Source organism: Vombatus ursinus, unplaced genomic scaffold, assembly GCF_900497805.2.
Source record: "Vombatus ursinus unplaced genomic scaffold, bare-nosed wombat genome assembly UNPS02014812.1, whole genome shotgun sequence".
Classification (NCBI taxonomy): Eukaryota; Metazoa; Chordata; class Mammalia; order Diprotodontia; family Vombatidae; genus Vombatus; species Vombatus ursinus.
Window position 1 is genome coordinate 12,438,826 of NW_020954590.1, and position 135,951 is coordinate 12,574,776.

The following is a 135,951-nucleotide window of genomic DNA, read 5'->3' on the forward strand; positions in this document are numbered from 1 at the left end:
TATCCAGTCCCAATCTCCCTCCTGACTTCTAGTTTCCCATCTCCAATTGCCTCTTGGATAGCTTAAACTGGATATTCCATAGACATCTTAAACTCACCAAATCCAAAACTGAACTCATTATCTTTTACCCAAAACCATCCCCTCTTCCAAATTTCCCTATTACCATCAAGGGCACCACCATCTTCCCAGTCACCCAAGTTCATAACCTAGGTATCATCCTTGAATACCTATGCTTTCTCTTTCTGTCTCATCTCCCATATCCAGTCCATTGCTAAGTCCTGCTGATTTTACTTTGATAGCATCTCTCTTGAACAATTCCTTCTCTCTAGGGAAGGCCCTCATCACAGTCATTCTTTGTATCCCAGTGAAAAGTAGTCATTCACTTTCTAAAAAAAGATCTCCAGGGAAGGTGAATTAATTACCTCCTAAAGAAGGCTATCTCACTTTTGAACAGTTCTAAGTGTTAGGAACTTTTTCGTCATAGGGAACTGAAATCTCTCTGCATCTTCTGGCCAAGGCTCCCGAATTCAACTCTCTAAGGAAAGCAAGTATAATCCTTTGAATTACTTTAAAAGGGTTGTCACATCTTGCTCCCTGCCCCCTCTCCCCCCAATTCCTACTCCCAAGCCTTTTCTTCAACCAACCTTTGTATGACATAGTTTTGAGTCACCTCACCATCATGGTTACCCTCCAATTTGCCAATGTGCATCTTAAAATATGTCTCCCAGAACCGAACAAAACACTTCAGATGTAATTTAATAATGGCAGAATACATTGGCTCTATCAGCTCCCTCTTTGTAGAATCTATTCTCTTACTAATAAAGCCTACAATCACATTAGATTTTTTTGTCTGTCATATCATACTATTGATGCAAATTAAACTTAGAGTCTGATAAGATTCACTCATCATTCTCTGTCCCCCTTAGATTTCTTTTTCACATGAACTGCTGCTTACCTATTTCTCTCCCATCCTGTGTTAGTTTGGCTGATATTTTTAACCCAAGTATAGGAATTTTCCTTTATCCCTTTGAAATTTCATCTCATTAGATTCTATCCATCATTTCAGCCTGCTGCGGTGTTTTTGGATCTTGACTCTGTCACAAAACATCTAAGCTTCTTCTCTTATCCTTGGCTTCCTCTATTTTTCTCTCTTTACTTCCTCCCTTGGCAATTTCATTTGCCCTCACAGCTTTAACTACCACCTCTCTTCTGATGACTCCAAGATCTCTTCCATCCTGTCTTCTCTTCTGAGCCCCAGTTCTACATCTCCAACTGGATATAGGACATCTCAACTTGGATGTTCCAATGGCACATAAAATATATCCAAGATCAAGTTTACTTGCTGCCCTTGAACCTCCTATTCCTTCTGACTTCAATATTTATATCCCCCATGTCCAAGATCTTTTTATTATCTTTCACTTTTCCCTCTCTCATAAGACTTCTTAAATGAAATCCATAACCAAGTCCTGTTTATGTTACCTCCATAACAACTATTGAATCCATCCTCTCCTATTCTACTTGCTATAATAGTAATGCAGACTCTTATCACCACTCTCCTAAATTATTTCAATGGCCTCCTAACAGGTTTTCTGGCCTCCACTCTCCCCTCCCCAGTCACTGACAAGTACCCTCTACTTCTTGATACTCTCCTCTCCTTAGGTTTTCCTGACTTTGTTCTCTCCTCATTCTCTTCCTATCTGCCTGACTGCTCCTTCCTTCTCAATTGCCTTTGCTGGATCTACATCCAGGTCACATCCACTAATTGTCAGAGTTCCCTAAGCTTTGTCCTCTTATCTTTTCCCTCAATACTATTTCACTTGTTAATCTCATCAGTTCCCATGGATTCCATTATCATCTCTATGTAGATCTTTCTCACATAGTTGAGTATAACAGCATCCTCTTGGGTCACCTCCCAAATTTGCAACCTAGCCTTAAAACCTAGGTGTCATCCTTGACTCCTCTCTCTCTCTGTCTCTATCTGTCTGTCTATCTGTCTCTGTCTCTCTCTGTCTCTCTCACCCCCCTCCCCACCCATATCCAATCTGTTGCCAAGCTCAATTGATTTTACTCTGGTAACATCTCTTCTGTAAAATCCCAAGTCCCTCATCACCTCTCACCTAGACTATCGAAATAATCTATTGCTTGGTCTCCCTGACTCAGGTCTCTCCCCACTCCAGGTCATCCTCCACTCCACTATATCCAGTGATTTTCCTAGGGTACAGGGTCTGTCCATGTCATTGCTATTCAATAAACATCAGTGGTGGCTTACTATTGCCTCCAAGATTAAATATAAAATCTCCTATTTGGCTTTTAAGGCCTGGACCCTTCCTACTTTCCCTTCCACATACTCTAAGATTCAGTGACACTGGCCTTCTTGCTGTTCATCAAATATGCTTAATAAGTGCTTGTTGACTGAATCTAATTCATATGTTCATACCACTGACAAAAATAATCTGCCTTTCATATAGGTATTCACTTCCTCAAAAAATCTTCAATAGCTCCTAATTTCCCATGGAATAAAGTTCAAACTCTTTTGCTTCACAATCAAGGCCCTTCCCAATCTGGCCTTGCCCTGCCTTTCAAGCTTTATCTTTTATTAGTCTCCTCTACGCTTTGTACAAACTGGACTTACTTTTCACCATGCTGTTACAGCCTATGCTAAGATCTGGAATTCCATAGTTTTAGAAGAACCAGAATTGCAGGTTGCCCAAAGGACAATACAAAGATGCCTAATAGGCATAAGTAGTATGTAACTAATGATGACTTGTTCTGGAGAAGAGACATAAAGACATCATGAAGGGAATGTTTAACTAGAAAAAAGAGGTGGTCTGGTCATGCTGTGATTGCACATGACACTCCATCTCTCAAGTCAGAGCCTTTTCACTGGCTGTCCCCTATGCCTGGTACTCTTTTCCTCCTCACCTTTGGCTCCTGGCTTCCCTGTTTTGGTTTTTCAGTTGTTTTTCAGTCATGTCCAACTCTTTATGACCCCTTTTGGGGTTTTCTTGGCAAAGATACTGGAGTGGTTTGCCATTTCCTTCTCCAGCTCACTTTACAGATGAGGAAATTGAGGCAAATACTGACTTGCCCAAGGTCACACAGTTAGTAAGTGTCTGAGGCCAGATTTGAAGTCAAGAAGAGGACTCTTCCTGACTCCAGGCCTAGCACTCTATCCCCTGCACCATGTAGCTGCCATTCCTTCAAATCTGGCTTCCTTCAAAATCTCAGCTAAAGTCCTACCTTATGCAAAAATTCTTTCCTGGACCCTCTTAATGAAATACCTTCCCTGTGTGATTATTCTAATTTGTCCTGTTTATCTTGTGCATACATAGTTATTTGTAAGCTGTCTCTCAACTACACTGTGAGCTCCTTGAGAGTAGGAAGGTTTGGGTTTTTTTTCTTTCTTGTTTTGGGTTTTATTTTTGCCTTTCTTTGAGTCTCTAGTGCTTAGCATATTAGCTGCTATATATTAGTTACTAAATAAATGCTAGTTGAATGACTGACTGACTGAAGAGAGCAAATCCAAGAGAATGATTTTGACAATAAGACTATCATAAAGAGAAACAATTTTAAAGGTTTTGGAATGTTGATCAATGCAGTGAGCACACACCATTTCAGGGGACTCATGATGAAACATGCTACCAACAGCCTGACAGAGAAGCGATGGACACAGAGTGAAGATTAAAGCATTTTTTTTTTTTTGGACACAGTCAACGGAGAAATTTTTTTGCTTAACTATATATGTTTTAACAAAGGTGTTGTTTTTCTCTTTCTCTCTAGAGCAGAAGGGAGAGAAGGCAGATTTTTCTTGATTGAAATATTAAATGTAATTTAAATAAATAAATAATATCCCCAGCTCCTTTAATAAAATCTCATATAGCAAGAGTTTGAGGCTCTTTACAACCCTGGCTCACCTCTTCTGGACACTCTTCAGCTTCAATATCCTTCCTAATCTGTGATGTCCAAAACTAAAGAAAATCTTGATGTTGTCTGAGCAAAGCAGATCACGGTAGAACCATCACTTCCTTATCTCTAGGTGTTATGGCTCCCTCAATGTGACCTAATATTTATTTTCTTGGCTGTTGTATCCACATTGAGCTTGCAGTCTACTAAAACTTAAAGATCTTTTTTTCAAATAAATTGTGAGCTAGTTATACCTCCTTCATCTTGTCCTTGGAAAGCTGATTTTTTAAATGCAACTATAAGAATTGACATTTATCCCTATTAAATTTCATCTTATTCAATTATACCCAATGTTCTAACTTCTCAAAAAAATTTAGTTCTGATTCTATAACCAAAGGGTTAGCTGTCCCTCCCAGCTTTGTGTCATCTAAAAATTTGGTGAGCATGCATCTCTATCTTTAATCAAATCATTGACAAAAAAAATAATAATAATAATGAGCAGCACAGAACCATGCCCATATCCCTGTAGCATTCCACCAGAGAATGCCTTCCAATTTTATATTGAAACTTTGATGACTACTCTTTTGGTTTGCCCATTTACCTAGTCTTGAATTCACTTTACATCATTTAGCACACAATTCCCCATTATTTCTACAGTAACATCATAAGAGACTTTAGCAAATGCTTGTCTAAAATCTAGGTAAATCATATGTATCTTCAGTATTCCCTTGATCTGCTTGTTTCATAAGTGTCAAAAAATTAAGTAAAGTTAGTCTTATATGATCTGTTCTTGATAAAACCATGCCAGCATAGCTTTTGTGATCACCATCTTTTTTTTGGTGATCACTACTTCCTTTTCTAAATGTTTAGTATCCAACCCTTAAGTATATGTTCCAGAATTTTACCAGTAATTCAGGTCCTATGATTTGCAGATTCTATTATTTTTTCTTTTTGAAAATCAGGACATTTGCCCTTCTCCAATGCTATGAGACCATTTCCATTTTCCACAATCTTTCAAAGGTCTCAAACAATGGCTAAGTAATCACATCTGCCATTTCTTTCAGTATTGAAGGATATAACTCCTCTGGATCTAGGGATCTGAACTCATCAAGGACAGAGGCACTGTAGTCCTTGGGAGTACCAACTTCCAATCCTAGTAGATCTCCATGTTTCCATTTTTATGATTAGAATGAGGATAAAAGTATATTTAATAACATAATAATAATAATAGCTAGCATTTAAATAATTTTAAGATTTACAAAGAGTTTTACAAATATTATCTCATTTTATCCTTACAACAACTCTAAGTGCTATTATTATCCCCATTTTATAGATAAGGAAACTGAGGCAAACAAAAGTTAAGTGATTTGCCCAGGGTCACACAGCTACTAAGTGTCTGAAGAGGGATCTGAACTCAGGTCTTTCTGGATTGAGATCCACCAATCATCCACTGTTTCCCCTAGATTCCTGAGTATAACTGCCACCAAGTTTCCAGTCTTTGAATCCAAAGTCCCTTGAGTTCAGAGAACAAAATTGAACTGTCTGGCTACTCTACTACTTTGGTACAAAATGACTATTTTGTGTGGTAGTGGCTCTGGTTATCTTGTGACCCTTGAAACTCAATATTCTCTTTCGTTTCCACGCCCTAAATATTTTAACACTGTGGGAAGTGAATAGCAAATCTTAGGTGAATTAATGTCAGTGTTGTAAGCATGCTGTGCAGCCTGTCAGTATACTGAATTGAGTGAAGTTGAAGAGGTGACTGAGGACATCAGTGTACTATGGTGTATGCCCAAAGGGGAAATTGTTGGAAAGGGCACTGACTCAATTTAATCTTGACCTATTTTAACCTCTCACATAAGAGACATAATGTGATAATTTTTATTCACTTTGCATCTAAATATCAAAACTAATATGACCAGAGTGCTAATTACTACAATTAAAAGTCAACAAACTAGGAGGAAAATCTAACTAGACCTTTCACTGAGTTCCCCAAAGCATATACCCTGTGTCTTCCTTTCAAGATGAACCATTTGCTCAAATCAGCTTTCCTGTCCTTTTATTCTCCAATCTAAGACAAAAAAGCTCTATTAATCTCTCTTTTTACTCAGCTATACCCCTTGTGATTCTATAATGAGGTAGTGAGAAGGGAAGAGGAATTGTTTTTATTGGATTGCTAGTTGTTTCAGTTGTGTCTGACTGCTCATGGCTCCAGTTGGAATTTACTTAGTAAAGATACTGGAGTGGTTTGCCATTTCCTTCTCCAGCTCATTTTACAGATGAGGAAACTGAGGCAAACAGGGTTAAATAACTTGCCCAGGGTCACATAGTTAGCAAGTGCTGAGGCTGGATTTGAAATCAGGTCTTCCTGACTCCAGGCCCAACATGCTATCCACTGCTTCACTTAGCTGCCCATTTAATTACTACATGTGTGTGATAGGCATGGCCATGGGGAGAAGTTCCCAGTACTTGGTTTCCAACACTTCTTGACCTCAAAGAGCATTATTCATTGGAAGGAATTCCTCTGACTATTTTCTATGAGAATATGTCCTTGAAAAAGGGCAATTGCACCTGAGAATGAAGGGAAGCTGGTGGAGCTGGCAGCTGAGTCAGGAAGGAAATGATAAATTCACTGTGAAAAATGTCAAAAGACCTGGATTTGAGTCCCATCTCTGCCACTTCCTACCTGGTTGACCTTAAGGGAAAGAGAAGGGAATAAGCATTTATTAAGAGCCTACTATGTGCCAGGCACTGTGCTAAGCACTTTACAAATGGTCTCATTTGATCCTGGGTGATAGGTATTGTTAATATTGTCCCTACTTTACAGATGAGGAAACTGAGGCAGAGAGAGGTTAGGTGACTTGCCTAGAGTCACACAACTAGTAAATGTCTGAATCCAGATTTGAACTTAGGTCTTCTTGATTCCAGGCCTAGCTTGCTATCCATCGTACCACCTAGCTGCCTAGATTAAGCAACTCCCTTAACCTCGCTAAGTCTCAGTTTCCTCATCTATAAAATGAGGATATTACTTCTACTGCCCACCTCACAGGGTTATTGGGAAAATCAAATGAGATATTATAAAATGAGCTATAGCAACTGGTTAGTACATATTCTGGAAACCTAACAAGGATAAGTTTTTCTCTCCTAATCCATTAAAACTATCAGTAAGGAAGGGTGAAGGAGGAATCTGTAAGATCTTTGCAAAACACCCAGTACTGATGGGAGGAATCTTTAGATTATTTTGTCTGGATCTTTCCTCTGTCCCTATCGTAGTCCACTTTGTATTTTCATGCATGTTATATCCCTCTACTGTCATCTCCTAAAGGGCAAGATCTATGTTGTTTTTTTCATCTTTGTACTGACATAATGCCTGGCATGAACTAGACACTTAACAGATATTTATTTAATTCAGCAGGAAACTTCATGATGCGTGATGGGAAACCCAACAAGTCTGATGGGCCAGTTTCCTCCAATAATATATTTTAGGGCATCCTTTGGCATCTACACTTCCTCTCAGACTGAATATTTGTTTGAATATGATGAGACAACGGTGATAGCTCAGATAATAAAGTCCCTGTCCACAAATTTCTTAACCTCAACAGAAATAAACACAAACCTCCCCTAAATGAAATGGCTTGGCAACTTCTGTTTCAGATTTTATTGCAAAGGTTTGAGACGGAACTACAAATAATCCAAGATCATTTGAGAAGAAGGCTTTTTTCCCTATGCTGGTAATAAACAATCAATACGGATTTTCACACAATGAAATGGAAACTCCTTGAGAACAGGAACTATTTTCCTTTTTTCTTCTTTGTATCACCAGAGTCTGTGGAACACAACAGGCACTTAAATAATGCCTTCTGATTGGTTGACCAAATCTCCTTGGTTCATTCATTCATGCATCCACCAAAAAATTTAGTCAAGTACCCACAATGAGAAAGGCACTCTTCCTGACATTGGTAATAAAAAAAAAGGTGGTATTGAGGTAACTGAAGGAATTGAGGGGATTAGAACACCATGTGGTATTGGCAATTGAATGAACCACACTGATTCCATTTGTGACTCAGTTCTGGAGCTAGTTCAGTTCCCTTTCTATTCAATTATGGGTATAGTACAATTTTTGTATTGTGAGAAAACTTTATTCAACTGTGGGAATTATGAGAAAGCCTTATTGCATTGTTTGAACTTATTCCTGCATGACTGGGAAGCTAAACCACCTCTATCTGCTGTTTAGAGATCTAGGTTATGCTGACCAGAAACCTGGTCAGATCCAAAGACTGATGTAAGGAGTTTTCCCACAATTATACATCTCAAGCAGCCCATACATCTTATCTGAAAACTGGCCCCATCCTGGTCAATCAGGAGGTCAAAGATTGTCAATCCTGGTCAATTATTGTTTCCATGTTCCTTTGATTAAATACAGACACTTGGTGGGACACCTCCTCTTCTGATTTCAGGTATGAACCTGTTCACTGTTCTCCTCCCAACATGGAAAGACCCCAATCTTTCCTCCAATTAGAAATAGATTACCTAATTTTGTAGCCTAGTTAATTGTCTTTTAATTAATCAGTCTTGCAGATTAATTGTTTTTAATGTATAAAAATCTGTCTCCCCCTATATTCAGGGTCCAGTGCCAAACTTGAGGAAGATGACTGGTCCCAATTTGCTAGACAATTAACATGCATTGCTTAATAAATCAGTATGCTCAAAGCTCCAACCTCTTCATTTCATCTTTCACCTGCTATGGTATACAATGGTCCCCCACCTTTACATGGCTTATAATCAATAACAACAACTTTAGGCAGGGACACAAATGCTATCACATAATGTAACACCTCCCACAGAAAAGTACCTTTGGAGGATTCTGGCAGAGCCAAGAAGGCCTAGAAGCTTTAAACATAAAGAAAAGTTGGGGAATTCTTGCAAAGAGTAGACACAAGAAAACTCAGGGGCTAAGGGTAATAATAATATAGGCCTGGTATTTATTATATCCCTTTATAGTCAATATCAGAATCAGGTCTAAAACTCTAGACATAACTTTTAGGTAATGTTTTCAGTGAACATAGTAAAGGTTATCTGACAAACACCTTATGAAACACAAATGCAATTTCTACATAAAAAATATCCTTTGGGCAGAGCGAGGAGCCGTAGGTAGACAATATGGGAAGAAAAATTTCTAAATGAATAGAATTACAGCAAAGTGAAAGGAACTTTCTCAAGAAGGAAAGAAAGAAACAAGCATTTATTAAGTGCCTACTATGTGCCAGGAACATATTATCTCATTTGCTCCTTACAACAACCCTAGTGGTGAAGGTAGGTGCTATTATTATCCCCATCTTACTTTTGAGCAAATCAAGGTAGGCAGAGGAGGTTCAGTGACTTGTCCAAGGTCACAAAGCTAGTAAGTATTTGGGGCGATATTTGAATTCAGGTCTTCCTGACTCAAGGTCCAGCGCTTTATCCATTGCACCACCTAGCTGTCTCTCTAGCTGTCTCTGGTAGCGAGCTCCTCCTCAAGTAGAGGCTGGTTAATCACTTATTGGAGATGTTCTAGAAGAGATTCTTGTTCAGGTACAGTAAGTTGAAATAGGTGGCCTCTAAGCTTCCTTCTAGCTCTGAGATTCTGCCATTCTTTATGGGCACATCAACTCATGTTGATAACTCATGTTAACAACAGCTTGAAATCTTCAGGCAATTCATCTATGATATTGTTCTTGAGTACTAAGTAATTGGTGCCTCGGTGCCATCTGGTGTTTTGTGACTAAGCACAGCTGCAGTGCTCTAAGGTACAGTGTTGATGAGAAGGGGTCTTGGTTAATGTTCACTGTCGTACGCTACAAGCCTAGCCTCAGAAGTCAATAACTATTTGGCTTTCTGAAGAATCTCCTTCTACTGGAAAATCCAACAACATAAATGGGCTTTTTTTCAATAGGTGATAGTTACCTTTTATGGAAGAAAAATCACAGTAGAAATTGAAAACTTAAAATTCTTGCATCATTTTAAGTACAGAAACATAACAACTTTTACCTTGAATGAGGCAAATGCCAATAGCATTTATGGGGTAGCCAAAAGATCCATCACAAGTCTTTATTTCTTATTGCCCATTAAGCATTTGGATTTCTGATCCAAATGATATAAGATTTCTTTCCCATAAGTTCCCATCACAATCTCAGAATCGATAGAAATTTCTAATTTCATGAATTCTTTTTGTGTGTGTGTTTTTGTTTGTTTTTTTGCGAGGCAGTTGGGGTTGTGACTTGCCCAGAGCCACATAGCTACTAAGTGTTATGTGTCTGAGGCTGGATTTGAACTCAGGTCCTCCTGAATCCACGGCCAGTGCTCTATCCTATACTGCACCACCTAGCTGCCCCTATTTCAGGAATTCTTAACCTGGTGTCCATGAACTTGGTTTAAAAAAAAAATTTTGATTATTACATTTTAATGTAATTGGTTTCCTACATAAGTCTATGCATTCTATGCATTTAAAAACATTATTCTGAGAAGAGGTCCATAGATTTCGCCAGACTGACAAAGGGGTCCATGACACAAAAAAATTTAAGGACCCCTAATCTGGTCCAACCTGTTCCTAAGAATCCCTTCTAAAATATCCCCCAAAAGTCTTTGCTGGAAGACTTCTAATGAGGAAGAATCCACTCTCTCCTGAGGCACCAATTCCACTCTGGGTCTGATTATTAAGGATCACAGATCTTTCTCCTCTCACAGGAATTGCTGTCCAATCATACCTCCTCTTATCTTCTATTTAGGAAGCTGATTTTTTGAGCCTAAGTGTAGCATATGGTAACATAGCTGGAATCACAGAAAGAAAGGTCTCCATGAAGACTTGAAAAATTCCAAGGGAAGTAGAAATTCTGAATATAATACACAACTCAAAATGCTCTTCAATGAAGATTAACGACTAGACCTATGATTTTGTTGGTACAAGGAACTCCCAAGTAAGGAAACTGCCTCTACTAATACAATATCTACAACTTGTAGTCTTAGAGAGTTACCTAGAGCACTGATAGGTTAAGTGATGTGCCCAGAACCACATAATTAGTATTAGAGCTGGGATTTGAACTCAAGTCTTTTTGGCTAGCTCTCTATCCACCAGCTCTCTGTACACCAGTGATTCTCAAAGTCTGATCCATGAGAAAAACCTGGGAAGACTGATATGAACTGATGCGAAGTGAAGTGAGCAAAATGAGGACAACACTGTACAAAGTAGCAGCAACTTTGTAAGGATGATCAAATGTGAAAGACTTAGCTACTCTGATCAAGACAAAAATCTAAGATAATTCCAAAAGATTCATGATGAAAAATGCTATCCATCATCTGAGAGAGAACTGATCAATTGTGAGTACATATTGAAGCATACTTTTTTCGCTTTCTTTGTTTCTTGCTTGTCTTTTTTTTTTTGCAACATGGCTAATATGGAAATATATTTTTCATGACTTCACATGTATAATTGATAAATCACTTGCCTTCTCAATGAGTTGGGAAGGGAGAGAGGGAGGAAGGAGGGAGAAAATTTGGAAGTCAAAAAAATTTTTAAATGAATGTTATAAAAAATAATGAATGAATGAACACATTATAAAAGAAAAAAAAGTTTGGTCTGTGACTCCCTCAGTCCCTTTAAGGGGGTTCTCGAGGTTAAAAATCTTCATAATAATAGCTATACAATAAACGTGATATTATTTGCCGATTAAAATATTGCTCCCTTTTTCAACTATGTATCTGTGTGAGTCTGGATTTTCTTCATGTACTTCAACCAAAATAACACTGCAACAGACTGAAGCAAATATGAGACTCCAGTTATCTTCTTTTAAACCAGACATGAAACAGATTGGCAAAAATAAATAAAACAATACTACTTTTCTCACTAAATTTTTTTGTTTTGGGAAAATATTGTCATTTTCATGGAAATATTATTTTAATACACAATGAGTTTATTATTATTTAAATAAATCAATACATTTTAAAATTATTTGTTTTAATTTCTAATATGATAAATACTGATAGATATAACTCATATAAACAAAAGCTGTGTAGGGTCCTCAATAATTTTTAAAAGTAAGGGCAGCTAGGTGGTGCAGTGGAAAGAGCACTGGCCCGAGAGTCAGAAGGACCTGAGTTCGAAACTGGCCTCAGACCAAACACTTGATACTTACTAACTGTGTGACCCTGGGCAAGTCACTTAACCCCAATTGCCTAAAAAGAAAAAAAATTAAAAAGGAAAAAAAAAGTATAAGGGTTTTCTGAGGCCATAAAGTTTGAGAACCACTGCACTAACTATAGTACTTCTGCCCTTCAATAAGTGGTAATTATTTATTAGTTTTCCAAGATAATTTGATGGAACCATGATATCATCCCTTGGGTACTCCTGATGGTACAGCTCACAACTTGTCCATGCATTTCTCATCCTGAGCAATTCTTACCCACAACTTTTTATAAATTCCCCTTAGAGGATCAACCCCATGAACTGAAGGCTTTCATATGGTTCTCTGAGTATTTCATGGGTACCAGTGCACCACTCTGAATATAAATCTTTTACCCTTCACTTTTGATATGTGACCAGCACACCTCCTTTCCTAATCCTAAGCATCCCTGCTAATATCATTTATACTTCATAGGGATTATTGGCAATATGATACAGCATGCTTAGATCCACCATATGTCTTTCTTTTGGGTTTTATACAATTTTGATTCATCTATAATTATGATGTTCTATGATTTCTAGTGAAGTACCGTCAACCTAAAAATTTGTTGTTCGGTTGTTTTTCAGTCATGTCCAACTTTTTGTGACCCCATTTGGGGTTTTCTTGGCAGAGATACTGGAGTGGTTGCCATTTCCTTCTCCAGATCATTTTACAGATGAAGAAATTGACTTGACCAGGGTCACACAGCCAGGACGTGTCTAAGGCCAGATTTTAACTCAGGAAGATAAGTCTTCCTAACTTCAGGCCTAGCACTCTATTCAAGGTGCCTCTGCCCTTAATCAGAAAAATAGTTAAAAGATGAGCTTTCCCAGTACTGAACAGTTTAGAATCACTGGAAATACAAAGAATTTCCCCTACTTTAATCCAACTCAATCTCTTCTTCCTATTGAATTCTGGTCCAGTTCGTTGTACATCTTCAGTGCTGTTCAAGATATATATACAGATATATAAATTCATCCAACTACATACCAGAATATATTTACCCATTCAACTACATATCAAGATTTGGGCAATATGTGTTTGTCATTTACTTTGCTTTTCCAGTGTGAATGTGCAGGCCTACTTCTTTTGATTAATCATGAATATCTTTGAGAAGATAAGTCACCTTCCAGGACTCAATGCAATCAGCACAATGCCATCCATGAATAGGAGCATCTGAAGAAAATCATCATTGATGGGAATATCTACCTTTATTTGAAATTGAATAAAATTTTGGGAATCAGATTGAATCACACAAATAGTTCCTGGACATTCTGGCACTCTCACCAATTTTGCTAATGTGGTTAAAATGGCATCCAGGATGTCAGGTGATAACAACACCATGGTTGAGTGGCACAGAACACAAGGATTTCATTGGGTGCCCGCACCAACAACAGCACTTTTCTCCAAACCCAAATTTTCTGACCCTGTTCAAAGGAACGCAGTCCAGCCTGGCCATGTGAATAAAATGCCAGTCTGCAAATCAGATGATAAATCCCACCCTCATAAAACAGTTTGAGGTTAAAGCAAAGAGGTCCACTACACCACAAGCAAACTGTCCTACTTTGTCAAAGACACCCTGCCTCTTTACCTTATCTCTTGTCATGCCCTCCACCTGGAGTGACATCCCTAGCCATCTCCATCTGCTAAAATACAATGCATCCATCAAGGTAGAACTAACTGTGTTCAATTGTCACCTTATTCTTGGATTCTTCTCTGATCTTCTCAAATAAGAAAAAAAATTGTCCCCTTCCTCTGAAAATACAGTCTTTCTTAGGGGACTTGGGCTATCTACCTTGTATTCTCACCTCCTCTAGTAGGCTGTAAATTCCTTCAGGGAATGGATTGTGTCATGGAGTCCATACCAAAAGAGGTATCCCCTCTTTTCTTTTTCAGCTGTCTAGCTCCCACAGCACCTAGTACAGCTTCTGGCACCTATGAGGCATGCAACATATGTTTATTGAATGAATGAATAACATTTAATTCTCAATACAACTAATTTTATGCAATTGTTAAGTGAAGACCATGTCTATTTCTAAAGACCAGTACCTTGGGAATAGAAAAATAGTTCAAGTTCTATAGAAGGTAAAATCTAAATAGGAGCAATAACAAGGTGAAAAAAGGCAGTAGAAAACCTTGCTCTATTCTTTAAACCTTGCTTCTTAGCCTGCACTTGTAGAAGCTAGCCCTAAAAGGAAAAAAAATCTTAGATAAGAACCACCGCTCACATTTTGGAGAATGAAGGTAAAAGTACAGCCAGTAGGTAAGATCTAACCCCACACAATTTGTTCAGTCTGCTCTAACTTACCTCACTTTCTTTTTACAAAAGCCAACAAGACCACACTGGTACACAGGCACCTTGCAATCCTGAACTGAATTTTAAATATACACACTGCCACTTCTCCCCCTGATGTTCAGTCTGGTCACAAAGGAGCCAGTTCCCTGGCATACTGCTTTTTTTTGAAGGAAAAATAACAACAAAAAAAGACTGCATAATGAAACCATGAACTTTGATCACAGGTTTGTTTTTTTTTAAAGTGTATGCTAAGTTTAACACAGTAGCAATAAAACGGAAGTTTATATATGTCCCTTTCTGAAATTTTTTGTTTTCTTCTGTTTTAATGATATCCTTTTCTCTCCTTTTTTGTATCTCTATCACTATCCTCTGACTTGGTCCTCCCCCCATATAGAAGCCTTCCCTTGTTAAAAATTAGAACAGTGAAGCAAAACAAATCAACACATACGCCATGAGTGAAAACGTATGTTCCATTCTTCAAGACTAGTCCATCACCTAGCGGTGGTATATGCCACTTCTGAAAGTCTTTTCCCTTCCTCCGTTACCCAGGAACCCCTTTTACTTTAAGGTTCATGCTATTTGTCTCTACTACCCAATTAAAATATTAGTAGCTTTTGTCTACAGATCCCTAGGTCACTTCCCTTTCTTCTTCAATGAATTTGATTCCTAGCTCACAATTTTTCTCTCTTCTCCAATTCCTGCCCTTGTGCTAGAGGACTTTAACATTCATATTGACTCTCCCTCAAATACCCCAACCACTCAGTTCCTCAACCTACTCACCTCCATACTCACCTTTATTTTGGTGTTATAAAGACTTTATTTTTTTGAAGTGTAATTTTATCACTTTATTTTTCTTGCTTTTTGTGCTGTAGCTAATATGGAAATAAATTTTGCATCATTTCGCATTTATAATTTTTTTATTTTTTAATTAATTAATTTATTTTTAGTTTTCAATATTCACTTCCATAAGCTTTTGAGTTTTAAATTTTCTCCCCCTCCCTCCCTGCCTTCCTCCCCAAGATGGCATGCAATCTGTTATAGGCTCTACGTATATATTCCTATTAAACATATTTTCATATTAGTAATGTCATAAAGAAGAATTAGAACCAATAGGAGGAACCACAAGAAAGAAGAAACAAAACAAAACAGAAGAAAAAAAAGAGCAAATAGTATGCTTCAATCTGCATTCAGACTCCATAGTTCTTTCTGGGAATGTAGGTAACCTTTTCTATCATGAGACTCTTGGAGATGTCTTAGATCCTTGCATTGCTGAGAAGAGTTAAGGCTATCAAAGTTAGTCATTGCACAACTGTTACTGTGGCTGTTACTGTGTACAACATTCTGCTTACTTCATTCAGCATCAGTCCATACAAGTCTTTCCAGGTTTTTCTGAAGTCTGCGTGCTCATCATTTCTTATAGCACAATAGTATTTCATTACATTCATATACCACAACTTGTTCAGCCATTCCCCAATTGACGGGCATTGCCTCAATTTCCAATTCTTGGCCACCAGAAAAAGAGCTGCTATAAATATGTTTGTACATGTGGATCCTTTCCTCATTTGTATGATCTATTTGGGATATAGACCTAGAAATGCTATTGCTGGATGAAAGGGTATGTATAGTTTTGTATCCCTTTCATTGCGGTTCCAAATTGCTCTCCAGAATGGTTGGATCAGTTCATAACTCCACCAAATATGCATTAGTGTTCCAATTTTCCCACATCTTCTCCAACATTTATCATTTTCCTGTTTTGTCATGTTAGCCAAACTGATAGTCTGATGTGGTACCTCAGAGTTGTTTTGATTTGCATTTCTCTAATCAATAGTGATTTAGAGCATTTTTTCATATGACTATAGAAAGCTTTAATTTCTTCATCTGAGAACTGACTGTTCATATCCTTTGACTATTTATCAATTGGAGAATGATTTGTATTCTTATAAATTTGACTCAGTTTTCTATATATTTTAGAAATGAGGCCCTTATTAAAGACACTGGTTGTAAAAATTCTTTCCCAGTTTTCTGCTTACCTCCTAATCTTGGTTGCATTGGCTTTGTTTGTGCAAAAACTTTTCAATTTAATGTAATAAAAATTATCTATTTTGCATTTCATAATGTTCTCTATCTCTTGTTTCTATTCACTCTTATACCTCACTTCACCCACGCACAAAGATGGTAATACCTTTGATCTTGTCATCACCCACAAATTTACCACCTGTATGCTCAAGATTTCCAAGATCCCCTTATGCAACCATAATCAATTGGTTTTTCACCTCTCTCTTTGCCTTCCTTTACAAAACCCTTCATTTTCTTCATACACATTGTGACCTCTCAATTCTCTCCCAGGCCTTCTCCTATTCACTACCCACTCTCTCCTCTTCTCCCCATCTTGACCCCTTGGTGAACCAATTCAACTCTTTACTGTCCTCCTCTCTTAAGCCCCTAATCCCCTTATCATATCTCTTATGGCTCAGCCAAACCTCAGCCTTGAGTTACTCCCACCATTTGTTGAATTTGCTCCTACACATGCCCTACTGAACGAAGGTGGAGAAAATCATGCTGACTGAATCCACTACAAATTTATGTTATACAACCTCACCTGGGGTCTCAGTGCTGCTAATCAATCCAACTATCTCCCTTATCAGCTCACTATCCCACTCTCCACATCAGCTCTTCTAAACCTTTTCACCCCCCCCCTCAAAACTCCCAGGGCTCCCTCTCTTTCTCAACTCTCTCAACTGAGAACTTTGCCTCATATTTTACAGAAAAAAAAATTGAGGTCATTCATTGTGAACTCCCTCTTCTCATCTCTTTCTCATCTCCCATCACTCAGACGCCTTCTGCCAGTTTTGCCTCCTTTAATCCTGTTTCACATGATGAAGTGGCCTTACTCCTTACCAAGGCTAGCTCCTACCTGTTCAAGCAATCCTTTTCCATCCTATCTCCTCCAACAGATTACCCCCTCTGTCATCTCTGCTCTTTCACTTATTTTCAATCTCTCCCTATTTATTGGCTCATTTCCTACCAACTACAAATATGCCCATGTCTCCCTCATCCTGAAAAAAACCCTCACTTGATCCTTCCGATCCTGCTGTCACCCTATATCTCTTCTGCCCTTTGTAGCTAAACACCTGAGGTGTCCCTCAGGGTTCTGTCCTGGGCCCTCTTTTCTTCTCCCTCTATGTTACTTCACTTGGTGATCTCATCAGCTCCCATGGATTTAATTACCATCTTTATGCTGATGATATAACTATCCTGCCCTCAACTCTCTGCTGACCTCCAATCTCCCATCTCCAACTGCCTGTCAGACATCTTGGACTAGATGTCTAGTAGAGATCTTAAACTCATAATTTCCAAAATGGAACTCATTATGTTTTCCCCTAAACCCTCCCCACCTCCTACCTTCCCTATTACTGTAGAAGGCAGCACCATACTCTCAATCCTTCAGGTTCACAATCTAGAAGTCATCCTGGATTCCTCCCTATCTCTCACCACCTCCCCCCCATATTCAAGCTGTTGCTAAAGCCTGTCAATTTTACCTTTGTAACATCTTTCAAATATGCCCCTTCTCAGGGGCAGTTAGGTGGCACAGTGGATAGAGCTCCAGCCTTGGAGTCAGGAGGACCTGAGTTCAAATTTAACCTCAGACACTTGGCACTTACTAGCTGTGTGACCCTGGGCAAGTCACTTAACCCCAATTGCCTCACCAAAAAGCAAAAAAAAACCTAGGTAAAAAAAAATATGCCCCTTCTCTCCTCTGCCACTGCCACTGCTCTGGTGCAGGCTCTCAGCACCTCACACCTAGACTGTTATAATAGTCTGTTGATAAGTTTGTGTGCTTCAAGTCTCTCCCCACTCCAATCCATTTTCCATTCAATCACTAAAGTGATTTTCCTAAAGCACAGATCTAACCATGTCACTGTCCTAATGAACAAACTCCAGTAGCTTCCTATTGCCTCCAGGAGCAAAAACAAAATGCTGTTTGGCATTCCAAGCTTTTCATAACCTAGCCCCCTCCTACCTTTCCAGTCTTCTTTACATTTATTCCTCAACAAATACTCTTTGATCCAATGATACTAGCCACCTGGATGTTCCCTGAACAAGATGCTCCATCTCTTGGCTCTGGACATTTTCTCAGGCTGTCTTCTACGTCTGGAATGCTCTCTCTCTCTCACTCTGACCTCTCACCTCCCTGGCTTCCTTTAAGTCCCATCTAAAATCCTACCTTCTACAGGAAGCCGTCCCCAACCTCTCAATTCCAGTGCCTTACCTCTGTCAATTATTTCCTATTTATCCTGTATATAACTTGTTTGTATATTTGTTTACACACTGTCTCCCCCATTAGCTCCTTGAGAGTAGGTACTGTCTTTCGCCTCTTTCTGTAACCCCAGTGCTTAGCACAGTACTTGGCATACAGTGGGCACTTAATAAATGATTATTGATCTATTGTTCACTAATCCCTGATAGGGCATATCTAAGATCCTGTTGGGCAGAGACAATGTTTCATTTCCTTTGTATTTCCTTCAGTGCCTGGCACTGCCCTAGGCACAAAACGGGTCCTCACAAAAAACTCGTTGAATGAAGAAATGAGGAAAGAACAAATCAATGAAATAAGTTCACTTGCTAAAGTTTTTGGAAGGGAAAATGCCATAGCAAGGGCGGATCTCAGCTCTCTGTTGACAGCTGTACTAGGCACAGTAACAGCTTCCAACAATAATGATCTCCCTGTGAAGTATCAACATGTCTAAACAACCCACCCACCCCTATCCCCCCCCCCAAAAAAATAAAAAATTATGGCTTAGAGTGAACAGACGGCTAGAAAGAACATGTCAGCTGCAAGCCTTTTTGTGATGAAATATACTGACTGAAAATGTCTGGGCAGCCGCCCAGTGTGGACTGACGGTCTGAGCTACTACACTCTTTTCTCTGCTGCAACCTTCATGAATGCTGGGTTAAGAACGACCAGCTGGAGCCCAGGCTGTGCTGATGGACAGCCAGCAACCTGCCTTTTAGAGGGAAATGTAGGTGCTTATCAGAAGAAGATAAGGCTGAAATCCTACGGTTATCTCCCTAGAAGCAATCATGGGAACATTCTTGAAAAAAGCCTGGCTTGAACAACAGCCACGGAGAGGTTTGCTGAGAGAAGAGTTAGCTACAAGGTTTAAGTACTTCCCATCTCCCAAAAAATGCTGCTGCATTTCTCCCCCTGGTGAATAATGGGGCTTCAAGGGCTATTCATTCTCCAAACCTTTTTGTTTAGGAAGCTTTGATTTGAAAAATGAGACAAGTGGTTTCAGTGCATATCACTGGAAGAAAATTGTGTGATGAAAGGGAGTCTATTTAGATGATGTTTAAATATTCACAATTAGAGCTGCCAATGCTTTGGCCTTGCCCCTCACCCCTGCTCCCCTTCCCCAAATATCCTGTCAGAAATAGTATAATAAAAAGCATGACCACTAAACTGTGGCAGTGCTAGACAATTCTGAAGACAGCTCTGTGACTGCAAGCAGACCTGCAGCCTGGGCTGCTTCTCCTCCCTTTTCCACCCTCCTCAGAAACTGCTTTTTTTGCAATAAGCTGTTCAAAGACAGCTCAGAGTAACCAGTGTGTTGCAGGAGAGGAGTCAGAGACTTACTTGTGCAAATCTAATTAAAAGGAAATAAACCTGTCTTCCTCACTCTTCTGAAATGTAGCCACCTTCCTTAATACGTTATGAAGGACTGATGTCATGTGAGACTGCTAGCACAGAAAACAGTAAAAATCAAGCAAAACAAAAGCCTTCTCTAGCAACCATACACTTAATTACAGACAAACTTGGTACATCTGAAAGTCCTACCTGTGACCTATTTTATTGCTTCTTGCATCGGGCTTTTCCTCACTCCCCTAGCTAAAAGTGCCCCCACCCAAAGGTTATTTTGTATTTGTTAGTATGTATTAATTTTGTACCCTCCTTTATGTGTACATACATTACATTTTCCCTGTAGAATGTAAGCTTCTTGAGGGCAGGTATTATTTCACTTTTGTTAAATGTGAAATTTTGTGAAATATCCCCAGTGTCTGGTACACAGTAGACATAAATGATTGATTGAACTTGATAGATGCGTAGATATCTAGATATAGGAAGAAATACAGATAGGTAGATAGACAGATAGATGATAGATAGATAGATGGATGGATTTAACTAGATAGATATGGACAGATATACATAGATATCAAAATTGTTGTTGTTCAGTTGTTTCAGTCACGTCCAACTCTTCATGACCTCATTTGGGGTTTTCTTGGCAAAGATGCTGGAGTGGTTTGCCATTTCCTTCTGCAGCTCATTTTACAGATGAGGAACTGAGGCAAACAGGGTTAAGTGACTGCCCAGGGTCACACAGCTAGTAAGTGTCTGAGGCTGGATTTGAATCCAGGAAGATGGGTCTTCCTGACTCCAGGCCTAGCACTCTATCCACTGTGCCATGTAACTGCCCAGATATGTAGATATAAATAGATAGGTTGATAGAAATATAGATATAGACACTTGGCTTTGGCCTGGTCTGGTAAATACCATCTTAGATCTTTTCTAAGCTGTGCACTCTCTTTTCCAAGCTCCATCCAGGCATTATGCTGCATAATCAGAATATCCACGTAGATGTCCCAATGGCACCTTAAATTCAACAAGTCTAAAAACTAAAATTTATCACCTTTTCTCTCAAACAAGTTCCTCCTTCTGACTTTGCTACTTCTGTTCATGAAATCACTTATCTCCAATCCATCAAGGTTCAAAATCTGAGGAATCATGCTCCTTCATTTCCTTTTACCTCACCCTAACATCAATACCCCAAATCATGGAATGTTAGCGTAAGAAGGAACCTAAGAGATCAAAAGAAAATGCAACCTTTTCGTTGGGAAGGTGAGGTGGAAGAATGGTGAAGTCCTGAATTTGGAGTTGGTTGGCCTGAATCTTTTCTGCCACTCGCCAATGTGATGGAGGGCAGGTCAGTTAATCTCTTGAGACCTCAATTTCTTAAATGCAGAATGGATGGGCTGAACCAGAGGGCCTCTATGATTTTTTCCCATTCTAAAAGTTTGTGCTTCTAGGCAATGAAAGTCAAGAGAGATGAAGTGATTTGCCCATAGTCATATATCTAGCAAGTGGCAAAGATGGGACTCTAGCCCCCACCTTCTGATACAACCTCCTTGGGTTCTTTCCACTACCCCCAAGTGCCTCTCAGGCCCCACATCCCCAGAGTCTTACTTATCCCACCACAGCACTGGCATCCAGAGAAACCAAGGACCCTCAGTAGGCCTTAAACTTTCATAAAGACATTAAGAAACCCAAAGAAAAAGATACTTTCATGAAGCTCTCAAGTTTTGAAGACCAATTCTCCTAATTGGCAGTCTTCAAAGATTATTTTACAAAAGGAGATTATTTCCAAGTGTAATCATTAAGGAAAAAAATTTTATAATGCATAAATCACTTTCAAATCTCTTTCTCACTATGCTGCTCAGTATAGTCAGTATATACTCTTATTGACTATAATGACTATACTATTAGAGTCCAATACTATAAGACTCAAACAGAGGTCACTAACACGACCCATTATTTATGCAAGCCTAGTAAAATAGAACACTCAGTACAAAGTGACAGATAGAGGGACTGATAGCACTCTAATTATGATGAGTTTGAAAGTATAAACTACATTTCTTAAAGTGTGAAAAAGTTCTATCTTTACCCATTATGAGAGGCAGCATTGCATAATAGAGAGCAGGCCTTGAAGCCAGAAAGACCTGGGTTTGAGTCCTGCCTCTGACTCTGTTTGAGTAAACTTGAGGAAAGCCTTTAACATCTCAGTGCTCAGGGTAAGATTCCACTAAGATTACAGCTGGAGAAAAAGTCCTGACCTGCTTTGGTAAAGGGAGCTTCCTCAGGAATTTCCTATAACAAAAAAAATTAAAAATCCAGTGGACAGGTGGTGAAAGGGAGGAAATATTACACAGGTAAAATAAAATCCATAGATAACCTTAATACCCATTTTATCAGATATTTTCTGCTTCTATTTATAGTAAGACTTTAGAGATTAGAGCTTCTAAAAGTAAACACTTGTTTGGACAAATTTGAATTTCTCTTTTTTTTTTTTTTTAAAAAAATGAACCTTTTGAGGGAAAGCTATGATTAGAAATGTGCTGTAAGAGAAAAGTTAAACCAGACCCAGAATATCAATGTCTGTATATTGAAGGGTTCAAACTGAATGTACCACAGAACTAAGGATTAAGAGTAACATACAACTAAGTAGCTGTGTAACCTTGGCAAATCTGTGCCTCAGTTTCCTCAGAAGTGCTTTACAGCGCTCAGCCCAGTACAGGTCAATAGCAACTATTTTTTAAAAATTTCTCTTCACTGTACGTTTGGCTTGCCAAATGGATTCTCAAACCCCTTACAAATGCTGGAACTGTGGGAAACTCTGATGTACAAAAGAAATCCAAATTCATTCTTCTCTCTCTCATTATCCCCATTGTGCCGATTAACGAACTAACAGATGAAGAAACTATCAATTGTCCAAGGTTCTCGTGGAGCTTCACTGTAACCTCTCCAACACTAAACCAATATGTTAATAGGATATTGGTTTCCTTAGAGATTGGGATGTGCAATACGGAAACACCCCCAAAGTTTGCCGAACACTTAAATACATTTCTTTTTAAGTCAGCTTACCTATAAGATTAGAAGGTCCAATGTCAGTAACCATGATTGCAGCAGGAGTGTGCAGCCAGATCTAGGTTCTAATCCCTTCTGGTTTGCTGTTGAAAGTCTGACCAAGTCACTTCTATTTTCTGTCCCCTCACCAATTAGCAACATGAGGCTTCCTCTGCTCAACATCAAGGAAGAATTAGCTCCTATCCACAGTATCTTTCAGTCACTGGAAGAAACCGAAGTGTCAAATGGCTCCTAGAAATCAAGAACAAAGAGAAATGAGGTCCCCAAGTTCTTCCAAGGTCCATAGATGTCAATTTATTGGAATCTTGCCATTGGCTTCTTCTGAAAAATCTCCTGGCAAGTGATGAAAAGAAAGAGGGAGGGAGAAGAGAAGCTACTAAATCATCCCTACACTGTGAAAAATGGTAATCAAGCCAAGAAACCCACGAAATGAATAGTGAAAATAACTCCTATCACACTGAGCAAAAGATGACAAAGAGTTATCTTCCAGGCCTGCTAACTGGTTCGATGTTTTGGAAAACCTTCTGCTTCTTTCTTTGTGTAGTTCTTTGACATTTCTCACTCTGGGGAGCTCAAATCCCTAATAAATCCTTGCCCTTAACTGTGCTTGGCATGCATTCACACTAAATGTAGCAGACTAGAATCAAAGAATTTTAGGGGTAGGACAGACCTCAGAGGCCCAAGTAGTTATCCAGCCCCTATTTGAAAATGAGGAGTTTGGACTAACTGACTTCCTAGGTTCCTTTCAGCTCTATGTTTACGATCGCCCTCCGTGACAGGAGCATACGAACTGTGATAGAGAACAGAGTGAATTTAGAGCTGGAAGTGACCCTAGTCATCATTCAGTCCAATTGCCTTGTTTTACAAATGAGGATCTAAGATACAGAGAAATGAAGTGTTTTACCCAAGGACCATTGATAATAAGGATTTGAAACTAGGTCTTCTGACTACAAACACAACATGCATTCCACTGAACTATGCTGCCTCCAAGGAAGTTACTATTTCCTGAAGCAATCCATTCCATTTAGGAATAGTTCTAGCATAAAAGATAGAAAGCTGGACTCAGAGCCAGCAAGATCTGGGTTTGAAGTAGGAAGATTCTGACACATGCCAGGTATGTGACCAGGGGCAAGTCACTCAACCTCAAGTTGCATTGGTAGAGGGAGTTTCCTTATCCAGGAGTTATCTACACTATTCCTATCTCATTATTAGAAAGGTCTTCTGTATATTCAGTCATAATCTGCCTCCCAGTACTGCCCTCTAGCACCAACAAGGTCTTCATACTGCTAATATTTCAGAATCTTTGAAAGTCCATTCCAAAATCTATCCCTTCCCTTAACTTTTTTCTTTCTGCTGATGGCACAATCATCCTCTCGGTCATACAAGCTCATAATATCAAAATTACCTTTGGTTTTTCCTCCTTTTTCCAGCCTCACATCCAATCTGTAGCTAAATCCTAGCAATATCTAGGCATAGATGTGGGTGATATCTCTCAAATCCACTTCTTCCTTTTATATTCCCATTGCAACCATCCTAGTTCAGACCCCTCCCCTTTCTTCTCACATAAAGTTGATTATGTAAAAAGTAAAAGTTTTTACAGAAAAAAAAACCAATGCAGCTAAAATTATAAGGGAAACAGTTGATTTGGGAAAAAATTGCAATAAGTTTCTCTGACAAAGAGTTTATTTAAAGATATATAAGGAAATTATTCAAATTTATAAGAATAAGAGCTATTCCCCAAATGATAAATGATCAAAGTATATAACCTGTTATTTTTCTAGAGAAAAATATCCAAATTATCAATAGATATGAAAAAATGTTCCAAATCAGTAAAAACTAGAGTACAGCAAATTAAAGCAACTCTGAGTTTCCACCTCAGACCCATCAGATTGGCAACGATGACAAAAAAGTAATATATATGTAATAGCCTCCTAACTCATCTTTCTGCCTTTAATCCAATTCATGCTTCACATCATTAGCTAAATAGTCTTCCTAATGCACTGGACTAATCTCTACTCAAGAACCTCTGGTGTATGAGCCCCAATTGTTCATAGAATTCAATATAAAATCCTGATCTTGCCATTCAAGGCTCTCTAAGATCTAGCCGCAGCCTACTTTTCCAGCCTTCTCTCAAACTCCCCCACTTGGCATACTTTATGTTATACCAAAACTAGATTATATTCCCTCTCCTGTTCTTATTCTACTCTTTGTCATCTCTATCTATGCCTTTACTCATATATTCCCCCCATATCTGGAAAGAATTTCTCTCCTATCCCCATCTCCATCTATTAAAGTCTCTCACATCTTAAAGACCAATTCAGGAGCACGTCTTTCATAAAGCCTCCCTTCCCTCAGCAGAAAATAATATTTCCCTCTTCAAATCTCCCATAGCAGCTTGCTTATACTGTACCTACCTACCTTCTGCATTTAATAAGTTCCACCTTGTATCTTGCTTATCTGGGTGTATGACTTCGTTATACACTTAGTTAGATTGCAAGTCCCTTGATAACAGGGCCTGTGATATAACTTTGTATTCCAGACACATAGCACAGTACCTTGCACATAGTAGGTCGTTAATATTCATTCAATTCAACAAGCATTTAGTAAATGTCTACTACTTACTAGGTGCTAAGAACAAAGACAATGAAAATAATTCCTGCCCTCAAGAAATTTACATTCTATTTGGGGGAAATAATATATGTACAGAGAAAAATACAAAATGTATGCAAAATAAATAAAAAGTAGAGGATTAAGGGAAGGGCAGAGAGAAATATGCTAACAACTAGGTAGTTCAGGAAAGTCCTCATTAAGAATGTGATACTTGAGCTGAACCTTAATTAGGAATTCCAAGAGGTGGAAGTGAGAAGGGAGAGTCTTACTGGTATGGGGGACAGCTTGTGCAAAGGCATGGAGATTGACCAATATTGTGAACAGTAACCACAATGTCATATGCAAAATAAAATTCAATGTTATTCCATAAAAATCTGAATTTCTTAAGAAGGCATTCACTTCTCTAATCCAAAATGTGTGTATATGTATGTATGTATGTATGTACAGGTATACATGTATGTATATATACATATATAATATTGTAATATAATATTTTATGCATATTAGATATAATGTATCAATGTCTCTAGACTCTCCCTATGCTATCTTTTTTCTCCCCTTTTTCTTCCCCCTCCCTCAACATTTGAATACACCAACTCCCACTTCCCTCAGTGGACTGGCATTGTGAGAGACCAGATATGGTCTGAGTATGGGAAGGAATTGTCTGATGCTAAATTTGTCTGAAACTGAGTTTACTGAGTAAGAAGGGATCTTTTGAAATCTAGATGCCCTGGAACAACTTCTAGTCTTGAAAAGTTCCAACAGCAAAAAGTCAAACCGCCCATCTGAGTCAGCATTCTGAGTTATACAAGGATGCCACCCTCAGGCCTTTCAAAAAAGAATTTTTTGCTTTTTTCAGCCTATTGCTTAGAAAATTGGACATTTGTGCCAAGTAGGTACTAACCTCCCTTTCAGAATAAAAAAGTGAATCTGAACCTCACACACCAATGACCCATCACGGAGTCATCTATTTCAGACTAGCAATGCCTTAAAAGCACAGATATTTCCAGCTTACAGTTGAAACTGTGATAGGTTATTTGTACTGTTCAGACCTTTCCTTTGACTTAGCTTGTCCAAGTTTCACTAATTATCACTTTGTCCCTTGATGTTGAATGTTACTTTCCCACTGAACCACTCTACTAGATGACAAAAACTTACTCTTTGGTCCTTTTGGGCTCAATTAATGCAGCTAAATGCATTCACTTTTGGGAGGCTGCCATATACAATTGTTGACTCATAAAGAACTTGCAGTCCACTGAAAACCCCAAATCTTTTTCAAACAAACTGATATCTAAACCTACACCCATCATTCTGTATTAGAATGTCATTTTTTTTTAAGTTCACTTTTCTCTATTGAATTTCATCTTATTAGATTCAGCCTAACATTCTAGTCTGTCAAGATCTTTTGAATTCTAATTTTGAGTTGAATTGAATAATTTGAATTGAACAATTTGAATTCAATTGAATAATTAAATCCCATCACTGTCCCACAAGTTTGCCATGCCATCTATGATATCGTATGCCATTAATTAAACTATTGAATAGAACAGGACCAAGCACAGGTCCCTAGGGCACTTCACTTGTGACTTTCCCACCATGTTGACATTGATCCCACAAATAACCACTCTTTGGATCTGGTTGTTCAACTACTTCCAAATCTGTGCAAACATACCATCATCTAATCTTCATCTTTCCATCTAGTCTACCAGGATATTGGAGACGATGGCAAATGCCTTGCTGAAATTCAGAGATGCTATGTCTGTGATATATTTCTGATCTATCAGTCTTATAACCTTGTTTAAAAAAAAAAGAAAAGAAAGGAGGTTAGTTTGCTATGACATGTTCTTAATGAATATATGATGGCTCAGAATTATAACTACTTCCCTTTTGAAGTGTTCAAAAAGCATCACTAGTCACTAGAGAATTAATGAATTCATATTTTGCCACAAATCAAAGTGACACTCACCAGCACATAGTTTGCTGAATATATTCTTTTCCCTCTTCTAGAACATTGGGATAGCACTTGCCTAACTCCAGTACTTCAGTATTTCTCCTTTTCCCACAGTTCCATAAAGATCAAAAACAGTGGTTCAGCTGTTGAATCTACAGGTTCTTTCAATACCCTGGGGTGTAATTCATCTAAGTCAGATGATGTGAAGTGATTAAGGATGACCGGGAGTTCTCTTTCAATCTCTATACTCATCTTTCCCCCTTAACTGTTTTCTCCCCACCATTTCTAGTCTTTAGATCATCCTCTTTTTATACAGGAGAGAGAAGCAAAATAGAAGTTGAGGAGATCTGTGCTTTGTCTTCCTTTTGTCCGTATCCACATCAAAAATAGGTTTATTCCTCTCTTGTTCTTGTTGCTCCAAACTTAAATCATTTGTTCCTCTTCCACCTGATTTGAAGACTCATTGGGCTTCAGAATAGAGAAGAATTGTGGTACAGTGGAAAGGAAACTGGCTCTGAATTAATTAGTGAAAAAGTATTTATTAAGCACTTACTACATATCATGAATCATGCTAAGTGTTGGAGATGAAAATAAAAAAAGCTGAAACAATTCTTGCCCTCGGGTAGCTTACATCCTAATGGGAGAGACTATATGTATATGGAAGTGGTAACCAAAGGGGGTATTTTGATTTAGAAAGTTATAGGACCCTTTGATCCAGCAATACCATCAAAGGAGGGTGTGTGTGTGTGTGTGTGTGTGTGCACGCGTGCATGCACACGCGAGAGAGCGTGAAAGAATTGGAAAATGAAATGATACCCATCAATTGAGAATGGCTGAACAAGTTATGGAATAAGAGTATGATAGAATTCTACTGTACTATAAGAAATAATGAAGGGGATGGTTTCAGAAAAACCTGGGAACATTTATATGAACTGATGAAAAGGGAAGTGAACAGAACCAAGAGAACAATCTATACAAAACTATCGTACATAATAGCAATATTGTAAATAACAGTAATATTGTAAAGATAATGAACAGTGAAAGACTTAGTAACTGATCAATACAATGATCCACCATAACTCTGAAGGACTCATGATATAAAATGTTATCCACCTCAAAGTGCAGACTGAAGCCTATTTTTTCTTTTTTTTTTTTTTTGGAACAAGGCTAACTCAGAAATGTTTTGCATGATTTCAAATGTATGATAGGCATCTTATTTCTTGCCTAATTTCTTATTTCTCAGTGGGAGATGAGTGGAGAGAGAGAGAAAATTTGGAACCTAAAATAAAAACAAAACTTTAAAAAAATTTTAAAGAAAGTTAAGAATTTTAAATAGAGGTATAGGGGAGCAGAATGATAAACCTTTCCAAAAGCAATAGTAGTTAATTATTTGATTATGGTTCCAGAATGGAAAGATGGCCAAGCAATAAAATAAAATGTGATTGGGAACTGCCTGAAAAAGTTGGCCATGAAAGACATTTACAAACTCTGGAGTTAGAAAACCTGGGTTCAAATCCCTTCTCTAATATTCTTTGCCTACATGATTTTGGGTCAAATAATTAACTTTCATGGGTCTCAATTTTCTCATCTGAAAAATGAGGAGGCAGCACTAGATTATCTCTGAAGTGTTTCAGCTCTAACTCTATGCCCCTATAACCTCAAAGCCTATCTAGACCAACTTACACCTGAATAAGAATACCCTCTACATTATGTCTGAACACGTGGCAGTCAAATTTTTCTTTGAAGACCTCAAAGCCTATCTAGACCAACTTATACCTGAACAAGAACACCCTCTACATTATGCCTAGACAAGTGGCCATCCAATTTTTGTTTGAAGACCTCCGATGAGGAGAATCCCACTAGCTCCCAAGGCAGCCCATTTCATTTTGGGATATTTCCAATTGTTTGGAAGCTTTTCCTTGAATCAAAGTTTAAATTTTCTTCTTCACAATTTCCACCCATTCACTGGTTTTAGTTCCCCGTCTACTAGGGTCTTAACCTGGTCCTCTTTAAGACTGGCCACTTTTAAGACATCTGGCCAAGGTTAGACATTGCCATTGAAAAGGGTAAAACTAACTGGCCCATTGGGCACTGAACCTTATTCCTCTTGAAACTGTGATTTAACAAGCTACCAACAAAAGCTCTAGACATCTGAAAATCTATTCTAAAGGAATGGTGATACAGGAATTCTTCCTTTCCCACCTTTTCCATCTGGGAAGTTCTGTTCAAGTAATTGCAGTCATTCACTTTGTAAAGTATCTCGTGTAACAAATTCCAAGCTCAAAAACAGAGTCATCCTTTTTTACTCATACAGTCCTGTTCTTTCATAATTTCATAGCATTTGTTCCTAGTAATCGACAACCATTCATTAAATATTGGTACTAGGCACTAGTAGAGAGAATTACTACTAGTAGTACTACTACTAGTAGTAGATGGAATTACTACTAGTACTACTAGTAGTAGTAGTAGTAGATGGAGTACATTAACCTGGGACTCATTTCAATTAGACACCTATAGAAGAATGATCAAGAGTAGGTAATTAAAGACGAATACAAAAGTATGACCCCCTGACTCCCAAAATGGGCAAGAGATTTGGAAACATACCAGGGACAAAAAAAGGAACTTTTTGGAACTAAGTGGAAGGCACAAGAAAGGCCAGAGAAGGAAGAGAATCACTGGTAGCAGATGACAGAAAGAAGGCTGAGTTATTTGGTTTTTGTATTGCTTTATATTGCTTCTATTTTCAACCTCAACAAGAATGATCTGATTTCCACTCAATTGAAATATTACCTCTTACATAAGGCCTTTCCCCATATGCTAACATCTCTCTCACCCCAACCCTTTCTTTTTATTTAGTTATTCAGTTGAGTCTGATTCTTTGTAGCCCCACAGCACACCAATACTGTTCATGGGGTTTTCTTGGCAAACATACTGGAGTGGTTTGTCATTTCCTTCTCCAGTGGATTAAGGCAAGCAGAGGTTAATTGACTTGCCCAGGGTAACACAGCTAGTAAGTGTATGAGGCCACATTTGAACTCCGACCTTCCTGACTCCAGGCCCAGTCCTCTATCCACTGAGCCACCTAGCTGCCTCCACCCCAACCCTTACATTGTATTTATTTTGTAAATAGTTTGCACATATTTCCATGTACATTTCCCTGATAAAATGCAAGCTCCTCGAGGACAGGAACTATTTCATTTTTGTCTCTGTGTCCCCAGGGCCTAGCACAGTGCCTAGTATGTAACAGGTACTAAATAAATTTTTGGCTGGTTGATTGACTGGCAAGTACAAACCAAAGCGATTGATGGAATTTAATAATAGTTGAAAATTATAAAGTCTTCAGTTTAAAAATGTTTTACATAAATTATCGACTTTGATCCTTACAACTTAACTTTGTGTGAGATAAATGCTGCAGATATCATCATCCCATTTGATAGATAGGGAAGCTGAGGCTCAGAAAGATTAAGCGGCACACATTGTCAAACAGTTGTTAGAGCCAGTGTTTGAACCCAGGCCAGTCCTGACTCCAGTTCCAGTACTTTCTCCGCCATACTATACTACCTCTTCAATTTAAACCTAAAATAAGAGATTATCTAACTGCCCTCAATAAGTTCAGATTACAAGATTTGGATGAACTACATGCTTGGGCACTGAAAGAATGTGCAGAAGTGATTGCTGAACACCATCAAGGCCTTTGAAAAAGTTGATAATAAACAGGAGAGATGCCCCAGGACTAGAAATGGGCAAATGCTGCACTACTTTTCAAAAACGGGAAGACAATGGATTCTTTAAAATATAGACCAATGAGCTTTAGTCCTGAAAAAACTATGTCTTACTAAAGAAATGACTTAGGATACTTAGAATGATAAGCAATGACCACATTGGGGGATATTTTTTCTGGATGGGCATACTTTGTGCATTTTTCTTTACTCATAAGTAGCTCACATTCTAATGGTAGAGATAACAAAAACACACATAAGGAAATATATATGTATATTTGTAAAAACATGCATAAGGAAATATAGAATGACAAAGTAGCTAAATACATGAGTTTGTCAAGAACAGATCTTGCCCACCTAACTTTATTTACCGTTTGGTCAGGTTGTTATACTGGTGGATCAGAAGATTGCCATACTCACAGTATATACAGATTTCAAAAGGGCAATTGACAAAATCTCTCATGATACTTTTATGGACAATAGGGAGAAAAATGGGCAAGGACTACAGTTAGCTACATTTTGAAACTGGTTATCTCAAGTTAAAATGAATGAATGAATGAATGAATGAATGAATGAATGAGAAAGTATTTTTTCAGCTCTTACTATGTACCAAGAACTGTACCGTGTTGAAGATACAAATATAAAAAACACAGTCCTGCCTTCAAGAAACTTACATCTTAACAGAGAAAGACAACACCTAAAAGGGAATAGTGGCTAGGGTGAGTTATTGTGGTTTGGAAAGTTACAGAAATGTTGAGTAGAGCCATAAGGGAATAAATTCAGATAAGCAGGTGGGGGGCAAGGATGGGGGAGAAAGGAAAATAAAATGAAGTGGTGGCAAGGAGGCTGGTGAAGAAATGACCTTTGAAGGTACAAACAGTGCCACTTACTAAGTTGATCAATCAAATTAGAAATAAAGGGAGCATGAGCATACCTGCAGTGATCAGGTGCTAAAAGGTGTAAAATGCCCCAGGGAACTGTCCCTGGCTCTGATATTTCCATCAATGGCATGGATGAAGACAAAGATGTCAAGCTTATGAAATCTTAGAAATACAGTGGTTGGTAGGATAGCTAATATATAACTAGGATCCAAAAAAGAATGACTGACCAGAGCATTAAACCAAATCTAAATAAAATGAAATTGAATAAAGATAAGAGTAAAGTCCCTGCACTGAGGTTTGTTTTGGATGTTGTTATTTTTTTTTCTTTTTAACTTAATTTCACAAGTCATGAAGAGGGAAGTGTGGACAACAGTTGTTTTGAAAGACCTTGGGGCTTTTAGCGGACTGCAAGTTTAAGTTGTCAGCGGTATGATATGGCAGCCATAAAGGCTAATGAGATTTTCTTCTTGCCTGCATTATCTATAAAAGTTTGTCATGATTGAGGAAGGTTAGAGTCCAACTCTCTCCTAATTAATCACAACTAGAATTTTGTTTTTAGTTCTAGCAGCTACAATTTAAGGACATTTCTAAGGCTCAAACACTTGCAGGCTAGTGAGGGGAACCAAAGGTCAAAAACGCACCTTAATGGTGTTTACTGTCATTTGTCACTCATCTTTGAACAGGAGCGGTGACATCACAGGGCAATGTCTTGACTCGTGTGTGAACTGGATTGAAGTGAGGCAGAGCTGCTCAAAGTCATCACAGGAAGTGGCAAGATGGCAATGGCCTGGGATGCCGTGGCTGTCCCTGACATCTTCAATGTCTGACCAAGCTCTCGGTGCTCCACAGCACCTGCTTCAGCTGCCTTCGTGGCCGTCAGAACATAGCGTTCTCATCTGCCCATTCCGCCAGGAGAGGCCTTCACATGCTTGACATAGATCTCCCTAACTCACTAAAGGGTTTGAGGCCTGTCAGTTACCCTCAACCTGGTTTAGCCCAAGTGCTGAGACAGATTTACCAGAGTGTGGACTGCTGGGCGTGCTACAGCTTCTCGGAGTCACAGGTGAGTTATCCTCAAGGGTTAACTGCAGGAACTAAGAATGTTTAGCCTAGAGGAGATATAGGTCTGTTCAAATATTTGAAGGACTTTCATGTATAGGAAGGATGAGATTTGTTTTTCTTAGTTCCAAGGGGCAGAACTAAAAGTAGTGAATAGAGATTAAAGTGAGATAAATTTTTGCTTAATGTAAAGAAAATTGAACAATTAGAATTGTCCCAACATGGAAAAAATTATATTATAAGGTAGTAAGTCTCCTGTCAGCTCAGGTCTTCAAGTCAAATCCCTTATCCAAAATGCATCCCCTGCAAATACATGAAGACATCTGTCATTTCTCCCCTAAGATTTCTTTTCTCCAAGCTAAATATCCCTAGTTCCTTCAATTGAGTCTTGTACAGCAACTGGTCAGGTCTTCTCACCAGCATCTGGTTACCCATTAGCTCTCCAAGTCTTTCCCTTCAGAACTGAAGACAATATACCAAGTGATATCTGACCAAGGCAGACTAGACCATTACGTCCCTCATTGTAGACACTATGCCTCTCTTAGTAATTTCTTTGGCCCTTAGTCACTCTGTTGACCCACACTGAGGTCTGCACAGCATTAAAAATCCTAGAACTTTTTCAAACAAACTTATTCAGCCACACCTCTTCCTACATTCACTCTCTCCATTATACCACTCATGGATTGTTGGTTTCAAAGCCTAAGGATCTATGGTATCTTATTCAACAAATACACTCTTTCAGTGTCACTAAGCAATTATGTGAATATCAGTATGGAAGGTTTCATTTTCATCGTGTTTTTGGTCTAAGATGGTAAACGTCCCAAATCCAAAAAGAATTCTAAATGTGTCCTTTCTAGTCTTTTTCAAAGACTAAAGTGATCTCAGCCCTACCATTACCACCTTAATAAGCGAGGAGTTTGTTTGAGGGCTGAAAAAAATCATCAAATATACTTTTTTTTTAGTCAAACAATAATTTAGTTGCCATGGAAATTCTTGGTAACTTTTAAAAAAGCACTTTGGAAAGGTCACCTCTAATGCTTTCAACATCTTGCTTCTCAAATTTTACGACTTTCTAAAGTCCTAAAGGAGAAAGCACCTCAAAGTGCCAAACTGAGAATGACATTTCTCTTTGGGGCCTAACTCTGGACTGAGCCAAGTGAGCTCAGTCCTTGCTACTATGGTATCCATTACACTTCTGACAATAACCACTTCATCATTTCATGCACCAAGATCATTTCTTAGACTATTCAGACCTTCCCAACTGTGTAAAAAGCATTTAACTCAGGTCTGGGTGGCAAGATAGTGAATTAATTTATGAAATAAGTGCTTCCTAATAATAGACTTGGAAGCTTTTCACGATCAGTCACCATCACACTGGTCTTCTATTGACAATGGGACCGCAGAATACTCTGAGACAGGTTAACAAAGAGATGGCGGGCCCCTCAGCAAGGACTCAATACCTATAAGCTGCCTCCATTGTCGGGCAGCAGGCTGTAATGATTCACTGCTCAAACTTACTCTGTTCATCAAACGTGTCATGAGTCAAAAGGTTTCAAAAAACACTATTGGAGAGACTTTTCTGCCTAATCGCTACATCTGACAACTGACCTTTAATCTTTATTTCACATTACCACACTATTATTAAGCAAGAATAATACACAGCACTTTTCAAAAATCATTTCATGGGCTGAAGCTATTCTGAAGACTCCTCATAAAAAGGGAGAAAACTGTTATCAGCTTTAACAGAGTCTGGCATTAGCCTTGCCATTATTTAGAGCTTGATGATTTAAAGTGAATGCTTTCCACTCGGGTCAATAACACATACACACAGTCATATCCTATTTGGGGACTTTATTTTCTGCAGGGCCTTCCTCCCATGTAGAATTCACACCTCTATGAACTAGAATGACTCCATGGTAATGACAGGGATTGAACACAGATTTGTCAAATCCAGAAGCTGACCACTACCCACACATTGGTCAAGATCCCAAGCAAACTTCAATCCATTGGATCTGCATTTGAGCTTGTTAAAAACTGGCCTGCCTCATCAAAGTACCCAATGCATTTCTTGATGCCTGGTAACTAGTTAGAAGTTAATGGGGCAGGGAGTCACTGCTCCTCCCTTCTCCATCTCCTAACTTTCCAGTCTTCTTACACCTTAAAATCACCCCACCCACCCCCATATTCAGCAATCCAGTGACACTGGCCTCCTTGCTGTTCCTCAAACAAGACACTTCATCTCCTGACCCCAGGCGTTTTCATTTGTTGTCTCCCAGGCCTGGAACCTTCTCCTTTCTCATTTCTTCCACCATGTTTCCCTGGCTTCCTTCAAGTCCCAGCTAAAATCCTGCCTTCCACAGGAAGCCTTTCTCAATCCCTCTTAATTCTAGTGCATTTCCTTTGCTGATTACTTATAGTTCAAACTGTATATAACTTGTTCACGCATAGTTGTTTGCATGTTGTCTCTCCCATTAGAATGTAAGCTTCTTGAAAGCAAGGACTGTCTTACGGTCTTTTGTATCCCCAGAGCTTAGCACAGTGCCTGACACATAGTGGGTACTTAATAAATGTTTACTGACTGACTGACCAATCTAGAAAAAGACAAAAGGGGAAGAGACAGATATAAATAAGTCAATCATTTTACACACAACAATTTAAAATTAGAGAACATTAGAGTTAGAAGAAGAAGGCAGCTTGGTGGAGTAGTGAATAGGTGCTGGGCCTGGACAGGAAGACTCATCTTCCTGACTTTAAATCTGACCTAAGACACTTACTAGCTGTGTGACCCTGGGCAAGTCACTTAACCCTGTTTGCCTCAGTTTCTTCATCTGTAAAATGAGCTGGAGATTTCAGTATCTTTGCCAAGAAAACACCAGATGGGGTCACAAAGAGTCAGACACAACTGAAAAATGATTAACAACAAGTTAGAAGAAATTTAAGTGGTTATCTTAGTCCAACTGCTGTATTTTATTTTTATAATACCCGGGGCAGCTAGGTGGCACAGTGGATACAGTACCAGCCCTGAAGTCAGGAGGACCTGAGTTCAAATCCGGCCTCATGCCAAACACTTGACACTTACTAGCTGTGTGACCCTGGGCAAGTCACTTAACCCCAATTGCCATAAAAAAAAAAGAAAGAAAGAAAGAAAAGAAACTCAAGGAAAATTTTACAAAGAAAACCAGAAGCAGCAAGTAATAGCAGAAAGAGAACTGGGCTTTGTTTCAGGAGACTTGAGCTCCAAACCCTCCAGATGCTTACTAGCCATGTAACCACGGACAAGCGACATAATCTCTCCAACAGTTTCTTCATCTGTAAAATGGGATCATTGTCAGGAGAGTACTTTGTAGACCTTAAATCACTATATAAACATGAGTTATTATTGTCATCTCAAAAGATTCTCAGACACAAGGAAGCCTGCAAACAAAACTGTGGTTGCTCACTATTCTTTAAAATTGTTTGGCTTCTCAGTAGTGTTAAGTTTGGCATTCAAACAGGGCTTAGTAAATAAAGCTACAGTAGAATTATAATGTAGCGGGTCGTTATCACGTGAAATGTGGGATGATTTCCTTGGTTCCCTGTACCTGCATCTTCCGAACCTTCAAAAGTGGGGCCATTCAATCCATAGCTGTGGATCCAAGTCCAATAATCAATATTATCTTCAATCAGTAATGTTATAAAGATCCCAAAGTCAGTCACTTACTGGCAGCTAGGGGGTATAGTGAATTGAATTCTGGCCCCAAGTTCCAATCCTACCTTGGATACCTGCTAGCTGCGTGACCCAAGGTAAGTCACTTAACCTTTGTTGGTCTAAGTTTTCTTATCTGTAAATGAGAAAATAGAAATAATAACACCATCCCTCAAATGAGGGTTCAAGTGAGATAATAGATGTAAAGTAGCTATGTAAATGTAAGCCAGTTGTTCAGTCGGGGTTTTTTCCCCCAGTAATGTTCTTCTTGACCCCATTTAGGGCTTTCTTGACAAAGATACCAGAGTGGTTTGCCAATTCCTTCTCCAGCTCATTTTTTTACAGATGAGGAAACTGAGGCCAGCTGGGTTAAGTGACTTGCCAGGGTTACACAGCTAATAAGTATCTGAGGCCAGGTTTGAACTGAAGAAGATGAATCTTCTTGTCTCTAGGTCCAGCACTCCATCCACTTCGCCACCTAGCTGCCCCCCAAAATGTTATCCAGCACTATGAGCTTATTGCTTGCCCTGTTCTGACTTTACACCCTAACTCTAGTCGTTGAATTTTTTCCTCATTCTTTTTAACCAAGCCCACTTTGCACCTTACTTTCCATCCTAGCCTATGAGCCTAAGTCCTCGCTTTGGTTTTCTTTCCCTACTTCTTCAAGAAGGGATTCTGCCTTGCCCTACTCCTCTCATTGCAATCTCATACCTCAGCTCTAATCTCTGGGCCTGGGTCCCTGTGGTTCCATCTCACTGAGTTGCCTGCCTCTTTATATGGGCCTCTGACAGCTACCTGCTAGTAGGACTCCCCAGCATCCTAACCATCCTCTCAGTCAATCTCCCTGTTGCCAAATTGCCCACCTACCTGGCTTTTCTCCTGTAGCTGGGCTTTTTTCTGTCACCTGCCCCGACCCTGTTCAGTCTGTCTGGTATCCATACTTGTTCTGTCTGATCCCACCACTGCCCAAGCCATGCTTAAGACAGATTTTTAGGGGTGTGGGGTGGTGGTGGGAGGTGATAGTGGAAGGGATTACCTGGACTTGTTTCCTGGTGTAGGGAACAGCCAGAAAGAAAACTCTTTCTGCCATTACAAATCTGCAACTGTTCTAAGGCTTACTGTCTTAGAAAGCTACCTAGGGAACTGAGAGGGCTAAGTGACCTATCAAGGGTCACACAGCTACTATGAGTCAAAGGTTAGATCTGAACTTAAGTGTTCCTTGTTCCAAGGCCACTTCTCTCTAAACCACACCCAGCTGCCTCTATACCATGCTGATCTACAGTGAGAAGAGACACTGGAGATCAAATCATGAATTCTATTATATGCCAACTTCATATAGTAAAAGCCTCATAGAATAGCCCGGACACCAGCCCTGAGGTCCAACCCTAAAAGAAGGCCCATTTCCTTCAACTGATTCTGCAATGATATAGTTTCAAGTTCAGTTCTTCTCCAAACATGCCTTAGTTAGTCAATGGCCCTCCTCAAGCCTCCAGATGCAGCCTTAGCAGAGGACAGTGGGACAGGAAGGAAGGAAGGAAAGAAGGAAGGAGGGAGGGAGGGAGAGGAAGAAGGGAATATAACAAGCATTTACTAAGCACCCCTATGTGCCAGGCATTGTGCCTTACAAATATTTCATTTGATCCTCACAATAATCCTGGGAAGTAGTTGCTATCATAATCCTCACTTTATAGCTGAAAAAAAACTGAGGCAGACTGAAGTTAAGTGACTTGCCCAGGGTCACACAGCTAGTGTCTGAGGTCTGACTTGAACCCAGATCTTACTATCTCCAAATCCAGCACTCTATCCACTGTACCACCCAACTGATTTAGTTACTATTCTTCTATTAAGGTAGCCTAAGATTGCATTAGTTTGTCTGCCATGTTATGCTACTGGACTTTGCAATTTGTTTAAATCCTGGGTCCTTTTCTCATGGACTGCTATGTATCTCTTAGCCACTTCATATTTCTGTATTGGATTTTTTGAACTTATATATCCTATTGGGCAGCTAGATGGTGCAATAGATAGGCTGAAGTTGGAATATTCACAATCCTGGGTTCAAATGTAACCTCTGACGCTTATTAGCTGTGTGACCCTGGGCAAGTCACTTAACCCAGTTTGCCTCAGTTTCCTCATCTGTAAAATGAGCTGGAAAAGGAAGTGGCAAACTATTCCAGTATCTTTGCCAAGAACACCTCAAATGGGGTCACAAAGAATTAGACATAACTAAATCCTATTACATTTCCTTTTATTCAGTTCAATTTAGTTCATTGCTCCAGCCTGTCAAAATATTTCTGGATCCCAATTCTGTCATTCAGCCTATTAGCCATACTCCAATTCCCAAAGTTGAAGCAGAGGTCAGTAAGCGCAGGGGCAATTGAGGATATTCCTCTACCAACCCATCAGGGCCCTGATCCTAGGCCCATGGAGGTATAAAGGGAATGACTGAAAAATGATCATGGAATGCTGTCCCCATTAGTCTGAATCTTTCAAGAGAGGTCAAAGTCCACCCAAATAATATGACTTTAGTCACACTCATGGACGCTAAATGATACTGAGTGAATGAAGACATGACCACTTATGTTTGGGAAGTGGACTTGATTTAAAAGGCTCAAAGATTTTCCTCTGAAATATGATCTGCTTGGCTAATCAAGTGGCCTCACTTCATCCCTGGTCTGAGCTATATACATGTGTTTGAAATAAAGTACACTTTTGTTGTTGTTCGGTCATTTTCAGTTGTGTCTGACTCTCCATGACTCCATTTGGGGTTTTCTTGGCGAAAATACAGGAGTAGTTTGCCATTTCCATCTCCAGCTCATTCTACAGAAGGAAGGAACTGAGACAATCAGAGTTAAGTGATTTGCCCAGGGTCACACAGCTAGTAAATGTCTTAGGCCAGATGTGAACTCAGGAAGAGGAGTCTTCCATGCTCTCTATGTACTGTGCCACCTAGCTGCACTATATGTATATATACATATATATATATATAGCGAGAGAGAGAGAGATCTGATCTCTATCTATACATCTATCTACAGATATATATAGATATATTCCTACACATACACTATCATATCTATAGATAGCTATAAATCAGATCTATATATAAAGATATAGATGTGATCATCAGAGCATAGATATAGAGATGGAAGGGACTTCAGAAGCCATAAAGTTCAGCCCCCTAATTTTATCGATGAAGAAGCTGAAACACAGAGATTAAGTGATTTGCCCAGGGTCACACAGCCATATGAGGCAGGGGCTGAATTCAGATCTTCCTGCTCCAACTCTAGTGCTCTAGCCACTAGCCCCCTAGCTCCCAAAACACACACACACACACACACAAGCACACGCACACGCACACGCACACATGCATGCATATAAACACCATTTATAAAGTAAATAGGCTGCAATAGCATAGTGGATAGAGAGCTGACCTCAAAGCCAGGAAGATCTGGATTCAAATGTTGCCTCTGACACATACTGGCTGTGTGACCCTAGACAAACCACTCTCAGAACCCTAGGCATCTAACCAAGCCTATAAGTTGCAGAAAAAGTGCTGACCTGCATTGGGATGAAGTGTTTCCTCACCTTGTAGTTCCCTGTTTTGGTGAAATCCAATATATGTGTGTATGTATATAGGTATATATGTATGTATGTAGTACACACATACACACATATATGTACACATATGTGTATATATGGAATAAACATACATATACAGTAAATTACTCTCTAGCTAAGTCTTACAATAAGCTCCTCATGTACTTTCTTGAACACATAGCTAGAATTCCCATCCCTATCCCAGGGCCTTTTGTCAGTATCATCTGAATTGCCAGTACTGGATTCTTCTTGAAATAGCCTCAATGTCTTTATGGTCATTTGTACAATATTTGTAGCGTCATATGTGATGAATTTTTGTCCCCTAACTATTCACATGCACACAAACTCTGAGCTAAATGTATTTCCCCAGACATGTCTCAAAGTAGAAAGCACCAAGTCAAATTAGACCAAAATGCCACCTTTAAGGCTCTCCTCCAACAAGGCGTCTTCCATGTATATGTCAAAATAATACAAGATTCCTTAAAAGATGTAACAACTGAAATAACTTTGTTCCATGACCCTCTGTTTATTGATCTCAAGGGAGGTATAACATAGAGAACATATGTTCTCTAAATGTTTTTAAAGCCTTGAAGATTAAGGCAAACATGATACCCTGTAAAGGAAACTGCATCTTCAGTGATTTAGGAATCCTCTCTATCCACACTTGATCTCAATGATATGTACTCAGGGTGGATTTGGGCCTTAGTTGGGAGATCTGGGTCTCCTCAAACTAGTCAAGGACTGATTCTTGAGGGTCTTCTGCCTCCTCTTTATCAGAGTTATCTTACCGGGCCCAACCTAACCAAGGAGCTGGAGCAGGGAGTACTGTGAGAGGAAGTGCCCTTGACCGAGGTCTTCACAATGTCATGGAAATACAGATTTCTGTGCAGTTTATCTACACATTAAATTTGGCATTATATCAGGCAAGTCACTGTTCATGGGTTAGAGAATAAGAAAAGAAATTCAAGTCACCCACAAAGTCATCTGCTTTGAGCCTTAACTGCTATCTACTGTCTGTGACTTTGTACAAATCACTTGGCCTTTCTTCTGTACCAAGTGAAACACATTAAAATCATTTTTTTAAAAAAAAGGAAGAGGGTAAAACAAGAGAAAAAAAGAAAGATAGAAGGAAAGAAAGAAGGAAGGAAGGAAGGAGAAGGAAGGAAGGAGAAGAAGGAAGGGAGGGTGGAAGGAAGGAAGGAATGAAAGGAAGGAGTGAAGCTAATGCTCAAGCGTGCACATACACACACACACACACACACACACACACACACCTCCTAGCTTTTTAAATCCCTTTTGTGTGTGGTCTTCCCCCATCAAACCTTGAAAACAGGGACTGTCTCTCTTTGCTTATATTTGTATCCCCAGCATTTAGTACCTCACATCCTCAAAAGCTGCCCAGGGTCAATCAAGATCACTGAATCCTGGGGTTTAGTATTGCAAGGGGCTTCAGATATCATTCAGTTGGACCCAGACCAGAAGAATAAAAACCTTCCCTGCTTGGTAGGAGAGGGGGTCAAAGGGGAGTAAAATAATTCCTGTCATGAGCTCGGCTTGATTTGGCCCAGTCCCTTGGCAATTTAGGCTGAAATTAGAACAAAATGAGACACTCACAATTCTTCTAACAGTTAACAAAAGATGGTTTGCTTAAGCCATCATAGCAAGCAATGGACATTCAGAGGAGGGAAGAAATATTCATCCAGGATAAAGCACAGATTCAGTTAAATACAATCTCCCAGTGTGGTTCAGGATGTTTGTGCTCAGTCCCTTTTCCTATCCTTTTTTCACTCAGGAGACCAGGCTTCTACGTCAAAATGGCCCCAGCATAAGCCCCCAGAGCCAATTAAAAAGTACAGGAAAAAAAAAACTAACCTAACTTGGAAGGAGGAGGTGAGTAGGGAAAAGGGTAGCATCTTAAGTTATTGCTCCTACCACAATTCCCCAAACTGAATTAAAGCATAGCATCACAAACCTTGTAGGTATATAATGCATCCACTGAGAAATAAACAAGACTATTCCAGTAGGGGGAGAGGGAAGAAATTTGTTTGAATTTTTTTTATGATGTTTGAGTTTGGTTTGGTTTGGTTTGGTTTGGTTTTTTTCCGTTGAGTTAGAATCATAGACTATTTTAATATAGAAGATATCTTGGTTAACAAATCTATCCACCTATTCCATGCAATACTCCCTTCTACAAGATCCCCAGTAGACAGTATCACCCAGTATGACCAGTTTCAGTAGTGGAGGGCTTTCATCTTCTTGAAGTAGCCTGTTTCAGAGTAGGACCTCGTTCAGAGGTTAACGACTTCTTTCTATCATAATGGGAGTCTGGAACATGGGCAGACCCCCGCAGCTCGTTAAGGCACTCTGCATGAAAGACTAGAGGACACTAAGGAGCTTACTTCCAGGAAAATGGTGATGACACATAAGGAAAGTACTTGGAGAGACTATGGAGGCTTATCTGAATGCCAATCCAAGGGACTCCCCTTACCTAAGTAGTTAACTTACTGGAACACAGTGATGGAATGTCTACCTATGCTCTACAGGGTCTCCTAGGGAGGTCATATCATCATTTTTTCTAGAAGCAAACTCCCTAGCTTCCTTCAAGTGGAAAGGCTGCATCAACTGAGAGAGCTGAAGGGGTATGCATATGTACCAGATCCCTATTATTCTATTAACAAGCCCAAACCTATCTCTCTATAATTTTCACCCATTGGTCATAGGAACATAGGATTTAGAGCTAGAAGGGGGATTCTTAAAAACTATCTAGTTCACTCCCTCACTTTACAGAGGTGTGAACTGAGTCACAAAGAGATTGACTTGCCTTAAAATCACATGGCAAGTAAGTTGGGAGTAAGGGCTGGGATTAGAAGGCAGACCCTTTGCCTTGTGCTGAAATGCCCTTTGAGAACAAGAACAATAAATCTAATCCCTTCTACATGACAGCCTTATTTAAAGACCAATACCATGACATTTTAAAGTCTTCTCTTCTTCAGGTTAAATATCTTCAGGTCTCTCAAATTGTTCCTCCCATGATAGTTTATAAAGGGTTTTCACCATCCTGGTTGCCCGTCTTTGATTACCCTCCAGCTTGTCAAAGAAATGCTATGTTCTTGAAATGCTACATTCTTCTAAGAGTATGACTTTCCATAAATAATATTAATACTAATTTAAGCCCTCCCAATCATCATAAAAAAGGGGAAAGGATTCACATGTGCAAAAATATTTATAGCAACCCTATTTGTAGTGGCAAAATATTGGAAATTGAAGGAATGCCCATCAATTGGGGAATGGCTAAACAAGTTGTGGTATATGAATGTAATGGAATACTACTGTATAATAAGAAATGATGAACAGGCAGATTTCAGAAAATCCTGGAAAGACTTCTATGAACTGATGCAAAGTGAAATGAGCAGAACCAGGAAAACATTATACACAGTATCAGCAACATTATGTGATGATCAGCTATGAATGACTCAGCTCTTGTCAGCAACACAATGATCCAAGACAAGTACAAGGGACTCATGAAGGAAAATGCTATCCATATCCAGATAAAGAACTGGTGAACTCTGAATGCAAATCAAAGCATTTTTTCCACTTACTTTATTCTTTCTCGTGTTTTTTAATCTGTTTCATCTTTCACAACTATGACTAATGTGGAAATATTTTACATGATAGTACACATATAAACTATATCAAACAGCCTACCATTTTCAGAAGAGGGGAAAGGAGGAAAGGAGGGAGGGAGAAAAATTTGAAACTCAAAATCTTGTAAAAGTGAATGCTAAAATTTTTCTTAACATGTAAGTGGGGGAAAAATAAAATACTATTAAAAAAAAGAAAGGAAAAAAATTAAGCCCTCCCAATCTTCATTCTTAACAATATTCCATCTAAGGCTACCAGTGAGACTCTTTTCTTAGAAGGGAAGAGGGACACAAGAAAAAGAACTGAAAGGAGGGAGCTATGAGATCCACGTGAAAGTTCTTGGACGGTGTGTATCATGCCCAGAGTGGCTGACGGAATGAGCTTCATTAGTTTTCCTGCTGCCTCTCTAAGTGTGGATCTGTCTACTGACAGTGATTATGCAAATGTGATATTTGTTTTAATGAGCATGTCAGGTGTGTTTTGCTGTAACATTATGTACGACCGCATGTGATTTTAAAGTAACAACCTGATGACAACTGCATAAGAATATTTAGGGCTATAAAAATAGAGTTCTGACAGACCCTTCCTTGGTGATGATCCAAGCAGGGCTGTGCAGCAGAACCCAACTACAATCCAGAATGACCAGGAAATAATGGGAAAAATCACAAATCTTTAGCCCTAACAATCCACTAATTATTTTTGTCCTTTGGCATTCTATCGTTTTCCCACAGGGACCCAAGAGGGAAAGGTCATTCCTACATGGCGTAACTAGGCATTTTGCTGAGTTTGGAGAGGCTGTAAACTGGGGGCTGTGTTCAGCAATCCTCTCCGAATAGGTGCATGGGAAATGTTTTATTCTAAGAACACTGTGTTGCTGCTAAAGGCATTTGCATTGTTTGTTGGTTTTCACCCTGTCGGGATTAGAAGATCACAGACCCTGCACTTCCACACCTTTCTCCCCCATCTTCCACTCTTTTTCCTTCCCACCCTGACTGCTTATTTACCACTTCTGCTGTTCTGTGAATTTTAATGGAGATGAATTTAACAATACTACAAAAAAGCTAACATTCCCAAATGTAATACACAATTAGATGGTAAAATTTATTAAGTACTGCTATCAACTCTCTTTAGCAATTGTTAGGAGTGTTCTTTTGGACAGATGAACAGATAAACATATACATATATATGTATATACATACATACATGTGTCAGGCACAGGGTGAATTAGTTAGGTGGTTCAGTCTATAGAGTGCTGGGTCTGAAGTCAGGAAGACCTGAGTTCAAATCTGACCTCAGACACTTACTAGATGCATGACCCTGGACAAGTCACTTAATCCCATTTACCTCAGTTTCCTCATCTGTAAAATGAACTGGAGAAGAAAAAGGCAAACCACTCCAGTATCTTTGCCAAGAAAACCCCAAAAGGGGTCCAGAAGAGACAGACACAACCGAAAATAAACACAACAAAAATGTATCAAGCATTGTGCTGAGCCTCGAAATGCAAACACAAGCCAAAACAAAAGATAGCCCCTGCCCTCAAGTTGCTGACACCCCTATGGAAGAAGACAATACAGAAAAAGGGGACTGAAAAGCAGGGGGTGTGGAAAAGGGAACCTCATGGAAGCAAGGTGGAAAAATTCTGGAGAGTGTGGAGTGCAGCTAGGAGAGGAGTGGAATGAGCATGCCTGGCTTGGGTATTTCCTTAAATGAAGGGTCCAAGGAGGAACTACAGGGACAGAGGCATTTTCCATGAGAGGGGCACAGGAGAAGAAGCATCTTCAATGGTGAAAAAGCAGCTGGACCATGGTAAAGAAGAGCAGAGAGAGTCAGAAGTAGAGCTGTATGAGAAGTGAAGAAGGAAGATTCCTGGTCTTTCTTCATAGGGGAGTTACCAACTTGTCTGTCAGGAGAGAAAAGAAGAGCTATATAAGGGCTTTGCTTCAAGTCTTGGTTTCTCCCAGTGAGAGGTGGCATGAAGCATAAAGATGAGGTGAAGTGAGAAGGGCCTTAGCCATTCTCCATTAATGACTCCTTCCTGGTCTCTGCCATTTCACCAGGTTCAGGAAACAGGCAGTTACAGAAATCCATTTATGTATGGATAACATATTTATGGATTCTCCAATTTAGTCTCCAATGAGACTAAAGTTCATCCAAATATATTTTGCACTTCTTTAGTTAGCCCTTCAGGTCCTTGTTTTTAATTGATTAGTGTATAAAATGAGTTGAGATACTAGTTCTCAATAACATTCTTAATCATTAGAGAAAACTAAATTTGACTATTCAGAGATGACAACATTCCATTTGTCAAATCCTCCCCATGACAATTAGCCTTAACATTGCTCCCAGGTGGGAAGCATTCTTAGGGCTGATTAGGTCAATGAGTCTTATTTTGTTTGGTGAAACTTCCATAGACTGTCTACTTACAAGCTCTACCTAGCAGTCTGGGCATTTGCCAAGGAACTGGGAGCTGCCATAGGTGATCTGGGATGTGACATCACTATGAGTAACATTGGTGCTAATATCAAAGCAAAGATCATTGGCCACTACATTTCCCCTGCCAAACCATGCTTCTGGAAGAATGTGGAATACCCAACAGGCTATTATCTGAAGCTAGGGTATAAATGTATCATTGGAATTTTCAGAAATATGAGTTTAAAAATTCCAGAAAATCTACAGACTTCCTTGCAAAATAAGTGAATAGTGAGAAAAAAGAAATGAGTTCTCAATACATAAGAAACAATCTTTTATGAGATGTTAGTAAAGTCCCAGACTGACCAGTAAGCTAGCCTGGAAGCTCACCTTTCTTTTCCCATATCCTCCATGTCTCTACCATTTTCTGGAGTTAATGTTGCTTGGATTGTCCCAATACCAAGTACAGCGCACAGAACATAATGTTATTGTTCAGTTGTGTCTGACTCTTGTTAGACTTGTCCATGGGATTTTCTTAGCAAAGATACTGCAGTGGTTTGCCATTTCATTATCCAGCTCATTTTACAGATGAGAAACTGAGGCAAGTAGGGATTAAGTGACTTGCCCAGGGTCACACGGCTAGTAAGTGTCTGAAGTCGGTTTATAACTTAGATCTTTCTGATTCTAGGCCCAGTGCTCTATCCACTGTACCACCTAGCTGTCTTAGGCACTGAATAATACTTCTGGATTGATTAGCTGGAATTGTAAAGAGAACTTCAGCTCTAGCTCACTTCCTCTCTGGAAAGAAAGAGATCTACTCCTTTCTCTCCTCCACACACAACATCAGTATGACGTCCTGACACTAGTCTATTCCTCCACTACCAGTATATCACACATAACTTGATTAAGGCAGACTAAAGATAGATAGCTGAATTAAGATTCATGAAATTATTGCTCTGCTTGAGTTTTACTTCAAAATGAAACTCTTGCATTACATATCATGTTAGTTTTGTACAGCTGAAACAATTATATCTTGTATTGATTAACTTCTGATATTAGCTTGTATATTAGATGCATAGTTCTTGAAGAAAGTATAATTTAACCTTTTCTGAAATGTGCTATTGTCTTTTTAAATTTTATCTCCCTTTTAAATTTAATCCAAAAACTGCAAAGCTAGATGGTTTTTTCTGAGGTTTTTTCCTCCAGAAATATTGACTTAGGTGTATTGTTTTGTTTTTGAAAGCAAGGTGAATATCTTTAGGGTGCATGTCACTAATCCTTTCTTCTAGCTCTTAACAATGATTTTCATATAAGATTCTAGTATATATGTGTGTGCGTGTGTGTGTATGTATGTGTTTGTGTGTGTGTGTGTGTGTGTGTGTGTGTGTGTGTGTATAAATACACAAATGTTCTCTGGGCCTGTCTGAATCTATAATCAACTCTTAATTAGCCACACTGTTGTTTGCTCTTAGTTTTGAACAGTACCAAAGACCTCATGGGCTGAGGTCTTGACTTGCTCATGAATTGGATTTGTGAGGCAGAGTTAAACAAAAGAGTCAGCTTCACTTTCTCTTCCAGAATCATCAAAGTCCAATGGCAAGACAGAAGTCAGGACAACTGGCAATGGCCCAGGATGCAGTGGTTGACCTTGACGTCTTCAATGTCTGACCAAGTTCTAAATGCCTTCATGGATGTTGGAACAGATTGCTCTCATCCACCTATTTCAATAGGAAAAGTTTTCTTATGCTTGGGGTAGACATCCCCCTAACTCACCAATGAGTCTGAGGCCTATCAGTTGCCCTCAACCTTGTTTAAGCTCATCTGCTGAGATGATTTTACAAGGGTGTGGCCATTGCCCATGCTATTGCTTGGGTGAACTTTCAGTAGCCCTGGAAAGGGCTTGGCAAGCCCACACACCAGAGGTGCTGGTTTTTCCTAAATACCCCATATACCCCAATTAGCTGCACTAAGTTGATAGTATGAATCATTGGAATACGTATGTCAAGAAACCACATTAAATTTTACTCTCTCTACTACCAAGTGTCTGGTTTGAATTACTAACCCATTGATCTTTTTCTCTTCTTCCCATCCCTGACTGTCAATTGTAAGAGGTGATAAGAAATACATAAATACTCACACACTGAATAGAAGGAGGAGGTCCTATTCTTCCACTTATTACCTGTGGGGTTTTAGGAAAGTCACTTAACAACTCTGGGCCACAATTTCTTCACCTTTAAAATGAAGTTATGATACTAAGGAGATTTATAAGATCCCTTCCCACTCTATAAACCTGGGAGCCCATTACTCTATGAAGAAAATGCCTTAAAAATCCAGAAACTAGGTGATTTTCCTCTAGTCACCAGTCAGAAGCCAACAATGTGTGTCAAAATCTGAGAGCAGAGCTGAGCTGAATGAGCTATGGGTGATCTCGAGCATGGTTGGGACTTCCCACTAAGGTGATGCCTCCTGTTTCACCTTCCTATGTAAATAAAAGAAATAGCAATTTATAATCATATGCTACTATCTTTATTTAAGAATAACACTTAACAAGCTTATTTTAGAATCAGATTCATTATCATCTTTAGGTAATTTTAAGACTTGAACCTTGGGGTCAAGCACTAAGCTATGCATTTTTCTCAGTCTTAGGTGTGATTTCACACCTTTCACAGAAAGGTGAAATAGCAAGTCTAATTTTATATATCAGTGTGATGAAGAAAATAAAGCATCGGACTATAAGTCAGAAGACATGACTTCTCTTCCTGGCTCTGATACTACCATAGGCCAATTTCTGTAAAGGTTCTGTGCTCAGTTCTCCATCTACAAAGTAGGGGCAATAAAACTTGCCCATTGTCAGAAGATGCCTCATGAATTAATTAATTTTTTTTAGAATGATGATGACTGAAAAACTCAGGTGACTGCTATAAACTTTCTATAATAGTATGGACAGGCCCCACTAGTAAAATAAACACCTTATATAACCTACTGTTCAGATGAAAACCTCAAAGTGTTATTCTAAGTGTCAAAACATGCTGCCTTCTGAGTTATTAGCAAAGCAGAATACCAGGGAAGAATACCCAGGGAAGAATGAAAAAAAAGGAAAGGGAAAGAAGTAGGGAGTCTTAGCTGATCAATGCATTATCCATGATGAGAAGGGACTTAATTGGTAAATCTGCTCTACTGCCAGAACAGTCTATTTTTGTTCCCAACCGGAGGGCCGTGCAAATACTAATGTCAAAATGCTCACATCACAAAGTGACAATATATACACATAATGAGGCAAGTTACATCATTTGGCAATCCTGCCCAGCTGCAAATGAAGGCTTCCCAAGTTATCAAAGTACCCAAGCTTCTGTAAGCCATAGACCTCCATTTCTCTGTGATGTCTGACACAGGTGTACTAAACTACCCTATTGCCAAAATCCCTGGTAACTTCTTGTTAATATGGCAAATTGAAAGGTCCCAGAAAAGCCCAGTTCTTCCACTCGCTATAAGCCATAGCAATTATCTGAAAAACTAACGACGGGGCAGCTAGGTGGCCCAGTAGATAGAAGCCCTGGAGTCAGGAGGACCTGAGTTAAAATCTGGCCTCAGACACTTGATACTAGCTGTGTGACCCTGGGCAAGTCACTTAACCCCGATTGTCTCACCAAAAAAAAAAAAACCTAATAATAAAGAAAACTAGAAAGAATTAGAAGTAATCTCCTCCATCCATTCTAGAACTGTACAAAAAGTCAACTGGAAGTCTGTGGAAGTAGGCTGAGGGGTCTCACCAGAGAACCTGTGGAGGCAAGGAAAGGTGTCTCTCAGGAAGGCAGCATCAACTCAGATAATCCAACCAGAAGTCTTCAGAGTAGAGGCCCTTACCAAGGAAGTTATCCCTGTGCAAGAAAACAGAGCAGAAGCAAGAAAGTGAAGCAAACCAAGAAAACCACCTTGAGCTTCCCAAGTAGAATCGAAACCTGACAACCAGAACTCCGAATAGCCTAGTCACCAGCCAAGCTAAATTCTAACCGTAGCCTATCAGGAGAAGAGCACGATGGGAGCAGCTGCCACAAATTCCTGCCCAGCAGAAAAGAACCTTGATAACTACAGCAGAAGAGTGGGGAGGGGAATCTGAGGTCAGTGTGATGATCTGCAACATCCCAGTAAGGCCTGTCGGGACCACAGCAGAAAGATGGAATCAACTCCCAACTGGGGATCATGCAGGAAGAAGAGAGAACTGAGTCACAGTCAGAATCTAAAGTGCCACCCCCACTCCAGAACACTGGGAGGAAAGCTAGGGATTGAGGCAGAAGTTGGGGCCTAATGCCAGCCACCCCAACTACATGAGCAGCAAAAATGGTATCTAGTCTACTGAGAGGACAAGACCAAACAAGGCCTATCTAATGTATCCAAAAAGGCCAGATGGGGACGGACCTTGCCACAAAATCCCCAAATAAGAACTGAAACTGAAAATATGTGTACACAGAACAAACACTGAACAAAACTAAGAAATACTATGGCTTAAGTTTAAGAGGTAAGCCCAGAAAAAGAGTAACCCCACAACAACTCTAAGAGATGCTCATAGAACAATAATGGCTTGGCCACAAGGACTATAAGAATGGCTGAAAGAAATGAGGCAAGACATGTTTAAAAACTGAAATTAGAAATGAAATGGAGGTTTTGAAGGGGAAAAAAAAATGAAAGGAAAATAAATAGCTTTGAACCCAGGAGCTCCTGAAAAATAGAAGCAGATCTCAACGACAACATGAGACTACAAGAAATATTAGAACAAGGTCAAAAGATTGACAAGAGAAGAAAATTTAAGGTATCTACTATGAAAAAACAACTGACCTGGAAAACAGACCAAGGAGAGAAAATCTAAAAAGAATTAGACTCCCTAAAAACCACAACAAAACAAAAAACCTGGACACTGTATTTCAATAAATCATTTTTTAAAAAAACTATCAAAATCTATTAGGGCCAGAGGGCAAAGTGAAAATAGAAACAAACAAACAAACAAAATTGGTTACTTCCTGAAAGAAACCCCTTCTCATTTCATTATTATTTCTATTGTTATCATTAGGCTGTGCCTTCTATATTCAAGATTTCCTAGTTAAAGGAATCTTTCACAATAATTTCTAGTAATTCTTCCTTAAAAGGCACTTGTGCACGGATATGCTTGTAAATATTTAACAAATATATATATAATATATATATACATGCAAGTATATGTATAAATATACACATGTATACATACATATACACATATATATGTATATTCAACACACTTTTAAGTTGGGTACTACATTGGTTAACACTTTCTCCATTGCTTTTCAAAGTCTCTAGATAATCAACAAAAAATAAATCATACCCTGATTTGCAGTATTTGCCATTGCCAAGGTGTAAATGCTCATACTGAAAATTCAGCACTTGGTTTTCTGGAGCTGGTTGGAGCTGGCTACAACACACCTGTGCACTTGTGTCATTTGTCAATAATGAGGACTATAAACTTCTTTTTGCACACATTGTCTCCTAATGCCGGGAATGCTCTCCTCCTTCACTTCTGCCTGGTAGAATCCCTGCCTCTTCCTTCAAAATTTAGTTCAAGTACCACTTCCTATATGAGACTTTTCTTAATGACTCCACCTGCTTATGAGTCACCCCCTGGATAGCTAGGTGGCTCAATGGATAGAGCACAGGGACTGAAGTAAGGAAGACCTGAGTTTGAATGCATCCTCAGACATTTACTAGCTGTGTGACCCTGGGCAAGTCACTCAACCTCTGTTTGCCTTAATTCACAGCAGCAGGAAATGGCAAACGACTCCAGTATCTTTGCCAAGAAAACCCCATGGACAACAGTGGCGTGCTATGGCCCATGGGATCATGAACAATCAGCCATGACTGAACAACAACAACATGCTGTATGAGGTAAGGGATACGATATAAACCAGCCCTTCCATAGTGTAAGTCATCATTACAAATTGTCAGAATGGAAAGGTCCAACCACTCAACACAGAAACATCTGACAGCAGCATGGGGAATGGGAGATAGTATGGCACAACAGAAAGAGATGAATTTGGAATCAGAGACCAGGGTTCAAATCCCAGCTCTGCCACTTCCAACCGGTGTGACCTTGGACAAGTTATTTAACCTCTCTGGGCCTCAGTTTACTCATCTGCAAAACGATACACTGAGCATATGCTCTTTCACAAATGCCTCTTAAAAAGGAACTGGTCCACATTACTAGAAATCCTTGTGAAAGGATCTTATTCCATTAGGAAATCCTTAATGTAGAAAGTACAGCCAAATGACAATAGTAGAGGTAATCATAAAAAGAGAAGGATCCTTTTATCAGTGTGGGCAATTCCTCAGCATGAATTCTCTCCCCATCCCCCACCAATCCATCTATGATTTAATCAATAAATCCTAGCAAGATGCCTGGCTAAATGCGTTATAGTCAAAGAATTAGTAAGCGTCAAGAGTCCCTACTTGAACTCTGGTATTACTAATTCTTTAGACTAGATTCTATTACCTTTAATATTAATGTTATATTAATATTAATAACAACTTACATTCATTTGGCCCTTTAAGGTTTACAAAAAGCCTTAAGGACACTGACTTTATTTTCAAAGGACCAGGGTTCAAATCATGACCCTTTTACTAAATAATATGTGAGACTTGGGCAAATCATTTAAACTCTCCGAGCCTCAGCCTCTCCCTTGCCTTAATGATAATTTCATCCTTTCAAAGATCGTGTAGGACATACAAGAGATTCCCGCTGTAAGTCAGGTAGAAAAGTCCAATAGCCCTCAGGATGCAACAGCAAAGCAGATGGTAATGAATCTTGTGTAGTGCCATTTTTACCCCAAAAAATCATATCTGTTTCTGGCATTGAATCGCTCGGTGGTTCCACAACACTTTAGTTGGTGAGAATTTTCTCTTCTGGGTCTCATTCGCATATAAGGCAAATTTAGTCTATTGTAAGGTATGGTCTCTTTCAGGACAAAAAGTGTTTTTGTGTAAGGAAGTTTATATTGATCCTCAATTGATGTGGGATATTGCCCCTGTTATTGAAGATCAATTTTAAAGAGAAAATCATCTGTGGCGTAGAAGTGAGGATTGTGAATTTGTTGCCAACGATGTACAGAGATTCCTCATTTGGGCAGGAACAGCTTAAGGTTATCAATCGCCAGTGAAAGATCCTAGTACGTCTTTCTTCCACATCCTCTGACACAATGCTCTGTACCTCGATGAAGTGAGTAAAGATTTTCTGACTTGCTGTTTACTATCAGCTCAAAAGGGAAAGTAAGCAAGCTATACTATCATGTGCCCATTTTACAAGAACATCAATAATACAAGGTACTGCTGCTGAGCCATAGTACGATATCTAAGTGCTACTAAAATACACAGTAAACCTAGGAACTGTCAACAGAGTAAAAAATATACATAATGTACTAAAATGTTCTAAATGCTTATTGGTTCAGAAGAAATCGAGAAATTACTGTTGGGAGGCTTTTGTTAAATTGTCTGCTACTAAATACATCATCAAGGGAATAGGCTTTCCTTGCTGTGCTGTGAGAAAACAGCTTTAAACGATTCCCAGAAAGTAGGTGGAGGTCGGTGTTTATGTAGGCCTACACATGTGTTAATGGTAATGTTACCTTTCTTCCTCTACTCTGAAACTCTGAAACAGAGGAACTTTCACATTCAAAAGCCCAAGAAGATCAATAGCCCACAAGCATTTCAAATAAACTTGAAAAGGTTTGTTTGAAGGGTATAATATACATGGGGGCGGGGGGAGGGAAGAGGTGGCGATTCTTTTTGCAACTTCTAGATGACATTTTTTAATTTTTAATTTATGGAATAAAACAAGCATTTCCATAACATAGTACAATAAAAAGGATGATCACACATGAAATTGCAAATCCACTCCACACAACTTGCTATTCCTTTCAAATATACAACAAAATAGTCATGTAAATTTTTTTCTTCCCCACCCCAGAGATGGCCACCATTAGACACAAATATGTGTATATACATATATATATATGTAAAATTATTTTATACCTACTTCTATTTATCAGTTCTTTCTCTGGGCACGGGTAGTGTCTTTCTTCATATGTCCTTTCTAGTTAATTTGGGTATTTATAATAGCCAAAATAACTTATTCATTCAAAGTCATTATTAAAACAATATTGCTATTATTATATACGATATTCTCTTGGTTCTGCTTATTTCATGCAAATCTTTTCATGTTTTTCTAAAATCATTGAGTTCATCATTTCTTATAGCACAGTAGTATTCCATCATGATCATGTATCACAACTTGTTCAGCCATAACCCAATTGATGGGCATTCTTCCAATTTCCAGTTCTTTGCCATCACAAAGGGAGACATTAGGCAGATCAGGGATGCTACAGCACCGGTTCTTTTAAATATTGAAGAAGCAGCGCTGTAGCATCCCTGGTCCGCCTAATTTCACAGACTTGGAGAGACTCCATCCAGACTTCATCTACTCCAGAGTTTCTTAACCTTTCTTGTGTGATGCATGGACCCCTTGGGCAGTCTGATGAAGCCTATGGACTCATTCTCAGAATAATGCTTTAAAATGAGTAAAACAAAATACACAGGATTATGAAGGGAAATAATTATATCGAAATACAATCATCGAGACATTTTTAAAAACAATCTCATGGACACTCAGGCTAAGAACCTAGTTTAATTCTTTTCGGAGAGGGTAAGCAATTTGTTTGAGATTAAAGATAGAAAAGGACAAAAAAAAAAAAAAAAAAGGAATTCCCAAAGACAGAAAAGGACCAGGCGGGATCTAGCCCAACCCCCTCTTTTACAGATGAGGACACTGGGATGCAGAGACGTTAAATGCCTTGCACAACGTTATCCAGTGGTAAATAGCTGAACTAAGGTGGAGCCTCAAGTCCTCTGGCTTGAAACCTAGCATTCTCTCCCTATACCACACAGGTAGTACATAACTAGGTGATCATTAATATCTTCCCAGTTCTAAATTGTAGCAAATCCAGGTTTCAAACCTAAGTTATCTGACTATAAATCCAGTGGTCTTTCCACTTTTAACCATGATTCCAAGTGTTCCCAAGAGACTAGCGGACACAAGACCCTGATCTTTGCCCCAAGGTATTTGAAATACCAGTTTCATTGGGGGGAGGAATATAGAAGACTTCACAAGGACCTCACCTCTCTCTCTTCCACTCACAAACATTTAGTGGATGGTTTACCATCATTTTAAATGCCCATGACCCAGAGGAAGGAAGCCTATCAGGAGACAGTGTCATGTAGTCACATAGACATTTACACTGGGGAGTGCCCAATGCCAGAATTTGCCAAAATATTTCTTTCCATCTTCCTTGTGAATTGCTAATGGGAGTTCCTTGCCAAATCTTTGGACATTACCTACCTCTCTTCTTTCAGTCTGGCATATTCTGGTTCTTCCATTACATTAGCTGTGACATCGAGCAAAATACTTAACCTTTCTGAGTGTTAATGTCCTCATCTATAAAAGGAGCTCCCTTACAACCCTATAATTCTATCACTTTAACATCCTGCAGGGCCACACACACACACACACACACACACCATCTAGATCTCAACTGAGATACTTCAGGTGAAAAAAAAGCAGAATTCCTCATCACAAAAAAACCTTGGGCACAAAGATCATTGCTTTGAGAATGGATGAAATACCAAAGAGATCAGAGAAAAAGGGAAAGAACCATGTGTACAAAAATATTTATAGCAGCTCTTTTTGTGGTGGCAAAGAATTGGAAATTGAAGGGATGCCCATCAATTGGGAGAATGGCTGAACAAGTTGTTGTATCTGATTGCAATAGAATACTATTGTATAAGAAATGACAAGAAAGATGGTTTCAGAAAAATCTGGTGAACTGATGCAAAATGAAGGGAGAAGAACCAGAACACTGTACATAGTAACAGCAATATTGTAATGATGATCAACTGTAAAAGACTTAGCTACTCTCATCAATACAATGATCCAAGACAATTTCAAAGGACTTATGATGAAAAATGCTATCCACCTCCAGAGATAGAACTGATAAACTTTTTCACTTTCTTAATTTTTCTTGTTTTTTGGTTTGGTTTCTTTTTGCAAAACAACCCATATGGAAATATGTTGTGCACAACTTGATGTACATAATCAGTATCATATTGCTTGCCTTCTCAATGGGTGAGGGAGAGACTGGATAGAAGGAGAGAATTTGAAACTCAAATTTTTAAATTAATTTTTAAAAAGAGAATAGCTCAAATAATTGATGTATAAGTGTAATGGAATATTATTATGACTTAAGAAACTTAAGAAACAACAAATATGAGAAATTTAAAGAAACATGGAAAGAATTCTAAGAACTGTTACAAAATGAAATAAACAGAACCAAAAGAATAATTTGCATAATAGTTACAGAAAGATAAATGAATGGATCACTAAAGAAATCTAAACTCTGAGAAATCTGAAAACCAATGAAGGACCCAAACAACAGATAACAAAACATACCTACCTCTCCACTTCTGAACAACGACAAGATAACGCTGTATGCATTTTCAGAATTGGCCAAAGATTGTTTATTGTAGATTTGACTGGAAGTACTCTGGGGATATATATGATGCATCAAAACAAAATTTGTCAATTGATTTTTTTTAAAGAAATTTTGGGCACCCAAATCTGTAGTATTACAACTCGCCCTTATTAACCTAACAAAATAATATAATTGCCTAATAAAGAATTTGTAATTCATATCTCTCTTGAGACTGCTTAAAATTGGGAACTAAACTGAAAGTTGATATTCAAGAAAATGTTCCTAGCATAAAATCCTGTGTTATGGATAGAGCTAATGAGACAGTGCAAATGAGATAATATGCATGTACAGCCTCTGTAAATGTTACAATTCTAGACATGTCAGCTATTAACTACTTTCTAATCATGGTGAATCCCCTTCAATCTGCTGCAAGGATGGCACCCAACAATGGTGATTAGAGAAAATTCTAACAAGCCTCTTCTCATTAGAGATAAAACTGTCATACACAGCTCAGAGTAAATTGGAAAGAAGGAAAATGCAACTATTCTCAAAGCATTCATTTCTTGGAGATACTAATCACCTCTTTATTCCCCACTGATCCTTTTAGCACTTTTCTAAAGTACTTCTCTCTTTCTCTTTTTTTCTCTCCTGCCTTTTTTGCAGATTAAGAAGTATGTGATACCACCAGATGTGACAAGATGAACATCAAAGGAGGAAAGCAAAGGGAAAATATCTTCTGCATAAAACCCTCCAGCTATAAGGGTCCTTAAGGATCACCTGGTTCAACTCCTTTCCATACACATACATACCCTCTCCAAATTTAGAGATAAGGAAATTGTTTCATTATCTGGATACTGACTGTTAATTAGCCACTTCAATGAGTTTAATGTGTTGTATTACATAATGGTATAGTGTACTACATCAGATTGTTATAAATCAAGTTTACCTGAAATCATTAATCTGCCCCCATTAACTTCCCCTGAGCTACCTCACCTCCTTCCTTCATTAATTTGCTCTCAAAACCGGAGAATGATTCATAACTGAAGATCTACTTTATACGAATGGGCTTCCATTTTTGTTGTCTTTATTGAATTGTTTCAGTCATTTTCAACTCTCTGTGATCCTATTTGGGGTTTTCTTGACAAAGATTCTGGAGTGGTTTGCCATTTCCTCTTCCAGCTCATTTTACAGGTGAGGAAACTGAGGCAAACAGGGTAAGTGACTTGCCCAGGGCCACACAGCTAGTAAGTGTCTGAGGCCACATTTGAATTCAGGTTGATGAGTCTTCCTGACTCCAGGTCGAGCACTCTATCACTATGCAATCTATCTGGTCCCTTTTGCATTATGTTTCTCTGTGGACATATCTTATTCCATCTGACAAGATGGTAGGCTCTTACAGAGCAGGGGTTAAGTGTTGTTTATCCTTGTATGCCCCTCACCATCATGCTCTGTACACACTGAAAGTAGGCATCCAGTAAAAAAGTTGAATTTAGCCAAATAGATGAGTTGTTTTCTGCTATCTGAAGGGGACATCCAGGTGGATGAAATCACAAATAAATTGGTGTATTGAGTTGTGGATAAGTTTAAAGCATTATTCACTGGCAACGTCAATAATCTATTTGAATATTCTGAAAGGCAAATGTGAAGCAAAAACACAGGATTAAAGAAAATTGTTATCTATAGCCCCTAGCAGAACATTTCTGTCCAAGACAAGTGTAAAGTGCGATTATAATGATAGCTGGCATTTACACAGTGCTTTAAACTTTGTAAAGCACTTCACAGAAGTTATCTCATTTGAGCTTCACACCAACTTTGAGGCTGGTACTATAGGTATTATTATCCCCATTTTATAGATAAGGAAATTGAGGCTTAGAAATTAAGTGATTTTGTCCATGGTCCCACAACTAGTAAGTATCCCTAACTCCAAGTCCAGAGCTCTATCCACTCCATTAAGTTGCCCCTCTGACTTAGATTACCAAGTCAAACTTAAGGATGCATACTGGCTGAACTTTTAGCCCTGTGGAAAAGTCAGTCAATAAGCAATGCTTACTTTGTGCTGGGGATAGTGAAACAAAGAAAGGCAAAAAAAAAAAAAAAAAAAAAGGGTCCTTGCCCTCAAAAAGCTCAAATTCTAATGAGGGAGACACTTAAATAACTAAGCTGTTATTGTTCATATATGTCCAACTCTTCGTGACCCCATGTGGTGTTTTCTTGGCAAAGATACTGGAGAAGTTTGCCATTTCCTTCTCCAGCTCACTTTACAGATGGGGAAACTGAAGGAAATAGGGTTAAGTGACTTTCCCAAGGTCATACTGCTAAAGTGTCTGTGGCCATATTTGAACTGAGATCTTCCTGACTCCAGGCCTGGTGCTCTATCCACTGTGCCACCTAGCTGCCTAAACAGCTAGGTAAACAGTGAGAAATACGAAGGTAATCTCAAAGAGGAATGAATTAGCATTTGAGAGAACTAGAAAAGTCCTCCTACAGAAATGGAAAAGCCAAGAACATTCCAGTCATGGGGGACATCCAGTGCAAAGACACAAAATCAGGAGATAGCGATGTCACGTGCAAGGAACAACAAGGTGGCCTGTGTTGTTAGATCCTAGAGTATATGGAGAGAAGTGAAATGTAAGAAGACTGGAAAAAATAGGAAGGGGCCAAGTTATAAAGGGCTTTAAATGCCCAACAGAAGCCTTTATATTTGATTCTGGAAGTGATGGGCTGCCATTTGGACATGTTGAGTTTGAGATGCCTGATATTCAAATGCTTGCAGGCTAAAACTATACCCAGGTTTTCCTGACACTGTGCCCAGACTGTACCATCCACAATACCATGCTGTCTCTCAGTATATTCATAGTTTTCTAAATCATGCAATTTTACAAGAGTTTTCTGAAGTGAAGGTCCCTGAAAAGAGAAGTGAGTTTAACAAATGGCTCCAACATTTTCATGTGCTTAGATTTTTAGTGTTCAGATTCGGTCAAGTTCCCTGCCATATCTGTTCTAGGAACTTCTTCTCCTTTCCTTACATTGACCATTCATTCATGGGCTGCCTCCTCCTTCAAGGTGAAGTCTCTTGCCTAACTCTAGTATCATAGGTAATTGAGTCCTTTGAATGAGGCAACATCTCGTACATTTGTCCATTTAGGTGACAACAAAAGTGTGGCCCACAGAAAACCACACTGCCCACTCACATCACTCCAGTGCCATCATCTCTCTGATTTGTAATATCCTGGCAGGTGAAGCACTTTGCCCTCAGCTGAAAAGGGCTCAGCTTACGCCCTGTATCTGCTTCGGCACTGTGAAAAGCCTGAGCGTGGGCTGTCTTCTTTTTTCTTCTTTAAAATGAAAATGTTTTACATTAGTACAAGTTCTACGCAGTTTTCTAGACTGAAGCCGGAACACATGACTAAGCAATCTTTACAATGGCTGTGATTAATATCGTCAGAATGAAACTTTCACTTCAAGCACTCCTAAATTAAAATTATAAATCAGCAAATAGGAATCATTTGGAAATGGTATAAGTATTTTAAGGGCCCTTTTCTGCTATTTTATTAAATTGCAGGTACATTGAGTTTTCTAGACAGAAATACTCATAGTAACTATGCTCACAGCAGGGATGAAGAAATGGTTGAATCATTCCCATAATAATTTCTGATGACAACTAGAAGTAATTGAGAAAAGTTTGGGAAGAAAATCTAAGGTGATAGAAAATCCAAAAAGTTACAGGGGAAAAAATCTGTAAGAATGTTTCATTGATGAAAGCAGGTCAATTTTCTGGGAAAACAAAGGGGTTGCAAGACACATGCTTTAGACGTTTTTTGTCTCTAGTTTGTGAGAACATTAACGCTAGGTGGGTGTGGTGGCTCAGGCTTTTAATCTCAACTACTGGGGAGGCTGAGGCTGGTAGATCTCAAAAGGGCAGACGTTCTGCACCATAGTGATCTATGCCTACCAAGTGACTGCACTAAGAAGGGCATTAATATGGCAAGTCCCAGACAGCTGGGAGTCACCAGGCTGTCCAGGTCGGAAAAAGAGCAGGTCAAAGCTCCCATGCCATTTAATAGTGGGTTTGGGACCGTGAGTAGCCCCTGAACTTTCAGCCTGGGTAAGATAGGGAGACCTAGTCTAAAAGAAAAAACAAAAACAAATCAATAACATTATTACTCCTTTCTCATTTCCTATTTAAAATTTTTTTCTAATTGTTAACAGAAAGATGAAAAATGTTGTCATTCTTTCTGTCCAATGCCTTACCTCTGCTTTTTGGAAATATATTCTTAAGACCATGATGCAACATACAAGAATAAAGTCACAAGCTCAGATGAAAATTCCCTTGAGCTGCTGGTTGAAATTAAACTTTAATACCAAAAATACTTTTAAAAGTGACTGTAAAAGATATATTTTGGTATTTTATAATTCTCTTTGGAACCACCCAATCTTTCTAGTCCAGTGGGTGGATGTTACAGGGAGACAGAATCTGTCTTGACACAAGGAAAAACTTCCTAACCACTAGAGAGGCATCCAGGTCGTACAGTAGAATGCCAGGCCTGGAGTCAGGAAGACCTGAGTTCAAACGTGGCCTCAGATACTTCCTAGCTGTGTGACCCTGGGCAAGTCACTTAACCCTGTTTGCTTCACTTTTCTCATCTATAAAATGAGCTAGAGAAGGAAATGGCAAACCATTCCAGTGTCTTTGCCAAGAATATCCCAAATAGGGGGCAGCTAGGTGGAGCAGTGGATAGAGCACCAGCCCTGGATTCAGGGGGACTTGAGCTCAAATCCGACCTCAGACACATAGCACTTACTAGCTGTGTGACCCTGGGCAAGTCACTTAACCCCAGGCAAGTCACTTAACCCCACTGCCTAGCCAAAAAAAAAAAATATCTCCAATGGGCTCACAAAGTCAGACACAACTGAACAACAACAACAATAGCAACAACAAGAAAGAGTAATGCAAAAGTAGCAGGAATCCCCCATCCCTGTAGGTCTGTAAGCGGAGACTGGCAAACATTTGACAAAAATGTTATCCAGAGAATTCCTTTCAAGACAGCATTTAGTTGAGATTGTCTCTGAAGTCCAATCCAGATGAGACTCTGATTTAAAATCAGTTAATCTCTCTGGAATTCAGTTTTCCTCACTGGAAAATGGAGATAATACCATGCTACCTCTTTCACAGGGCTGTTGCAAGGAAAGCACTTTGTAAAACACAATAAACGTCCTCTACTGCCTGTATTTGTTGTTGTTGAGCTGTTTTTCAATTGTGTCCAATTCTTTGTGACCCCATTTGGGATTTTCTTGACCAAGATACTAGAATGGTTTGCCATTTCCTTCTCCAGTTTATTTTACAGATGAGGAAACATAGGCAAACAGAGTTAAGTGACTTGTCCAGGGTCACAGAGGTAGTAAGTCTGAGAGTGGATTTGAACTCAATGAAGATGAGTCTTCCTGACTCTAGGCCCAGCACTCTGTCCACTGCGTCACCTAGCTGCCCCATTGCCTTTATTTAAAAATCACAACTGTAATATTATGTTATAAGTAGGAGATATAGTTATGATAATAATACTTTTACACTTATTTACCTATTTATACTTTTCAAAGTACTTTCACATATGTAACATTTGAGGTACATACACACACACACACACACACACACACACGCAATTTTTTAAAAGCTAGTTCAGGCTCAAACACTCTGTAGGTATTTTTTTACTCAAAACTATAGCTCAAAAGCTCCTCAGTGATGAGTTTCCCTTTACTAGTCTGTTAGAAGGTACAATTATCAGAGGTGGGGAACCTGCAACCTAGAGGGCCACATGTGGTTCAAAGCAAAGGCATTTAATGAAATAACACAGTGAGAAAGGCAGTGATGAAACATTACCACTCACAGACCTGGGGTATACTCTCCCACAAAAACACACACCATCACTATGAAGAGCGAATAAACATAGGGATCACGCATGAGTGGCACGCATATAAGGAACACATGTGGGCAGGGCATATAAGGCAGCTTGCCTCTGAAGCTACAGGCTGCTGCAGTCTTCTGGTGACATCATCCCTACCAGAGCTCTAGTCTCTGCTAAGCCTGTTCCCCATTGGGTTGTTCTCGCCTCTGCCATTTACTGAGCCTCTTGGGGGTTGGTTCCCTGAGGTGCTAACTCTCCCCCCTAAAAGGAGTTAATTGCTCAAATCTTTTTTTTTTTTTTTTTTTTTGAAACTTACACTTCAGCTCTTTTAGTTAGACAGAATGGCCCTTAAGCATAATGTTAGTTTTTTCTCCAAAAGGTGAGAATTCAGGACAGCTAGGTGGAAGTGGATAGAACACTAGCCCTGGAGTCGGGAGGACCTGAGTTCAAATCGGAATTCAGAGCAAATACTTGACACTTACTAGCTGTGTGACCCTGGGCAAGTCACTTAACCCCAATTGCCTTTTAAAAAAAAAAAGGTGAGAATTCTCAAAGCACTTTAGAGTTGGAAGGTACCCTAGCAGATCCAAACAGGAATCCCCATTATCTTATAATTCATTTGAGGTCCTAAGTCTTCCTGAAAACCTCCATGAAGGGAAATCTGTCACCTCCAAAGGCGGCCCATTCCACTTCTGGACAGCTCTAATTTGTTGGGACAACAGTCCCACAGGCTGAGCAGGCATGGATAGACTGCAATGCTATCACTGAAAGTATCAGATCACAGATCTATTCAAGGATTTCTATGCCTCATTTCTACTCCCAAGTAATGCTTATATGTATATTGGTTCTGAATATGCTATTAACAGCATATGAAATCTCCACATTTTAAATAGCAACTGGCATAAAAATATACAGCTGAAGAAACAGGCAAACAGGGTCAAGTGACTTGCCAAAGGTCACACAGCTAGTAAGTGTCAGAGGCCAAATTTGAATTCAAGTCTTATGACTCTGACCTGGAGCCCTATTCACTTCACCACTTAGTAAAAAGGGAAAAAAGGCCCTTGAAACTATGTGCCTGTTAATAATTTTACCACCATAAGCAACAATAAGGTAGGTTGGAGAATGTCAAAAAGTCTTAAAATCTGCCACTCACCAAAACTATCTCCCTCCATTTAAAACTATCCAAAGAATGATGTGGTTAATAGAAATGAAAATCAGCCATCTCATAAGCAGACTGTGACTCCTATGAAGAGTATTTTTAATTTGTATCTAAAAGTTTTTCCTAAGTCTGGGGCTTGGGGGAAGGGTGACTGGTTTTTTTTTTTTTTAATCTCTGACTTATTTTTTCCAACCAGCGAGGTTCTGGGCACCCACGTACTAAACAATAAGTGAAAATAGTCCTATATGGAACCTACCACTGCTGATTCTTCTTTTTTCCCTCTTAACTATGGCATTAGAAGCTTAACATTAAGCATCAATAAAAACAACCATATTTTCTCAAAAATTGCATTGAAATTAATTGATTTCATGCAAAATAAAGAATCGACTGCTTATAGATTTGCACATAGCAGCATTATATACAATTGGGGAAAAAATGGGAGCAACCTAAATGTCTGACAATAGGGGAATGGTTAAATAAATTGTGGCACATTAATATGATGGAATATTAGTAAGAAATAATAATAGCTAGCATTTATATAGTAATTTAAAGTTTGCAAAACATTGTACATCTTATCTCCTTTAATATTCACAACAATCCTGGGAGGTAGGCGTTATTATTATTATCATTTTAAAGATGTGATTGAAAGGGGTTAAGTGTTTTGTCCAGGGTTCCACAGGTAGTAAGTATCTGAGGCAGGATTTGAACTCAGATCTTTCAGTCCAGCACTTTTACCCACTGTACCATCTAGTGCAACTATGCTTAACTACAAAGAAAGCTGAAAAAACCTACAGAGAGGGACAGGGAGGTGGCACAATGGAATCAGAAGAATTGGCCCTGGAATCAGGAGGACCTGAGTTCAAGTTTGACCTCAGATATTTGTTAGCTATGTGACCCCAGGCAAATCACTTAATCCCAATAACCTCTAAGGAGGAAAAAAAACACCCTACAGGGAAAGTGGTCTGCCCTGAGAGTTGATCATATGCCCTAATAGGCCTTCCCTATTTATTCCCATGCAAGAGCTGGTATCCACCACCAGACACATCTCAAGAAGAGAATTCTTAACTTACAAAGATCTTCAAACATAAACAGAGAGCTCATTTCTGCTACCTTTTGCATACTGAATGAGTTCCACAACTATTGCCAGCTTTACCAAGTAGAGTTGGTCATAGCATGATTTAAGGCATGGTTGCTTAAACTAGGATTCTTGAGCTAGTAATAGTTATGTTGTTGAATGAATGGATGAATATTCGGACAAATGAATATAAGCTCCTCGGGGGCAGACTTTCATTTTTGTCTTTGTATCCCCACCATTTCAGATGATGCTTGGATAAATGATTGTTAATGAATTGACTCATTGGATTAAGGCTTGAAAAAAAAAATCCATACTTCTTCTTTTTACCAGGAGGACAACTGAAACAAATGGGGCATTGTAGATCTCAATGGGCTGTGAATAGATAGCATGCTAATCTGAATATCTAAAGTCTCTAGAGACAATTCTGATGTAATTTTTTCTACCCTTTCTATACAACTCTGCTTCTGAATATATATCATATGGTCACAGACTTAGAGCTTGAAAGGAACTTCCGAGGTCACCTGGTCCAATCCCTTTATTTTCCAGATGAGGAAACTGGGACCTAGTGAAGTGACTTTGCCTAAGTAGAGTTGGAATTTGAATCCAGATCTTCTGCCTACAAATGCAGTATTTTCCTTACTGTACCACATATCTCCTTTGCCTGAGAGAAAATACCAGAAAGCGGAGAGCAGTTACGCCAGAGCATCCTTCTCAGCTAAATAAAATAGTAACCATTAACATCTATGGAATCCTTCAGCCTCTACATGCTTTGGTCAACAGGAGCATTGGTCCTACTGCCTCCCACATTCTTGGAACTCTTCTATTTAGTTCATTTTCCACATAAAACATGGCAACTCTACCATCTTGAATTTGAAATTCACTTGCCCACAACAGCCACAACACATTCTAGATGATTCCTATAAACATTGACCAAATGCAAAAAGCTCTAGGCTCCTCAGATTTTAAAGTTGAAAGGGAACTTAGAGATCTAGTCTATATTTTGAGCTAGAATTGAACCAGTGGTCTAAGAATTAATTACCTGACTAAACTATCAAAGAGAGAGAAGAAAAATATACTCCACAGCTTGGTATGATGGATAACGTTGGCTTTGGAGTCAAGAAGACTTAAGTTCAAACCCTGCCTCAGATACTTAATAGCTATGTGACCCTGGACAAGAAACTTAATTTCTCACTTAACCCCAATTGCCTTAAAAAAAAAAAATTTCTCTGAGCCTCAGTTTCCTCACCTGTAAAACAAAAGTGATAGATACAATGACTTCTAAGGTCTCTTCTCTTATCAGATAATAACAGTATCTATTTCACAGGGGTATGAGGATCAAATGAAAAAATACATGTAAAGTACTTTAGAAGTCTTAAAGAACTAGTGCATATATATGCTAATTATTATTACATTTTATATTGTAGTATATTATATTATATTGTGTATCACATCATATTATGATATGATCTAATCAAAACAACGTGATGTGGTAATAGCCCCTAGAACGCATATATGAAGGGACACGTGTGACCACACTTCCATCTCTGAGGCTGCAGAAATGCCAGGGTTTTCAAATTATATCATCATACTGCCTTCCAGCAAAAGTTCCATCTTCAGTGCTGGGTATCAGAAGCTGGGTGGTCTCTGCTATGCTCCACATCCCCACTCTGAGAAGAGGCTCCCCTGGTTTCTAGATGCCGATGCTGCATTCACTGCTCTCTGCTACCATCTACTGGTCCTCAGCTGTACTGCAAGGGAGCACTAAAGCACTTTAAAATCTTCCAAAAAGATTAAAGTCATGATGAGGACACTCAGCCAGGAAGTCAATAAAAAAGCCAACACAAGCCCCAGGTTAAGATGAACTCTATACTTTAAATTGACTTCCGCTGCTTTCAATTTTAGTCAACTATCTGACTCATGCTTAGGAAATTCCTTTTAAATCCAGTCAAATCCCTGATTGTCAATCAGCTTCCCAAAATTTCATAGGAACTGTATGGGACTGGGTGGAAGCGGGGGAACAGTAGGTAGGATGAGACTTCCTTTATCTCCCACAATGCTCCTGGTTGCCATGAAAATAGACCTGGGTACAACAACAACAACAACAACAAAAATTGGTAAAGCCACAAGCGCTATCAACCTCTACCCTGGCCAGCACCAAAACTTCTGATCTTTGTTTGTATTTGTTTGAGAGCACAAAAGTGCTCTCTCTCTCTCCCTCTCAACATATATGTACACATACATACACACATATAGTAAGGCGTCATTGGTCCTGTATTCAGACTTACCAGACTTAAAGATGAAGGAACTGAATTGATTCTGTATAATTTTATAATTGATTTTATTCTGTAATTGATCCTATTCAGTATTACTGTCCCATTGTGTATTACTCAAGTCATGTTTTTTCATCTCTTTGCCTATGAGCTAAGTTTAGAACTTCAGTTCTCCTGCTAATCACCGTTGTATTCTTGCCTCAAGGAAATCTGCTATCCTTTGAGGAATGCAGGTAGACACCGGGGAGTATGGTCCACTATCTCTAACCTTGTAGGTGGACCTTCAGCTCCTGAAAAATTCCGTGACACTTATTTGCTATTGTTGAAGGCCTACCAGCTGACCTGGTACGCTTCCACAAATTATAATATCCATCCTTGCCTGTTCTGGCACAATTAAGGAGGACCCAGGGAGTCTGCTATCCTTGGTCCACTATCCATCCCTTCAGGATGCCGATGGGCCCCATAAATCAATCAAGCATTCCTCTAACACAGAGAGGAGTGGTTGCTAGGCCCATGATTGTTAATCTGCTCTTCTTAATGTAACCAATCATGTTGTCCTCACTCCCATGATGCTGCCATCCTCATAACAAATTGTGTTATTTTCCTCTTCAGAGTTCTGTTCTTTGTTCTGTGAAGTTGCCACTGGGATTTAACAAAAGGGTAAATCAGGCCAGGTTTCTCCCAGCAAACATGTTTAATAGTAGAGGCATTACCCACCAATAAAGCAGGTCTCTTGACCCCTCAAATAGCCAAAAGACCCCAAATTAAGGGTGCAATCCATTTTGATAAGTATACAACAAAGAACAGAACAAAAATCACATTATTGATTATGGGATGGCTCTTTATCTCTGAACTTAGCTCAGAATTCAGCGGGCCTGTAATGAGTTAAGTTTTAAAATCCAGCTCTCCTGCCTCAAGGAATTTAATTGACCTTGGAGAATGTGTGTGAAAGAAAGGGAGTTGGGCCTGATATTTTTACTCCACCAAGCTATCCACCAAGGATGTCTGGTTTGTTGTCCATAAGTCTGGGCTGCTATCTCACACATGGACTCAAACAATGAGCACTTTTTAATTTCCTAAGAGAAGAAGTGGGAGTGTTGTTGCTAGCCCCCATTGCCAAACTTCCAACCAATCGTGTGTTCCCTGCACCTCACTTCTGCAACCAATCATGCTGACCCCAATCCCATGATGTCATTTACCCTGTACCGTTCTTTGTTCTGTACTCCCCAAAACCTATAAAAGGGGAATAACCTTTTGCTCAGGGCCTTGTGCATAAATGGAGGCAATCCATAGACCCATTTATTGACAGGTAGCCTGCCTCTGCTAATAAATGTTATCTTGTTCAGAGATCTGCCTCAGTTTATCCTTTTGTTAAAATCTCAAATGCAATGGTAGCAGGGGGATGGGGAAATAAAAACTGCCCCCCCATTCTTGTCAGAAACCTCCCCCTTATTCTATTGGGCCCAAGAGGAACAAATTTTCCACAAGGGGAGAATTTGACTTTGGGCTGTACTTGAGGACTTAGAGGGCCACATGTGGCCTCAAGGCTGCAGGTTCCCCACCCCTGTCCTGGACCATCCTTTAAAGGGAATTAATCCCTTGAAGAAGATCTCTCTAAACAGGATTGGGAGATAAGGCAATTTAGCCTTCAGGGAAGAACTTCATTTTTTTTTCAGGTACTAGAAGAGTGAACCATTTGATGTTTTCTGAAGTTTGAAGGGCTGAGGAAGTCCTGGTTCCCTAGCTGGCTAGGTCCTTATTGGGAGGTGATATCAAAGAGCAAATGAGATTTTTTTAAAATATGTAATTGCGTATATGTTTCAGCTTGGGAAGTGGTCTCAGGTAACATCTGGCAAATCACCAAACTGAGAATACAACATGCTTGTGAGTTCTTTTTTTTTTTTTTTGTAAAGCCTGTCAATGGAGCTTAGATACTTCACCAAATAGAAGTGGTGATTTACCAGACAAGTAAGGTAAAAATTCAGGAGTCTAGTAGATGCATCCTCACATAATCATCCGTAAAGAGACATTATGGCCAGTAACACATGCCTTTGAACATGTTTATTCTCTGTGAATGTGCAAATGATGCTAACCTAACAACACAAAGATGGTATAACTATAAGTGATAAACTTCAAAGATAAGATATTGTTACCATGATAACAGGAAACTCTCCAAAGCCCCACTACAGATTTTGCTATGGCTAATATACCTCATATTTAATAGAGTTATCCCTTCCACATTGCAGGGGTTAGGAGCATAGCACCTCCCCCCAATCTGGAAAAGTCATGTAAAATTGTTTGGCCTTCCCTTCATACCAGAGAAGAAGTCTGAATTATTATGGTATTAAAAGATAAAATATATTGATATTATATAAAACTATATATATATATTTTGTGCATTTCTGAATTTCTAAACTTTTTGTTGTCTGCTGGCCTTCCTGTGTTGTCTGCAGCTTCCGTAAATCTCCCCAAAAATTCCCATTTAATTTCTTATGCTGACCCCTGTGGTATATCAAAACCATGATGGCGAAAGTTGTGATGTGGAAGGGATAACTGTACCCTTATCGTTTTATTTATAAATATTTTCAATCACTAACCATCCAACCACATAAATTCACCAACAAGTATTTATTGAGTTTCTCCTAAGCATCTATCCAAGGGTGGGGAACCTGCAGCCTCAAGGCCACATGTGGCCTTCTAGGTCCTTGGGTGTGCAGCCTTTTGACTGAGTCCAAGTTTCACAGAACAAATCCTTTTAGTAAGAGGATATGTTCTACGAAGTTTGGATTCAGTCAAAGGGCTGCACTTGAAGACATAGAGGACATCGAAAGCTATGTAAGACCCTGTTCTGCCCCTAAGAAGCTTGCAATCTGGTTGGGGAGAAAAGACTGCCACATATTAAACAATCACAGAACAGACTATGAGAGCTACAAGGAATCTCAAAGGCTCTCTAGTTCAACCTCTACCTCTATACCATAGCTGACAAGAAGTTAATTCAGCCAATGACTGAAAACTTTCTAAGGCAATTTATTCCGCTTTTGAATCTTGGTAACTGTTAGGATTTTTTTTCCTTATATCAAACCTAAATCAACCTCTTGGCAATTTCCACCTATTACCCCCAGTTCTGCCCTCTTAAGACCAAGCAGAATAAGTCTACTTGCTCTTCCATATGACAGCCCTTCAAATGCTTGGAGACAGTCCTTCAATTCAATCCTCATATGGCATGGTCTCAATGTCCTTCACCATCCTGGTATTCTATTAATGCTCTCAAGTTTATCAATACTCTAGTGAATGTGTGATTTCCTCATTGTGGGCACTCCATCCAAAAATGCAAACTATAATCCATCCATGTTTACTCATTTGGGCAATTATCATTCATGTCACTTCATACATCTGCCATAGGGAAGATGGTCCATCCAACTCATCAGGGGTCCTCCTTGAATTTTCCTCACATTAATTAGACGCTAGTGGAATGGACATCTATTGGACATGCAGCATGTCCATTTGTTATTCTTCCCTACTGCTATGCAAATGGACTGTTTTTCTGGTCATATATTTCTCTGATTACATCCTGTATTTCAATCTTCCTACACAATTCCTATATCCAATCTGTGGCCAAGTCTTATCAATTTTTACCTTCATAACACCTCTCATATATGTCTTCTTTTCTCTTCTGACACTGCCACCACCCTGATGCAAGCTCTATGCCATCACCTTGCATCTGGACTATTGCTGTACAGTCATTTTTCAGTTACGTCCAACACTTCATGATCCCACTTGGGGTGTTTTTGGCAAAGATACTGGAGTGTTTTGCCATATCCTTCTCCAGTTCATTTTCCAGATGAGGAAACTGATGCACACAGGGTTAAGTGACTTTCCCGGGGTCACAGAACTAGTAAGTGTCTGAAGCCAGATTTGAACTTTTTACAGATGAGGAAATTGACCCTCAGCTTGACTTGGTAAGGTCAGGCAGCTAGAGAGTGTTAGGCATCAAAGATAGAAAGATAAAAATAAAATAACTTCAAGGAACTCACATTCTAACAGGGAGCAGAAAGGGAGAAGACTACATACAAAGATAGGTAAATATGATAATTTTAAGGAAACACCTTGTGTAAGAGATAGCCCTAAATCTGTACTTTGAATGGCAAAAATTCTAAGATGTGGAGAAGAGAAGGGAGTATATCCTAAACGTAAGTATAAAAGCATGGTGAGGTACTGGCTAAGAAATAGAGTGGTGGATCAGTGGAATAGGTTAGGTAGGCAAGACATAATAGTCAATGACTCTAGTAATCTATTATTTGATAAACCCAAAGACCCCAGCTTTTGGGATAAGAACTCACTATTTGACAAAAATTGCTGGGAAAACTGGAAAAGAGTATGGCAGAAACTAGGCATAGACCAAAATCTCACACCATATACCAAAATAAAGTCAAAATGTGTTCATGATTTGGATATAAAGGCTGATACTGTAAGTAAACTGGAAGAGCAAGGAATAGTTTATCTATCAGATTTATGGAGAACAGAAGAATTCATGACCAAACGGGAGATAGAAAACATTATGAAATGCAAAATGGATAATTTTGATTACATTAAATTGAAAAGTTTTTGCACAAACAAAGCCAATGCAACCAAAATTAGGAGGGAAGCAGAAAACTGGGAAAGAATTTCTACAACCAGTGTCTCTGATAAGGGCCTCATTTCTAAAATATATAGAGAACTAAGTCAAATTTATAAGAATACAAGTCATTCTCTAATTGACAAATGGTCAAAGAATATGAACAGGCAGTTCTCAGATGAAGAAATTAAAGCCATCTACACTTACATGAAAAAATGCTCTAAATCACTATTGATTAGAAAAATGCAAATCAAAACGACTCTGAGGTACCACATCACACCTATCAGATTGGCCAACATGACAAAACAGGAAAATGATAAATGTTGGAGAAGATGTGGAAAAATTGGAACACTAATGTATTGTTGGTGGAGGTGTGAACTGATCCAACCATTTTGGAGAACAATTTGGAACTATGCCCAAAGGGCTATAAAACTGTGCATACCCTTTGACCCAGCAATAGCACTTCTAGGGCTGTATCCCAAAGACATCATACAAATGGGAAAAGGACCCACATATACAAAATATTTATAGCAGCTCTTTTTGTGGTGGCAAAAAATTAGAAATTGAGGGAATGTACATCAGTTGGGGAATGGCTGAGTAAGTTGTGGTATATGAATGTAATAGAATACTATTGTGCTATAAGAAATGATGAGCAAGGGGCAGCTAGGTGGAGCAATGGATAGAGCACCAGCCCTGCAGTCAGGAGGACCTGAGTTCAAATTCTGTCTCAGACCAGACACTTGACACTTACTAGCTGTGTGACCCTGGGCAAGTCACTTAACCCTATTGCCCAGCCCCTCCCCCACCAAAAAAAGATAAGCAGGCAGACTTCAGAAAAACCTGGAATGACTTGTACGGACTGATGCTGAGTGAAGTGAGCAGAACCAGTAGAACGTTGTAAATAGTAACAGCCACGTTGTGTGATGACCAACTTTGATAGACTTAGCTCTTCTCAGCAATGCAAGGATCTCAGACATCTCCAAAAGTCTCGAGATGGAAAATGCTATCCACATCCTAAGAAAGAACTATGGAGTTTGAATGCAGATTGAAGCATACTATTTGCTCTTTTTTTTTCTTCTATTTTGTTTTGTTTCCTCTTTCTCGTGATTCCTTCTATTGGTTCTAATTCTTCCTTACGACATGACTAATGTGAAAATATGCTTAATAAGAATGTATATGTATAGCCTATATCAGATTGTCTTAGTAGAGAGAGACGAGGGGGAGGGGTAAATTTAAAACTCGAAAGCTTATGGAAGTAATTGCTGATAAATCAAAATAAATTTTTAAAAAAATTTTTAAAAAGCATGGCGATAGGAGATGGAATATCATGTAGCAGGAATAAGTAGCAGGCCAATTTGCCTGCAATGTAGAGTGCATGAAACAGAAGTCTTCTCTTCCCAGGCTGACTGTCTTCTCATCCTTCACCATCCTGCAGACCTCTTCTCAACCATCTCCAGTTTATCAATATCTTTCCTGAATTGTGGTACCCAGAAGCAAACACCATCTGATTTCCCACATTCACAACTCTGGTGTTCTCTTTGACTCTGCCCTCCCATTCACTTCCCATATGCATTACCTGCAACATTCTTCCCATTCATCCCTTCTCCCCATTCCCACTGCTACCATCCTTAGGCTCTCACCAGCAACTGCCTAGACTGCTGCAATAGACTCCAGCTGCTACTTTCACTCCCTCCCTAATAAATACTTCACACTACAGCCAAATTTATTTCTTATGCATAGAACTGGTCATATCATTCCTCTGCCCAAAACCCTTGAATAGCTCCCTATCTCCAATTGAATAAATACCCATCTCCTCATCCTGGCATTCAAGTCCCTTACAACTTATATAGTTATTCTTAATAAAGAAACCCCCACATACTCTATGCTCCAGATAAATTGTATTTTTCACCATCACCTAAGGATTCTTACATCTGTGTTTCTTACAAGTCCTGCACTTTCCCATATTTCTTTATCTTGTTTCATTTTTTATTCCTGGAATTCCTCTCTCCCCTAGCCACCCTCAAAAGCCCAATTCAAATGTGAACTCCATCACCACCATTTTGAAACTTTCCCTTATTTCTCCAGTCAGCCCAGAACCCTTCAGATCTCACAAAGTATTTTGTTTATACTTCTTTAGCACAATAATGACATATCATTTTGCTTTATAGTTATTTATTTGATATATCCCCCCACTAGATTAAATGTCCCACCAGGGCAGAGCCATTGTCTTGATTTTTTTCCCCTAGACACCCTCAAAAGCCCAATTCAAATGTAAACTCTATCACCACCATTTTGAAACTTTCCCTCATCTCTCCAGTCAGCCCACATCCCCTCACATCTCACAAAGTATTCTGTTTATACCTCTTTAGCACAATAATGACATATCATTTTGCTTTACAATTATTCATTTGATATGTCCCCCCACTAGACTAAATGTCTCACCACGGCAGAGCCATTGCGTTGATTTTTTAATCTAAAAATCTTTCTTTCTTCTAGTAGCCAGTGTTTAGCATTTGTTGCCTGAATTATCCGTCTTTGTTGACTCCCTAAGCAAATTCTAACTCAACTAAATTTAGAACTAAATTCTAACCAAAATTAACCATCTTTGTTGACTCCCTAAGCAGAAACAGTTGCTATTTACATTTGGCCAAATAGCAACGTATATAGCAACCGTTTCTGTTTTAGCCAGAAACCCTGAAAGGTCTTAATCTCCCAGACTTTTTTTTTTTAACTACATAAAAAAAGCCATTCTTTACCTCATTTCTTACCTAGTCTTAATCACTGAATGGGTATTGCCTTTGTCAAACTGAGACCTGGGAAAGATCTTAGTTTAAAAAGGCGAAGGTCTCCCATTGCATCCTGGGCCATGTCCATTTGTCCTGATTTGTATCTTGCCACCGGGCCCAGGTGGCTCAGGAGAAGAAAGTGAGGCTGGTCACTTTACACAGCGCTCTCTCACTTAAATCCAATTCACTTATAAGTCATGACATCACCTCCCTGATGTCACGGTCCTCTTTGAGAATGAAGGACAAACAAAAACAAGCAAATTCTGGTAAGAATTCTTTGGTTTCAGTGTGGGATGAAGAGCCAGAGGGCAAAAAAGAACCCACATTCCCAAAAGGACAGTATTCTAACCAAAAGTTAAAGCCTCGCAGAAGAATCAGAGAAACAAGGAGACCTGTGCTCCAGTCTTGAGGATCCCATTTAACACTCTTTAGTTACCTGCTCTTGCCAAGTCAAGCTGAGCTTCAATTTCCTCATCTGTAAGAAGAGGCTAATACCTGTATTACCTCCTTCACCATCTCCCTTAAAGCAGTATACAACTGAGTGCTATAATTTCACAAGCAACTGGGAGGCAAGGTGGACAGGGCGCTCAGCCCAGAATCGGTCAGAGGAGTTCAAATTGGAGCTCAGACACTTACTAGCTGTGTGACTCTGGGCAAGTCATTTAACTTCTCTCAGCCTCAGTTTCCTTAAGTGTAAAATGTCGATAATAATAGCACCTTCTTCCCAGGATTGTTGTAAGGATCAAAAGAGATAGTATTTGTAAAGCACTTTGCACAGTGACTGGCACATAGTAGGAGCTTAATAATCACTTGCTTCGGTCCCCCAAATCATTTTGGTTCACATAGGGTCTTTTCATGTAAAAAGTCAGGTCAAAATTTTTTAATTTACATTTTAAAAAAATCATTGCAATTTTTTCATCCCCCTAATTTATAAGTGGCGTGGTGAGGTGGCGAAAATCCTGGATCTGAGATGCTAGGAGCTCAGTTTGTAGTTCAAACTCCGTATCTTACTAGCTCTTTAACACGTGGGGAGCCGGGCTGCATGGCATTCTGGGATCCGTAGTTCTAGCCGGGTCGCTGGGACTTGTAGTCCCACAACGACACGGCTCTCCGCCCGCCCCAACCCAAGTCTCCGAGTGTTTTGTCCGATCAGTACAGCAACGCTGCCCCCTGCCGGTTGTGTTCCGGCGCGTCGTTCCCGGAATTTCTTCTGTGGCACCGGAAGGGGAAGCTTTTGACTTCCGGAAGAGCGGACGCGGAGCCGCACGTGTTCCGAGCTCCGGCGCGCGGTAGTGGTTTCCTCAGCTGTGGGTGCCCTCGGTTAGCCATGGAGGCCCGCAGCGCGGAGGAGTTGCTGGCCCGGGCCGAGCGAGCCGAGGCGGAGAAGCTGCGGCTCATTACGGTGCACAAGGACCTAGAGCTCGAATTCGACCTGGGCAACCTGCTGGCCACTGACCGGAACCCCCCGACGGGCCTGCGGCAGCGGAGCGGACCCGGGCTGGAGGCGCAGCTGCGGGGGCTGGCCCGGGACAACGTGCAGCTGCTCATCAACCAACTGTGGCAGCTGCCCTCGGAGCGCGTGGAGGAGGCGGTGGTGGCCAGGCTGCCCGAGCCCAGCCTGCGGCTGCCCCGCGAGAAACCGCTGCCCAAGCCGCGGCCGCTCACCCGCTGGCAGCAGTTCGCGCAGCTGAAGGGCATCCGGCCGCGCAAGAAGACCAGCCTGGTGTGGGACGAGGCGAGCAAGCAGTGGAGGCGGCGCTGGGGCTACCAGCGGGCCCGCGACGACACCAAGGAGTGGCTCATTGAGGTGCCCGGCGGCGCTGACCCCGACGAGGACCAGTTCGCCAAGAGGCTGCAGGCCAAGAAGGAGCGCGTGGCCAGGAACGAGCTGAACCGGCTGCGCAACATCGCGCGGGCGCACAAGGTGCAGCTCCCCAGCCAGGGAGGCATGCACCCCACCGGCTACCAGAGCCGGGCCGAGCTGGGCAAAGCCATGCAGGTGGCCAAGGTCTCCACCGCCTCCGTGGGGCGCTTCCAGGAGCGGCTGCCCAAGGAGAAGCCGCCCCGGGGCCCCGGCAAGAAGCGCCAGTTCCAGCCCAACATCGGGGACTTCGCGGCCGAGAAGAAGAGTCAGCTGGAGCTGATCAGGGTCATGAACAGCAAAAAGCCCAGAATGGACGTGACCCGGGCCACCAACAAGCAGATGAGGGAGGAGGACAGGGAGGAGGCCGCCAAGAAGAGGAAGGTGGCCAAGGGCCGCGGGGGCAAGCGGAAAGGGCGACCCCTGGGGCCAGGGGGGAAGGGGAAAGGGGGACCGCCAGGCCCAGGAGGCAAGCGAAAAGGGCGACCGCCGGGTCTGGGGGGCAAGAAAGGACAGCGTCAAGGAGGGAAGAGAAGGAAGTGATGCATTTTCCTCTATAGTGGGTGTTCAGTCGCTGAACAGTCTTGGGAGTGCCTTCTTGGCTCCAGTGGAATAAGGAAATAAAGACATGATTCCCTGCCCTCCTGAAGTTTGGTGTTATATTGTTAAGCACCTAGCTCTGTGGCCCAAAATTTAATTGCTTTGGACATTCCAAAAGATGAATGGGGAACACAGTAATCAAGGAATATTTTGTGAAGGAGTTGGGACTTGAGCTTGGCTTGAAATGGTTTTCTGGACTTTGAAATTTAAACTGCTTGTAACTTTTGGAGGAGGGGAATTGTTGAGGAAGGTATGAATATATTTCAGATTCTTAGTAAAAGTTTAATATTGTGAGTTCAGAATTAAGTTTAAAAGTAACCAGTTGCAAAGATTAATAAATGTTAAATTTCTATCCAAAATGTGTCTATTTGGGAGCTTATATATATATTTTTTGCGGTTTTTACTTTTTGGTGGGGCAGTTGGGGTTAAGTGACTTGCCCAGGGTCACACAGCTAGTACGTGTCTAGTGTCTGAGGGCACATTTGAACTCAGGTACTTCTGACTCCCAAGGTGGGAGCTTTATCCACTGTGCCACCTAGCTGCCCAGGGGGCTTAGATTTTTAAAGATATTCCACCCAAAAACAGCAGCCTGAAGTCACCTGACTGCCAGGTGAATGTGGAAAGTAAATATAGCAAAACTTCCAAACCAGTTTGTTTTGGTTGTCTAGGGGGAAAAACCTGAGGTATATTTTGAGTCTATAGTGATTGATTGTACATTCATACCACAAGTGTTAAACTTGCAAGCGCCTAAGAGAGGGAACTTGTTAAAAACCATTAATTAGAATACTCACCCTAATTGGCGGGCTCTGAATACAAGTAAGTATGAGTAGACATAGCTGACTTGGGGTTCTTCTCATCCCCCAAGCTCTCCTCTTATATTACCTTGACCGTTTTGGATTTTTTTAGCGACAGTAGAAATTGCTATAATCTACTGTTTAATAACTTAGTATGACATCCCTAAGTAATGGATATTTAGACAGCCCTTATCCTTTTACTGAAATGACTGGTTCAAAATATAGAAAATGGGGAATTTTCAGTTGAATATTTTTGCTGGGCAATGCAAAAATGAAGGGAGTTTGTCAGGAGTATACAGCGGGCCTTCACGTAAATACAAACTAAAATGTGGTAAATGCATTAAAAAGATGAAGAAAATTCCAGGAGCTGTTTCAGAGGGGATTAGGAAGTAATTCTGTGTAGGTCCCATAAACTTATATTTTGGATTTGTCATCTCACTAGTGTGTGAATGCTCCTACCAATATAGATCATAACCCTCATGCTTTTTCAGCAGCAGTTCTCCCTGTTTTCCCTTAAGTTCTTCTCTGAGGATCTGCTTAATACGATGAAGGCCTTCCCATTTTTACTATGTCAGAAGCCCTGATATTCCAGTGGAGCTGTCTATTATTCATTTTCAAAAACTGCCAAACTCAAATTTTCTAGTCAGGGTCAACCCCTATCAACTCTTTTAAATGAAAGTTCAAATTGATTCATAGTAAAAGTATATGAATATTTTAAATATCCCAGTTTGCTGAAAGTAAATTTGCATTATCTCTGGCAATTACTGAATTGAACACAGCATAGTACAATAGAAAGAGAGCTGGATTTGGAATCAGAAAAGTTTGATCATATCCTTTAGGCAAGTGACTTCAACTCTCTAGGGTTCAGTTTCCTCTCGTGGAAGGTCAAGGGGTTAGAACTAGATTCAGTTCAAAAAACATTAAGTGCCTACTGTGGCATTGTGCTAAGTAAGCATGGAGGATACAAAAAGAGGCAGAAGACATTCACTGCCCTCAAGGAGCTTAAAATCTAATGGGGGAGATAACATAAATAGATATACAAAGCAAGTTATATACAGGATAAAGACAGGAAATAATTAGAAAGCACTAGAATTAAGAGGGGTTGGGGAAAGCTTCCTGTAGAAAGTAGGTTTCAAATTTCAGGGTACTTTCAAGGAAGCCAGGGTGTTAAGTAGTCAGAGCAGAAGAGGGAGCTCATTCCAGGAATGGGAGACAGCCAGAGAAAATGCTCAGAGATGAAATATCTTGTTCATGGAACATCCAGGAGGCCAATGTTGGGGAGTAGGGAGAAGACTGAAAAAGTAGGAGGGGTGTAAGTTATAAAGGACTTTAAATGCCAAACGGCATTTTCTATTTGCTCTTGGGTGAAATAGGAAGCCATTGGAGTTTATTAAGTTGAAGGGGATGGAGGAATTAACATGACTTGACCTTCATTTTAGAAAAATCACTTCATTGGCTAAAGTGGGCAGGCAGACCCACAAACAGGCTATTGCAGTGGTCCAGATTTGAAGGCCTGCACTGGAATGGTAACCTCTAAGGCCCCTTTCAGTTCAGGTTCAGTGATTCTTTTGTAATAATGATACCCTTGTAAGTACCATAGAATGAATGGTATGAATATAAGATAGTAGAGGCAATGTTGACCCCTGGATTGAGGAATGGCTTTGGAATCAGGAAGACCTGAGTTCAGATTCCATTTATGTGCTATGTGACCATGCCTAAGTCACTTAACCTTTTGTTGCTCGCAGGCCACTTCTTGGCAGCAGAAAAAGGAATTTCCTCAACAGGAGCTCTGAAATCTGGTAAAATTGTAGATATTCTTCCCTACCCCACCCCCCAAAAAATTAGCAAATAATTACATGACTGCGCAGTAGAAAAATTTTTGAGGTACTTAAAATATAACTTAGATGTCATTAGGGCCAGTTCTCTCAGTTTATGGATGAAGACATGGACTCAGAGGTTAGAAGGTTAGTCCATAGTCACAAGTATTAGTGCCCAGGTCCTCTAGCTCTGAATCCAGGGCTACAGCTTTAAATGTAAAACTTAATGTTCATATCCCCATTTGCATTCTGGTCAAGTAAAATTTGCCTAATTGGAAGGGACCTAGAGATAAGTTAGTGTTGAACATCACCACCATCATTTTTTTTTTTTCACCACCATCATTTTACAAATGAAGAAATGGGGCTGGAAAGGGGAGGTCACTAACCAAGTTACCTACTGAAAAAACTAGTAAGTGGTAGAACCAGATTTGAACTTAAAAGCAGCTCCATGGCTAGTACCCTCTCTCTTACACTACACCATTTTAAGTCATCAATGAACATGAGGGCGTGCTATAGGAAGAGCAGCATTCTAGGCCTTTCAAGGGTTTGTTTTAACATAGGAAGCTTTAAACCCTTACCAGAGCCATTTAATTAATTAAATTCCCTAGAGTGACAAGTCAGCCTGCTTTCCAAGCATTTGACATCTGGCGCTTTGTAGGTAACTTTCCAGGCCTTGTAAGAGATTTTCTTTCTCTTAACCTTAGAAATAACATGCTTAGTGAACCAAATATAACCAAGCAGTTGAGAAAGAATAAGTAAAACAACCAAAAAAGCTTGCAGACAGTTTTCAAAGGGGCTACATTAGAGAAACTAAAACCTAGTATCATATTTATAAGCAATGTGGTGCAGTGATAAGAGCGTAGGGTCTGGAATCAACAAACACCTGGTTGTAGCTACTGTCTGACACAAGCTGTATGTTACCATGGACAAGTCACTATTTCTCTAAGGGTGATTTTTTTTCATCTGCAAAATAAGAATAATCCCTCCATTATTATAAGGTTGCTATGAGGATCCAATATTAAACACTATAGAAATGTCAGCTATTAGCTGAAAATACTTGGGTTTTTGTTACATTGGGGGAAGAGATTTGATTTCATTTTTACTTCTTCCACCAACACAAATAAGTGCTCTGTTTGTTGATAGGTGATCTTCATGAGTTGCTGTGACCCAAAAAATTTGCTATTTGGTGACTAATTCTAATGATAAATTTCTCCACCCTTAGGTCTTCCGGTAAACAGAAACAGCACCTTTGGTTGGGCTGTATAAAGCTTTTCTCATCCTGTAGTACCTGCTGGCGTTCACATTCATTGGACATAGCCTAAAGAAGCCCGAGTGGCATAGGATGAATAGATGTGGATGGGTTTCTGTCCGCATCCAGCTTGACCTCACAGATTAATTTGCTTTTTAATATGACTCAAGTTTTTGTAGCACTTTAAGCTTTGCAAAGAACTTTCCCCAGACTATTTCCTCTGTTATACTAAACTATTTTGTATAGTCTCAACCTCCTGCCAATATGTCAATAATAGGATTTCAGAAGAAATTTTTGTTAAAATGGAAAAATTAAAGGTAGCAGAGAGGAAAGTGAGAATTAATTTTAAAATATTAAGAGCCTACTTTGTAGACTATACTGCTGGCAAGGGTCTAACCATGACATTCTCTTGCTCAAGAAGCTTTGGTAGGACCTATTGCCTTTAAGACAAAATACATATTTCTCAACCTGGCATTTAAAATTTATCAAGGCAACTAGGTGGTGCAGTCGAAGTGCCAGGCCTGGAGTCAGGAGGATCTGAGTTCAAATCCAGCCTCAGACACTTGACACTTATTAGCTATGTGACCCTGGGCAAGTCATTTAACCTCGATTGCCTCACCAAAAAAGCAAAAATAAAAAAGTAAAATGAGCTGAAGAAGAAAATGGCAAAGCACTCCAGTATCTTTGCCAAGAAAACCCCAAATAGGATCATGAAGGATTGGACACAACTGAAATGACTGAACAACAATATGATATGACTCCATCTTAGACTTCTCATCAAATATTCTTCCTCACACCTTCTGCTTTCCACCCAGATTAGTCCATTTGGTGTTCCCTACACATAGAATGTCTTGTCTCCCACCTCTTTACCTTTGTGCAGGCTGTTGTTGCCCTCTGTTTATTTTCTTCACTCACTTCTGCCTCATAGAATCCCTAGATCCCTTCAAATCATGCTCAGGGGCCTTCAAGAGACCTTTCTTTATTCCCCTAGTTACTGGTACATCCCCCTTCCCAGGCAGTCAACAGACAATTGTTAATCGCCTACTCTATGTCAGGCTATTTGTGCCTGACCTGTGGCAGAGCCTTCTAAGCTCTTACTGGTCTGATCAGCCAGAGTTGGACACACTGTGCTTTGACCCCAAGATAGTGATGCCATTGTGGTGCTCTTCAAGCATGAAGGACAAAGATCCTATTGTATTGTGTGTGCCAGGCACTGTACTAAGAGCTGGGGATACAAAAAAACAACCCACTCCCTCTGCTCTCAAGGAGCTCACAATCTGAGGGGTGACAGTATTCCAGCGGCAATGTACAAACTAGTATATGGGGTAAAAAAGAAAATAATCTGAGGGAAGACCCTAAATTAAAGAAAGACTTCTTGTAGAAGTGGGACTTTAGACCCCACCTAAAATTACTTTGTATTTTTTGGCGTGTATTAGTTATGTACTTAACTTTATACATATTGTTTTCCTCCAGTAGAACATAAACTCTCTGAAGGCAGAGCCTAGGGCCTAGAACAGTTCCTGCTAATGGAATATAGAAAGGAAAGAACTTTATCCCCGACTCCTCTTCCTCCCCCTCCTTTTTTTTACAGAGGAGGAAACTGAGTCCCAGAAAGGTTCAGTGGCCTACAATCATAGAACAGTCTAGCTGTAAGGGAAGAGGGTCTCAGAGATAGATCATGTAAGCCAACCCTCTCATTTCACAGAGGAAAAAACTGAAGTCCAGAGACTAGAGAGAGCTAGCCCTCCTTCCCTCCCTTCCCCCTAGCAACCCCAGCTACTAAGATTTCCCGCTCCTCCCCTTTTTCAACTCAAAAGTTTTTGGAGGAAAGAGGATTTAGTTGGCATTAATATGTTAGGTGCTTAAATGCAGTGTGAAGTGGCCTTTTTAATACTTAATCCAAAGAAATGACAGTGAACCGAAAAGGTAAAGGCTCCCTGGATTTTCTCCTTGTCTGCCAGAGGATAGAATGAGCAGTGGGTGGAGGAATTGAGGTTGTCAGTGTATCAATAAATAGCTGGAGGCGGGGACTTTCCCCCTTGAACTTGAAGCTAGATCACCAAAAAAAAGTGGCTCCCCGTGTGACTTGCAGCTGGGGAGTGGGGAAGGGAATAGGGAGGAAGTTTCACCCCCTGTAATGGGCAGGTGCATGGCCAGCCCGCTTGCCCAGGGATCAGAGGCAAAGGGCAGAAATGTAGGGCGTGGGGCGGAGGGGAGGGGAGGGGAGGGGAGGGGGGCGGAGCGGAGGGGAGCCGTCCTGGACACTAGCCGGGCCCGGCGGGAGGATGGAGGGCTGGTCAGTGGGCGAGGCCCAGGCTGGCTCCGCCCCGGAGCTGGCGGCTTGCCTGTCACACCGAGGCAGCTTCTGTCTGTCTGTCCGTCAGTGCCCTGCATGCCAGCCGAGAGCTCTCCTGGGCAGCCATGGCCGCAGCGGGCAGGGACAGGGTCGCTCACTTGCTGAGGCAGCTGCAGCGCGCGGCGTGAGTGCATTAGCCCCTTTCTCGGGCCCAGCTTTGGGGCAGGCCCCGGGGACCCCGACCGAGCCTGGGGAGAGCGCTGGGTGGGGACGGGCCACCAGCTAGCCGGCTCAGAGACCCCTCCACTCAGCGGCCCCGGACAGTCCTAGCAGACGGAGCTGGGGTGGCCCCAGACTCTCCCCTCCTTGCGTCGGCCAGCCAAGCCTCTTCCTATTCCCGTTTGCCATCGCACCAGGGTCCTGGGCTCAGCCGGCCTCCTCTAAGGTCCCAGCTGGGCAGACATAAGGCTGACCTCTGATTTAGAGTTTATTGTTCAAAAGACAGGACTATTACGTTGTCTTTGGTATTGGTGAGGGGGTAGTGTTAGGAAAGGAGGAATAAAGCTAAATTGTATCCCCTCCATAACCTCATGGGGATTGGACTCTAGTGTAGACCATCTTTCTCTAAGGCTACAACGTTAAAGCGCTAATATTCCATAACTTTAAAGAACTTAACCTTTCTGGGCCTCCGTAAATTAAGGTTGGACCAGATGATCTCCAAAGCCCTTTCCCTTCCAGCTTCAATATTCCACAATTCTTAGTCACTTAACCTCTCTAGGCCTCAGTTTCCTCTTTTGTAACAACAATAATGAATTAACAGATGGACAGCCAGATTTCTGGAGTAAGTGAGGAAAGCTTCCAGCAGATTGAATATTGAACTTATGGATGGACAGGGAGAAAAGTTGAATAGCATAAATAGATGTGGATGGGTTTCAGTCTGCATCTTTGGAGGAATAGATAACAAAATAGATAACAGAACCATTTGTGTATTTGATTATAATTACTCAAATTTTTATAGTACTTCAAGATTTGGGGGGGGGGAGAAGTTTCCTGAAACAGATTCTTCTATTAATAATACTTGGTTCAGCATAATCTAAACCTTGTCCAAAAATGAATGGAAAAAAGATGGATTCCTGTGAGGTATATAGTGCAAGGACAGTTATCTCTGTTTTGCAGATGAAGAAACTGGAAGTAATGAAAGGTTAAAGGACTTGCCCAGTGATTTCCCTTCCCATTGCTAATGCCTTTTTTTCTACTTGAAATTGCTCTGTTGTTTTTTTTTTAACTTGTCTGTATACCTTATTTCTCTCAATAGAATGTAAGCTCCCTGAGGGCAGGGACTTGGGGGGTGGGTGGAGTTAGTCTTTGTTTAGCTCCACTACCTCACTCTTTGACCGGCATATACTAAGTGCTTAACAAATGAAAGAAGGAATTCCCTGAATGTTATCCAACCTATACAACCTCAAGGACTGTATCTCTCAACCCCTATTTAAATAATAATAATAATAATAAACAAATGCAAATGTCAATAGCCTGATTCAAACAATTTGGCTAGTGTGAATACTAGCCAAAATCACTTATCTTTGTGGGTTTCAGTTTTATCGTCTTCAAAATGAATGTTTTAGATTAGATCCTCTAAGGTCCTTTCTGGCTAATATTCAGTAGTTCTGAGGTTGTCAAGTAATGGGGAGAGTGGAGGGAAATATCATCACATCATCTTAAAATGCAAAATTCCATTTCTTACTCTTGATAGGTATGTTTCCCATTATAGATCTGATATCCATGCTTTATGCCCATGTTTCTCCTTCATATTTGTTGTTAATAATGTGTCATTTGGATATTTCAGCACATATATACTTATTGAGAGGCAGCATCACATAGTAAAGAGCTGACCTCAGAGTCAGAAAGACCTGGATTCAAGTCTTATCCTGATATATACTGGCTGGGCGAGTCACTAAACATCTCAATGTTCTAGGCAACTTTCTAAGACTATATATAGTTAAGATAAGGTGCCAGTCTTCGTTGTTAGAGGGAGTTTCCTCACCTGGAAGTTCCCTATGCCAATGAAATCTCAGATCCAGTCCCTATAGTCATTGCTAATGCTTAGAATTTGAGAAATAAGTTGAGTATTTTAACTCATTTTAACTGTAGATCTACTAAGAACCTGGAATGTAAGGTATAGTCAGAGCTATCATTTTTCTGGTAGTAACATATGGCTGTGAGTTGGACTTTAAGGAAAGCTCAGCGCTGCAGAATCAACGCTTTCAAATTGTATTGCTAGAGAAGACTTTTGAGAGTCCCTTGGACATCAAGGAGACCAAATCAGTCAATATTTAAAGAAATTAACTCAAACTATTCACTGGAAGGTCAAACACTGAAGCTGAAGCTTAAGTACTTTGGCCACATAGTGAGAAGAACTCATTGGAAAAGCCCTTGTTGTTGAGAAGGATCAAAAGCAGAAGGAAAAAAGAATGGCAGAGGATGAGATGGATAGATAGTGTCACGAAAGCAATGACCATGAGCTTGGACAGAGTTTGAGAGAAGTAGAAGGCGCCTGCTAGTCTAAGGTCTTTGGGTCACAAAGAGTCAGACACTATTGAATGACTATACAATAACAACTGCAATCTAGTAAAAAATTAGGGAAATCGTTTCAGGCCATCCTATAAAGGAGGACATTCTCACTATCTGTTCATCCTTTCCTTAGTTGAAACATTGTTCCCCTTAGAAAATGAAGGAAGAACAACAACATTTTGAAACATGAAAAAGAGGAGGAAAAAGCGGTGGAGGAATACAAGTAGAAATAGTCAGGAAGGTTAAAAAAAAACCTTTCAGTTGAGGCAAGCCCTATGACAGAAAGGCATAAGGGGAAATAAGATGGAAAGAAAATCTAAACATAGCAGCCTGGCTCAATGGAAAGAGTACTGGCTGTAGTTGGAAGAGCTTATTTCAGATCCCACCTCTTATATGGCCTCAAGCCAATCACTTAATGTCCCCGGAACTTGAGTTCTTCCTCTGTAAAGTGACAGGATAAGACTACATGGCCCCGTGAGAAACCTTACCACACTAGGACTAGGATGGATCCTAATGGTGTAACTAATGGGGAAACACCTTCGGGCTGGAAAGTAATGAGTTTGGATTTTGTTCTTATCTTTCTTCTGGTGGAAATTCAGATGACCACGCAGGTGGGAAATGCCATGAAAACCAAGAGAGGAGGAAAAGTATTGACTGTGAATAGTTGAGAGTCATCAGGATGTTTTACTTTTGTTTCCAAAGAGTTCCATTATGTTTACTTAACTGAATAAAATCAATTGATGTTTCACCATTCAAAACACTAGGTGGCAGTCTTGATTTATTATAAAAATATGTTGCCATTCTGCAAACGTTCATGATTCATGCCAGCTCTACCATTCTGATTATGTGAACCACTCAGCAATATACCAAGTACAAGTCCCTGTAGTAGATACTCTAGTGATTGTCCAGAAGAATAAGAATTGACCTCTGAATCATAAAAAGAACTCTATAAACCTTAAAACACTGTATAAAATGAACTCTTGCTATTCAAATGACAGGAAGAGTAGCCAGAGAATTAGAAGAACCAGAATAATATTAGAGTTCTGGAAGCTGAGAGACTAAAGTTTCCAAAGGGGATGGGTAGGAATGCAAATGTGATAACTCTGTAGAAGAATAAAGAATGGAGAATGAGTAAAAGGTCACTGGATATGGTAACTTAGTCACTATCAAGAAGGTAGTTTCACAAGGATGATGAGATTCCACCAGGGTGATGGGGACAGAAGCCAGGCTGCGTGGCTTTCAGGAGGTAAATAGGTGGTGAGGAAATGGAAGATAAGGTAGACCACTTGTGGAAATATGTTTAATATGTACACATATAGCCTATATCAGATTGCTTGCCATCTTGGGAAGGGAGGAGGGGAGGGAAGGAGGGAGAAAAAAATTTGGTTCTCAAAATCTTATAAAAGTGAATGTTGAAAACTATCTTTACATGTAACTGGAAAAAATAAAATACTATTAAGTGGGGGAAAATAAATAAATGAAGAAGAGGCAGGCCACTTTTTGCAGAAATTTGGAAGTCAAAGGAAAGTAGCAAAAGGGACATTCACTTAAGGGAAGAGTAGAGTCAAATTAAGGCTTTTGTTTTTAATAAGGAAGATCTGTTCTGATTTAAAGGCATAAGGGGAAAGAGTTCATGAGAAACAAAGACTGAAGATTTCAGAGAGTGGGAAGAATTTAGGAAACAAATTCCTAGAGGATGTGGGAGGGAATAAGATGGAGAGCATAGATGGAGGGGTTAGCCTTGAAAAGGATAATAATATCATTGACTTAGAACTGGAAGGACCTCAGAAGTCATCTCGTCCAACACCACCATTTTACAGATGGGGAAAATAAAGCCATAGGATAGTAAGTGGTCATCATTAGAGATGGGATTTGAACTCAGGGCTCTGGCCTCCCACTGTAGAAGGGATAGATACTTATCAGTTGGGTCAGAACTATAGATTATCAAATATTTACTGAATATCTATTATATTAGGTACTTTATCTCCAGGATAGTAGGTACTAAGTAAATACTTGTTAAATAAATGTGAATAATGGAAGAATGAATAAATGGTCTAGCCCCTATCCATCTGTAGCTACAGAGATCATCCACTTGCTATCCACAGTGTTCCTTAGATATATTTATGCTTTATTGACAAATAGCCATCCATTACTCATCTTGCATTTTATAGAATTTGGGCAGTGGAATATAATAGGACAGTTACTGCCCTGATCAAGTATCTTAACTTCTGATTTGCAGGTTTTCCTTTAATAAATATTTCTTCTTTTCTTTTTCCTTAGATGCCAGTGTCCAACTCATTCTCACACTTATTCCCAAGGTAATGTATTTTATATTTAAAATAGCTACACTTTGAATCTCTGCAAGCCAAGTTTGCTATAAATTAGGACAAAGAGCAAAGCAAGAAAATAAATATAACTTTAAGAGGGAGGCAAAGGGTCTGTGAACATAAAAGGTTAAATGATCTATACCTATAAAATTGGTAATAGTTTTACACTCCTGAATTACATTAGCATGTAGTTGTAGCTTGATGTATAATGTTGGTTGAGGGTAGGTATTAAGTATATACTTTTACAATATTTCACTTTTGATCGAAGTGGTATACACAGGACTGTGTACATTAGTGATTTGCCAGATCTGAAAATGGTGGCTCAGATAGAATTTGAACTTTGGTCTGAATTCATCAAAAAACGGTTTTATTCAAGATGACATTTTCTTCTGATAGAAGTCAGAAAAGGAAGCTAAAGTCAAGAGTGGCTTCTCTAAGAAAAAGATACTAATGGTTTTTATCAAATGATATTGTGTGTTTTTAAAATAATACTTCATTTCTCCAAAATTCTGAAATAAACTAAGAATCTCCTGTTCCCACAAAGTCTTAAACCTTTACAAAGTTCATTGTCCTCACAATGTCCATTGTCCAACAGACCAGCAGGATACCCATTGTAACATCAGCATGTCCATCGAATGTCATATTAATTAGTAGTACAAAAACTGATTTAGACCCTAGAAAGAAAGGTCAAACCCAAGCAACGTGACAAGGGGTGGTAAGGAAGGCGCCTAACAGCATGAAACCCACAGCTGAAAACAACAGAGAAGTTTGTGAAGGAGGGGAACAAAGAGGAAGACGTAATCGTGCATTTCCATCTTGATCTAGTGGCTCAGCATTCCAAGCTTAACTCCAAAGAATTTGGACCTTGTTATCATAGCTTGATTCATTGATTCAGAATCCAGATTTTAGTTCTTCTGTCAGACCAAGGAGTGACTCAGTCATTAGGGCCTCCTGAAAAGTATAGAGGTCTTTTCTTTTTCACAATTATTTTCTTCTAACTGTTGGTAAGAATTAACAAAGGATCACTTGATTCCCATTTCAAAATATTGAATCAACTCTTAGAGAGACATTAAGGATTCAGCTTCTGTTGTGCCCTAATTTTTCTGAAGGGGAAAATGTAATAGAGGAAGTGTGGTATTGTGGCTAGAAGGCCAATATTAGCATCAGGAAAACCTGGAACCTGAGTTCAAATTCTGCCTCTGACATATACAAGTACTACAGTATATAACCATAAGCAAGTCACAACTTTTCAGTGTTCCAGACAGTTTTTTTCCTCTGTTTTTAAAAATTTTTTTAAATTTTTAACATGTGTTTTTAAAACTTAGGGTTACAAATTTTCTCCCTTCCTCCTCCCCCCCCACCCTCATTGAAAAGGCAAGCATCTTGATACAGGTTATAGATGTGTAGCCATGCAAAACACTTCCATAGTAGTCCTGTTGTGAAAAATTAAGTATATTTCCCTTCATTCTAACCTACCCCCCATTTATTCTATTCTCTCTTTTGACACTGACCCTCCTCAGAAGTGTTTGCTTTTGATTTTCCTTTCCCCCAATCTGCCTTCCCCTCTATCAACCCCCTGCTCTCTTGTCCCCTTCCCCCATTATTTTCCTGTAGGGTAAGATAGATTTCCATACCCCATTGTGTATGTTATTCCCTCCTTAAGCCAAATCCTATGAGAATAAGATTCACTCATTCCCTCTCACCTTCCCCCATTTCCTCTCCACTGTAAAAGCCTTTTCTTGTCTGTTTCATATGAGGTATTTTACCTCGCTCTACTTCTCCCTTTCTCCTTCTCCCACTATAATCCTCTTTTGCCCCTTAATTTTATTTTCCAGATATCACCCCTTCATCTTCAACTCACCCTGTGTCCTTTATCTATCTATCTATCTATACATACATATAATTTTTTCCCTCCCACTATCCTAATACTGACAAAGGACTCATGAGTTACACATATCATCTTTCCCTGCAGGAATGTAAACAATTCAACCTTAATAAGTCTCTTATGATTTCTCTTTCCTGTTTACCTCTTCCATGTTTCACTTGAGTCTTGTATTTGAAGGTCAGATTTTCTATTCAGCTGTGGTCTTTTCCACAGGAATGCTTGCAAGTCCCCTATTTCATTGAATGACCATTTTTTACCCTGTAGGATTATACTCAGTTTTGCTGGGTAGGTGATTCTAGATTGTTGTCCTCTCTCCTTTGCCCTCTGGAATATCATACTCCATGCCCTCTGGACCCTTAATGTAGAAGCTGCTAAATCTTGTGTTATCCTGATTGTGTTTCCACAATACTTGAATTGTTTCCTTCTGGCTGCTTGCAATATTTTCTCCTTGACCTGGGAATTCTGGAATTTGGCTACAACATTCCTAGGAGTTTTCCTTTGGGAATCTCTTTCAGGAGGTGATAGATGGATTCTTTCAATTTCTATTTTGCCCTCTGGTTCTGTTGGGCAGTTTTTCTTGATAATTTCTTGAAAGATGATGTCTAGGCTCTTTTTTTGATCATGACTTTCAGATAGTCCAATAATTTTTAAATTCTCTCTCCTGGATCTATTTTCCAGGTCAGTTGTTTTTCCAATGAGATATTTCACATTCTTTTCTATTTTTTCATTCCTTTAGATTAGTGTTACAGTGCCTTGATTTCTCAAATTGTCACTAGCTCCCAATTTCTCCATTCTCATTTTTTTTTGTTTGTTCGTTTGTTTGTTTGTTTGGGGGGGGGAGGTTAGGCAATGGGGTTAAGTACTTGCCCAGGGTCACACAGCTAGTAAGTGTTATGTGTCTGAGGCCGGATTTGAACTCAGGTCCTCCTGAATCCAAGGCCAGTCCTCTATCCACTGCACCACCTAGCTGCCCCCTCCATTCTAATTTTTAAGGAAGCATTTTCTTCAGTAAGCTTTTGGACTTCCTTTTCCATTTGGCCAATTTTGCTTTTTAGGGCATTCTTCTCCTCATTGGCTTTTTGGACCTGTTTTTGCCATTTGGGTTAGGCTATTTTTTAAGGTGTTATTTTCTTCAGTATTTTTTTGGGTCTCTTTTAGCATCACTCTCAGCTTTTCCTCTACTTCTCTTATTTGCTTCTCAAAATCCCTTTTGAGCTCTTCCAAGGCCTGGGACCAATTCATATTTTTCTTGGAGGCATTGGATGTAGGAGCTTTGGCTTCGTTGTCTTCTTCTGATTGCATGTTTTGATCTTCTTTGTCATCAGAGTAAGATAATGTAGTCTGACTTTTTTTGCGCTGCTTGCTCATGATCTCAGCCAACTACTTGAGTTATAAACCCTTTGTTAAGGTAGGAGTCTGTTTCCAGTGTGGAGAATGTACTGTCCCAAGCTTCAGGGGTTTTGTGCAGCTGTTTTCAGAGATATTTCTAGGGACCTCTAAATTTTCAGTTCTTCCAAGATGCTATGCTCAAGGGCAAGGTGTTTACTCCTTTCCTGGCCTGTGCTCTGGTGTATGAGCACTCTTTTCTGTCTTAGAACTGTGAGGAGAGTTTCCTCTCCACAGCCATTACAAGCTCCACCATGCCAGCACTCCTCCTTGCCCCAGGACCACCACCCAGAACTGTGACCCAGATCCAAGCATGGACAAAGCAAGAGAATCCTGCACCAGCAGAAAGATCCCTGCAATCCCCCTCTGATCAGGCACTCGATTCCCCCTCAGTCTGTGGGCCGGAAGCTCAGGAAGCAGCTGCAGCTCCAGGGAATGGGGCTGGGACCCCATGCTGATCTCTCACCACCACAGAAATAGACTTTTCCCACTGACCTTCTAAGTTTTCTTTGGTGTTCATGGGTTGAGAAGTCTGGAAACTGCCACAGCTGCCCATGATTCAGTCCTCCAAGGTCTGCTCCAGGGTCGCTGCAGCCTGCATGCCCACACCGAACTGCGCTCCTCTCCTCGCCTGGCGCGATATACCTTTCTGATCAACCATCCAGGCTGTCTTTGGCTGGAAATTTGTTTCACTCTGTCTTTTTGTGGGTTCTGCTGCTTTAGAATTTGTTTAGAGTCATTTTTTACAGGTATTTGGAGGGGTTTGGGGGAGAGCTCAAGTAAATCACTGCTTTTACTCCACCATCTTGGCTCTGCCCCCCAGACAGTTTTTTAAGGCCATAAGTTATAGACAAATTGTCCATCAATTAAGTCTTCCTCCTGAAGAAATTACAGGTTTAGGATCTCCTCCATAAAAAAAGGAAAAAAAAACAGTTAAAAAAGCTACAAAGTCAGCGCCATCTCCAGTCAATCCTGATCCATATCTGGCCACTGGACCCAAATGGCTCCGGAGGAGAAAATGAGACTAGTGACCTTGCACAGCCCTCCCTCACTTAAATCCAATTCACTTGCAAGTCATAGCATCACCTTCCTGATGTCATGGTCCGCTTTGAGAATGAAGAACAACAACAAGCTATAAAAGTGTAACCAATGTTGTTCTACAAATCTTTGTCCGTTAAAACTACAGACCAGATTGGCTAATTGTATATTTACAGTAGAAGCTGTTATACTTAAATGCTTCAGAGCACTGTGATTTCCTGAGGATGGGCACACCCTTCACTGATACAGAGTGCAACACATCCACAATTTAGCACATGGGCTTCCAGAGCTGCTAAGGCTAAAAAAATTTCTTCATCCTGCTGCCAACTTGGTGATGAAGCTCTTCCAATTTAGGTAGGCTGGTTCTCAGATTATCACCCAGGCCCCTACTCAAAGTCTTTCTAACTTGACAGGTCTAACCAGAGCTCACATTGTACTGGCATGACCTTTGAGAACCCAGGGTCACCTTGCCTACCCCCCAAGATAAGGCATCAGAGTGAGACTTTAGTGGAAAAGGTATTATATTAGAAACTATTAGAATTTAGTGTCCTACACAATTATCTTAAGACTAGAAGTTGCCAAGAAGGTGCCAATCTGTATTTATAGAAGTTCCTTACCCAGAGCTCCCAATGAAATCATAGGTCCAGTCATCATCACCATCACCATCAGCACCATCACCATCATCATTCATTGAAGGACCAGATCTGTGGTTTCATTGATTCAGGAAACTTCTAAATAGGAAACATCCTCAATCAATGCAGACTGTCACCTGCTGGGTAATTTGTAGCTTAGAGAGTCATGACTATAGTTTGAATTTCTTCCTTTGAAAACTACCTGTTCATACCGTTTGACTATTTGTGAACTAGGGAATGACTTTTAAACTTATACATTCAAGTGGAAAGGTAGTACAGTAGATAGAGTTCTGGATCTGGAGTCAAGGAGACCTGAGTTCAGATCCTGTATCTCACTCTTACTAGCTATGTGACATTGAATAGGTCATTTAATCTCTGCCACAATCTCTTCATTTGTAAAATGGGGATAATAATAGTACCTATTTTCCAGAGTTGTTAGAGGATAAAATGAGATAAGATTTGTAAAGTGTTTTGCAAACCTTAAAGTACTATATAAATGATAGTTATTATTAAAGTCATTAAAAATAATAAATTAGATCCTTGTCAGAGAAACTTGCTACAAATATGTTTTCCCCTATTACCCACTTCCCCTCTAATATTAGCTGTATTGGTTTTATTTGTGCAAAAGAAAAAATTTCAAATTTTATATAATCATTATTGTCCATTTTATTTTGGGGGACCTTCTGCCTCTATTTGGTTACAGACTCTTATCCTATCAATAGATCTGAAAGATATTTTTCCACTTGCTCCTCTAATTCATTTATGATGTTACATTTTATGTCTAAGTCATGTAACCATTTGGAATTTATCTTGGCATACAGCTTGAGGTGTTGGCCAAAACCTACTTTCTACCATTTCTCTAGTTTTCCCAGAAGTATAATAGTGAGTCCTCAACCCAGTAACTAAGGATGTTAGCCCTACATTAATCTGAGATTGGGTTTGAGCTATAACATTTGTATAACGTATTTGTTATTCACTATTTAGGCTGGAAATATCAATTCATTTTACCTAGGCTATAATCGTTGACATGTTTTTAAGTTACATGGTTAGTAATGTATTAGATGAAGAAGATTTAAAATCATTCTATTCATTTTCAAAATAAGCATCTGTGAAAGGCATCTTCTTGGACACAACTTCTTTCCTCCCACCCACACCATGGGGAGGTTTTATCTAAAAGAAGACACAACTGTCTTTGGGACGTGATTACTACAGCTTCCTGATCATCTAAGGACTAAAAAAAGTCCCAGCCATGTGGGCCTTGGTGGCCTTAAGAGCACATGAGTCGCCATACCCTGATGACCTACTGACCAGTGCATTTCCATATAGAGAGGGGGTTGGGCCTTATCCAAAGAAGGAAGTGAAGTGTCTCTGTAATCTTGTTTGTGTCTTTGCTGTGCTAGGGCAAAGTAAGCCTCCTCTTTCAAGTGTTAGATGACTTATGAGTGCCTCCCCAAAATGAAGTTGAACTAAGACAATGGTGGCATTAGGGCCATGCCTCCAACAACATCAGTCTAGGGCTATAGGGTAAACTGGAACAAACATATTTTAAATTTAATTAGAATTGCAACAGTGAAACCTGACACAACATTTTCTTTAAAAAAAAAAAAAGAGGGATCCACACAAGGCAAACTTAAATGTTCACTTTTTGGAAACTTGCGTCGATTTTGAGTAATGATATTCTGTTTGTTGAGACCCACTTTGATACTGATTTTCATCATTCAACTTCCCTTCCAGCTCCTGGACTTCCTGCCTCTGAGAAAACAACAGATTATGCATTTGAGGTAGAAAACAATTTAATCTTTCTTATGAATGATCAGAGAAAATAATACTTTGTTTTTATCTGGTGTCTTTTTAAAGTTTGCTTCATTAGTTCAGGCATTTGTAAAGTCATCATTGTGACAGATATAGCAACCTCTCTACAACTTAGTAGATCGTATTTATAATGGCTATAGCAAAAAAAATAAAAAATCATGATCACCCTGCTGCCAACCTGGTAAATGAGCCTCTTCAAACTTAGCTAAGCTTGTCTTTACATATTTGTTATGCAAGGCCACCACTGAGACCAAGATCACTTCTAATTAAAAAAAAAATAATAGCATAATAGTATTTGTGTAGCACCTACACTGGCTAAACACTTTACAATTATTATCTCATTTGAGTTTCACAACAACTCTGGGAGTTCTAATGATTATCCCCATTTTATAGATCAGGAAACTGAGGCACACAGAGGTTAAGTGACTTGCCCAGAATCACACAGCTAGTAGGTATCTGAGGTCAAATGTGAACTCAGGTCTCCCCAACTCTGGGCACTCAATCCACTGTGCAACCTAGCTAGGCAGAGATTTTTAAGACTATAATTACTGAAATCATAAAATATTTATATTTTTAAAGCTGATAATTAAACTGATGTAAACCCATTGTAATTGTAGGGACCCTTTCTAGTAGAAAGTACATTCAGGGTATAATGTTAGCATAGATATGTCTTGTGAGGCAGCAAAGTGGTATGAGAATAAAGTGTCGGACCTATAGTCAGGAAGACCTGTGTTCAAATTTTGCCTCAGATACTAGCTGTATGACCTTGGGAAAGTCACCTAAACTTCTCTCTGCCTCAATTTCTTCTTTTGAAAAAAACCAGGATGATGGTAATAGGACCTGCATCCTAACATTATTATGAAGACCAAATGAAATAACCATATATAAAGCACTTTGCAAATCTTGAAGCTCTATGTAACAGATAATAAATGTCTAGAAGCCTTCTGTTCTGTCATAGACATGATAAAAATTCCATCTCCATAGATATTCAGCTAATACTGTAAGACTAAATATGTCATAGGTTCAATCCTGTTCAATAAGCATTTACCAAGAACATACTATGTGTGAAGCCCCAGTGCTAAGCAAAGGAAATACAAATATGAAAAGTGATTTGTTGCTGCCACTAGGTGGCACAAGTCAGGAGGACCAGAGTTCAAATTTGACCTCAGGCACTTGATACTTACCAGCTGTGTGACCCTGGGCAAGTCACTTAACCCCAATTGCCTCACCCCCCGCCCCCCCAAAAAAGATGTTGTTTCTACCCTCAGAACAGCTCATTCTACTAGGGGGAAATAACATGTACACAGATAAGTAAAAGAGGATGATGGAAGAATGACCCACCAAAAGGACACTAGCAAAATTTGAGGGGGAAGGACCTGTTTACTTGGGGGAGGGAAGCAGATCAGAGGCTCCTTGAAAGACACATACTTAAAAAACGTTAAAGGAATAAAGAGTTCAGGTAAATAAATAATAAAAAGGCAAAGGTGAAATGCATTCTGGGCAATAGGGGATGGAAGGAAGAGAAAAATGTCTAGTCTGGAACATAGAGTGCATGGCAGGGAGCAATAGGAAATAAGATGGGAAAGCAGGTTGGAACTGGATTGTGAAAGGTCTTAAATTCCACACCAAGAAGTTTGCATTTTATGCTATAAGCAGTAGAGATTGTGCTATAGGCATAAAGATTTTTGAGCAGAGCAGTATGTCATATAATCAGAACAGTGCTTTAGGAAGTTTATTTTGGAACTATATGAAGGATGGACTGGAAAAAGCTCAAGGCAAGGTGGGACTATTCTTTTCTTAATATATATATATACATATATATGCATGAGTGTATGTATATGCATATGTATTCTCCCAATTACATGTCAAAGTAATTTTTTAGCATTTTTTTTAAAGTTTTGAGTTCCAAATTCTATTCCTTCCTCCTCTCTTCTCTCCGAGATGATAAGCAATCATACGTAGGTTATATATATGCAATCAGGTAAAACATTTCCATATTGAGACTATTCTTTTAATAGCCTATTAGTAATTATTATTCATTATTAATTACTACTAGTAATAGTATTATTGTGAGAGAAGAGGGGATGGCAGATGGGAACTTTATGTTAAAGCTTTTACATTAAGTCCTTATCATCATCATATACATTTACGCATGTATCATATTGTTACAACTGCACTTTTTTCTTGCAGATGGCAGTTTCAAATATTAGATATGGGGCAGGAGTGACAAAAGAAGTAGGCATGGTAAGTATTTAAGAGTCTACATTTTATTTTGCAGGCATTCATTGAAAATAATAATAATTGGTGATAACTGAGTACTAGAAAAAAACGGCATTCTAGGAATTGAATTGTTCAAATTTATCTGTTAAGAGAGCCGTGGTTCTAACAAATCTAGCTATCACTTCAGAATTATTATTTTTTTGTGTTATAGGACCTTCAAAATATGGGTGCTAAAAATGTCTGTTTGATGACAGATAAGAACCTTTCCCAGCTGCCACCAGTAGAAGTAGTCATGAATTCCTTAACAAAGAATGGCATAAACTTTAAAGTTTACGATAATGTCAGGGTGGAACCAACTGATAAAAGGTACTCTGGGAGGGGAGGTGAAATATGGGGAGGATTTTGGCTCCTTCAAATGGTAGCAAATACACACTCTTATTACTTAACATTTGCAAGGGACCTTATGTTAGTGTTCCCTGTCATCTTATTACTGTGTTTTTATTTTCTGTAAACTCTTTGCAATCTATTTTCTGTGTGGATGTCCACAGGATTGCAGGTTTAGAACTGAAAGGGGCTTCTAAGACCACTTAGTTCAATCCTTTCATTTTATAGATGAGGAAACAGGCACAGAAAGGTTAAGTGACTTGCCCAGGGACCCACAGCTAAGTGTCCAAGGTGGGATTTGAACCCAGGTCTTTCTGATTCCAAGTTCAGTGTTCTTTCCACTACACCATATTGCCTCTCCATGTTATTTCCCTGAAGTAGAATATAAACTCTTCAAGGTCAGAAACTGTTTCACTTTGGTCATTATCTCCTCAGCAGCTAGCACAATGCCCAAAACATAGCAAGCATTTAATAAATACTTGTTCTTAAACAGAAGTATTTAATAATAAGAACACCAATTTCTGATGAAAGATGACAAGATTCTTTTTTCTCCTCCAAGCTTCATGGAAGCTATTGAATTTGCCAAAAGAGGAGCATTTGATGCCTATGTTGCTGTGGGTGGTGGCTCTACCATAGACTCCTGTAAAGCTGCCAACCTGTATGCATCCAGCCCTGATGGTGATTTCTTAGATTATGTCAATGCTCCCATTGGAAAAGGAAAACCTGTCACTGTGACTCTTAAGCCACTGATTGCAGGTAAAGCACACTTTTGCTTAACCTCCTCACCTTCGATGCATTGGGGGGAGGGAGAAGGGAATCTTACCTCAGTATTTAATCCAAAATTTAAGAATGGCAACTTCATAAAAGACATTTCATGAGGATGATCCTCATTTTGACTTCATTTCAGGATTTTGACAGCTTAGTGATGAAAACAAATGGGTATTATTAAATATTAGAGTCCAATTTCTACAATCTTTATTATTCACAAATGAAGAAAACTTGTGGATGGAAGAATCCCTAAATTTAAATCATGAAGTAATACCATGTGGGAAGGATAATTCTTTACCCAACACCATGCCCCTCTACCAAATAAGTTTATGCTTTTGGACACAGATTATTTTATTCCTATTGGCTGTAAATCTCTCTCTGTCTTTATCCATCTTACTGGCTACTGAGGTGGTGAAGTGTACCGTTCATTGTTTTTTCTAATGTTGGCCTAACCCTTTCTCCCATATGATCTACCATTCAGCTGCCATCATGCTTTGTCCCTCTCCAGTGACATGTGGGCAGCATCAGCTACATTATGGGAGCAGCTGGGAATTGCATCTGCTACCGTTTCTTCATGGACATGCAAATGCAAATGACAATGGTTTCTCTCCAGTCACATCATACTTTAGCATCTTTATGCCATTCTCCCTTTCCTATTTTTATGGGCAGCTTATCAATATTATGGCATTTTTTAGCTGAAGTGTTTACATTTACACTTAAAAACAGTCCTTCCTACTTCCACCCCCAGCCCACTGCCTATTGTGAAGGAGCATTGTGATGTGATGTGTGGTGGGATTCAGTTGATGACAAATGAAGTGTTTTGACATGAATTAGGTATCAGCAGGAGGAAGGATAATTGATGTCTGGCAAATGGCACCCCCTGGTGAAAACTGTGTCAGCATCACACAGAGGGGTGATTAGCAAAGTTTAAAACCTTGACAGGATGTCCAGAACCGTGAAGCATAGCGAAAGCAGAACATTTCCGTGCTTGTTGCCAGAGGAGATGCCTTTCAGAGAGCCCAAATTTGAGTTTTCTTACAAGGGGTGCTGAGCAGCTTGCGAGTGAACGCACAGCTGTAGCTGTTGGCGCACTGGTGTGAAAGACTCCAGAGCTTCCCATAATGCACCTCCACTAACTAATACAGACTTTGTTAACATGAATGAATGAGTGAGGTCAGGAGAGCTGACCTGCTGCCATGTCATTTTGTCCGTTGTTTTCTGAGGCTGGATTAAATGTTTCCATAAGCTCTTGATGAGTTGCATTCTGATATTGATACTCTCTTATTCTAGTCCCAACTACAGCTGGAACTGGGAGTGAGACTACAGGGGTTGCCATTTTTGACTATGAGCACTTAAAAGTAAAAACTGGTAAGAACATTAATGTCCGTAAGTTATCAGTAGGTCTTGGCTTTGTCATCTCTCTTGCTTTCCAAAATTTCTTTAAAAATAAAATTCCGATATAAGAAAAATAAAGAGAATAAGATTGAAGAAGGGTATTAATATCTATATGTTTTTTCTCTTCTCAATATAAATATACAAATAAGTAGCTATCCAAGGTCACTTTGGTTTATTTGTAACGAAATAGCTATAGAGAAATGCCAATCTCCTCCCCTACCAATGAGACATTTTCCTAGCTAAGAAATTCCATTATGTATTTGTGATGCATGCTTTGCTCCTTTCCACATTTTCCCCTTCCCTAAAAAGCAACAACAAAAACTACAACAAAAAAGAACAACACCTACAATCACATTTCACTAACCAGTTTAATTTTGCCCAAACATTCTTTTCCTGGACTCTGGCTCAGAGTGTCACATCAGGCTTGTCTTTATCTGAGCTTTTCTGGCATACCAAAATGAGGGCTTAGCCAGTTGTTTATTGCAACAGTCACTGACCTGTGTCATAGTTAAAATGGGGCATAGCCTCTATTGTGTAATACTTGGATCCCAGTAAAACATTTTAGCCTTAAGTAATTAAAACTAAAACTAAAGGATTAAGTGACCTCTCTTTCATTTGCAAGTATAATTTCACTATGTGATATTGCCATTTGACATAAAGGTAAGAAATTTCATCTCTTTGATTTTTTTTCAGAATTATTACAAAAATGTTTCATTTTAAAAAATTATATTCATGCTAATTCATTCTTATAATTCCTATGTTTTAGGTATTGCCTCCAGAGCTATCAAACCCACCCTAGGAATAATTGATCCTTTGCACACACTTCACATGCCTCCACGGGTGGTAGCTAACAGTGGTTTTGATGTACTTTGGTAAGGACCATATATAAACTGTGAAGTGATTCTTCTTTTTTCTTTTTTTCTTTTTTAAAGTATTTCTGTTCTGCTATTTACAGTATAATCAGGATGACAGCCTGTGCCTGTTGTCTAAGGACCAGGAGTCTTTTCCTGTTAGTACATAAGTAAAATAAAGTTAGTACATAAGTAAAATTGGGGCAGCTAGGTGACACAGTGGATAGATAGTGGATAGGCCTGGAGTCAAGCAGACTCATCTTTCTGAGTTCAAATCTGGCCTCAAACCCTTATTAGCTGTGTGACCCTAGACAAGTTAATTAACCCAACTGGCCTCAATTTCCTCATCTATAAAATGATCTGGAGAAGGAAATGGCAAACCACTTCAGCACCTTTGCGAAGAAAACCCCCAAAAGGGGTCATGGGAGCAGCTAGGTGGCATAGTCTGGAGTCAGGAGGACCTGAGTTGAAATCCGCCTTTGGACACTTGACACTTACTAGCTGTGTGACCTTGGGCAAGTCATTTAATTGCCTAACCAAAAATAAAGGAAAGGGGGGGGGGGGTCGTGAAGAGTTGGACAAAACTGAAAATGATTGAACAACAATAAAAATAAGATTATTAAATTAGCTAAATGTCAACTTGGAAGTAGAAAGGTGTGGGGTTTAAATAGATAGGGTAAAGTACAGGAGAGAAAGTGAAGGTAGGAAAAAAAAGGTTGACATCAAAGGAGAGCAAGAGAAGTTGGGTACCCCCAAAGAGGGCTTCATGCTTTGGAAAAGTTGAGGTTGGGGATTGGTGGTGAGAACTTTAGGCCTGAGTCCTGCTTATCACCAAAGCTAACAATTCTGTTCACAGTTCATAATATCTGCTCTTTAATGAAATGAGTCAATACATCAGTATGACTTCACTTGTTTGTTTTGCCTAAAGAAGCCTAATATATGTACTTAAAGGCTTACAGAACTTCAGAGCCACCACTTACCAACCCCTATGATAGGTAAAACCATCAGTAGCTAAAAGGTCTAATAGCATATCCACAGTAGAACAAACATTAAAAACTTTCAAAGCAATAATTTTTAGTTTGTGTGGAGACAAAACAGCTCTTTCATTTCATTCAATTGCTTTACTGTTTCTTTCCAGCCATGCATTGGAATCATACACAGCCCTTCCTTACCACATGCGAAGCCCTTGCCCTTCAAATCCAATCAATCGACCAGCTTACCAGGGCAGCAACCCTATAAGTGATATCTGGGCCATACATGCACTTCAAATTGTCGCCAAGTATCTGAAGAGGTATGCTCTGCCTGTTATACAGATTCTAAAACATTATCCTACCCTTATATGAAAACATGAGGAATCTGCTTCTGGAATACTGCACATCATTCTGGCCATTCGACCTCAGGAAGGGCATAATGGAATTAGAGAATGTCCACTAAAGTGGCATAAAGTATGGTAGGATTGATGTATAAGGCTAGGCTAAAAGACTAGGATACTCCAAACCAGAAAGGCAAAGGTTAAAAGACCAAGACGGGAACAAAACCAAAATCCATAAAATCTTGAATGGTATGGATGAGGTCATCACAAGTCTTTCAGCATGTCCCAGAATGCTAGGATTGTAAGCCAGCATAGCACATCAGATAGAGTGCTGAACCTAGATTTGGGAAAGCCTGAGATCATATCCCACTTCTGACACTAGCTGTGTCACTAACCATGGACACATCAAACCTCTTAGAAATTGTTTCCTCACCTATAAAATGAAGATAGTGATACTTGTGGTACCTATCTTACAGGTTTGTTGGAAGACTCAAATGAAATAATGTATATAAACTACTTTATATATCTTAAAGTGCAATATGTCAGTAATTAGTCAAGATGAGAGTGGACACTCTTTGGAAACTGAACAAGGTGAGGATAAATAAAAGGAAGTTACTACTTAGGTTCCTCCTTCTGTAAAAGGAGAGGGTTGGACTAGTGGTTTTCTAACATCTGTTCTGATTCTAATGTTCTATTTATCTGTGATATTTAGTACACTGAGTCATAAATTATGGTGCTGCAATCAAGGGAAAGTTAGTAAAGGCAAAAATATTAATGAATTTTTAAAAAGTTCAGGAAAATTTATGAAGCACACAACCCTTGCCCTCAATAAGTTTACATTTTACAAGAGATTATTGAGCCAGATAGACCATGATGCTGATCCAGTGTGGCTGTTATTGATTTTATATAGCAACAACATTATTGTCTACTGTGTGCAAAGAACAATGCTCAGTATGGGGAAGGAAGGGGTGAAGGAGAAGGATGCAGAGTTTAGGAGAAGGGAATAATAAGCATTTGTGTAGCACCTGCTGTGTGCCAAGTACTTTGCCAAGCTATTTACAAACATCTCATTTGATCCTCGCAACAACTCTGCAAGGTAGGTGCTGTAATTATTGCCACTTTGCAGTTGAAGAAACTGAGGCAAACACAGTTAAATGACTTGCCTAGGGTCAAATAGCTGATAAGTACCTGAGGTCAAATTTGAACTCAGTTTTTTCTGACTTTAGGCCGAATTTGAGGGGCCCAATGACTAGCACTCCAGTTTTATTTAATGGCTTAACCTTAGGTAATTTTTTACAAAGGGGTATTTTCTTCAAAGATATGTCAAGAACAAACAGACGAACATTTTCCCCAACACCTTGGAGGTATAATCTCCCCTGTACATGGGTGGGGAGAATAGGGATTAGGCTCAGTTTCTCCATAGCATCAGTCCTAGCAAGTTCATGTCCAGACTCAGCATCACTGGCTTCTGCTAGGCTGGAGTTCCGGGACCCTTCCTATTCCCAGAAGCATTTCTCTGGTGTCTTCCATGAGAATGATGCTTCTTAGGAAACTGATGGTGTCTACACATGCACCATACCCGACATTATAGTGGTAAGATACCAACTCTTTTCTTTTGGACCAGAACTGTGATTTCATTGATGTAAGGAGCTTCCAGAAATTTTCTCTTCCAAGGCAGATTGCCACATATTCTATAATTTAGAAAGTTGCCCGAGGCATTGAAAGGTGAAATGATTTGCCCAGGATCACCCAGGCAGTATGTGCCAAAGGCAGAATTTGAATCCAAGTCTTTCTGACTCTAATTCCAGGTCCCTATTTTTTTTCTTTCCTTTTAAGTTTTATTAGCATTTTGAAAACTAGCATAGCTATTACAGAAAGAAGATGCCAACAAATATCTACGACACAACTAGCTCTTGTTCTTGCGTCTTTAAGATGACTTATAGACTAGACAATAAGAGACTTATTCACGAAAAATGAGAAGCAAAGTCTAACCTCCCAGAATCAGTCTTCCCAACAGAAGAATGACATGATGGGTTTTTGGCATGTTTAAGATAAACTAGAGCCTTACCATACTCAAAGGAACCAACCACAAAAATAGCATGGAAAAGTGAAGCAACCTTTTTGGGTTGAATATCAAGAGATATTTTATATCTTTTATAGAGAGAAAAACAGGCTGCTTCCAGTCCCCAAGCTCAAAAGGCAACAGTTGCAATGATTTGTCTAGAATGAAAAGCCAATAGGAGTATTCACAAATGCCACACCAAGCATGCTGCAGTGAGTTATGTTATTCTGGCATATAAAATGGAAGTCTAAACCAGGAGTGGGGAACCTGTGGCCTCTAGGTCACATGTGGCCCTCTAGGTCTTCATGTGTGGCCTTTTGACTGAGTCCAAGTTTTACAGAACAAATCCTTTTGTTAAGGGGATTTGTTATGTGAAGTTTGGATTCAGTCAAAGGGCCGTACTTGAAGACCTAGAAGGCCACATGTGACCTTGAGGCCGCAGGTTCCCCACCCCTGGTCTAAACTAACTTGAAGAGAGTGAAAATTTGTCTGAGCTAAGTATAGTTATGATTACCAAAGTAACCCCTTTCCTAGAGGGGTCCAATTATTAGTACTCCCTACATATATAAGCATGGACTAATGTATTACTTAGCTTAGTATATGAATTTATATAAGGTTTCTTCTAGCAGTGTTGTCACTCTAAACGTTCACTTCATCCATCTTCATGTTTAAGATACTAACACATTAACTTCAAGACACACTATTGCATAATAAATACATTAGAAAACTCCCTAATATAGCAGTATGTGAGGTCAGGGTTGGGGGCAAAGTGATTGTTGACCAGAGTGATCAAAGAAAGATTTATTGGTTAACTTTTAAAAATATTCATAAAATGGCATTATACAGGTACAAAAATGTTGAGAAGCTATGGTCCCTGCTCTTAAAAGTTTATTTCCTATCCATCAAAAAATGCAAATATACAATCAAGACAACTCTGTGTGTGTGTGTGTGTGTGTGTGTGTGTGTGTGTGTGTACTTCTATTTACATATTCAATACCAATTTGGCCATGATGAATTTTTTGGCCATGGCAACGTTCAAAAACCATCATCTAAGTTGTAGAAAGGAGGTCAGCCAGATGGTGCAGTGGATCGAGCACCAGCCTGGAATCAGGAGCCCAGGAGTCTGGCCCCAGACACATAACACTCACTAGCTGTGTGACTCTGGGCAAGTCACTTAACCCCAATTGCCTCACCAGAAAAAAAATGTTTGTTAGAGAAACATAAGTTGTAGAAAAGTTATTATCCACATGAGTGGCATCACCCCCACCAATAAAATCACAGATCCTGGGAGTATGGAAGTTAATATTTCTATGTCACATGGGGAAAGGTGCACTGGAGGGCTATGTGTGGATGTGAGTACTTTCCTCATGTTAGCCTTGACCGAGAAGTCTTCATGGAAGGAGGTAGGCTTTGAGCTATGTGTTTTGGAGAAAATCAAAGGGTGAGAAAGAGAACAAACTTTCAGGTGGGATAGGAAAAAATAAAAACTACAACAGCATCCTTGTGTGTAGCACATTAGAGTTTGAAAATTGCTTTCACATTCATTACCTCATTTTCACAATTGTGTGCAGTAGGCAGGTCAGATATTATATCTTCATTTTAGAGCTGAAGTTCTTCAAAGCTAAAAATAACTTACCCAAAGTCACAGAGCCAGAACTAAAACTCAGCTCTTTTGACTGCAAGCCTTTCTTTCATTTGCCAGCAGGGGGTGGTGACCCAGGTGTCGAGATTGAGCCAGGAAGATGGTCAGAGCAGTAACAGGAGATAAGGGTGGTAGATGAGTGGGAGACATAGAAACCTCCCAAGTCAGCTATTTTTAGCCTTCAATAAAAGAAAATGAGGGAGCTTTTATAGGGTTTTGGTGGAAGAACAACATTAAATATCTAATCATTCCGAAAGTAGCAGGGGTGGGAAGCTGTGTCATTATTTTATAGCATAAAACTTTCAATGAGATAAAATCATGACTAACAAAATGAGAAAAAAGCTCAGTTGATAGGGTTCTGCCTTAATACTCTGAATAATATTTTCAAGTACTGTATGAGGATTTTGCTGCTTTGGAAATGAGGCTTAAAAAATTCATTGTTTCTCTAGTGACACTGAGAATATGAAGAATAAAGAAAAGCTTTTACTATAATAATATCTCAGTTCTATCATCACAAATTTTAAAAGGTGTGTATTGTTTCTAAAGATACCAAAAGATGTTCCAAATGGATCCATCTTGAAGCAACCATAAATGAAAGAATATGTACTAGTCTGTACAAGCTTCCTGGTATGTACAGGCAACTGTTGACTCCAGAGAGAATTCTATTATAATCCTATGTGTATGTATATGTATGCATGTATGTATACACACATATACATATATCTTATATACATGTGTATATACACGCGCGCGCACACACACACACACACACATACATACACATTTAGCCTGTGGTTTTAGTCATGATCATTTACAGTTGAAGAAGAAAAATGAGCCTCTGACTAAAGCAATGTCTTAAAATTTAAGGGTCAGTGCTTTGCTTCCCACAGGGCTTTTGTCTCATATGGCCAATGTGACAGCATATTTATTATTCCTCTACTGAAACCATTTATTGAACAATATTTCTCCCTTTGGTTTGATTTAGGAAACTAGTTTGAATTATTCAACCAACTTTTTTTCCTACAGAATGTCACATTCTTTTCTTATCTTTCTCTCAGGCAGGTCTTTTTCCAAGTGGTAATACCAGTGCTGATATTTTAATGTTGGGTATTTATTTCTGTTGCTCACAGAGCTGTCAGAAATCCTGATGACCTTGAGGCAAGGTCAAACATGCACTTGGCAAGCGCTTTTGCTGGTATTGGCTTTGGAAATGCTGGAGTTCATCTCTGGTAAGTTAAGCCCAGATCTGATTTCTTCATCTCAACATCTAGATTTAAGACAAGTGGGCAAATTTAGAGATACTGTTATGAGAACTTCAACTTAACCTACTGTAAATGTTTTCTCAGTTAATAGATAGTTTATAGTCATCTATTAGACTGTAAAACCCATGCGTTCAGGAAATGAATCTTACTGTCGATATCTGAGATGCCAATTCACACATGGTAGATATTCATTAAATATTTGTTGAATAAATTGATGTCATTAATTGTTGACTTCAAGCAAGACATTTATTCTTTTAAACTCTCTACCATCTCCAAAAAGTAAAAAAATGATTAGTAGAACTAACCTTCTCCAATAGTGCTCTGTTTAACTCAATTTCTACATTTAAGTGCCTATACTACTCTAAGTATTCAAAGAGATTTTAAAGAATGAATAAAGCTTTTTCCTTATACTCAAAGAACATTTTTTTAGTTGTTTTTGTTGTGTCCAACTCTTCGTGACCCCTTTTTAAGGTTTTCTTGGCAGAGATACTGGAGCGGTTTGCCATTTCCTTCTTTAGTTCATTTTACAGATGAGGAAACTGAGGCAAACAAGGTTAAGTGACTTGCCCAGGGTCACACAGCTAGGAAGTGTCTGAGACCAGATTGTAACTCAGGTCTTCCTAGCAACAGGCTCGATCCACTTAACCACCTAGTTGCTCAAAGAACTTACGAACAATCAATCAACAAGCATTTATTAAACGCCTACTTATATGCTGGGTACTGGGGCTACAAAGTTAAAAATTAAGGGGCAGTTAAGTGGCACAGTGGATAAAGTTCCAGCCTTGGAGTCAGGAGGACCTGAGTTCAAATGCATCCTGAGACACTTGACATTTACTAGCTGTGTGACCCTAGGGAAGTCATTCGACCCCAATTGCCTCATCAAAAAGCAAAAATAAATAAATAAATAAAATTTAAAAAAATTAAACCGTGCCTAACCTCAGGGAGATTATATTCTAATGGAAACATATTATATATATAGATAGATACAGATGCACACATATATATTTATATATGCATACATGTATATGTGTGTATCCATACACACAGAATATTGTACAAAATGAATACAAGGTATTTGGGAGAGGAAGGGCACTAGAAGCTGTGTAGGAGAGATCAGGAAAGGCTTCATGTAGAAGGTGTGCTTGAGCTTAGTTTTGAAGGAAACCAGGGATTCCATATACACATAATATAATACAAAACAGGACACAAAACACATAGGTAAAAACATGGATTATATAACCTCATAGATTAATTAGTACATTTACTAGCACTAGAAATATTCTGGAGTCTTTCATAATTGTGCAGAACTATTTATCCAATCTCACTAAATGGAGCATTTGGTAAAATATCAGGGATGACTGTAATGTGTTGCCAAGGAACACATTGCATTCTCAATGTTCCCTTTCTTCTGTAGCTTTTCCAGTGAAGACAACATCCTGTAGGGAGGGTGTGCTGAGGAAGCATCGTCAGGTTATTCATTAAAAACTCCATTATATTTGGTGAAAGAAGCTTTCCGGGTGATACCATCTCATCTTTGGAGATGAGAAGGCCAATTAAGCTGGGGGGGACAGATGGGTACTTTTTTTTTTCCTCTTGTATCAACATTCATTTCTCACAAAATACTATAAGCATTGGGATTGAAATACTTGACAGGTTTTGTTCATGAACAAGGCACATCTCTAGCTGTAGTATCTCTAGCTTCCCAGGTCAACTAGGGAAGGGTGAGGAGAAGTGAGCAGGCTTACATGAAACAGAATTTTATGTGGTAATCATATAGTCCATTTCATTAGTATCTTTTATAAAGTACCATACCTAGAGGAGAATTTTTCATGATAAAATTTTCTATTGTTTATTTAGAGACTTGAAATGATCACATCCATGTATCTGAATGAGAAATTTCTTTTGTTTCCAGCCATGGGATGTCTTACCCAATTTCTGGTTTGGTGAAGACATATAAAGCAAAGGATTATAATGTGGACCATTCTTTGGTGGTAATTTTTTTTAAATCATTGTCTATTTTTGATAGCTTTGGGATAATGTTCCATTATTTGAATCAGTGTTTAGATCCAGCTGGTTGAAAAACAAATTCTCACATTCATGAATACTCCTCATTTTTTGGTGTTGTGTTTTGTTTTTTCCCTGCAGCCACATGGCCTTTCTGTGGTCCTCACATCCCCGGCAGTATTTACTTTCACGGCACAAATGTTTCCTGAGCGGCACTTGGAGACTGCAAAGATTCTGGGTATGATCCTGCTGTTCACAAATCTATTACTTTATAAGTATGAATGACATAAACTTCTCAATGTTGCTTGCCATTGGCAAAACAGTATACAATCATGTAAAACTATTGTTGAGAGGGAAGAGTTTGATACCACAAAATAAATCAAAAATTCACCTTACATTATGACATTATTTCATGGAATCAAAATTTTAGAGTTGGGAAAGACTATAAGTGATCATCTGGTTCTTCCTCTTGCCTTCAGGTAAGTAAAGTATTATCCCTATTTGATAGATGGGACAATTGAGGCTTATAGAGATCAAGTGACTTACCCAGGTATAACTATCTAGAAAGTGGCTAGTGAAGACTAGCCTTCTGCCTACTGGACCCATTCCTTACAAGAGTTTATTAGTATTTTGTAGCGATTGTTCAAAGATCTGAGTTCAAATCCAGCCTTATTAGCTGTGTGACCCCTGGAAAGTCACTTAACCCTGTTTGCCTCAGTTTCCTCATCTGTTAAATGAGCTGGAGAAGGAAACAGCAAACCACTCCAAAATCTTTTCCAAGAAAACCCCAAATGGGGTCACAAAGAGTTCAACTGAACAATAGTGATTGTTCTTATTAAATGTTCCTAAACTATATATCAATAAACACGATGAGAGGACTAGTTATTCAACAGGCATGTTTCAGCTGAACATAAGAAAGAAATTTCTAAGTATGGAAAGCTTTCTTGTGAAGTATTCAAAGAGGCCAGAGGGCCATCAATTAAGAGATTCTAGAGAGGGACTTTTTGCTTTGGATAGATAAATGAACTACACAGCTTTGGCTTTGGGGCAGCTAGGTGGCGCCATAGTGCATAGAGTGGTGGACCTGGAGTCAGACTCATCTTCATGAGTTCAAATCTCGTCCCAGACACTTACTGGCTGTGTGATACTGGGCAAATCAGTTAACCCTATTTGCTTCAGTTTCCTCATCTGCAAAATGAGCTAGAGAAGAAAATGGCAAACGGCTCCAGTATCTCTGCCAAGAAAACCCCAAATGGGATCACAGAGTCAGACGTGACTGAAAGGACTGAAAAACAAAACTGGCTTTGGCTTTAATGTCCAAGGATCTGGGTTCAAAGACTGACTTTGCCACCCCAGACAAGTCACTGAGACCCTTTGGGTTTTAGATCCTTATCTGTAAAATCATGGATTTAGACACTTACTTCTGAGGTCTCTCTCAGCTCTGATCCTATGACCACTAAGTTTCCTTTCAACTCTATGATTCTTTAATGTGATTAACAATACATTTAATATTTCCTGGCCTTAATTTCCTCATCTGTAAAACAAAGGAGTTAGGTTATATATTTTTAAAGTTCTCTCTCAGCTCTAGATCCTATAAGCATGAGCAATTAAATAGAAATAGTTTCCACTAATTTCACAGCAATTAATAGTATTCACCAATTTCCCTCATTCCCAAAAGTACAACTCCTAATCTTCCATTGATATCGCAAGCAACTGTTATATCTATTTTTGACAAATGATAAAAATAATTTTAACAAATTGAATTAAATCCAGGCTATACCATAAAATCCCACTTATCCAAAATCCCATACCCAGTAAATCCAAATAAGATTTTGGGAAGTGATATTGTATTGATACAATATTGATATATTATATAATTGATGTCCTTAATGATAATTCTGGTGCACTTTCAGACCCTAAAAGATCCTCAGAATTATTTTGGACATTGATGACGTTTTCATTTGGGGCCTTGCTGCTTCCTTCTCCATCCCCCTCCCAATTCTTTATTATCTAATTGGGGAACTTTACATACAGCACAAGTATATTAACAATTTTCAAAGAATTGAAAATTGTTGAAATACTTATACTATAGATGCTAACTCTCTATTAGCCAGGATATTTATTTAGCCAGAATATGTCATCATGTTATTCTGGCTTCATTTTCCAATTCTTTTAAAAGTTAACAGTACATGCCAAACTTCCTTGAACTCTGTGCTGTTTATGTCCCTCTACTTCTTGTCTGTGCTCTTGTACATTTCTGTGTCTGTGATCCTTCCTGGGTTCCAGGTGATTCCCTGGGTGTGCATTGAGTATGCAGAGACCTCAGCTCTCTTATTCTCATTATATTATTCATATTATGTTACTCAAAGAAACCTAGGATAAATGAGCATTGTCACAAAGCAATTTGATATTGCTGCAGGAAGATTGACTTTCCTGTGATCATTTTTGTTAATCTTCAGTGGGGGAAAGATATTCTATTTCACTTTTCCCTTTCTCTGGGATGTACCAGCCCCAGACTGGTACCAGGTTGGCTTTGTAATGTATCTAGACTTTGTAGGGAGGAGGAGCCCCAATTGTTAACTTTAAATTATGGTTAGCAAAGATAATCTAGAGGCTAAAATTAATTAACATCCAAGAAAGTTAATGAAAGTATTGAGAAATTAGCTCTCCTTTTGGGTAAGACTTGTGTATTAAGAACTAATCATTTGTCCTTTCAGCAATGTAAAACTTCAGTTACAAAAATATAACTTTTGTTTTATTCAAGTTTGTTTTATGCCATGCTCTACTGAGTCATTAAAATGCTTTAAGACCTTTTTGGAAATTTTGAACTTTCCTTCTGTTGTTCAGTCACGTCCAACTCTTCATGACTTCACATGGGGTTTTCTTGGCAAATATACTAGAGTGGTTTGCCATTTCTTTCTCCAACTCATTTTACAGGTGAGGGAACTGAAGCAAACAGGGTTAAGTGACTTGCCCAGGGTCACACAACTAGTAAGAGCCTGAGGCTGAATTTGAACTCAGGTCTTCCTGACTCCAGGCCCAGTGCTCTATCCACTGTGCCAGTTAGCTGCCTTCTACTTTTCCCCTTTTTCTTCCACTTTAAAAAATATTCTTTAAGTGATCTGAGACTGTTTCCATCCAGCACCAATATTTTTACATTGTAATATACCTCACAAGGAAATGTAGAGTTTTTGATGGCATATTTCATGGCTGCCCTCCCAGAATCAGCGAAGCTATAAAAATACTCCTCTCATATTTCAGCCTCCTGCCTAAGCCACACTTCAGCTCCTCTAAACCTAGGCTGACTGAATAACTCAATAGCCAAGCTGCCTTCCCATCCTACTGCTCTATATCTAGTTAGTATTTGTATCATTTTATTGGGTTTATTTTTATATTTTCTGTAAATCTGAATTATTGTTTTTAAGCTATGACCTGATTTCTAACAAAAGGAAATATACATTACTGTCTTTTGATGCAGTCACCTCCATTGCCAAAAAGGGACTAGTCTCTAAAATGAGTAATCCACAGATTTTTCTGTACCTTGTCAAACTTTCCTTTTTCTTCCTTCAAATAATTCCCTACATTATCCTAAGATACTTGTCTCCCAAGTTTGCCAACTTTCAAAGTATAGCAGAAGGTACAGCTGAATTACTAAAACAGTCATAAAGATGGAAGAATCATTGTATAGAGAGTATAGTTAATCTTTGTACTTATTTTTTACTGACGGCTTAAACTGAAGCATAAGAGGTTATAGTTAGGCTTGATGATAATATTACTTTAGGTTTATATAGGTCTTAATTTCTTGACAATAATGGTGGTTAGACCATTTAAGAAGGTGATTATGGAATCTTGCTACCTGAAGGTCTTGAAAAACAGAATAAAATTGCCTTTGCTCTTCTGTCCTTTACATGTGTCCCTATCTGAGGGTATAGTATTCCTTAATGTACTGCAGACCTGTTTTCCTAGGAATTATTAACAGAATGAATTCATAAAAATATCAGAATCTCTCCTTCCAAACTTTAGACTTGTTTACAATCTTAATATCTCCTCTCCTCATCATTATAAATGTCCACAGTAGAAACTGTCATTTCAGAGAATCTTTATGTACATGGCCCACAGCTTCTTATTATTTATTGGCTGTCCCTGCCTTTTGGGAGCTTGCAATCTAATGAAACCAACTGATTGATCAATTGAATATAATAAGAACCAGAAGGTATTTCCTGCAATGTACATATCTGTGTGTTTTTATGTATGTATATGTATATATACATATATGTATGTTCTGATTATTTTCCTGTTTTGTTGTAATTGCTCTTATTTTCATGGCCTTTCTTGTATTTTTTTTTTCTGTATCTCTGCTGAAGAGAAAGGTGTTTACAAAGCATCTACCTTCAGGAATCAAAATATTGCTGGGGAGGAGAGAGATGAGACATTAAAATAATACACCTCTAGATGTCAGCAAATTCCAGTCCTTGAAATTGACGATTGTCAACTTTTCTCCTATAAAAGTGTCTTAGCCTCCACTTTCAGATGCAAGTCGCTCCCCCACCCTCCTCCCAGGCTTACTTTCTTGGGCTCTTTTCATCCCTTTCTCTTTTCCTTTCCCTCCCACTAAGCCAAGGGCAAGTTTGGGGGGATTTCAGAGGAAGGATTTGAGTGGTTGCTTTTTTTGTTTGTTTTTGGTCAAGGTCATTTTTCAAAAAGGATAGTTCGGGAGAGGCGGGAAAAGGAGTTGGCTCCATCTGCCAACTTGTCTGTCCTCAGCCAGAGGTATTACATGTTTCCTCGGCGGCGTCGCCACGCCTGGTTGGTTCCATGCCATATTTTACAAGTTATTCTAACTTCAGGCAAAGACAACATTGCTGGCCCTTCTCCTTGGGGTTAGAGAGATGACAGTTATGTGCAAATTAGGTCTTCAGTTGATATTGTGATTAAATCCAGCTCAGAGCAGGCTTCCTCCCCTCTTTCTATCCTACAGTCCAGCCTTTATGTCTTATTTCAGGAGCCGACATCCGCACTGCCAAAATCAAAGACGCTGGGCTTATTTTGGCTGACACGCTCCGGAAATTTTTGTTTGATCTGAATGTTGATAATGGCTTAGCCGCCCTTGGTTATTCCAAAGCTGATATCCCCGCGCTAGTCAAAGGCACGCTGCCTCAGGTAAGCCAGACGGTCCTCAGTGTCCTCGCCACGAGATGCAAGTATTTGAAAGTTTTATATCTTTCTAGGAGAAAAAAAAAAAAGATTCATCTTGTTTTATGTAAAAAGAAATGAAACCTAAGAGTCTCCCTGGAGACACTTTGCTTCTCTTTCGCAAGCTCACCCTGCAGTGCAGACCTTTCTTAAGAGGGACAAAGGGGAGGGAGGAGGGAGGAGATGCTAAATGTCCCTTTGCCTTTATGTTTTTCCATAAAGAACTGCACAAACACAAAGCCAGGTGTTGTTACATGATACTTCTATGATGCAACCAAAGTGCTGTCGGTTGAGAATCGAGGTAAGACGCCCAAGATGCTTTGGATTTGCAATAAAATTTTTCTTCCACTCTCTAGAGTTTTCCTGAATGTTGTATCCTCAATTAACAAAAATCTCCTTTATCTACCTCCCACCTTCCCCCATCCATGGAGTATTCTTGACAGTCTCTCCCATGAAATAGGGTGAAAATATTTTGAAAGTTTCACTGCTTTACTTTAAAGTTTCACTATAACCTTTCCTTAAGGAAAGTTAGTTGTTTCTGTAATTTTTTTAAGGACAGCAGTACTTTTAAAATTAAACTTATTACAGTTTTGCTTAACAGTTTTCGGAACATACTTTTGAGAGTTTGATTGTTTTTGGGGGTGGGGGAGGCAAGAGAGAGGGGGAAAGTATACTAGGAAGTGTCAAGTCAACAAAATGTGTCAAATGCAGTTGGAGGTGGGGGTGGGGGTGGGGATAAAACCTAATAATTTTTCTACCCTCAGCATATTTATAGCTAATATAAACATGTTTTACCAAGTTATGTCATGTCTAAAAGCCCTTGACTCCAAATATACGTGGTTGTATATATGTACATACAAACATATTTTAAACACCATAATTTAGAGTCACTTAATATTTCTCTATTCAAGGCAGATATTCATATAGTTTGGGAAGACTTAATCTCTTTTCTTTGAGTCACAATTTCAGTTTGTATTGAGCAGGGTAATTTTAAAAATATGTTTTATTTTTCCCCATTAGATGTTAAAACAATTTTTAACATTTTTTTTAAGTTTTGAGTTCCAAATTCTATCCTTCCCTCCCTCATTCCCCTTCCCTCTCCCTGAGATGGCAAGCAATCAAATATAGGTTATACATTTGCAATCACGTAAAACATCTCCATATTAGTCATTTTGTCCAGGAAGACTCAAATAAAAGGAAAAAAAATGAAAGAAAGTGAAAAATAGCGTGCTTCAAACAATATCAGTTCTTCCTCTGGAGGCAGATAGTATGCTTCATTAGTCCTTTGGGATTTTCTTGAATCATTGTATTGCTGAGAATAGCTAAGTCATTAACCATTCTTCATTGAACAATATTGCTGTTACCATGTATGCAGTTCTCCTGGTTCTGTTCACTTCACTTTTCATCAGTTAATATAAGTCTTTCCAGGTTTTTCTGAAGTCATCTTGCTTGTCATTTCTTATAGCATATTAATATTCCATCACAATCATATACCACAGCTTGTTTAGCCATTCCCCAAATGATGAGCATCTCTTTGATTTCCAATTCTTAGCCACCACAAAAAGAGCAAGCAGGATAATTTTTAAGAGAGCCCTTCAAACTGGTCAGTACTCAACCAGGACTAGGTGGCTAAAATCAAGGACTGTCCTTGATTTAGAAAGTAGCCTCTGACTTTAGATAGGACATATAAAGAGATACTCATTCCACAAGGGAACCTGTGAAAAGTGATTGCCTTTTACCTTTTTGTTAATCCAGTGCCAGGAATATTTGCTATTTTATCACCAAAAATAAATAAACAAAAGTCTGTGATTTTCTCATTAAATTGTCTGATCTTAGGATCATAAAAATGAAAGATGAAAGAAGGACCTTCGAGGTCAGGTCATCTAGTCCAACCTCTTCAATTTACTAAGAAGAAACAGAGGCCCAGAGAGATAAAATGATTTAACCATGTCTTATAGGTAATAAGTAGAAGTAAGATTTGTTACCACTTCCCCTATCTCCAAATCTAGCCTTTCCACTAAATCAGTATATTCTGACCTGCTGGGTTTTTAAAAAAAAAATTCATTAATGAACTTTTCTGTTTTATACCAGTTATGGACCAAAATACCAGAACACCCCACCCCACCCCCAACAACAACCATAACAATCAAAATAATACTATTAAGCAAAACTGACAAAGCAAGCCAAAAGAAGGCCATATGCAACATCTAGCATCGGTAGATATTTTTGATAATCTGGCTTTAGTCACTAGCCATGACTTTTTCAACTGCCAGCAACAAATCAACAATTTTCTTCCATATGAGTTAGAGTTCTCAAATTTTCATTGTAAAATGTAATTTCAGACAGGGTTGAAAATTCAAGAACATCCACTAAAATAACAAGTTAATTAGTAGTTATTCTGATTGCTTAACATGTCACGTCACACTGTGAAAAATAGATTGAGCAAAACTACTTTTAAAAAAAAATCATCGTAAGGAACTGGTAGTGAAGAACTTCTACCAGTGCCAATTAGCATCTTCTCTGCAATAGTGACTTATCCAATGTCACATAGCCAGTATGTGAAAGTCAGTTAACCCAGGTCCTTCTGACTCCAAAGCCAACTCTGTTTATTTTTGCCAGCATCAGACAAAATGAGTTTGCTAATTGTATTAAAATAGTGCTGCTAAATTGCTAAAATAGTGCTGACTACTAGTCATGACTACAAATAAGATTGTTTACTGCAAAATAAGATTGGTTATAAGAACCACTAGAAAACTTGTGTCATTGTTATATAGTCACTTGGTGAATATTTGCCAGTTCAAAGGAATCCTTAACTAGTTTTGCTTTGAGGTTGATGTGGGTCTTTCTTTCCTTCCTTATTTCCTTCTTTCTTCCTTTCTCTTTATATTGTCCTTTCTCTTTCTTTCCCTTTTCTTTCTTCCTTCCCTTATTCATTTCCTCTCTCCTTCCTTTCTTCCCTCCCTCCTTTCCCTCCTTCCTTCCTTCTTTTCTTTCTTTCTCTTACTTCCTTTCATTCCTCTCTCCCTCCCGCCTTCCTTCCTTCTCTAGCACACATGTGTATAAATTCATATATGTGTGGAGCCAGAAGGGGCCTTGGAATCACATAGCATTGTTTTCCTTCATTTTTTACAGTATCCATGAGGTTCTAAGTGAAAACTTCCAAGGCTGCTGTGGTAACTTCTAAATTTTGCAATTATGAAAGACTAATGCAATTTTCATTTTCCCTTATTACTGTAGGTAAGATTTAATGTTGTAAGAATGACATGCTGATTCCTGCATAATATATCACCAGAGAGGATAGTTCCCATTGGAAGAAACAACTTGGCTGATACCTGTGGTCAAACCCCACATCACAGGCTGGCTACAACACACAACACTGCAATGTGCAGAAGACACAACCGCTCACTCCCTGGCAGAAGAGTGAGCTAGGAAATAGCTTTATATTGGTAACATGCAGTGGAAAGAACACTGGCTCTGGAGATAATGGAACCTGAGTTCAAATCCTACCTCTCATGTGTACAACATTGGGCAAGTCACTTACCTCTCTGGGCTCAGTTTCCTCAGTTGTAAAATAAGAGGCCAAAACCAGATAGCCTCTCTTCCAGCTCCAAATCTGTGATCTTGGTAAGAATTCACAGCCATTCCCACTTTAGGGTAATCCCTCTGGGTCTAGGTAGTATGGCATAGTTCACTGACTGGAATTTTGGTTATTTATTTAGTTGGTCTTTTGGGGGTCAGGACAGAGAGGCAGAGTGGGGTGTGGTAGGGAAAGAAGACCCAACTTTCAAAAACTCATACAAAACAGAAAAATTCCTGCACTTGTCTCCTATTTGGAGGAATGGACGACATAAGAGGAGGCAACTATGGGACAGTAAAAAGTGTATGATTACAATCCCAATTCTTTCATTTATTGGCTGTATGATATTGGGAAAATCACTTAATCTCCTTGAGTTTGCTTCCTCATCTGGAAATGTAGTGCATAATACCCACACAGGGTCATTATGAGGAGCAGGATAATGGCTGTAAGGAGCCCACGTATTCTATAAACATCACCTAATAAATTGTTGTCGTTCAGTCATGTCCAACTCTACATCACCCCATGGACTTCTCCATGGGGTTTTCTTAGCCAAGTGGTTTGCCATTTCTTTCTTCAGTGTGTCCCCCTTTTACAGCTGAGCACCTAAGGCAAAAGGGGGTTAAATGACTTGCCCAGCGTCACACAGTGTCTGAGGCCGTTGTTGAACTTCTGATCTTCCTGACTTCAAGCCCTGTGCTCTATCCACTGCATCACCTAGTTGCCGTAATAGTTGTTAAGTGGTATATCCAGCAAAAGATTTTGGGGAAAAAAAAAAAGAAGAAGCCATGTTCTTTTGTTGCCAAATCACTCTTTTCTAAAGACCAGATCAGTTCAGCATAATTTAACAGCATTTAGACTTTTCCAGATTCCACATAACCCCTTTCATTTGTTATTTCAGGAAAGAGTAACTAAACTTTCACCACGCCCTCAGTCAGAAGAAGAATTGTCAGCTCTGTTTGAGGCTTCAATGAAACTGTACTAATTTAAACTTGAACACAAAGAGTTACCATCATCTGAACGAGTTCAGAAGACAGAAGCTGCCCTCCCAAGATCTTGAACTTTTCTCACCTACGATCATCTCCCTGCTGCTGGCACACCTGGCAATAACATCTTCAATGGATGGAAGTCGTCTGAGGAAGATTCATTGAATTTGCCTCCATCCCTCGGGTTGGGCCACCTCCACAAAGCAGCCTAGGAAAACTCCCACAAAGCCTTTGTTTCCTCATCCATGCTGGCCCTCTGGAGTAGCCCACTCCTGTCTCCTCCATTAACACACCAAAAAGTATTTGCCAGACGACATGTGGGGAAATTTGGTATTTTTGAAATTTGGAATTCGTGAGTTTTAAGTTATTCAATTTTTGTTTTTGAAGTATGGCATAGGATTTTTCTCTTTTGAGGAAGCAATTACATAAAATAGGAGCCATCTAAGAAGAGGCAAAGGGATAAAAAAGACAGTCTCATTTCTCCCCTTCTTCACCTGTCTCTTCCTTCTTCCTTTGTCTCTTCCCCTTTCCCCTCTTTGTTCTCTCTTCCCTTCTCTTTTCCCTCTTTCTTGCCTCTCATAATCCTGCTAGTCTTTTGCTTTCCCTCTCTCCCATGACTTTTGTCATCTGCAGCCTGAACCAGGTTGTGGTTGTCACTTTAAGAAAACAAACTGAGTAGTTCATCTGGTGAAATCCATCAGATTTTATTTCCAATTTTTAAAAAAATCGAGATATTAATTATTTTTCAAGAGCCATATAGTAAGTTAAGGGAGCACTAGAATATGGAAGAGAGGGGAGGACCCCATGAAGTTATGCTTTTATGTCTGGCACCTTTTGGTTCATAAAAGATTCCAGGAACACTGAAATTGAACAGGATCAAGTAAAATCAAAAGAAAGCAATATTAAGGCTACTGATGCTCCAGTGTGGGTGTTCTTTGTGCCATGGGCCCCTTTGGTTTTCTGGTGAAGCCCATGGACCCCATCTCAAGACTAACCTTTTTGAATACATAAAACAAAATATATAGGATTACAAAGAAAAGCAGTTATAGAAATACAGCTAATAATACATTTGTTAAAAACAAATTCAGAGATCACAGGTTAAGAACTCCTAAGCTAGTGAACAGAATGTTCTTTGAAAGGAACATTTAATTTACTCATGGAAGCAAAGGGCCATAAAATGCATCTTTGGTCCAGAATAAGTTAATTGAAAGAGGAGCAATTGAATCAGAGCCCTGTACTACATACAGACTTGTAGATAAGATTCCAGAATATCTAGCTATTATTCTCCTCAGTCACAACTAGCCTAAGAAAACTTCTTTGGCCTTTTTCTCCTTGGCTAGGGTCTTAGAAGTGATTCATGTAATGACATTAGTGTCCTGAAAAGGGACAGTATCATATTGGCACTATGAATCATATTCTTTTATTTTTATTAACATTTCAAAATGTGCATGTGTGACTAAATAATGTACACATGAATATTATATTGCTAAGAAAAATAAAGGAAGGAGACATGACTGCACATCCCAATGGCTACACTACTCTAATGTCTTCTAGAGTCTGTAGCCTTAAGGTAATTGAATAGCTGTTATCTATCCAATGTAAAATCAGGCCCACTATTTCTTTGATAAAATTTTAATTACAAGACAGTCAAGGCAAATTTCACTTAGACTTGAGAAAGGAACAAGAGAACCTCAATATACCAAGCCAGGCCACTTTATAGATAAGATATCCCCTTAACTAACTTCTCAAGTTCTAATGCTACCGTATAGGAATGGGCACAGGAGAGAACATCTATGTCTTTTCCACTAGTCTGAAAGAAGTTCAGAAAACCTCTGTAAAGCTTGAATAAAATGTCTCAAAATATAGCCGGCATGGCAAAAACTACAAATGAGTGACATGTGAAATTCTCCATAGTGATTAAAAACACAGAGATAATAGAAGTTTAGATAGCTAATTAAGATACACTAATATATTTAAGAAGTCATATAGTATAATAGAAATGGCAGTAGATTGGAATTCAGGAAACCTAAGATCTAGTCTCAGTTCAGCCACCTTGGACAAATCATTTCACACCTACTGACCTGAATTTCTGCAATATAAATTGAAGGTGTTGGGCTAAATGATCTCTAAGATTCCATCTTGTCCAAAAAATACTATGATTCACTGTTTCTAATAGACAATTATGTTCTGGTCACCAACATGAAGTTTTAAATTCAGAAAATATCATATGAAAAATATCTGAGAACCAAAAATACTAAATTTTCTTTTTTGAATGTTCACTGCCTTTACTAATTGTAGCCAGATGTCTAAATGTGAATCACAAGTAACTGTGCTTGGCAGTCACATCAATGGAGGAGAATTTAAAGGTTAGGATTAAAGAAACAGATTTAGGAAATCACAATTTCTTATTTTAATTCCTTTCATTTGAGAATATGAAAATGTCAATTCCTTTTGTAGCCAACAAGAGTGAGATATAGGATCAGCTCAAATTCTGTAAGGTATCTCTTTGTAGAAGAGTGAATTACATTGAAAATTGTTTTCAAAGTCAATTTCTGTAAAATTATGTCCATTTTTTTTCATTGACTCCCATTGTAAAATGAAAGCTGCATTTTCTTGGGGAAAAATTACCCCAAAAGACTGAGTTGAAAATTTGGAGTTCAAACAGTAGCCAGCTCCAAGACATGCTAGAGTGGTAAAAATGCATTGACTAGGGGCAGCTAGGTGGTACCTGATTCCAGCCTTGGAATCAGGTCAACTTGAGTTCAAGTCTGACCTCAAACACTTGACACTTACTAACTGTGTGACCTTGGGTAAGTCATTTAACCCCAATTGCCTCACCAAAAAGGAAAAAAAAAAAAAGCATTGACAATACAATGCCGACTAGGAACTCTATCCCCTGTTTTCTTTCCCCTTATACCATTTTTATCATAATACAATAATTTTCTCAGTCATGGATTTCCTCTCTTCCATTAGTCACATCTCCTCCCTGAGCTTTCGTTGCCTACCATATATTCATGCTGAATGAATGTTTATTGAATTTGAATTGAATTGAATAGGTCAAATTAAGGATCTATTCTGTATCTGGAAGAGCCTTGAACATCTTTTGGAGTTCCCAGAATTTTGACCCCTTCTTTTGGGTGTTTATGATACCCAACAGGATTTCCCTCTTGTAGAGAACATTTTGGCAATGTTACTTAATGCATGGTAGATAGAACTCTAGTTTGAAAATTCCTCAAGTTTGAGGTTTCAGATTTTGTAAAATATGAGTTCCATATTTTTTGGTTCCATAAATTTGAAATGTTATGGATCAAGTTCACTTAGGACAAGGTACATTTAAGGTCACCAGTTCACAGAAGTAAAGATTATTGTTTCTTCTCTTGATTCACATAAATTTTTATTTTCTAAACAAAGTCATGGCCAGCTAATCATTTTTCTTTGCTTCTATTTCATTTTTCAAATGAAGATCTAGCAAGCTAAAAATATTCAGTGGAAGATTTTATTCATGTCTGATTTTATCGTGTCATATAATTAAGCACAGAGTAATTTCTCCCAAACCTCTCCTTAAAATAAAAAAACTATTTTATATTAAAATTGAATCCTTACCTGCTTTGGGCCTGTTTTGGTTTGCTTTCATTCATGATGAAGGATGGGAACATTTTTTTTTCTCATTTTAACTATCAGAATGTAATTTGTGTTAGATTCAGTGTTAATTATGCTAAGGAAAATAAAATTAAATATATAGAAAGCCTCTTCCATAATGAGTAGAACTTCCATGGAGAATTCATAGGAAAAAATAGGTAAAAGTCACACAATATAAGACAACGTGAAGTAGTCGTGAAATGCATTAAGAAGGCAGTACCCACACGTTTGAAACCAGGGATCTACCCAAGGATTTTTATAGTTTGTATATTTCTACCTTTAAGGCATTAAACACTATTGTGTTTCACAAAATATCACAATATTAAGCTTAATTATTAAATCCTCCAATAAACAGCTAATTCATTCTGCTCTGTCATCTCTTGCCAACATTCCATTTATGGGCAGCCTTGTATTCAGAATTGTCATGGGGGTTCTGGACGCAGCTGGGCAGAAGGGGAATGAATGGTCAGTGGCATGAAATTAGTGTGTCATCTTCAAATAAAACTTTGAAGAAGGTACAGTACAGAGAAACACAAACATTAAGAGCAGTTCAGAAATACTACTTCAGCTATTAAAAAATACTTAGAGTGAAAATTGCTTTTCTGACCTTTTCACCTTCAGAAAGATTAATAGTTGTCTAGAATAGAAAATACTCCAATGGGGCACTGACTCAATCAGGGGATTGGCCATAAGAAAAGAAGTTTTTCACCTTTAGGTCAGCATTTCAAATGTTGCCTGCTTCTCTGATGAATCAAAGTCATAAGCGTCAGACAGCGGCTCAGTTACCCATGTAAATTGGCTTCGAGGTCTCTGGTATAGCTCCCAGGGGACAATCATCTACATCACAATTGACTCTCAAGCTGGCAGCCTCCACAGACTCACTAACATCTTGAATGAATGGATAGACCGAATTTCTCTTTCCCCAAAAGGTGGTTCTTAAAGATCCAAGTTGAGCTATGTGGGGAGAGATGCTGCTAACTTTTCCCCGCCATCACAGATCTAAGAGTGTTTGCTCTCTCAGGCTATCTGGTCTGTGCCTTTACCAAAACTAAATTCATTATTCACAAATATGGCATCTAAGAACAACACAATAGCTAGCATCTTCCATGGAACTTCATCATGAAACTACGTGCAAGACAGTAATATCAATTACTGTCGTGTGGTTTTAGATAGCTTTTTAAATTGATACCTTTTGTTTCTATATCATACAAATAATTGCTGTATAGTTTGGGGGTTGAAGGGCTAATAAAAGTATTTTTTGTACTGAAACTCATTATGGATAATTAGGTGGAATTAGGAAAGTATAAAGAGAAAAGAAAGCAAAAGTGTTAATGACCAAGATCCTAACAATGGAACAAACATACACAAACTTAGTTTAAGCAACGTATTCTCAAAAGTAGCATAATGGCAACAATAACTATGCCCAATATGGATTTACTTCTAATGCAATGCATGCTGTGTTGCCTAAGTTGTTTTTTTTTTTATCTAAATTACAACAGAATTACTAAGGCATTTGCAAATGAAACAGTCAATTTTAAAACAAAACTAATTTTGATGCCCATCAGTCGGGGAATGGCTGAGCAAGTTGTGATATATAAATGTAATGGAATACTATTGTGCTATAAGAAATGATGAACAGGCTGACTTCAGAAAAACCTGGAAAGACTTGTATGTTCTGATGCTGAGCGAAGTGACTAATATTGATAAACTTAACCCTCCCCAACAATGCAAGGATCTAAGACGTCTCCAAAGGCCTCGTGATGGAAAATGCTATCCACATCCTAAGAAAGAACTATGGAAGTTGAATTGCTATTTTTTTCTCTTCTGTTGAGTTTTGTTTTCTCTTTCTGGTGGTTCCTCCTATTGGTTCTAATTCTTACTTACAACATCACTAATGTGAAAATATGTTTAATAAGAATGTATATGTATAGCCTATATCAGATTGTGAGCCATCTTGAGGAGGGTGGTGGGGAAGAAGGGGGAGAAAAATTTTAAACTCAAAGGATATGGAAGTGATTGTTGATAAATCAAAATAAATTAACAAAAAAATTTAAAAAACTCATTTTAATGAAAAAAATGTCATGGGACAATATAGTCCCCTCAACATTCCAGTTGCCCTCTTCTGAACATGCTCCGGATTGTGAGAGTCCTGCTTCAAATGCAGTGCCCCAAACTGAACACAATATCACAGGTGTCATCTCATCAGGAAAGATGCTGAACCTCTTGTTCTGGACCCTCTGCTTCTCTTAATGCAGTCAAATTCAACATCAAGCTTTGTGTATTACTGCAGAAAAACTTCCTGTTTCTGTGCAAGTTAGGTATAATGGCCTCTGACATTCCTAAAACAATTCCCTAAAACGCTTAATGATGTCACTAAACAGGAAAATTAAAATGGCTAGGAAGTCTCTTACAAGGTGAGCTTTCATAGTATGATTCTCGATTATAAAACATTTACAGAGAGCAAATTGAATTTAAAATTTTAAATCGGTCTTATGTATGTAATATCACCAAACATATTTTACTGAAGGAGTTCCACAAAACTTGTGTTTACAGTGAATGGGTCAACTGTGGCAAAAAGTTTGTGAGTCACAAGATTATTCTATTTAAACCAATTCAACCAATTCGAACCAATTATTATTATGCCCCTATAGCCCACAAGGCATTCTGCTAGATCCTGGGTTACAAAAACAAAATCTCTTTGGCAACAGAGTGGAAGTTGGAATTGGAGTGGAGATCTGAGGCAGAGAGGCCAGCCAACAGGCTATTGCAATGTCCTGGGTGTGAGGTGATAAGGACCTTCACCAGAGCAGTGGCTGCATGGGTAAAGAGAAGGGGAGAGAATGGAAGGGATATGGTAAAGGCAGGAACCGTAAGACTTCCTAACAGAGCTGTCTAAAAGTGGAATGAGCGAGCTTCCATTTATTCTATCATCTATTCACACTGGCTGTCTCCCATACAGGGAATGCTCCTCCTCAGCTTTGCCTCCCAGCTTCTCCAGATTGCTTTAAGCCTCAGCTCAAACCCCACCTCCTCTAAGAGGCCTCTGCCAGTCCCTTCCACTCCTGGGCCTGCCTTCTGTAGTCACCTCCCACTTACACCTATGTCTTTTATACATATGTGGTTATTTGCATGTTGTCTAGACAATTGGAATATGATCTCCTTGAAAGCAGAGATCCTATTTTTGACTTTATTTGTCTATCCATCACTTAATACAGTGCCTCATGCATAATAGACACTTAATAAATGTTTGTTGATTGAATTAATTGATTAATACAAAGCTGCCTATTGGCAGCTTTCACTCCAGGCCTCTAATTCTAACCTCTGGGGCCAAGAATAACAAGTCTTATGCCTATTCCACGGGACAGTCTTTCAAATACTTACAGAGAGTCCATCCTTTCCAATCCTTCTCTTCTCTAAACTAAATATTCCCAGATCCTTCAACCAGTTCTTGTATGGCATGGTCTCCAGTCCTTTGTCTGTGCTATTTACTCTTTGGACACGCTCCAGTCAGTCCACGTTTTTCCTAAAATATGGTACCTAGAATTGCGATTAGAGAATTCTAAGGATAAGATAGAAATGTAATAGAAATTGTGGGAAATGGGATATGTTATTTTTTTAATGAAGCATAAACTGTGGGACTAGAAAATTATAGTTCCAACCTCGCTCCATTTATGATTTGTTTATGTGGCACTGGTATAAAAGGTTAGTGGTGTACTTCATAATACTTTAGTCCACAAAACATTATCCTTTCCCAAAAGTCTTCCCATTAATCAAAAGTAAAAAAAGAATGGTTTGTTTTTAGTCTTTTCTTTGAATTAGCTTATAGATATTCACTTTCCAGCTTTTTGGGAGCTACTTTATGAAGGACTCCTCCAAAGTTTTCCACCCTACCATTTACCTGAATTATTTATCATTTTTTAAGTTCTTTGATTAATTGTCAACTACATTTAAACCTAGCTTTTATGTGTTTCAACTACTATTTTGACAATATGCTCTATATTTAATATGCAATGACTACATAGAAACCTTAAGGATAGCTATAGTTTTCCTGGATCTTTAAGGGAGGCATGGTGAAACTCTGCTGCAAGGGGCAGCTAGGTGGTGCAGTAGATAAAGCTTCAGACTTGGAGTCAGGAGGACCCGAGTTCAAATTCGACTCAGACACTTGACACTTACTAGCTGTGTGACCCCGGACAAGTCACTTAACCCCGATTGCCTCACCAAAAAAAAAAAAAGAAAAAAGAAAAAAAGAAACTGCTGCAGGGGCCATATCCAGTGTTTTACTTGATTGCATCTGTCCTTCAGAATGACATGACACTGGTTAGGCACTGTTGCTGTAGCCCATGGAATAACTTCCGTCTTGCTGTGCTGTTCTGCTTATCGTGGTGAGAATAGTCCTCCAAACATTCAAGGATTAGAGCAGTTGAAGATCTTGGACTAATAAGTAAATAACTTTTCAAAAACCTGGAAGTAATACATAATAACACTTGAGGGGCTATTGATCCCCTGGGGAAGGGGAGGGAAATTACTTGAGGGCCATATACACAAGGCAATTTAACTTGGGTATTTTCTCCTTAGAGGAATATAAAACATTCAACACATCTGCTTTTTTAAAAATTTCAATTTTATTTTATTTTCAATTCTGAATTCTTTCCTTCCAACCTCCCCTTCCCCCAACTACTGAGAAAGCAAGAAAAATAAAACCAATTACAAATGTGTATAGTCAAACAAAACAAATTCTCACATTAATGTCATTCACATATGCATCACATATACATATGTATGCAGAGGTACATTAAAGCATATATATGATATATGTAAATTTAATATATGCATGTGTACATCCTCTGGAACTGTGGTTGGTTCCATTTTGTTGATCAGAGTTCATAAGTCTTTCAAAGTTGTTTATCTTTACAGTATTGTTATTATTGTATAATTTGTCGTCCTGCTTCTGCTCACTTCACTTTGCATCAGTTCATACAAATCTTCCCAGTATTTCTAAAATCATCCTCTTCATCATTTCTTACAGCATGATATCATTCCATTAAATATATATACCATAACTTTGTTCAGCCATTCTCCAATTAATGGATTACCCTCCCCCCAGTTTCTTTGCCATGTAAAGACCTGCTATAAATATTTTTGTACATTTGGGTTCTTTTCCTCTTTCTTTGATCTCTTTGGGGTATAGATCTAGTAATGGTATTACTGGGTCAAAAGTTTAATGGCTTTTTGGACGTAGTTCCAAATTACTTTCCAGAATGACTGGACCAGTTCACAGCTCTACCAACAGCACATTAATGTACCTGTTTTCCCACAGCCCTTCTAGCATTTGACATTTTCCTTTTTTACCAACTTTGTCAATCAAATATGTGTGAAGTGATACCTCAGTCAACTCATCTACTTTTAAAGTGAAAAGAGCAAGGATTATAAAGCTTTATTTAATAAGTACAACAAATAGCAAACATATTCATTATGGCTAGTTAAAGGAAGAGAGGAGAAAAGGAGGCTTTTGAGGAAGAAATAGGAAGGAAAATAAGGAGTTCAGATGAGTTAGGAATGAGAGTAGGGTGAAGAGGAAAAGAAACAAAACCAGAGAACTGGAGAGAAAGGAAAAGAAAGAAACAGAGAAAGAGAAAAAGAAGTAGAGGGACAAAAATAGAGGATGTAAGATAAAGAAAAAATGAATAGTTTTGAGGTGAGACTATATTAGTGGCATTTCTAAAATATATCTCAGACTTCAAAATTCATCAACACAATTTGCTTGGTTGATTACAATCTCTCTACAGTTTCATCTGGTTTGAAAAAGAGATCCATGGCAACAATATGCAAATACCATGCTATATGAGGACATCCATTGAAGCATTATAGGACTACAAACAGCTTTTCTAATCCTAAAACATCCTAATCTCTTGCTACTTTGCACATTAGCAGCAAAATGGATTATCCCAGGTGACAAATAAAGATAAGCATTAGTGGTCTAAGATTTAGCATGTTAGTTCAGTGACATTTTCCAAGGGCCCACTATGTGTCGAACACTCCACTAGGCACTCTGGCAGGGAGAAGACAGGCCAGAGACAATGACATTTACAAAACAGGGTACAAGTGTACACCCATCAGTGGAGTACAAAATATCAGCCCTAAGCACTGAGCAGACCCAGAACTAGAATGATGGGAGTGGAGATGGGGGTTTTAAATGGTAAATGTGTATTCTGAAAAGAGGAAAAGAGCATGAATTAACAGAGAGGAAAGAGAAATGGAGGGTAACCATGAAAAACTAAAAACATATCAAGATTTTATGAAAGGAAGTGACCAACATTTACTAGAGGCTTCTATAGTCTCACCATCTGTTTACAACTCTGCTTATCATTTTATCAGGTGACTTTTATCTAATCTCAATTCTTAAGAATAAAATAAAATAAAGGAGAAGCTTGTAGCAGATCGTAGGTTGATAAATCTTTTACAGATCAATAATCAGCCAGAGGCCTTTTAAGACTTTTTCTTTTTCTTTTTTCAACCTGAGCAGTAAATCCTCTCATTCTGGAGGATGACCCTGTGATCAGCATGATTAGATCCATCAGCACTAATTGGGAACATTCTGAAGAAGAGAGGATCAGTATAGTCCAATTGAGCTGACACAGATAGACACAGAAGGTGACAGGGAAAGGAAGCACAAGTGGTTAGGACTGAACTTTACATATTTCACAGCAGTATGATAAAAGTTAGAAAAGTAAACTAGAAATTCTAAAAATATTGATTTCAAGTCAATGCTAATCATAACCTGACCTAGCTGGAGAGTGCAAGTTTCTCCTTTGTTGGTGCTACAAGGTCACATACCCTAACACTAGGAAGTGCCTTCCTTTATTTGATTAATGTAGTTCTGTTTCTGTCATTTCCACTGACTTTTAAGACCAGGATATTTAGTGAGTATTTTAATGAACATAGAGTCATCATCCTGAAGGCTGAAAGGGCCTCAGAGGCAATGTGGTGAGCAATGGTTAGAATGCTGGAGTTGAAGCCAGAAATTCACCTTAATTAGACTCAATTAAGGTGGTACATTCTTGGAGTCAGGAAGACCTGCATTCAAATCTAAGCTCAGACTCTTACTAGCTTACTGTTTGCCTCAGTTTCTTCATCTGTAAAACAGAAAAATAGCACCTGTTTCCTAGGGTGATTAGGAGGATCAAATGAGATAATATTGGTAAAGCACCTTACAGACCTTAAAGATCAGTATGAATGGTAGCTATTAATTCTATTTAACAAGCATTTATTATATGCCAGGCACTCTGCTATGCATCAGGGATCCAAAGATTAAAACAAAATAGGCTCTGCCTTTAAGAAGCTTATATCCTATTATAGAAAAAATACATGTACATAGATGAGGAAATACAAAACACATATAAATTATCTAAATTAAATACAAAGTTATGGGCAGGAGGTTGACTTACAACTAGGTGAACCGGAAAAGGCCTCTTAAAAGAGATGGACCTTGAGCTGAGTCTAACAGAGGAAACAGCATGCAAACAACTATGTTCAAACAAGCTACTTATAGAATAAATCAGACATAATCAGAGATGGAAAGCACTACTATTAAGGGAGGTCAGGAGAGGTTTCCTGTAGAAGATGGGATTTTAGCTAGGACTTAAAGGAAGCCAGGGAAGCCAGGAGGTGGAGATGAGAAGGGAGAGTATTCCAGGCATGGGGTACAGCCAGAATCAGGAGAGTGTGTCTTGTTGCTTCATACAGACAAATTATAGAAACAGTAGAAACTAAACTTCATAAACCAGATAGATGAGAGAAGGCACTTCCTATAAAACAGTATGTGGCATAAAAGGAGAAACGTAGATGCCTCAATCAAATGAAATAATACTTAACATTGAAGCTTTTTCAGTAAAGGCATAATATCATCAAATCTGTGGCTTAAGAATATCTCTTCAACAGTTATATGGAGGATGGATTGGAGTAGGAAGAGATTTGAGGTGGGGAGACCAACCAGAAGGCTGTTACAATAATCCAGTTCCATGAGGTGATAAGAGCCTGCATCTAGGTGGTAGCCAAGTTAGAAGAGATAAAAGATAGAAGATGTTGTGAAGGGAGAAATAAGAAAACTTGGCAAAAAGATTAAACATGTGGTGTGACTGCAAGGGAGAAGCTGAGGATAACACCAAAATCGTGAGCCTGGGTGACTGGGACTGTTGAGAGAGCACTGTTAGTGCTCTGAACAGTAATGAGAAAATTGGGGAACAGGCAGGGTTTAGGGGAAAAGATAATGAGTTTTGTTTTGGACATGTTGAGTTTGAGAGGTCTACAGGACCTCTGGTTCAATATGTCCAAAATAGAATTGGTGATGAATTTAGAGATCAAGATTGAGACCTGGGCTAGTTTATAGATCTGGATGTCATTTTAATAGTGATAGTAATGGAACTCATTGGAGCTGATGAGATCACCAATCAAGATTCTCCAAGAGGGAGAAGAAGGTTCAGAGACATCCATGGTTAGTCAGCATGACATGGATGAAGAACCAGCAAAGGTCTCTGAGAAGGAGTAGTCAGATAATCAGGAAACAGTAGGATCACATCATGTTGTATATGCATTTCTTAAAGTCTTACTCTGTTGTTTTAATACGTGTAGTAGCTAGTAATAGTAGTTAGTGTTAAGTTTTGGATGTTATTAACCTCCCCTAGCTAAAATCTGACTCATGAAATGATAATATTAAGGGAAGATTTTTTATATTCTTGAGATAAGGGAATTCAGCATCTTTAAAACCTCCCAAAAGATTTTATCTGTGGAAGAATTTCACTGATGCTGACCCTTTTTTTATCTTTGTGACACACAAATCTTCTCTCCTCAATTAGCCCGTTGTGACTTTTTAAAAATGTAGCCCTATAGTTTTGTAAGTGTAGGATTTTGCTAACTTAATGTTTATATTTGTAATTTAGTCTTTTTACAAATTGGTTTTAACCTTTTTCAACCTTTATTGAAGGAAGCATAAGAAAACGAATCTGTTTGACTAGGGAGAAAGAGAGAATGATTGAAAAGGTATGCTGCATCCATGTAGTAGAGTGACTGAAAATGGCAAGGAGAAGGGCCATGTCATCATCCAAGATGAAGGAAAAGATAAGAGGATAGAAAATGATGCTGAGGTGACCTGAAGTTTGGAAACAGGGAGGAGAGATCAAAAGAGATGGCCTCAGTTTTCTCAGTGAAGTACAAAATGACATGCTCTGCTAAGAGAGATAGAAGGGGTGATGTGGGTAAGCTGAAAAGAGAAGAGAAAGTTTATGACAGCCACTGTAGGAGGTGAGAGAGAGAATCAGTAAGGAAACAATAAAAGTTTTGACTGCAGCAGTGGGGGCCCAGCTAAGATCAGCTGACATAAATTTGTAGTGGACTCAATCAGTAGAGTTCTATGACTTCTTTCAGAGTCCATTCAAGAGCAACAGAACAGACAAGGTGGAGTAACCTCTGGCCAGAGTTTGGATAGGGATGAGCACTCACCATGTGTCTTTCCATCTTTCGTTGGATCACCCAAAATTTGATTGCTCAGAATTCATGATGTTCCATGATTCTCCAACATACAGCATCACCAGGAGAATCTTGATGTTAAAAAGACAGGCTTTTGAACTAGGGACCAGCTTGGAATTATTGATAGCACTTTGCCATTTCCCAGATGCAATCCAGTTCTTTACCTCCTAATCATTTCTGAGCATCTTCAGTACCTAACCAAGAAACATGTAGTAATGAAGTAACTCACTCAACTAACTATTGAACTACATGTCATACTCTGGAAAACAAGCATTGTTCTTCCATTTGTTTTTTTCTTGTTAAACCAATATCTTTTAAATAATAGAGGATCTCATTGAGGAAGCCCTGTAATGCTCTAAGATTTGATTTGATCAAATAATATCCCCTGAAAATTAGTTTATCTGGAGACTTGTCATTTCTAGGGATTCCCTCTCAGTGATGATTGCTTTTGGTGACCATAAATCTCCCTGTTTTATGCTTTGCTTGTAACTGTCACAGAACCTGTAATATCTCAATACCATTTCAAGAAAAATAATAACAATAATAATGCCTTGCATTTCATGGTACTTTGTATTTTTCAAAGCACTTCTAAAAAAACATGATTTTATTTAATCCTCAACACAATCCTGTGAAGTCAACCAGAAAGGTATTATCATCAAGTGACTGATAAGGAAATTGCTGATAAGGAAACCAATAAGAAAATTCTCTGAGGCCCAGAGAAGAGCCTTGTTCATAGTCACAAGGCAAGAATGTGGTAGAAATAGAACAGAAGTTCTTCTCCAAGCCAAAAGTCATGTGTAAGTAGACGGCCAAGAATATTAGCCACTTGGTCCCATACAAGGAAACAATAGAAACCTTAGGTTTCTGAGTGTTCCTGTTTGGATAACACTGTTCACATCATATAAAGAAGGGTTCAGAAAGATGCCTTAAATAAAGTCTACCTCTGACATCGAACTAAATCAGCCTTATCAGTTCCCTGCATCTACAGTGGAAAAGTGAATGAAAAGTACCGAACACAAAGTACGCACCATATCAGGAAACATCAAGAACTCTGAAAAGATGACAAAAAGTGTAGTCATACAGAAAGAAAAGAACATTCAGTTTTCTACAAGTTGTTCAGACGCAGAATCACCATATTAAGTGAAAGCAGGTTGCCAGGGTTTGGCAGTGCAATCAAGGTACCTGTAAATTTGCTTCTGAGAAAGATAGTCAAATACAGAAGTTGTAATCTGATTATCTCTTGTCTCAAAGCTAATACATTTATCGGAAAGTATTCGGGACCTTCAGATAACACTCTCTCTCCCCCTCAAACAGAAAGTTGACTCTCCATGCCTTTAACAATGTTCCATCTCCTGTATCTGTGCCTTAGCCCATGCTGGTCCCCAGGTTTGGAATGTTCTCCCTTCTTTCCTCTGCCATGTGGGCTCTCCAGCTGCCTTCGAGGCTCAGCTCAAGTGCCCCTTTCAACAGGAAGCCTTTCCTAATCCCTTCAGTTGTCAGTACTTTGCCACCTCACACCTGGAATTACTTTGTATGTATACATCTTGGAAATGAGAACTGTATCCGAGAAATTTGCTGCCAAGACTTCCTTCTAATCCCCTCCCCAGCCCAATACCTCCCCCCCCCCCCCCCCCGCCCCGTTAACCATTTCCCTTTTAATCTTAGCTTATTGAAAGGGAAACAAGTAACTGGGGGAAAAAAATCTTGGCAATAAGTTTTTCTGATAAAGGTCTCATTTCCAAGATATGTTATGAACTGATTCAAATTTATAACAATAAGAGTCATTTCCCCAATGATAAGTGGGCTGAAATGCTCCCCAATCCATAGACTGAGCCAGGTCTGAAGTCAGTATGGTCAGCATTAATGCATGCTATGTTCAAGACACTGAATGCAAGGATTATTTTTGTTTTCTAAAGTTCTTTCTAAAGTGTTTCTAAAGTTCCTGGTATGTAATGATAGTTTAATAAATAGTTTTTCAAATAAAAAATATTTTGTATATGTATATATTTATACATATTATAAATATATGTATATATATATAATGTGTATATATATATGTATGTATTTGCATTAACTTATCTTTTATATTATGTTTCCTCCCAGCAGAATAAAAGCTTTTGGAAAGCAAGAACTCTTAGTTTTTCTCCTTATATTCCCAGAGCCTGGCACAGTGCCTAGCACGTAGTAGGCACTTAATACATGCTATTTGAACTTAACTGAATTAATGTCTCATCATAGAGAGTCTTAAGGCTAATACATAGTCTTCAGGAGTGAATAGGTGACATGGAGCATGGATACCTCTGAGTGGCACTTATACTCTAAGGAGTGGGGATACTCCTCACCAAAGTGTAACTCTTTCTTTTTATTCTCCCCTCTTCCCTTCCTTCTGCTGCATCTCTTCCCCTTCTCCTACTCCTCTACTTTTCTTTGCTTTTTCTTTTCTCCTACTGCCCTGGCAGAAACACCACTCGTAGTATTCAGGACTAAACAGTTTGCCAACCCCTGACCTTGTGGGGAGCCTACACATGGAAGATCCTAGTAGTTTCTTTGATATGGACCATAGTCTAGAGTTTCCCTTTTCAGTGCATATAACTGGAACTCAGATTGTGACTGATTACTTAGCTGATCAGAATTGATTTTTTGGACCCAATAATAGGTCATTTTAAGAAAATGCATCAAATCTCCCTCTACGGCAGCCCTACTCTGATGCCTCTTCACGGCAGGAAATGACCCTGAGATTTCAAAGGCTAGCAAAGCTGACAGTACCTACTAAGCTGGAAAGTCTTTAAGTAAAGGTCCAGTCCTCTATCTGCTTTCCAAGAACCAGCTAAGTCTGAAGAGGTTTGCCACCAGAAAGTTAGTCGCTAGATAATTAATTTTTTTTTTTTGGCTACAGCAATGCACAGATTATCTACTAAAATGTGCAGGAGTTGCCATCTTCATAGTATGTTAAACCCTATAAAAGAATGATTCAATCAAGCAAGAAACATTTATTGAATACCTACAACTGAATATAAAAGAGGTATAGGACCCAACAAGGTGATAGCCCCACTCTACCCAACCCTAGTCAGATCATATCTCAAGTATTTTGTTAGGTTCAAGTGTACTTGAACTCTGAGTACTATGTTATAGAAAAAGTTGTTTTCCCTGGTACCATATATTCTCATCTTTATTCCAGCCATTTTTCACTTTACTGCCACATGCAACCTCTCCACCCCACCCCCCATCTCCAATTGTCCTTTGTACATCTTGCTCCAAGAACTATAATCAAATCAACTCTGCCATTGCCTAAGGAAAGGACGTATCAATTGACTGTCCTCTTGTTACACTCATTATCCCTTTGACTTCCTAGAGCAAAGCATCCTTTCCTGGTCAGCAATTCCCCTGTATGTATTGTTTCCCCCATTAGAATTTAAGCACTTAGAAAATAGGGCCTGTCTGAATTTTAATGTATATTTATCCCAGCTTTGAGCAGAGTTTAAGTGTTCCATAAATGCTTTTCATTCAGGAATGTGAAGGGCTTCCAGATCATGCCTTATGAAACTGGGTGAAAGAACTAGGGCTGTTTCGCCTGCAGAGGAGAAGAATCAGGGAAGTCAGTGGAAAAGGCTTTAGGCTTATTCAGTCTGGACCCAGAGGGTAGAAGTAGGAGTAATAATGGATATTGCAAAGGGACAAATTTAGGCTTGATTTAAGGAAGAGTTTCATGATAATTAGAGCCATCCAAAAGAGAACTGGCCTTGGGAAGTAGTGGCCCCCTCTTCATTAGAGATCTTTAAAGCAAAGCCTGGAAGACAGCTTGTCAGGTATGTTTCAGGGCAAAGGGGTGTGTGTGTGTGTGTGTGTGTGTGTGTGTGTGTGTGTGTGTGTGTGTGTGT

General features: G+C 39.1%; 2 protein-coding genes across 2 annotated transcripts; both read left to right on the forward strand.

Annotated features, from left to right (window-relative positions):
• Nucleotides 1-76,244: 76,244 nt before the first annotated feature.
• LOC114054151 (ribosome biogenesis regulatory protein homolog) lies at nt 76,245-77,800 on the forward strand. The gene has a single exon (XM_027877298.1). It carries the CDS (start codon nt 76,316-76,318, stop codon nt 77,390-77,392), a length of 1,077 nt encoding a protein of 358 aa, XP_027733099.1. The 5' UTR covers nt 76,245-76,315; the 3' UTR covers nt 77,393-77,800.
• A 5,908-nt stretch (nt 77,801-83,708) lies between these two features.
• Nucleotides 83,709-121,690, forward strand: LOC114054083 (hydroxyacid-oxoacid transhydrogenase, mitochondrial). The gene is made up of 14 exons (XM_027877186.1): nt 83,709-83,789; nt 88,457-88,494; nt 95,179-95,225; nt 97,447-97,500; nt 97,688-97,842; nt 98,420-98,616; nt 99,919-99,996; nt 100,790-100,895; nt 102,013-102,165; nt 107,021-107,119; nt 109,065-109,143; nt 109,298-109,394; nt 114,159-114,316; nt 118,825-121,690. The coding sequence occupies exons 1-14, from the start codon at nt 83,731-83,733 to the stop codon at nt 118,906-118,908; spliced, it is 1,404 nt and encodes a 467-aa protein (XP_027732987.1). The 5' UTR covers nt 83,709-83,730; the 3' UTR covers nt 118,909-121,690.
• Nucleotides 121,691-135,951: the final 14,261 nt, after the last annotated feature.

What these genes read in the sequence shown, in the direction of transcription:
- LOC114054151 (XM_027877298.1), top strand. Translation starts at nt 76,316, where the DNA reads ATGGAGGCCCGCAGCGCGGAGGAGTTGCTGGCCCGGGCCGAGCGAGCC.
- LOC114054083 (XM_027877186.1), top strand. Translation starts at nt 83,731, where the DNA reads ATGGCCGCAGCGGGCAGGGACAGGGTCGCTCACTTGCTGAGGCAGCTG. An exon ending in TCTTAAGCCACTGATTGCAG is followed by an intron (nt 98,617 to 99,918) that starts GTAAAGCACACT and finishes CTCTTATTCTAG; the next exon opens with TCCCAACTACAGCTGGAACT. An exon ending in ATGTGGACCATTCTTTGGTG is followed by an intron (nt 109,144 to 109,297) that starts GTAATTTTTTTT and finishes TTTTCCCTGCAG; the next exon opens with CCACATGGCCTTTCTGTGGT.